The sequence below is a fragment of the Sus scrofa genome, chromosome 9, assembly GCF_000003025.6.
Source record: "Sus scrofa isolate TJ Tabasco breed Duroc chromosome 9, Sscrofa11.1, whole genome shotgun sequence".
Classification (NCBI taxonomy): domain Eukaryota; kingdom Metazoa; phylum Chordata; class Mammalia; order Artiodactyla; family Suidae; genus Sus; species Sus scrofa.
In genome coordinates this window covers 27179630-27323808 of record NC_010451.4, presented here as the reverse complement: position 1 = coordinate 27323808, position 144179 = coordinate 27179630, and the positions used below count along the sequence as shown (strand labels likewise).

The window sequence follows — 144179 nt, the reverse complement described above, 5'->3', positions numbered from 1 at the left end:
CAGATTCCTAACCCACTGTGTCACAGCAGGAACTCCCCAAATCCCCAAACTCAAGACATGTCTATACTCTTACTAATGACAGAGAGAGTCAGGAAATAAACGAAGCATTAGAAGACATCCATCTCAATACATATTTTATGAAAACAGGAAATCAGAAAGAAAGAACTGCCTTCTTGAGTGATAGATATTGGTAGATTCAGCTGTTCAAAAAACTTACCCTAAAATACTGTACCCTAAAACTATAATTGACTGGATTATATTTAAAAGGGAATTTCATACAGCAAAGTAGTGAATACAACAAAAAAAGAGACAGACTCACAGACATTGAGAACTAGTGGCTACCAGTTCTGGAAAGTGGGAGGAAGAGGAACTATAGGGGTGGGGGAGTGGGAGGTACAAACTTATGGGGGTAAAACAGGCTCAAGGATATACTGTACAACACAGATAGTTTAGCCAGTATTTTGTAATAGCCATAAATGGAAAATAACGCTCAAAATTGTATAAAAATAAAAAATTAAAATTAAAAAATCAAAGGGAATATTGAAAGCCCTTTGTTGAAAAATCTTGCCTTCATTTAGGACTCTGATTCTAATTGTATGACTCTGGACAAGTCACTCTAACCTCTCTGAGTTTTAATTTAGTCGATTATAAATAGGGAGTCATCGTGAAGGTTGTTTTTAGAATTAAATTAAATAATGTTTATAAAGCTCATTAGCAATCTACAGTACTAGTCCAGTAGGTAGAATTATTACTATTTCTAAAGGATGGACTACAAAGCTTCTCTTTCCCTTTTTTTTTTTTTTTTTTTTTTTTTTTTTTTTGAGCCCATGTATAATCCTGATGAAGCTGTGAAAGAGATGTGAGAAGTTTAATCACTACAAATTCGAATCATGACACAATGGCATTTTCAGTGTATCACCTGCCCTCTGCTCCTGCACATCAACTCATGCGGGAGAAATTAAATCGCTATTCACTGTTAGCATTATTAAAACTAATGAAATTAGTAGAGCATGCTCTCACTAATTCAAGTAGTTTATATAAGCAGTTTCTGGCAATAACCACATAGAATAATCTTAGCTGCATTCTCCCTACCCCCCAAAACTCCTATTTCTAGGAGGCTGATGGAGACATTTATCTGAACCTAGCTCCCAAGTCACTCCAACACCAATTTCTCAATGCCCTAGATTTTAACAATGGAATTAAAGCATGACAGCTGAACACCAAAGACACAAAGGTAGGTATTGAAGGAAGAAGAAGAACCCACCAAAAAGAATCTCTAAGGGACCTTTTCATTTAACACATGTACATAAAAATAGCAATTTGGTCAAAAGGTTAGAAGACTCTGTAACTCTGTTACAGGGCTGCCATGAAAAAAAGAACAAACGAGTCTTGGCAACAATTTAGCAATGTGCTTAAATGCAATAATGGGCATGCATAATTTTAAAGAGTTTCTCTAATTAGATTCTGAATAAATTCAACCACATCTTGACTTCTTTCCCTCTAGGATATTCAATAACTGTGATAAGATGTGTCACGTCTATCCCCTAAGTCATTAGTTTTACTTAACAGCTAATTGAGTCCTAGTTTTTTCCTATCAGACTTCCTCTTTGCATCTATCTCCAGGTCTACACAGCACAAGGCAATTAAAACTGGAACAATTATACAGTAAATTTAGGAAAGTTAACTAATAAGATACATCTGACTCTGGATCTACCTAGAGTGTTTCATTCAAAATTACCTGAGGCCTGTTTGTAGTATGAATTCACATAATGGTTTCTGGCTCTCCACTCAGGCAATAATTTTAAGAAATATGTATTGAACACTGACAATGGGCCAGATACTTGCGTTAGGCACTAAAAGTGCAAAAATGATCTCAACTTTCCTGCCCTCAAGGTGCCTGGTGTCTAAAGAGAAAGACAGATGCACCAACCACATTGACACAAGGTGATACATGCTCAGGGAGATCTACAGGGGATGTGGAACGTTCAGCCCTCCTTGGCTTACTCGGAGAGATGATACCTAAGCTGAATTTTAAGGAGACATGAGGAGTTCACTTCGTAGCACAGTGGTTAATGAATCCGACTAGGAGCCATGAGGTTGCGGGTTCGATCCCTGGCCTCACTCAGTGCGTTAAGGATCCGGCGTTGCCGTGAGCTGTGGTGTAGGTTGCAGATGCAGCTCGGATCCCACATTGCTGTGGCTGTGGTGTAGGCCGGCAGCTACAGCTCCCATTCAACCCCTAGCCTGGGAATATCCATATGCCACAGATGTGGCCCTAAAAAGACTAAAAAAAAAAAAAGGGAAAAAAGAAGTGTGTGGAATCTTAAAAAAAAAAAGAAAGAAAATATAAATATACAAATGAACTTATTTGCAAGACAGAAACAAACTCCCAGATTTTGAAAAACTTATGGTTACCAAAGGGGACAGGTAGAGGGGGAAGATGGACTGGGGGGCTGGGATTGGCATATGCACACTGAGGTCTATGGAGTAACCGGCCAGCAGGGACCTGCTGTACAGCACAGGGAACTCTACACAATACACGATATTCTTTGATAAACTACACAGGAAAAGAATCTCAAAGGAAATGGATGTGTTGTATGTATAACTGAATCACTTCGTTGTACATAGAAATTATCACAACCTAGTAAACCAACCATGCTTCAATAATACTATTAAAAAATGAAAAAAAAAAAACTCTCAAAGTAGTGTCAAAGTCACAGATTGGGAGACAATGATGAGCTCAGCTTGGGACATGTCCTGGGAGAATGAAGTAAACCTAACAGGCATCTTGATACAAAAATACTAAAGCTGAGCAGGGAGTTAAGGCTGGGGATGCAGATTTGGGAGCCATCAGACAAGGAACCATATCTCAATTTCCTTTGAGATTCTTTTCCTGTATAGTTTATCAAAGAATATTGTGTATTGTGTAGAGTTCCCTGTGCCGTACAGCAGGACCCTGCTGGCCGGTTACTCCATATTCCTCAGTGTGCGTATGCCAATCCCAGCCCCCCAGACATCAGGTGAAATTAGGATCTTGAGGAGCACTCAGGCTTAAGGGGTAGGAAAAACAGGAAGAATTCATCAAGGGGCAGCAAAGAAACGAGCAGAATGTTAGAAGAAGAACCAGGAAAGGAAGCCAGAATGTTGAAAGTTTCAAGGAGATGGCCAACAATGACAAATAAACACAAAAATGCAACTAATGCCAGCCTGAAATAATATGCAATCCATTTAGCAATAGGAAAAACATTTGCGATCTTTTAAAAAGCAGTTGCAATGGTGTGGGGGTTGGTTGGAGAAGTAAGGAAGGGGAGCTGGGTTTAGTCTGTGCTTCTTGACTCAAAAAAAATGAGTGAGTCAAAGGCAAGTTAAAGGAATAAGAGGACACTATAAACTAAAGGCAAAGAATCACTATAAAGCAGGAGATTGACTATATAAAGAACATAGGAGATCGTGAAAGAGGTGAGAATGCTGTGAAGCATAGCTTTGAATAGGACGATGCTCTGAATATTTTTTACCATGGCCCACTATAGGAAATACATTGCAGAGTTCCCTGGTGGCCTCATGGTTAAGGATCCAGTATTGTCATTTCTGTGGCTCCAGTCACTGCTGTGGCATGGGCTCCATCCTGGCCTGGGAACTTTTATATGCCACAGGCAAGCCGTTAAAAAATACATGTCCCTCAGAACCCAGTACACATGCAAAGATATACACATGATCATAGATGTAAAATAAAGTTTATGAGACCGTATTTACCCTCACTACATCTTACGTACCCTGACGTTTTTTTTCCCTCTATTTTATTCTGTCAAAAATTGCTGGTCATAGCCCAACAGTTGATATCGTACCCTATGACTAATCAGGGCCCACAGTTTTAAAGAACAATGGAATAAAAGACTCTTCAGTCTCAAACATCAATCTCTAAATCTCTAAATCATTCAAAATTAGAAGAAAATAAAGTAGGATAAGGTTGAGGATAAATATATAGTTATACAAAGGAGGGTGAGACATTTCAGTGTTCACAGCCTTGCTTTTCTTGAGGTAAGAGTTGAGATGATCTGTTGAGTCCAAGGAGAATGGAGCAGGGTACGGGGTATAATGAGATTGGCGAAGGTGTAGAAAAGTCACTGGGAGAAAGAAAGAGGATGCTGAACAGAGAGAAGGAGAAGGCTGCCCAGAGGTGCTGAGGTTTCATTAAGACAGAAACCAAGCATTGTTGTAGCACCAGCCTCCATGGTTCTGCGGACCAGGTTCTTAGTTCCATCAGGCTTGTCCATCATATTTGCTACTCTTTCAACCAGGGAATCTAGTAAATTCTCAATAGGTGGTTACCAAGTGAATGTTGAATCAAAGATGCTCGACCTAATCGCCTCACACCCGTCAGAATGGCCATCATCAAAACCTCTGCAAATACTACATGCTGGAGAGGGTGTGGTGAAAAAAGAACCCTCCTACTCTGCTGCTGTGAACATAAATTGATGCAATCACTAGGAGAACAGTATGAAGGTTCCTTAAAAAACTAAAAACAGAGTTACCACATGATTCAGCAATCCTACTCCTGGGCATACATTGGAAGAATCTCTAGTTTGAAAAGATACATGCACCCTGTTCATGGCAGCACTAGTTACAATAGCCAAGACATGGAAGCAGCCTAAGTGTCAATCAACAGAGGAATGGACATGGTACATTTATACAGACAGTGGAATATTACTTAGCCACAAAAAAGGATGAAATAATGCCATTGGCATCAAAGGGATGGACCTATAGATTATCATACTAAGTGGAGTAAGTGAGACATATCATGTGGTATCATTTATATGTGGAATCCAAAAAAAAATATGATACAAATGAACTTATTTACAAGACAGAAGCAGACTCACAGACATAGAAAATAAACTTATGGTTACCCAAGGGGAAAGGGGAGGAGGGATAAACGAGGAGCTTGCGATTAACAGTCATACCTACTATATATAAAATAAACAACAAGGACCTACTGTATAGAATAGAGAACTATATTCAATATCTTGTAATAACCTATAATGAAAAAGAATCTGAAGAAGAATATATATATGTATAACTAAATCATTTTGCTGTAGACCAGAAACTAACATGATACATTAACCACACTTCAGTTTTTTAATAATAAATAAATAAAGATACGTAGGCGGACAAAAGATCCTCAACCTAGATGAGCTAGTTTACTGCCTGAGTTGAAAGGGTCACACTGGTCATTTCAAGTCCTGTCTCTTGTGCAGAAGAGACATAAGGCACGTTCCTTAGATCCTCTTCCCTCCTACCAGCCCCCTCAAGGATTCCCTGGGGAGCTTCTGCACTCAGAGAATTGTCGCAATGCCCAGTTGACAGCACTGAACATGGTGCTTGGCTCCCTGTAGGTGCAACTTGTTTGTTGATTGGCATCTAGCTTGCGTTATGCTTTGGAAGTATGCTATATAACCAGCTTTGTGTTTACTCAGTTTGTCCAACAGGACAATTCTCTGCAATGAAACTGTGAAACAGTTCTATGGGTTTGAAGCAATCTGGCTCCACTCTTTCATTCAACAAATATTTATTGAGCATTGATTACGTGCCAGGCACTAGTCTGGCGTGGCGATTGAGTGTGAACAAGAACAGCAGTGTCCTTGCTCTCGAGAAAGAAAGATGTAGACGATTTTGTTTTATGCATTCGGATTTTGAGTGATATGGGGTGGGGAGGGGTGGACCCTAAGCATGCAGGAAGAGAGCGCAGCATGGGCCAGCTTAAGGCTGGGGATGACATGGAGCGTGGTGCTGGCATGTTCCAGGAACGGAGATGAAGCCAGTATGACTACAGCGATGGAGCGGACAAGCCCGGACTGTGGGCCTTGGAGGCACATTAAAGACATTCATCTCTCTCCTGAGAACAAAGGGAAGCCGTTTTGGACAGGGGAATGATGAACAGACTGCCATTCCTGGATGTACCTCGGCGTCTGAACACTTATCCAATTGTTTATCCTAGTGAAGCATCTCTCAGCTGGCAGATTAGTCAAAGATCTGGTTTCTGTTTTGCTTTGTTTTACTCTTCTAAGTATTGTCGAGCAGGTCTTCATTTTGAGCCACTTCCCTTCCACCCTCACAACTCACTTTAATTGTCAGGGGCCCCTTCTGCTTCTCCCTCTTCCAATTTTTGGGCCAAATGGTGACAGGCGTTGTAAGAGGAAATTTACATTACAAAGAGCCTGAGGTTTGCAGAGCAGATAGGCCTGAGCACTCAGGAAATTTTAGAGGCCAGCTTACATTTCAGTATCACAACAAGAACAGCACAGAAACATTGCCCTTTGTCAGAGCGAGGGTTTTGTCTCCACTCCAGCCTGCATCATTGACTTCATTCCAAAGGGGAAATCTTGGAACTGTTAACTCCGGTTTGCCTTCTCGGTTTCTTTCTGGGTTGCCTGGGGCCCCGGGAGCCTTGGAATCCACAGGAGCAGCTTCCTTCCCTTCCCTCGGCTCCAGTGGTGATTGCAGATCTAGGCCAGTAGGCAGAGCTGACAGGGGAAGTACAGCAGGCTGGGTGTGGCAAGAGAAACTAAGCTCTCCTACCATGCACAGGCTTTATACCTGGGAACTGCAAATCCCCAGGCAGAATCATTTATTTGGATGACAACAGAGTCCTGCTCAAGGTGGGTGTCCAGGATTCCAGCACGGCTATGCCTCAGGGAGGCCTGGCAGCCTTGCCCCTGTGGCCATGGACATCGGGCTGTCCCCAGAGTGCATTGCATTAATGCATGTGTATTTTAGTAAAAATACCTGCCCCTTGCCAGGGAGACCATGAAGCTAGTTTGAAGCCACCACCATCACTTCACTTTGAGGAAGCAATTGTCACCTTAGGAGAAAAGGCCGGAGCTGTTCATTTTGTAATTATCTCCACTCCATTTGCTGACCTTTGACTTCCGCCTCTGGTACATTCTGAACCTCGCTGTCCCACCCCACTAAATCAACCCCAGTACTGGGAAGTTTTGCATTTTTCTCCTCGGCTCTTTGTACACATCAAAGGAAATTTTCTTTAATTTAAAAATTACTCTATGATTGCAATGACATGCAATTAACAAACAGACCTGGCTTTGAGTCCAGGCTCCATGTTTTACTGCTTGAGCCATCTAACCACATTGAATCTTATTTTCTCACCTATATCATAGTGGCAATAATAGAAATCACCTCTTGGGGTTGCGGGGGAGATTAAGTCCAATGAGATGATGCAGTGCCTGGCACCACAGCGTAGCATACATTTCATATAGTATATACTATGTCCTCCACTAATCCAGGCAGCGGTGAGTCAGCTGGGGATTGAGCTTACATAGAAAGTTTGGACACTTGGAGAAAATGCCAAGAATGCCCATAGCCATTCATTGCTGGGTCTTCACCGTGGTGGATTTCCAACAGCTCTCGCTGCCCAGGTGAGGGGGTGTATGGATGGGGCTGAGCCCCCTGTTAGACACGGCTCTCCATTAGGAGGATGTGCTTCAGGACTGTGTGGTCTTCCAAACGAATGGCTTCATGCAGTGAAAGCATAAGCATCTTTATTTAGAGTTAAAAGGCAGAGACAGGCTAGTTCCAAGCCAATAAACCCAGGGTTCCAAAGTCTTAATTTCCTAGAATTTGGTGAAATCCTCCCAGAACCTCCTGGGAGGGTGAGTTTGGAAACAACACGCTAATCAATCCCATGCTTCATCTCTTGTCTGCAGCTAATTCCACAAAGCGTCCTCTCCCTCCCATGGCAAAGCAACCTTCTCACGCAGCCTTCACGATGCTCCCTTTCATTGAGCCCTCCTTTGCGGTGACTCATAGCTTGTTTACTAAACCTTGGATGGGTTGCTGGGCTCTGGGCAAAGTGTTCCGGAAGCATAGCCCCTGTCCTTAAGTTCCATTCCAGTCTTTTGTTTGTGAGTAAAATCGCACTTCTCCTTGTCCCCAAATATACCTGGTTCTTTCCTGCCTCCAGGCCTTGGTTCATGCTATTTCACTTCTGGGAATACCATCTCCGTTCCCCTCTCTGCCTCCCTAGCCCCACTTGTCAATATTCTCCCTGTAGTGTTAAGCTCATTTCATATCCCACGCCCCCTTCCTCCTTTGAATTCTCGGCTTAACATCTTTGTCTTATTCAAGAATTACTTGGGATATAATTTTCCCAGGTATACATTTCCTCCCCTAATTCATTGTAATATACTAGGAAGAGAAATCTTCATTACTCATCTCTGTGTCTCTCGGGACCTTTATGGAACTTAGCAGTGGACACTGAAGGTTGGGTGATTGATAGAGTGAATTCATGCATTCAACAAATACTTACTGACTGCCCACTATGGGCCAGGCACTTCTCTAGACGTAGAGGATACAGAGATTATTACATAGTCCAAGTCCCTGTCCTTGGGGAGCTCATATTCTGTATGAATAAATTCTAGACTGTTTAAAAAGTAAAGACATGGAATTAAAAAAAAAACTTTGATATTTTCACAAGAAACTACTGCAAACATATACTCTTTGTTATTCCTACCCTGATTTTTCCCATCAACTCATATTTGATTAAAACTAAAGGGAGTTCCCATTGTGGCTCAGCACGTTAAGAACCTGACTAGAAAAGACAAAAAAAAAAAAAAAAAAAAAAAAGAGTTCCCGTCGTGGCGCAGTGGTTAACGAATCCGACTAGGAACCATGAGGTTGCGGGTTCGGTCCCTGCCCTTGCTCAGTGGGTTAACGATCTGGCGTTGCCGTGAGCTGTGGTGTAGGTTGCAGATGCGGCTCGGATCCCACGTTGCTGTGGCTCTGGCGTAGGCCGGTGGCTATAGCTCCGATTCAACCCCTAGCCTGGGAACCTCCATGTGCCACGGGAGCGGCCCAAGAAATAGCAACAACAACAACAAAAGACAAAAAGACAAAAAAAAAAAAAAAAAAAAAAAAAAAAAAAAGAACCTGACTAGTATCCATGAGGATGTGGTTGATCAAAGAAAGAGAAACAAGGGGAGGTCCCGTCATGGTGCAGTGGAAATGAATCCGACTAGGAACCACGAGGTTGCGGGTTCAACCCCTGGCCTTGTTCAGTGGGTTAAGGATTCAGTGGGTAAGGATCTGGCGTTGCTGTGGCTCTGGTGTAGGCTGGTGGCTACAGCTCTGATTGGACCACTAGCCTGGGAACCTCCATCTGACACTGCTGCGGCCCTAAAAGGATGAAAGACAAAAAAAGAGAGAGAGAGAGATAAACAAGGAAGTACAGGGCAGTGGCTTTAGCAGCTACCTATGTGGCCTTTAGCATGTTTTTTACCTGTGCAATTGAGTGACAACCACTTGCAAGTTAATTGTCTCTTTCCACCCTCTTATCAGTACTTTGAGGTAGGTATTGTTGGCCTCCTCCTTACTGATAAGGACAATGGCTGTTAGAAAGTTCCCCAAGATCACACAGCTTGCGAGCGTTAAAGCCAGATTAAAACCTGAGGTCTCTTTGACGGCCGACCACGGCTTTTATCTCCATCCGTCCACATCTTCCTCTCTAAAATAGCCTCTTCAAATCTTTTCCCAGCTCTAAATAGCTAGAGATTTCTTCATTCATTTATTCATTCAAAACACTTCAGGTTCTGCTCTGCGGGGTAGAGGTGGGGGACAGCAGGGGAAATAAAACGTGGAATTCAAGATCTATGTGGACACATACAGTAATCATAACGCAAGACAGAAGTCAGAACAGTCACCAAGGGGCTCTAGTAAAAAGGCTCAGGGCCTTTAGAAGAGAAGGAATTGGTCCAACAAGTCTTCTTGGTGCAGGAAGAATGCGACCCACACCTCCTAGACTGCAAGTGTCCACGCCATCCGGAGCAAGAAACTCTTCTGCTTCCCCGTGGGTGAAACTCCCAAGCTTATTCTGCTTCTCCATTAAGGTATGACTTGAGAGCTTGATGTTATTTTGGACAATTTCAAAGCCGGTGAACGCCAAGTGCCTGGAATAAAGTACCTTCAAAATGCTTGCTTTAAAAAGTTTAAAAGCCTTTAAGGTTCCATTCATCTAAGTCCTTCCATTCATCGTCTCTGTTGTGTCTTCCATTAATCATGTACACATGAACATCTAAATAATGCAGACGCCTTCCTGTCAAGCGTCTCCTCTTGGTTTGTGGAAGGGTATGGATTTCAAACCTTTGACACTAAACAGAGCTCTGCTTGGGGAGGAATTATACTATGGCGACAGCAAATGCAAGGACCAGTTAGTATTTGCCAGGCGTGGTTCTAAGTGCTTTACATATATCATTCTCATTTAATAGACATAGTCACCCTATGAGGCAGGTACTATTAATATTCCCATTTCACAGATGAAACTCCAAGAGGTAAAATAATTTGTCAAAGTTCATGCCGATAGGAAGTGTCAGAGCCCAAGTCAAAACGAACAAGGCCCGGTTCTGGAGAGTAACTTCACCAGCAATATTCCACATGGCCTCCTCTGTGCTTACCCAGATTAATTCAGCTGGTTTAAAGCAAATAAAAGGGGAAAAAACTAGCATAATTCTCATATTTAAGGAAACCTCAAGGTGTTTTTGTTTGTTTGTTGTTTTACTGTAAACATTTGGTTCAATGCATAGTCATAGCTTAGGGGCCTCAATCTTATAGGCTTTGATTTGAAAAAGTATTTTAAAATATTTGCATTGCTATTTTCTGAACTATACATGTAAATCAAGGTCATTGTGGAAATTTTTTAAAATACAGGAGAGACAAAAAAAGGAAACAGGTTGATTATGAAACAACCCCTACCCCTACACTTTGGAGTATTTCTTTGTCAATTATTTTTTCCTGGGTATAACTATAGCTTTGCCTGCTGGATATGCATATGGAGAGTCATTGTAAACCAGGTTTAATATCTTGATCTTTGTCCGTGTTGTACTTTGTTACTAGAAATTCCTCTGACACTTCGTTTTGAGGGCAGAAAGATATTCCACCAAACGGATATTCTATCATTTATTTAATTAAACCTCCATTTTAGGCATTCAGACTGTTTCCATTTTCCTCATTAAAATAAATGCTTCAATAAGCATTTTACATAAGCATCATACATTTTTTATAACTGATATTACTTTCTTAGGCTTTGTTAAGATCATATCACGTTTGAGTAACTAATTAATTAATTCCACAAACACTGACTAAATATCCATGATGTGCCAGCTGCAGTTGAGGGGCTGAGAATACTATAGGGTTACTGGGTCAAAGGCGAGCAATGTGGTTAAGAATTTTTGACACATGTGGTCCCGCTGTGTCACTTGAAAGGGTGTTCTAGTCATTTGTCCCACGTGAGCTGTTTGAAAGTCTGCATCTCACTGAATCCTATACTGATTAAGAGTCATATTTTTCCAATTTGAAAGGTGACAATTATCTTTCATTGTTGCCTTTGTAGCTCTTTGATTTCTAGTGAGGTTATGTCTTTTTGGTATACTTATTATTCATAAATGTTTAATCTTTAAACTCTCGTTCAGGCCTAGTCTAATTGAAGAAATTTCTCATCTCATATTTCTTTATAGCTTGAGAAAATGCAAAAACAGTCCCTGAAAGCCTTAATGTTACCTTTTAGTATCCATAAAATTCAAGGTCAGGCTTTTAATGCATCCAGCTCTCAGAAATCTGGCTTACTGGATAACATCAAAAATGAGCCCACTGTATGAACTGAGGGCTTGGAATTACTGGGCAGGGACATTAAACCAAATTGGGCAGCTGTATAAAATCTCCTGGGTCTCCTGGCTGAAGGAAGTTAATTGTGTCAGCAGCTGGAGTTCTCCTTGGTACAAAACATTTTTTTAAATCCTAGCTTTATTTCTAAGGCTAATCGTGAGTTAATATAACAGCAAAATTAGCATAGTAATGTTACTTCATGTAACGTGTGCATTTCACTGACCCTTGTATGTATAAAGTATCTCAAAGTACTTTTAAAAAGTATTTTCATAATCTAGTCCCAGAAATGACATCCCTTTACCTTTGCTCTATTCTATTCATTAGAAGTAGCTCCGTCCACCTCGCACTCAACTGATCACCCAGGGGCATGAATATCAGAAGGTGAAAGTTGTTGGGGACTGTTTCGGAGGCTGCCAATCATGCTCTCTATCCTTTACAGTTTATCATTAGCGAAAATGTTTTGCTTGTGTTTTTATTGTCTATCTCCCTTCTCTAAACCTTAAGCTCCACAGGAGCAAGCAAGGACTTGGCCTTTTTTGTCATATTATCACTAGAAACTGCCTCACCTGTACTTGGCACATGGTAGGTTTTAAATACATAATGTTTTCATTGATTTATTTCTTAATCTGATAGTACAAAGGGAAAGCAGTGTGTTTAATAGTCAAGAGCAAAGTTGGCTAAGTCAAACAGACCTGACTTAAATTCCTTTCCTTGTCACTCACTAGCTGTGTAAGCTTGGGCACTTTGCCTCAATGGCCCTATCTGGAAAATGGGGATAGTAATATCTACCTTGCAGAGTCATTGGAATTCATTTTCATCATATATAGAGATATGCAACATCATACATATTCACTTATATCATGTCTACCTATGTACACTTATATTTATATATATGTAAAGATTGAAAGAGATGGGGAGTTCCTGTCATGGCTCAGTGGTTAATGAACCCAACTAGCATCCATGAAGACGTGGGTTTGATCCCTGGCCTTGCTCAGTGTTTAGGATCTGGCATTGCCATGAGCTGTGGTGTAGGTCGAAGACGTGGCTCGGATCATGCGTTGCTGTGGCTCTGGTGTAGGCCGGCAACTATAGCTCCAATTCTACCCCTAGCCTGGGAAACTCCATGTGCCGTGCCCCTAAAGAGGAAAAAAACGAAAAACAAAAAAACACAAAAGATGAAAGATAGAGAACTTGCTGTATATGCTACATGGTCATTATCACTACAATTATTACTGTCCAAAAGATGGTTCTCCTGACCTGTGGGTAAACTAAGCCCAGCAGCTGATGCCTTTCACTGTGCTCCTTTGCTATCAAGACCTGCCTGGATTGGAGGAGGTGTATGTGTCACTTCCTAAGAAGCCTCACTTCCTCCACACCCATCCAGAGTCTTGTTTGGTCAAACTTGGCCACGGAGAAGGAGAAGGGGCAGGGGGCAGGGGGCAGAGGGGGAGATATCCCAAGAAGAGACCCACATTGCTTGGAGCTCGTTTCTAGTTACTCCTCAGCTCCTGGCCCCTACCCTCAGGCTGAGCTGCTGACCCTCGCTGTGAGCTTCTGCAGCCCCCCTGCACCCTTTCGCTCTAAGACCCTAGCAATCCGAGGGCGAGGCCCTGTGCTCAAGTTCCCCAGGGCCCCCCAGGGCTTTAGGAGCTAGCTATGCCTGGCTCCAAGTAAGGGCAGAAGCCAACCCTAGGCATATGTTTTGACCAACTGAACTAAACTGCTGTGGGCACAATCTGATGAGACCAGAAAGGTCAATCGAATGGAGGTTAAACCTTTCTACTTACTGCAAATGATTCAGAGAGTGTCGCACAAAATAAACAACAAAAATGCATCAACATTTATAGAGATAATATGTCCGTTATGTGCTACTCCATGAGCACATGTTTAGCACTACATGCAAAGCCGTTTCATAGACGGGAGAATGGATATTGTAAAATCTTGACAGAGAGCCCCCGGAGCTTGGGGACAACACCGAATTCAGACAGTCATGTAGGGAAAAACAATAGCTTTGAAATGGGTCTTGAGGAATAAAAGATTCCTTTCTTCAATTCATACGTATCAAGCTCCTACTCTATAGGAAGGAAATTGCATGGTAATGGGGAAAAACAGTGAATAAGACACAGTTCCTGCCTTCGGATTGCCCGTGGTCTTGTGGGGAATCAAGGGTAGGTGGAAGTCTCTGGGAAGAGACGGGCGCAGGATTTTAAGAAAGGGAAGTACACAGCTTGTTTAGGAGACAGTATTTTAGGGTGGCTGAGATATATGGCACGTCGAGTGAGGGGAACTTGGAGAGGAGTTAGTTGGTGGGACACAGCCTGAAGGGAGAGGTTTGGTCTGGTCCTAAAGAGCCTCACACCAAGCTCAGGACTGCTGGTGGTGTCCCGTGGGCAACGTCAGGTGTAGGAGGTTTGCGTAGAGGAATGACGTCATGGGCTCCATGTCTACAAAGATCTCTCAGGCACTTGTGTTATGTACAGGTTAGAGGGGAGAACGGTTTTCCAATTTTCCAAACAAGAAGTGACTGCGCCCTGACCTAAGCCAGGGCAGGTACAGAGAGAGAGAGATGGGGAAGGATTCAAAAACTAGATCAGAAAAGGAAAAGCTGTCATATATTGGGAGACAACTCCCTCTTCTCAAAGGGTGTTAGAGTCCTTTTGAATCACCTCCTCCATTTCTATTTCATGGATTAGAAAAGGTTCTTCCAGGAAGAACCTGTTGTGGTTCATCCATTACAAATCTGACTCGTATCCAGGAGGACACAGGTTCGACCCCTGGCGCCACACAGGGGGTTAAGGATCTGGCATTGCCGTGTGCTGTGGTGTAGTTAGCAGACACGGCTCAGATCTGGCATTGCTGTGGCTGTGGCATAGGCCAGCAGCTGCAGCTCAATTGGACCCCTAGCCTGGGAACTTCCATATGCTGCAGGTGCGGCTCTAAAAAGCAAAAAAAAAAAGGAAGAAAATGTTCTCCCACAAAGATCAATAACTTGCCTATGCACACAGCTGCCAGTCTTATCTAGTCTGGGGAGTGGCATCAATAATTTTGGTTAATGCCACAGGTATTAGTTTCCTAGGGCTGCTATAACAAATTACCTCAAACTAGGTACCTTAAAACAGAAAATGCATCGCCTCCTGGTCCGGAGGTGACTGAAATCAAAATGTCAGCAGGGCCGTACTCCCTCTGAGTCTTGTGGGAGAATATGATTTCCCGGCAATCTCCAGTGTTTCTTGGCTTGTGGATGAAGCATTCCAATCCTCTGTCTACACACTGCATCGCCCTGCATGTGTCTATCTTCACACCACTCTTGTCTTGTAAGGAGAGTGATATTTGACTCTCCTCCAATACGACTTCGCATAATGTAATTGATTACATCTGGAATAAACCTATTCCCAAATAAGGCTGCATTCTGAGGTTCTGGGGTTAGGACGTCAACAGATTTTGGTGGGAGAGGACAACACCATTCAACCTATAACCTAACCCCATATCAAGTTGTTCTGACACAAAATGGCACTGTCTTGGAATAACTTGGCTTCCCCTGGCCTACCTTCTTTTCTGGCCTACCAGAAAAGAGCTGCTGGGGCCTATATCTGGAGGTCCAATCCAAAGCAGGCAGGTCTTGCCTCTCGGTTAAAGTGCAGTTGGCCATTTTCCCATTTCTAACTTCTCCTCTTGGATTTGAAAGGATTGTAATGAGGAAGGCAGCTCAGGAGGCCTCGAATTTCTGTTTCATTGTTTCCCCTATTCAGTATCTCCATTCTGCTGTCCCCATAGGAGCTGATGTTTCACAAATCTCTGCGTTTGCCCATGAGGCATCAGTTTATCTCTCCAGAAAGTGGGAAGAAGGTGACTTCTCCTTACCTTCTCTCGGGTGCAATCGGCGCAGAGGGAACAGAGAAGCTGGGACAGCATGGCATTTCTCAAGAGAAAGGCCCTGTGGAAATAATAAAATGTTACCATTTCTGTAGTCCTCTTGACAGCTGACTAAAGAGGAACCAAAGAGTCAAAAATAGCTGATTCGGTCTCGCCCAGGAAGTTCATCCCCCACCAGGACTTCCTCCTGTCGTCTCCAGGCATCACAGCAGCTCTGACCTCTAACCTGGCCTGGGCCTTTCATATCCCCTCAGGCTGCAGAAAGCTTCTCTCAACCACTCTGGGCACCAGGAGCACGTCCCCTTCAGGGATGTTCGGATGAAGAAGGTGAAGGTTCCATCTTTCTTGTCAAGAGGGCCAGGGCCTCAGAGAAGTATTAGAAAGCCTGCAGCATTCATCTCAAGGCTCCCAGAAAAGTGAAACTTCCATCACACTAAAGCCACCTACATTTGGAGTTTGGGGGTCATTCAAACAGAGCCTGCACTGAAATTTCATTTTGCCCGAGCAGTAAGGGTTTGCTGAGCAAATGAATGCTAAAGTGTAAACAAGGCTTCTCAAGTCTGCCTAAGAGCCTGCAAAGGACGACCTGCTCACAGGGCTTGGAAGCAATCCTTTTTCATGCTAATTACAAACCCATTCGGTATTTGTGAAATCGGGCCCTCTGGGATTTCTATTTGCCAACAAGTTGTTTATTTCCAGTGTAAAGGGGGTGGAGGGTCTATGAATTATTGAGCAGCTACAATGCCTTTGCCTGCACTCAGTGAGAGATGGTCTATCTTTATCTTCACAGGCATCCTTGGAGCCAAGCTTTGCCCCATCCACACCTGTGGAATGGAGATGTAGCCCCAAGGTGCAGAGCTGGTAAGTAACGAAGCTGGGATTCGAACCTAGGTGAGCCTAATCTCCAGAACCAGAACCGGTGTGCCTCACCCACCCCACCCCAGCATCACCACCTTTTGAACCCGTGTTAGGTCTGCTTTTTTCCAAAATATAGTCCCAAAGTCAGTCTTCCCAATATTTCAGAATGGCCCCTAATTAGCCCAAATTAGCCAGCTTTTGTAAACTCTGCCTTCATCCCAGTAATGAGGCAAAAGAGGCATTCGTCCAAGAAACAAGCTGTCAAAGGAGAGAGAGGTTGCCAGAGGTTGTGGCAGGTCTGGGCTTACAAATCCGAGTCTGTGGTGCTTCCTGAGACCTAGGGCTCTGAGAGGAGACAAGGTGGAAAATCACTCCCTCTTAGTTACATCTATTTTCTTGTGGAAAGATGTTTCCACCACCCGCGGAGAGACGCCTCTGGCCTTAGAGCAGCGCTGGTGCAGGTCATCCTCTGGCGGCGCAGACTGGTTGGGTGAGGAGCTTGCCTGAGAAGTGCAAGAAAGAGACTGGCATGCTGGGTGGGGAGATTTAACCTTTTGCATCCTTTTCCTGCACTGCTGTCCCTGTCAGCTAAGGTCAGAAAAACTAACAAAAGGCCAGGAGATAACTCCACAGTTCTCAGCCGTTATCACAAAGCTCTACCCTCCCCAGCCTGAGCCCATTTCTACGAGTCACATCCTAACGTTCCAACTTAGACTGATTTTTAAAGCTTACACAAAACACGGTTTAGTGCAGTTAGAGAACTGGGGCTCTTGACCCCGAAATGAAACAGGTGTTGACTTTCAGAACGCTGGTCATGACACCGGAGACTTGAAATAGCAGAAGCAAGTTCAAACTCTTCGAAGGTACAGTACTCAACTGTATATATAGCTTCTGGGCCAAGAGCTGCCCAACAGCACATAACGCAGGATACAAAACAAGTTTCAAACAATTATAAGGCACTATATATAAATCAAGCCTTTAAAATATTTATTAATGTTGAATTTTTAATTGCCAAAAAATACTTGCAGGAAAGCATCGCTATGACTCTTATTACCCTTAGGATTGGCTGTTTGGATGCCCATAATCTTAACTGCTTGCACACCCATTGGTACCCTTTCAGCTGAGGAGCCTTTCAGTCTCAGCTTCAAGTGCAGAGGAAGTGCAAACAGCCTCTGCACTTCAGAGCTGAGCTTGCTTTGCTAGGAGACGGTTGAGCGCAATCCCAGCACGCGCTGATTCATTCTGCCTGGTGATTGGTGGGGCTCCTGGCCGCTGACGTCATCCTGTTGCTGGGTGGAAAACTTCTGCGGCACAGCCCTGACTTCAGAGGCTGTGAAGGGGACCGTGTACCCAGCAGAGAAATCAGATAACAGCTCAAATGGAATTAGATCTCCTTTTTGTGTGACCGTTTCAGTCACCTTCCGCCTCTTAAATTATAGCGTGTTTCCCCCTCCCCCGTAATCTAGCAACCCCTTTCGTGTGGCACAGGCTCCACCAGGTCACCCTACCCCCAGCATCCTCTAGAGCACCGTTTTCCTTTGAGGGTGGATGGAAGGTGTGTTGAGAGTGGCTTTCTGACTGGTTTACGTTTCCCTTCCTCAACAGAATTGAAATAGGTCCTTACTTGCTATGATTGATTGTGCAGTAGGGCTTTGGACCTTCTGGAATAAACCCTTTCTAACGCTCATTTATTCTCCCAGTATTCTGGGAGGCACAGATGATCAGCGGAAGTGAAGGCAAACTTGTCTATTGCTCTTTACAGTCTGCAAAGCACTTTTTATGTACCCGGTCTCCTTTGTCCCTCGTAGCCATCCTATGAACGAGGTACTATTACTTCCCTCATGTTATAGGTTAGGAATCACGCCTCCAAATATCAAATTCTCTGCCATCCACACAGGTCATAAATGACAAGTTAGGGACTCAAACCGAGGTTTTTTGACCCTCATTTCTGACTTTTTCCCCACTTGGACAATCCTCTTTCAGTCTGAGAAGGTAAGTGGTTTGCGAGAGCAGAGTAAGGAGCTAAACGAGGGCCAGGAGCCAGCAGTCCCCACTCTTCATCCAGGGCCTTTGCTTCTCAACCTCTTGTTAGCTCCCAAAAGGTTTTCTTTAGAGATGTTCTTAGATACACATGTATTTTAAAAATCTCTAGGCTTTCTCGAGCTTTTATGTATCAAGTGCAGCTTTGGGGGAGGGGCATAGAAGCCTAATAATTTAGATGCACATTTGCATACATTACATAAGGCTTCTATAAGGGGTAAGATTGCCTAGTTGCTGGCTTATTTTAACTTTTAATAGAATGACATTGACGGAGCAGAAATAGCAGGCTTAGTACCCAGCTCCGGGGCTTGGATGTCAGAGACATTTCTGCGGCGGCAAGTGGGGCTCCTCCTCATCTCGGGGGAGACGCTGGATCGCTCTTGTCCATCTCCAGCTGGGATGATGAACTGCCCTTGGCTTGGCTTTCATCCCGCCTGACACAGCTTTCGCTTTCATCCCATTCCTTGCTCCAAACCCTTCCTCTTCCACTTTTAATACCCAGTTGAACTTGCTCAGCTTCCCTCAGTTACTTTTCCATGAGCAGAGCAAAAACAACACGGAGCCCCTCCACGAAGCCGCCGCACATCTGGTTTGCTCGGGTGAAGACAATTCTCCCTCACCCGTCCTTCTTTTCCGATGAGACAGAGAATCCTTCCACAAAGGCTGACAAGACAGAAATGTTGGAGGAGGGAGTGTGTGGGAGTGAGGGGCACCGTTGATTCAGATGTGGAAGTGTAGGATTTTATTTCCTCTCTCAATTTTTGCTACTGCAGCCTCCAAACACCTAGCACTAGGACTTAGGACTTACTTGGCAGATATCACATATTTTGTGGGTTTCTATCATTTTCTCAATTGTTGCCTTTGTTCCCTTTGGGGACATTGTTGGGCTGTGTGTCCCCGTCCAGCCTCCTGTCTCTTGCTCCCTGTGTGTGACTCATGCTTACAGGTTACTCTTAATTTCAGCAAAATGCCCTCTCTGAAACCAGCTTTGTTTCACACTGGTCAGATGCTCCCGCTTCCACGGCCTGTGGAGGTACAAAGTTAGTGATTTTTGCCTGTGTTGTTTCAAGGTAAAAAATAATTTTTCATATTGAAAATTAGAATCTCTGTCTCATGGGTGAACCTAGACAGATGCTACATCCAGTTCTCTCCTCTCTGTTCAGTGGACACACCACACCTTTGCTCCTGCTGTCCTTGTGCCTGAAACATATATCTTTAAAGATGCACAGCTGAGACTCAATAAATATTTGGGGAAAAGAAAATCTATGGCCACAGAGCTATGCTCTCATTTAAAGCAAAAATGAGATCCCAACCTCGCTTCATTATTAAATAAATATTTTATTGATGAAAATATGTTAATGTAAGTTAAGAATTTTGTATACTATCCATCCAATTCCAGAACTTTGGACGTGAAGGTCCTCTCCTGGGATCCCAGGAGTTTGAATCACCCTCCCCCGACTCGACCCATCACTCTCCATTGGGAGAATCATTCTGCCCAGAAAGTGACAGAGCAAATTGGGTCCACAGGTGTACCTAATATTCTAAGCCAGATGATCTCAAAGGGCACAGCATGCTAAGTTTTTGGCCCTTTCCAGATTTTGTGTGCTGGGTTAAGAGTCTGGGCTCTGGAATCAGACCTCACTCAACTCTCAGCTTTGCAACACACCAGGAGACTGATGGGGCAGAGGGATGGAAATCAACATAAATGTGTAGGCAAATGAGGTACCGCTTCACACAGGTCAGAATGGCCATCGCTAAAAGTCTACAAATAACCAATGCTGGAGAGGGCGTGGAGAAAAGGGAACCCTCGTACACTGTTGGCGGGAAACCTCCTACATGGCTCTTATGAAAGACAGTGTGAAGTTTCCTCAGAAAACTAAGAGAGAACTACCACATGATCCAGCAATCCCATCCCTGGGCATCTATCCAGACAAAACTATATTTCGAAAAGATACATACAGCCTTATGTTCATAGTGGCACTCTTCACAATAGCCAAGACAAGAAAACAACCTAAATGTCTATTAACAGTTGGATGAGGAGTTCCCGTCATGGCTCAGTAGTTAATGAACCCAACCAGTATCCATGAGGATGCAGGTTTGATCCCTGGCCTCGCTCAGTGGGTTAAGGATCCGGCATTGCCATGAGCTGTGGTGTAGATTGCAGTCATGGCTGGAATCCCGAGTTGCTGTAGCTGTGGTGTAGGCCGGCAGCTACAGCTCTGATTAGACCCCAGCCTGGGAACCTCCATATGCCTTGGGTATGGCCCTAAAAACCAAAAGACAAAATAAAAAAAAAAAGTCTATTGACAGATGAATGAATAAAGAAGATATATAGTAGTATATATAGGCATATGTATATATACATATATATAATAGAATACTACTCAGCCATGAAAATGAATGAGGTAAGGCCATTTGTAGCACAGTGGATGCAACTAGAGATTATCATGCCAAGTGAAGTAAGGCAAACACCATATGATATCATTTATATGTGGAATCTAAAATATGACCCAAATGAACCTACCTGTGAAACATTAACAGACTCATAGACAGGGAGAACAGACTTGTGGCTGCGAAGGCGGGGATGGGGATTGGGGATGGGATGGAGTGGGTGGTTTGGGTTAGCAGATGTAAGCTATTATAAATGGAGGAAATAAACTACAGAGTACTACTGTATAGCACAGAGAACTCTATCCAATGTGCTATGATAAAACATATTTGAAAGAAATATTTTTTAAAAAAGAGTGCATATATATATGTACAACTAAAACACTTTGCTGTGCAGCAGAAATTAATGCACCATTGTAAATCAACTATACCTCAGTTTTACAAAGTTATAAAATAATAAATGTGTAGGCAATTTAATTTCTCCCATCTATGTCATTTTTAAAATAAATCAAAGGTAATCATATTCATACCTCTTATGAATGAGAATTAAACAAGATAATAAAGGCCTGTGAAAACCATATGACAGAACTGGGATGTGGGATGTACAAAAGTCCCAATAAATGTTACCAAGTATTTTCATCAAACTGACAAATTCAGATGCAATAAGAAAAAAAAAATCAAGGTAGAGAGGTATTAATCAAAGCAAATTTTACAAATGAGTTATCTGTAGTATGCTATGGTTAGAAAAAAAAAGTGAAACATGCAGGGATAATAGGAAAAACTATAATTATGCCTAGGTGATAACATCAAAAAGAAGGATATTTTGATTGTTGCTATAAATGACCTTTGCCAGACTAAACCATGGCTGTGATTATAGTTGTTATACCTGTTAGCCAGAATTCTAGTGGCAAAATCCAGTGAATATCTTGGGCACCATACAATATTTTTTTCCTAGAAAGTGTCTTCCTATCTTGTAGCTAAAGAGAAGTGCCTTCTTTATAAGAATCCATAGCATTTGTGAATCCCACATCACGGTATGTGTGACTTTGCATTTTAATTAAAAATCTATCAGATTTTCAGATAGGGCTGGCATACCTGGTCCATGAAATTGGAGGGTCAGTTATGTGAAGGAAGGGTTATACCTCTCTGTTCTCCAGATTTCCCAGCATCAGGTACAAAATCTCTAGGATAAACTGAAGACACTAAAAATGTGTATGAACTATCAGGAAATGTTCTAGAAAGCAAAGCGTGTGATACTGTGCGCCACTTCTGGGCAACGAAACGTGAGCCTTTGTGACTGACTCATGCAGAGTTAACTGGCCACAGACCTGTGTAAGGTCTAGGGGGCTAAACTTTGTATTTCAATCCTTGAAATGTATCAAATAGCCTGGCTGTGTTATGCAATTTCCGCAAATTCATTTAACAACAAAAAAAACCCCTGCAGGCTACATCACCGAATGAAGGGTGTAAGGCGTGCCCACCAGATGCCACGCACTGTGCTTGGTGGTGGGGTTGTGATGATGAGGAAAACAGTATCCCCATGGCGATGGTCAGAGAGGTAACAAAATTAAAATGCAATGTTAAAATGCTGTGACACGGGGAGCTCCCACTCTGGCACAGTGCATTAGGAATCTGACTGCTGTGGCTCAGGTTGCTGCAGAGGCATGGGTTTGATCCCCAGCTCAGCACAGTGTGGTACAGGATCCAGTGTTGCCACAACTGTGGCATAGGTTGTAGCTGAAGCATGGATTCAATTCCTGGCCCGGGACATTCCCTATGCCTCGAGTGTGACCATAAATTGAAAAATAAACAATATTGTGACACCAGTATTCACAGGTACTATGGGTTCCCACAAATATTGCACTTATCTCTAACTATAAGATAAATTCTTCCCAAGAAAAACACACTATATAGTGCCCAAGGCATACTGGTTAATCAATCTATAATCACTCAAAAGGGAAACGCTATTGCTGCCATGCTAAGGGGCTTAAGGACCCTCAAATCTGTTGCCAATTTTTAAAGTAGGGTCTTAAATTTTTTTAAAAAATAGGACATATCCATCAGCTCTGCATGTAGCATAAAGTTGGAGAAGAGAGCTGGTAAATCGATGACCAAAGCTAGTTTTGAAAAGATATGGCAGGTTGGGAGATTGGCCTGAAACTAAGAAAAGTGTAAAATTTTGCATTAAAAGCTACATAAAAGCAGGAAGAGGGAACATTGGCTCAGAAGCAGCCTATGTGGGAAGACACAGGGAATGATTAACCAGAAGTTCTTCTTGGTTTGACTATAAACTTCTTGATTTTATTTATTTATTTATTTTATTTTGTATTGTTTATTTACTTTTTTTTTTTTAGGGCTGCAGCTGTGGCTTATAGAAGTTCCCAGGCTAGGGGTCGAATTGGAGCTGTAGCTGCCAGCCTACACCACAGCCGCAGCAAAGCTGGATCTGAGCCACAGCTGCAAACTACACCACAGCCCACAGCAACAGTGGATCCTTAACCCACTGAGCGAGGCCAAGGATCAAACCCACTCCTCATGGATCCTAGTTGGGTTTGTTACCATTGAGCCACGATGGGAACTCCTAAGCTTCTTTAATAAAGCAACATGTCATTCCCAACCTGTGGTGGCCTTGAGGGCAGGAATCACATTTTATTTTATTTTTTTTGCATTTTTTTTTTTTTTAGGAATCACATTTTAAATATTGACTAGCCCTCCCTGGCCTTGCAGAGGGCCTAGTACAGAGTGTGAGCTCCAAAAACACTCTTAAATGGAGTCCAAACTAAATGGCTCCAGGAACGAACAGGCTTTGTTCGGAACCGCCAGGGGAAGCTATGGGTTCTCCTCTTACGAACCGCTTTCCTGGTACCGCTCAGGACTTTCTCCTCCCACTGTCCTCTTGCAATAAACCTCAGAATCCTCTGAGTGACTGAGTGGCTGACTGGGTCGCCCACCTGACCTCCAGCCCCACCTCACAGGGCTCTCTTTTGTCACACGTGACTCTAGCTCTTTCTGTTCCTCCAAGGCCCTGGTGTCCCTTCCAGCCTGAACACCTGCTGGTGTCTGATGGCAGACTCTTCCCCACCGCCTCACACATACACACACATGCCCCACCTGCTTCTCATGGGTCACCCTGGCTTGTCACTGTAACCTACGCAGGGAAACCTCCCCTGACCCCAGCCCAGGGCATGTCTCAGTTCCTGATATGTCCCCTTTCTAGCACTTGTCATCGTCCAGTGTTAACCACAGAATTATTGTTTCAAATCTACCTCCCATGCTAAAGTGTGACTTCCATGAGGGCCGAGTCCTCGGCGGTCCTGTGTCTTCACATACTGATGTTTCTCCAGCTTTGATGAGCCCGTGATTGAATGACCTGGGGGATCTCGTTAAGCTGCCGATTTGGATCCGGTAGGCCTGGGGTGAGGCCTGAGAGCCTGCTTTTCTTCCAGATGATACTGATGCTATGGGTCCTCTAAGCCACTGTGAGCGGCTAAGTCCTTCAGCACACCCAGTCTCCTCCCTGACTTTAATCCACACCCTTCTTCCCATCCTCTCAGCTGTTATCTTAGGAGACTCCTTCTGCATCTCTCACCCAGATGATCTGATCTCCCAGCAGTTCCTCCTGCCGAGATTTCCTAGAGGTCCAGCTCCGGGTCTTATACCTTCAAAGTGTCTTTCCAGTGTATAAACCTGATCCTGTTGTCCCTCTTTTTTCGCATTCTCCCCCTTCCTCCTCCTCCTCCTCCCCCTCCTCTTCCCCTTCTTCTTCTGCTCCTTCTTCTCCTTCCTCTTCTTCTTCTTCTCCTCCTCCTTCTTCTCCTTCTTCTTCTTCGTTCTTCCCTCTTCTTCACAAACTTTAGAGACTCCCTGTCACCTTGTAGGGAAAAAAAAAAAATCCATGCTCCACAGCATGGCTTTCAAGGCTCTACCCTGCCTACTCTTCTGGTCCTACCTCTTGTATACCCCAGTCTCACATCCTACATTCCTGCTGTATCGAAGCCTCTGCAGTCCCTGGAACTCACTAGGCAGCTTAATTCCTCCCATTGCTTAGGCTGCTGACTCTCCCTGGAATTCCCTCCCCAGCTCCATCTACCTGCACACTCTGACTTACCTACCTTGGGTGGGAGGCATGTCCAAGGACTTCCCTCTCCAAGGAGAATGGGCAGCTCATTTCCTTAGGAGACCGAGCTCATTCCACTTGCTGCATTGGCCAGTAGAGACCAATAAATCAAGACAAATATGGGGGGCAAGGAATAGCAACTTTATTTGGAAAGCCAGCAGATAAAGAAGATGGAGGGCTAGTGTCCCAAAAAACCATCTTTTCTGAGTTAGAATTCATGCTTCTTTTATATTAAGAAGTGGCGGCAGCGGCGGCGGCAGCGGCGGTGGCGGTGGTGGTGGTGGCGGCAGGGGACGGGGGTGCTGGGCGGGGGCTGGGGGGGTGGTCCTGGTTCCAGGATGTGCTGATTTCTGCCTGCCTATAGCCATTCACAGTCGGGCCTGTTCAGGAGGTTTCCTGTGAGCTAAACAAGGGTATTTTAGCTATAGGCAACATGATTGACTTGTAGCAAAAGCAACAGAATACAAAGGTTAAAGTAACTTGTCCTTCCCTCTTACAGTTTTTACGGTTTTGCTGCAGCTCCCTGGGCTGGACTATCCTATTTACAGGGCAGCCCTCTCCCTCCAGGCAGTGGGTCCTCTGAGCACAAAACGAGGTCTCATTCATCCCTGTTACCTTGACACCTGGCACAGGGTTGACACTTAATGTATGAGTAACCCATGAATGGATGCCATCGTGCTTGGCTCCAGATGCTGTATTTTAAAGCGGATGCTTTGACACAGTGGAGCGCTTCTAAGGAACATCAGCATCGGTCCAGAACCCTGTGACATGAGAAACAGTTCAAAGAACAGTTGGACCATAAATCTTAGAGAAAAGAGGTGCCTGCACATAGTAGGTGCTCCAAAGCTATTTATCAAATAAATGATAAATGAGCTTGCTTCTCGCAGAGCTGTCAGGGCAAAGAGAGAGTACACGCGTTCTGCGTTCTCTGTGGCTCCAGAAGCTCCAACGTTACATCTAAGGCAGAGATTGCAGCCCAATTAAATGAATTTCCTGAGACTGAGATGTTCTAAACGACACTTCCTCTAGGAGCCATCTAAGCGATTTCTTGCTTTGGCAAAGATTAAAAACTGCGTAACGCAGCGTAGTCTCTGGACAAGTTAGGGTTCTTTTTGTGGCACATGACAGGAAACACCCCCCCCCCCCCCCCCGTTGTGGGTGATTTATGGCCTCTCATGATGTCATCAGGCATCCGCCCCCTTCCCCTCCCCACCCCCACCTCCTCCAGTGCTGGCTCCAGTGTAGAGACCCCCAGGGCTCCAGCTTCTGTCTCCCACAGCAAAAAAAGGCTAAGCCCCTCTGACAGGACCGGCTGGAACCGTGGCTGAACACAGCCCTGTGGCCCTGGCAGGCGGTTCTCTGGGGCGCAGAGCATCACCTACTGATGTTGGACCCGGTGTACCTGGGGGAGGAGGACAAGATGGGACCCAGGGGGAAGGCGTGGGCACTTGCCTGCACTAACCCTGGCTCAGAGTTACCTGAAGGGAAAATAAGAGCAGGAGGACAAAAATGGCAGTTGGCTACCGCAGCCTGAACCCTCGTCCCTATTCTAGAACTTCTAACAGCCTTCAGTATTACATCTGCACATAATATGCATTCAGCTGAACACCACTGGTTATTAAAAACTCCTGAGCAATTCAACCCACATTTTACCAACCTCGTAGGGTTTCACTCTTCCTATAAGACTAGAAGACTTTTTTCTGCAATGACTTTCTTTATGCATTTCTTCAAAATAAACTTTTGTTATTGTCTTGAGGATAGAATGATGAAAAAACTGTCCTCACGAAGCCTATAATCTCTCTGAAAAGCAGTCAAGTAAAAAAGAAAGAAAAAAAAGAAAAAGCAATCACAAAGCAGGTGGCAAGTGCTTTAGGAAAATCACCCGTCTCCACATTGTTGTAGTGATAGGAAAAAAAAAACAGTGAAAGTTTAATCACACTCCATGATCAAACATCAGTTTTCTTTGTGAGCTTAACCAGCCGCCTCTCTGAGTTAGGATATAGACTGGCAGGAAGGTTCTCTTGGCTGAAATACTCTTAGTGTTTCCCAGGCCCAGCAGCAGAAGAAAAGGTATCCGCTTGTTTGGAGAGCTCAGTTTCAAAGCTAGAAAGACTTGGAATCTAATTTTTTAAAATGATACAAAGAACTTATTTACAGAACAGAAACAGACTCAGATTTCAAAATCAAGCTTATGGCTACCAAAGGGGAAATGTGGGGATAAATTAGGAGTTTGGGTTTACCATAGACACACTGCTATATATAAAAGAGGTAACTAACAAGGACCTACTGTATAGCACAAGAAAATCTACTCTGTATTTTGTCATAACCTATATGACTCTGAAAAAGAATGGATATATGTATGTGTACATAACTGAATCACTTTGCTGTACACCAGAAACTAGCACAACATTATAAACCAACTATACGCCAATAAAATTAAAAATTAAAAAAAGAAAAAAGCTAGAAAGACTCCCAGTTGTACCATCACAGACACTGAAAATCAGCACCTTCAGAGCAGAGAAAATAACAGATCATTGAATGTGAAATGAGTAGCTTCTATCAGTGGTTGGGTCTTTAAAGAATAAAAAAGGAGGGAGTTCCATTGTGGTTCAGTGGGTTAAGAATCCACCTAGCATCCAAGAGGATGCAGGTTCAATCCCCGGCCTGGCTCAGTGGGTTAAGGATCCAGCATTGCCGCGATGCAGCTCAGCTCCTGCGTTGCTGTGGCTGTGGTGTAAACCAGCAGCTGTAGCTCCGATTCAATCCCTAGACTGGGAACTGCCGTATGCTGCAGGTGAGGCTCTAAAAAAGGAAAGTGAGAAGATAGTAGTGTCTTGATTCCACACCATTTAATCCCTAGTGCCACCCATACTTGGTTGTCAGTTTCACTTGTTTTCTCAAGTTGATGTTTTGAACTTCTGTCGTGATCCCACAAAGTGTCTGACTTCTCAGGTGTCACAGTGGCTGTGAATATTCTTTCCTCCATCTGCGGTGACCTGGCAAACTACTTGGCCTGCAGAATCTGCAGTAAGTGAGAAGCTTTGGCTGATCCATTTTCCTCAAGCAGAGAATCACAGAGCCTTATTTTACTTGCCACTCCAGCCTCAATCATATATTTCAGGTTATTTCGGTCCTGAGTAATGGCAGTGGCCGCTGAATTACAAAGCTCATCAGAACTCTGATCTCATTCTGAAAGCTCATCTCTGCTTCTCACTTCACTTTTTAAAATTTTCCTGTCGCTTATCAAAATCTTGGTCGCTGTTATTAAGTGGCACCCTGTATTGACCCTGAGTTACGGGACATCTGAAAAAACAGCTCTGGATTATTTTGTTATCCCTTCTGCAGGAGGCACAGATGTGCTGCACTCAGGTGATCTAAGAGGCAACGGGTTCCATTGTAATTGCTGGCCCGCACTGCAGGCCCAGCTGGGCTGACATTTTCATTTCTGTCTCTTTTGTGGCTTCCATTATCCTGGGGGCCAAGGTACAAACGTGTCTGGAATCGCAATTTGTGGAAGGTTAGTAAAATTCTGGAACAGGGCCAGGACTATTCAGTGCCTGGGATGGATTTCTTGGAGTCTCTCCAAATATATGGGTTGTCCATTAGTGCCACGTGGCCAGACTTGACTCTAGAATAGACAGTTAAGGCAAAATTAAGCTTACTGAAGCCTAGTTGTACAGCGGAAAAAAACTGAGGTGAGTGGTCTGGACAGGACTGCCTTGGTGCTTGAGAAGGCTGGATCCACGGAGGAATGTTCTCTGGGTGTATAAAGGCTGTGGGATACTTAGAAAGCTGTTATTAAATAAATATGAGAGATGAATTAAAGGAAAAATAATGGCCAAGACTGAAAAGGCTCTGGTTTTTGGAAAATGTTCCGTCTACCAAAAAGAAGGCAGTTTTATGTAATGAATAGAGGCGTGGCGTTCTGGTTCAGCCTGTGTTGGGGTCCCAGCTTCACCTGTAATCTGCTGTAAGCCTTTGAGAAAGTTAACTTTGCAGGAAAAGCAGCAGTCTGGTGAGGTTAGGGTTAAATGAAGTAATACATATAAAATGTTTAGCACAGTGCCTGACACATAGTGTTATTTCAAGCCTTATAAGGAGACAAGCTAAAATGTTCTGTTCCAGTGGCTTATAAGGTCTAGGGGGTCTCAAACTGCCTTGGGGCTTTGATGAAAATGATGGGTACTTGCTCCTCGGCGGGGGGAGACACATAGATAAAATTTTTGTACCCAGTTTTAGAGACTTCCAATGTATGAGCAAGTATAACCATAGACTTCAGGTTAAGATTTTTTGTTTTAGGGCTAGATTCACTCCCCAAAGGGAGAATAACTGCCTCCATTTTATTTATTTATTTTTATCATTTTTGCTCATTTCTAATTATAGTTCCTTAACTTTTTGGATTTGGAAGGAATTTTATCGAACACCCCCTTTTTTAAGGAATAACAGTAAGTTACCTGTTTATCTGAAACACCAAGTGTTTATCAATTTCACATTTCTATAACTTAAAAACTTAATTTTCTTGTTTTCAACTACCTTTCCTATTCAAAACGTTCCTTACAATTTTCTATAATGGTTACTGTTTCTAATTCTGTTCTCTGAATTACAATGACAGCCCTCAGAAGCTCATCTTCATTCAAAGCCCAAGATATATACAGAGATCTTTTCTCCCCTCTGTGTATATCAATTAGCATACTAAAATATATTCTGGAAAGTTCTCTGGTGGTCTAGCAGTTAGGACTTGGTGCTTTCACCACTGCAGCCCGAGGACAATCCCTGGTCTGGAAACTAAGATTCCATATCAAGCCACTGCACAGCATGGCCAAAATAAAATCTAAAATATGCTCTGAAGTAAACGTCTGATATTGTGCTTATTTTTTTTTAATTTTATGGCTGAACCCACAGCATATGGACACTCCTGGGCCAAGGACTGAATCCCAGCCACAGGTGCAACCTATGCCAGACACTGGATCCTTTAACCCATTGCACAGAGCTGGGGTTTGAACTCACACCTCTGCAGGGACCCAAGCTGCTGCAGCAGGAGTCTTTTTTTTTTTTTTTTTTTTTTGTCTTTTTGTCTTTTTGCCTTATTCTAGGGTCGCACCCGTGGCATATGGAGGTTCCCAGGCTAGGGGTCTAATCGGAGATACAGCTGCTGGCCTACGCCAGAGCCACAACAATGCGGGATCTGAGCCGCGTCTGTGACCTACACCACAGCTCACGGCAATGCCGGATCTTTAACCCTGCAGTGGGATTCTTAATTCACTGCCATGGCAGGGACTCCTGATGTTGTGCTTTTTTAATGCACAAGAGCCTTGCAGTACTAGAGTAATGCTTCCATCAGGCAGGAGTGAAATCAGCAAAGACCTATTGGCCACCTACAGTGGGACAGGCTCCAGTCTGTGCACCTGGGATACATGAATGATTAGAACCCAGATGGAAATGTGTGCCCTTAGGGAGCTTACGGTCTAATGAGGAAAATGATCTTTGCTTTTGGAAGGATTTGGCTGGAGTTGAGATTCTGTCCTAGGACAGATTCAGAGATAAATGGAAAGGTTCCTGCTACAGGAGTGTTACCCATGAGCCCATCACTGCTCTGCAAGGACACTTGCCTTCCTTTGCTTAAACAATAGCTGATCAGCATGGGCAACACCAAACACAGAACAGCCAAAGTGTGCCTAGGCAAAATTCCACCCCTACCATACTCCCGGCCAAAGCATGAACCTCATCAAGCAATGAATAGGCTGTGTTTAGGTATGTCACCTCTAGACTTTCCACTGCAAAAATATTTTAAGCTCTTCTGCTTTGCTTCCAGGATACTTTGAGTGACTTTTGAGGAGAATGTGAACAAGAAAGCAAAAGTATGGGGTGCTCTAGTGAGAAGGGAGCAGGCAGTGGAGTTGATGATGTGGAAAAGGGTCAGATTATATAAAAGAGAGTGGAACATGAAACGTTGGAAGTAGGTCAGGTAAGTGACAGGACCAAAAGCAAGAGACATTAAAAGTCTGTGAACAAGCATGTAATCTTATTGCATCTGCTTCTGGAGACACAGAGGTGACCCAAAGTCAATGTCGCTAATGTGGCATTGGGATCCATGACCTCTCAGGAATTCACCTGATCTCATTCTAGAATACAGTAGGTTGATGTTGCTGAAGCCCTGAAGATAAAGAACAAAGCTGAGATGGGGCTGAGCAGGCTCAAGAGCTGGCAGGTGGGGCCAGAGTCCCTCTTCCCTCAGGTTGTGGTCCTGGCTCAGAGAGCAGAGGGCCAGTCTTCACTCTGAAGACACGTGGGCAGCCACCAAGGCTATAGAATCTAGGGCACCAACACACCCAAGCACCTGCCTTCCCTTCTTGCTTTTTATGGCTCCTTGTTACCCCCCACATCTAGAACCTTATCCTTGTCTGGCTAAATATACTCCTTCGTTCTTTGAAACTAGAGACACTCTTGTCGATGTTCTAGGAGGTGTCAACTCAGATTTTGCTTCAATGATTTGCAAAATCATTGCATCTCACTTTTACCTGACATGTCACTGCCCAACCGACTAAGAACTATAGTAAAAAGGCAAAAATTATGTTCATGCCATCTGAGGAAGGTGAAATGAGTTACATCATTTGCCCAAGAGAACAAACTCATTTTCTTATGACATGGTAACGTGGTGACCTCATTCCAGGGCACTCATAATTTGCAAGCCACAATATTTTTGGCCAATGAATCCCTTATCTCTTCTCCCAGTGAATGCTTTGATAGACAACAGTATAAATATCCTGCAGTCTGGGTCCTTGGTTTTGTAAACAACCAGGAAATAAATAAGGCATTTTGCCTGATGACCAACGCAGACTCATAAATAGGCTACTATAAACAGAGGTCATTTGTAAAAGGCAAAGATGACAGAACCTAAGGCTTGGTCCAGGCTTTATATATCCTGCCCATTACACCACCCAGGGGATTCTTTCAGCCCAGACCTGTATTTTAAAAACCGGGCCTGTTTATATACAGTGTGGTTAGGTTCTTGCTTGAGCCAGAATACATCAGGTATATTATCTTTTGTGATTTTGTTCATATCATGAAAGGTAGTTGCCTCTTGGAGAGTAAAACTGGGGCTCAGCATCCCAGAGAAGATGGGCTTTCTTCATCTAGAGAGGTTAGAATGGGAGAGTCACTGTTGTGTCAGAGAGAGAGGGAGGGAGAGAGAGAGAGAGAGAGGAGAGAGAGAGGAAGAAGAGGAGGGGGGAGGAGGAAGAGAAGGAGGAGAAGAAGGAAAAGAACAAAGAGAAGAAAAAGAAGAGAAGGAGGAAGAGGAAGAAGAGAAAGGGAGGGGAGGGATGGGAAGGGAGTGTTGGGGGAAAGAAGGAGAGGGGGAGAGAGAGAAGAGGGAGGAAGAGAAGGAGAAGGAGACGAGGAGGAAGAGAGAGGCAGATGGAGGGAAGGGGAGGGAGGGTTGGGGAGGAGAGGAAGAGAGGGAGAGATGGGGGAGAGAGAGACTCAGAAAGGGAAGAAAAAGCAGTGGCTCCTACAGCAAAAAGATCTGTGACCACAGGAATGGAGACGGCGAAGATTCCAGATCTATTCTGTTTTGCTGAGTTGAGCTCCTCCCAGCGGAAATGAATCCAACTAGGAACCATGAGGTTGCAGGTTCGATCCCTGGCCTCGCACAGTGGGTTAAGGATCTGGCATTGCTGTGAACTGTGGTGTAGGTCGCAGATGTGGCTCGGATCTGGCGCTGCTGTGGCTCTGGCGTAGGCCAGTGGCTACAGCTCTGATTTGACCCCTAGCCTGGGAACTTCCATATGCCACAGGTGTGGCCCTAAAAACACAAAAAAAGACAAAAAATAAAAGTAAAAGTAAATAAAACAAAATGACCTCCTAGTACATGTCTGGTCCCCTTTGTATTTCAGAGAGACACAATGGTGATCTTTGAACCTACGAATTGACACAAAGTTGCCCTCATTTCCCTTTATCTTTTTCTTCATTACTTAGTGCTTGGAAACTTTCAAGGATATTTAACTTTGATTTCTGTTTGATTTTACTTTTTTTTAGCTTTTTGTGGCCACATACCTGGCATATAGAGCTTCCCAGGCTAGGGGCTGAATCAAATCTGTAGCCACCAGCCTAGGCCACAGCCACAACAATGTGGGATCCTAAACCCACTGAGCTAGGCCAGGGATTGAACCTGTGTCCTCATGGATCCTAGTTGCATTCATTAACCGCTAAGCCATGAAGGCAAGTCCTGATTTTACTTTTTGAAAAAAATCTCTTTGGTCCAAAAATTCTAGAAAATCATTAAATTGGGCCGGCAGGCATGAGGTCTGAAGGAAGGATAAAGACAGGAAAGGGAGAAAGCCTGTTGTCTCCCAAAGTTTTCTTTGGGGCTAGTGGCTCAGGTAGACACATTAGAATCACTTTGAGAAATTTAAAATCCAAGGGAAGCTTTCTGGGTAAGAACACAAAAGGTTCTAAAAAGTTTGAGGTTTTTGCAGAGCAGACTTTCCTAACAAAATGTAGGCTGTAAGAATTTTCTGTGTGAGAAAGCCAAAAAGGGTTTTTTTCTGGCTCAGTGAATTTCTAGCTCTTTCTTTTGGAATTTCAAGTTCTTTCATATCCATTTACTAATGAGAACTAAGAGTAATACTTCACATTTGTAAGTGCTTGACATGCAAGGGAAGGAAGATGGTTTCCATCAGTCTCTTTTGGTTGAAAGAAACAGGCATGCTCAAGTTGCTTCACAAAATTAGTGGTGGAAGGAGATTTAGTTGGGGGTGGGGTGAGGTTACAAGGATACACAGCGGGGACCAGAACTAGAAACACCCAGGATGGAAGGTACCTTTAAACACCAGTGTCTTCGTGTCTTCGCTTTCTTTCTGGTGATTGCCTTCTTTTCCAACCAGCTTCCTCAACTTTTGCCCTCTGATCTGCTCCTTTAGAGTTCTGCTTGTGTGTGATTCATGCATCCTCTCACAATCTGACCTTGCTGCCAGCTGACTTAGTGTCTTAGATTCCCATTGCCAAATTCCCAGAAAGGCAACGGGTTGGCCCAGATTATCATTTTAATCTGTCTTCCAGCCAGTGCTGACCTCTTGGTTCACTCTTCTGAGACAAGGGGCAAAGACATAGTATGGAGCATCACCATTTAGAATGAGGCCACCAGAAGAAAGACTCCCTTAGAGGAGGATATGCATGGGACAGGTTGAGATAAAGAGCTCTAGTTTGCTGGCAGATCATGTGGAAACCAGTTTATTCATCTGGTTTCTTAGAGGAGCTAATCTCAACCAATCACAATGGACCTGGTGCAGCATCCTTGATGCAGCATCCTTGATGCAGCTTGTGAGAGGACCAAAGGCAGCTTCTATCCTCTCCCCTCCCCCTCGACCTTATTTCCATTACATCCATCACTTTACCTCCATGGCTAACAAAGTCCCTAGGAATCTTTAGACTTATATATCAAAACATTTTGACTTTCAACTTAGAGGATCAACAAAAGTATTTTTCACATCCCAGGATCATTCAATGATTTTAGAGTAACATGCCAGTGAGCAATAAAATATTAGAATAGTGAATACTGCTGATTTTTTCTTACTCCTATAGCATTGATTTTGGTAGGAATCAAATTATTAGAGCCCACACTTTATTGTGTTAGGGAGATCTAAATCAGTGACTTCACAGCTTGGTAACCTACTACAGAGACTCAGTTCGAAGAATATTTACAATATTCTGATTGTACAGCCAGGCAGGATTGCATAATACTATAAACACTGGCATCAAGCAAATTTGGGTTCAAATCACAATTCTCTCTTGTAATAAGTGTGACTTTGCCCAAACTTTTGATCCCTATAAAGCATTTGCAACATGGAGATAATAGTAACCAGTTCAGAAGTATTTTGTAAATATTAGGTAATGTAATGTATATAGGTTATTTTGAAATGACTGGTACATAGCAAGCACTCAGGAAATGGTAGTAGTTGCTTCCATTACTATATCTGTTATGATTATAGTATCATATTATGGATGTGATGGAATTAGCGAATATAGATTAGAGATATGAGGATTATCAAATTCTTTAGATTCTTAAGAGAGATAAAATAGATGTACATATTAGAAATGGTGCCTACATTTAACTTGCAGATACACAAACAGAGCTCAGCGCAGTGATACTCTTGAGTGAGAAATGTTAAGTGTGAAATAATGATGTTAAATGATATTCTTTAATCAAGGGAAAAAAAAAAAAAAGAAGTTAAATAGGAATAGTGCCGGAGTTCCCTAGTGGCTGTGTGGTGAAGGATTCAGTGTTGTCGCTGCCATGCCTCAGGTTCAGTCCCTTGCCCAGGAACTTCTGTATGCCATGGACTCAGCCGGGGGGTGGGGGGGGGGGAAGAATTGTGTCTCTTAGGAGAAGAAATAGACAGCATAATAATAGTTGTCTATTGTAATGTAAAAAGTCAGGAGTCAGGATTCAGAGGCATCTTGTAAGTGGAGCAGGAACTATATTAAAAGGGGAATTGAAACACGAAGATGAGAGTTGCAGACCAAAAGGACCTACCGGCTGGAATATGGAGGAGTCACTGTTGGAAAGGAGGGGACAGCCCACTATCTGGGTTAACATTTTACTTTCTCAGGGAGGCCTGAACCAGGTTCGAGTCCCCTGTTGTACCTTCCCTTCCTGTGTTTTCTCTACCATACCACACATTCTGTATTGGCGTCTCTTATTTAAGGTGCATCTTCTCTGCTAGGTTATTGCTTCTCTGAGACTCTGACTCTCATGTTCGTCACTGAATTTCCAGGACCAGCCAAGTGCCTGGCACGTGGTAAGCATTCCACAGACATATGTTGAAGGAATGAACATGTGACTCCAGGAATGAATGAAGAAATGCGGAATCAAAAGGTGATTTCATCAGATACTGCTCTGTGCTGTTCTGTAATATTTGCAAGGGTGACTCTGACCCTCCCGTTGAAGTTATAAACTGCCATCGAGACACAGTAAGAATTCTGCGTCTTATGTCTCCATCACTACCACTAAAAGGCATCCAGTTATAGGCATAAATGCTCAAAGGAGCATCTGAGTTCTTTGCTAATACTTCTCTCACCCTCTATTCTCCATTTTTTACTTATCTTCCACACCAGTGGAAGGATTATACCCCAGTCTGACTATTAGATGATGAACCTGTCTTTTGTTTTTTCTGTTATCAGGACTTACTCTTTGCTGAGGGCCCAATAAATAAATGAATAAATAAAAAAGTATATCTGGACAGCATACATTTCGAAGTATACTCTTTCAAACCTGCAGTTTTCCAGAATCTCACAAGGTGCTGTTGTGATTCCAAGCTTGAGATTCATGTAGAAATGCCAATGTTTTATCTTCGAAATCACTGTGTTTGTTGTTATCATTCACATAATTGTTGAAAGTTTCTTCTTGCTAACAAAGCAAATCTAAGCTTTGCAAGAAAATTGCTTTACAATTTTAAGAAATGGAAACTTTTGTGGCTAAAAATATGTCTACTTGCTTCCTAGTTAACCAACTCTAATACATCCAATCGCTTTATCCAACAAGCTTTTTCAAGCACCTCCTCTTAGATTCCAAGTACCTGAAATACTCAGATGAATAAGACTCATCCCCAAAGATGCTCAGAGTCTGAAAGTTGACAGGTAGAGCCTTCCCGTCTAAGGGCCCTTTCATTCCCACCTCACTTCCTGCAAATCCTTCACAATAGAAAACTATGGCATCTAAGATATCTGAGTCTACAAGTAATAACTCCTCTCTACTCTGGATTAGTTGGATCCTACCCCCAAACTCCCTTACTCTCATGTGGATTTTTGTTTTATTCAGCCATTTTCTTTCTTATTTATTTATTTATTTATTTCCTTTTTGGAGGGGTGCAGTCAAGGCATGCAGAAGTTCCCGGGGCCAGGGACTGAACACTTGCCACAGCAGTGACCAGAGCCATTGCAGTGACAATGCCAGAGCCTTAACACTCAGCCACCAGGGAACTCCCCACTTTTCTTTTCAACACCCAGGTAGCCAGCGTATTTCACAATGATCTTTTCTTAAAATAAACAATTTTTTTTTTTTTTAGCTTTTCATGGCTGTATCTGTGGCATTTGTAAGTTCCCAGGTTAGGGGTCAAATCAGAGCTACAGCTGCTGGCCTACACCATAGCCACAGCAACACTGAATCTAAGCTGCATCTGTGACCTACACTACAGCTCGCAGTGATGCCAGATCCATGACCCACTGAGCAAGGCCAGGGATCGAACCCATATCCTCATGGATACGAGTCGGTTTCATTACCACTGAGCCACAATGGGAACTTCCAGTTTTGTCATTTCTGAAAGAAGGATATTGAGAATTGGGGAGAGTGAATTTAGATTATCAAGGAGATGAACAGACTAACTGAAGAAATAAGGGAGCAAAGGAAAACCAAAGCAACTTTGGGGATTTTTGAGACTAGAGCCACTTATACCTTCTTCCTGCCTACTTGTAGAAATTCTCCTACTTCTTCTATCCTACTAGTCCTGCTTACACTAGATTCGCATGGAAACACTAAAACAAAACAGAGTTCACAAAATTCATATGTGTATGTGTGTGTATGTATTATCATTACTTAATCACAATGTATGTATATATGTGTGAATATATATAGTTGTTGTTTTGAGTTGTCCCAATGTAAGAGTATATTCCAGGACTATTTCTACTTCCAACCAGGCCAATTCACGTGCAAATCACGTCATAAAGATATAAGTTGGAGGATATTTCATGATGCATACTTGTCCTAGGGCGCTCGGCACTGAAAATGCAGGCCAGAGGAAAAACTGAATTATCTTTCTATTCTTTTCACAGAAGGATATATTGAAAAATCATTGTCATGTGAAGAGCAAATCAGAATATACAGCCCCCAACATGTAATATATGGGAAAAAAGTAATATAGGGTTTTGTCAGGTAGTTAATTAATAAAAATTTGTTATTTATTTGGATTTCGTGGTGTTTATACTATTTGCAGCTTTTTAACGTTTATTGAGTCTATTGATGATTTTTAAAAAGTATTTATTTTTATAAATAAGTTTGTATTCATAGTTTTATATTCTTTTCTTAAAGAAGGTTCCCATATTACATAAGCTTCAAGTTTCCTACGACCTGGATCTGGCCCTGACTCTTCTTAACTGCCCTTCTGCACTTAACAGATAAGGAAACTGAGGCCCTTAATCACATAGTTTACAGCCCTCCTGAACTAAACCCTAGGTCTTTCTGACTTTCTGTGCATTGCTACTACCCTACATTCCCTTACTTTTGAGAAGTACTTTGAAAATCAAAGATCTCAACAACAACAACAAAAAGAAGCTAATAAAAAAAGATCTCCTGGCCACAGCTGGGAGTTCCCATCACGGCCCAGTGGATAACGAACCCGACTAGAATCCATGAGGACGCGGGTTCAATCCCTAGTCTTGCTCAGTGGGTTAAGGACCTGGCTTCACAGTGAGCTGTGGTGTAGGTGGAAGACACAGCTCGGATCCTGTGTTGCTGTGGCTGTGGCATAGGCCAGCGGCTATAGTTCTGATTTGACCCCTAGCCTGGGGACCTCCATATGCCACAGGTGCGGTCCTGAAAAGACAGAAGACAAAAAAAAAAAAAAAGTCTCCTGGCCCACAGTATACAATAATAGTAAATATTTACATAGCATTTCTTATGCACCAGGGATTGTTTTACAAAGCTTTACATACAACTCGTTTACTCCTCAAAACCACTCTGTGACTAAGGCAATATTCATTTCCTTTTTTTCAGATGATGAAAACGAAGACATAGAAAAGTAACCCAACCAAGGTCACCCCGTAAGCAGAGAGCATAATAACACCTTTTGTATTGCGGTGGCTAGCAGCAAACATTCTTTGAGGGCTTGCAATGTTCTAGTCACTTTGCTGAAAACTAAAGTGCATTAGCTCGTTCAGTCTTCATAACCACCCTTTGAAGAGGTAGTATCATTACTTCATCTTACACACGGAGAAGCTGAGAGACAGTAAGTTACTTGCTGAAGGTCATGTACATAGCGAAGGTCAAAGATGGTCCCCACATCCATGATTGACCCCAGAGCCCAGGCTCTTGGTCTCTGCCTGATGATGCCCATCAAAGAAAACTTTCTCATGGTCCTCCCACTATGGCCACATTCCCCTTGGCCCCTGTCTCCTAAAGCTCCCAATGGGGGTGTGGGCAGACTTAGCATAAGGAATAGGGTTAGCAGTGTAACTGTCCCTTCCCATTGTTTGTACACATACGAACACATACACATACGAACACATACACACAAACACATATTAGGGTACCGGGCTATACATCACATTTTTTACATCTGACTCCTTTCCTCAATTTTTTGCAATAGCCAAGAATTGCAAGTTTATTTTTTTTTCATGGAGTTTGCTGGCTTTTCTTCTTCTTCTTCTTCTTTTTTTTTTTCTTCTTTTTTTTTGTTTTGTTTTGTTTTGGCCATGCTTGTACCATGGGGAAGTTCCCAGGCCAGGGATCAAACTTGCGCCACAGCAGTGACAACGTCAGGTCCTCAACTTGCTGAGCCACCAGGGAACTCTGATAAATTTATTTTTAATTCATATTCTGTGATAAAGTTAAGAGCGACAATCAGCAGATCAGTATAACAGACCCACATCCCTAAGCCTCTCCTTTGCAATCTGCTTTATACAGGATTAAACGCAGGAAACGCTGAAATGGGAAATTAGAAGAGAAGGCTGACAGACATTTGGAGCTTGGTGGAATATTTGTTCTTTGAAAAATGAGCATTGGTAAGAATAATTTCCTTAGTGGAGGTGGGCGATGGAGGGGGTGGAATGGGAATGGGCACCAAAGCATTGGCCTTTTTGGATCAGATCCTTTTAATTTCTCCTTTGGAGTAGTACTGGTCTTGAGCCCTAGGAAAAAAAAATAGCAGGAATCTAATTAACAGCTCAAAGGGAGCAATCAATTTACAATTGTGTGAAGTGCAAATTCCTTTGTGCACAAAACAAATTACAGTATTTGCAAATTTGTAAATAATGCAATATCTTTCCTGCAGTCCAAAGGCTTTGGGTTCTCCCAGGGGAAAGAAAAAGAAGTCCAAGAAGGCAAAATGCAAGAACATGTCCTATCCTCTCAAGAAGTGGAATTTTAAAAATATTTTTAGTAATTGATTTGTTTTTCAATTGAATCCTTATTTAAGAACTTGAAAGGGGCCCAGTTCTTAGGTCAATAGAATAAGACTATCTAGAGAAGTAAACAATTTCAAGTCCAAAAGTCACAGCCTGTTATTAAAAGGGTATCTTCTTTTTTTTTTCCTTCTTTTTAGGGCTGCACCCACGGCATATGGAGGTTCCCAGGCTAGGGGTCGAATCAGAGCTACAGCTGCCAGCCTACACCACAGCCAAAGCAACACCAGATCCCAGCCAGTCTGCGACCTACACCACAGCTCATGGCAACGCCCGATCCTTAACCCATTGACTAAGGCCAGGGATTGAGCCCTCAACCTCATGGTTCCTGGTTGGATTCGTTTCCGCTGCACCAAGATGGGAACTCCAAGTTGTCTTCTTCCAAAAGCACTGAGCATACAAATTTGCTCCCAACCCTCCGTATACCTTTGGTTTGTGGAAAGAACTTTCCCTTTATAAAACAACTAGCAAGCTCTAGCTATAATCATTATTATGTTCAATGTCAGAGAAGGAATTGGTGACAGATAAGGATATGAATCCAGTCTCTCTGCTTTGCAGCCATAATTGTTTTGAACCGTTCAATTCACAAATATTTATTAGGATCCTTTTAAAAGAGCCTGTAGCTTTTATTAGAGAATCAAAAGAGATGCCCTAGAAGAATTTATAGTGTATTGAGGAAAGTCAGAGTGCAAACTCCTTATTTCCTCCAAGATTTTTTAAGCACTTCTCTTAAAGTGGGCGGAGCTAGGACTTGAGAAGGAATAAGTGAATGTAGTCCCTTTCTGCCCTTAAGGGGTTCACAGTCTAGTGAGAAAATAGAATTTGAATCAATCATTTCAGTGTTGAGCTTGATGCTATAGAAGAGGTACTAGAAAGGTATTTTGGATGCTTTGACAAGTGCTTGATTCCACCTCGAGATCTTTCAACAGGAGAAGGACACCCACAGAGGGGTCATGTGAAGTAGAGGTAAGGGGACTGCTGGCTGACCTTCCGAGAATGACAGATCAGATTTGCACTTTCAAATGATCCTCTCCCCAGAGCTCTCATTGATGGTGAGATGACTGCAAGCTGGTTAAACCTTTCCACAAAATCTTTTAGCAAATTTGCATCAGAAGCCTTAAAACACATTCTTAGCCTTTCAGTCAGGAACTCCATATCTAGGAATCAACGATGCTGCTGGAAACTTAGTGTATGAGGAAGCTTCTCAGAGCATTATTTATAATCATGAGAAACTGGAAAAAACCTACATGTTCAATAATGGAGGAATTATGGTTAAATAAAGTGACATTACATCTAAGCCATGTACTACGAGGAAAACAAAGTCACATTCAAAACAGTCACATGGTAAATCAACTATAATTGTAAAAATGAAAAAAAAAATTAAAAACAAGAAAATTGTTTTTTAAATGGTGCAAAGTGTTGAATGGACTTTTTTGGAATTAATTAAAAAGTAGTTCTCAACATTGGTGGTAATTTTCACCCATATCCTACTTTTCTAAAGTTCTTGTTTTAGATGGACCAGACCAAAAAAGGGGGTGGAGTCTCTCCTTACTCTACACGAAGTTCAAAGAAAGGGCTTTTGTTTCCTTCCCTCTTAACTAACAATGGGATCCAGGATTTGCAAGTCACTCATTCTCTAAGTCGCAGTCTCCTTCAGGAATCCAGGCTGCCTAGGGAAGAAAGGGAGCCCAGGTGAGAAATGGAAGAGAAAGGAAGGATCCAGAAGTTGAACGTTACTTGAGAGGAGAGAAGAGGATGATGGGACCAAGGGTGTGAGAACCAGAAGAAAGGGTGGTTGTCGTGTATCAAGAATGAGTTACTTGGGAGTTCCAGTCATGGTGCAGCAGAAACATCCAACTAGTATCTATGAGGATTCGGGTTCGAACCCTGGCCTCGCTCAGTGGGTTAAGTATCCAGCATTGCCATGAGCTGTGGTGCAGGTCACAGAAGCAGCTCAGATCTGGTGTGGCTGTGGCGTAGGCAGGCTCCTGCAGCTCTGATTCAACCCCTAGCCTGGGAACTTCCATATGCGGCAGCTGCAGCCCTTAAAAAAAAAAAAAAAAAAAAAAAAAGAGTTGCTGGATTGATGATTTCAGGGGTGGGACATGGACACATATGTCAGGGTTCAGTGGTAGAAATGTTACAGCTCAGTACATGGCTAACTGCCAAATAAATGACAGTATAGACAATGTTATAAAAGTTTGGAGGATGTGGGGGAGAGGACCATCATTTGGTGAAAAACTTAAAGGACTTCATGGTGAAAAGATTTTAGCTGTTAAATAAAAGGAAAGGTGAAAAAAACTATAGGATAGAAAACAACTTGAAGTTCAACTACTGTTGGAGAATATTCCATCTCTGCACAAAAATTTACCGCATCCTTCGACTTCTCCTTTCCTTCAAAATGTATTCTCATCAAATCTGCTTTCCAAGCCAGGAATATAACCCAAGAAATGTACCAGTAAATGGGGACACATATGTGTTTCAGTTCTTAGGACAACTGTGCCTCTCTAACTTTCTCCCTGGATTTCTTGGTTCTCTGCCTTGAAGGGTAGGTAGTCATTTCTCCCTCTGCTGAATGTTCTTGCGTTTAGTTTCTTCGAACTGAATATTATGCACCTTCCCCACACCATTGCTATTCTGGGCTCTATAAAGCCACCCAGCACCAAGAGAACTTTAGCTATCACTAGTTAAATGCATCAACACATTTACCCAACCACATAACTTAGACCCTTTGGGGGTTTTCCAGGCTATTTTAATCTGTTTAAACCTGACACTGGCAGATTTCCATTTCCTTTGTTCCTTGTGTAGACTAGGTTTATGCCTGTTGGTCTCTAAAAGGAACAGAGAGGAGGCAGCTGTCGAAAAAATGAGGAGATTGGCAGTTTTAACCACACAATTTGCTCTAATAGCTTTGATATGCTAAACTTGCTAGCTCCTCCAAGTGTACCTTTCTGATTTTGCATCACAACACCACACTGAATCCCTAAGAAAACCGGGGTCGTTTTTTTAAATTGAAAAGGAGAGGAAGAAAAGAAGCCATTCTTTTAAATCATCTTCACAGATTCCTTCTGCCAACTGCAGGCCTTCACAAATCCTCGCACACTGGAGACCTTTAAAAAAGGAGAAGCCGAGAATACTGATCGAGTTCTAAAGAACGAAAACAGGTGATGTCAGAACGCACAGTCCTCTGTGGTCCCAGCCAAGGCCGGGTGGGGAGCTGGGGCTCCAGTGAGCACGGAGCTCCGCGCCAGTGCGCAAAGCAAGTTATCTCCGGGGACGGGAGGACACCGGTGAGGACCGGGCACCAATCAGGTTCTCTCTCGGCGCCTGCCTTTGTTCTCACTGGGGAGCAGGTTTCGGGGTGTCTGGCTTAGGGAACCCGCTTTCGATCGGCATGCGAGTCGCTACCCCCTCGGGAGACCTAGCTCCCTACTCGCCTGTCCCCCACACCCTGCCAGCCTGAGCTTTCCCCAATTGCATCTGCCTTCTCTCCCTTGAGCGTGAACGCCAAAATCCTGAATCCATTTTTAGCTTTGGGAGAGGCCGGTCCAGCCCAACAGTTTTAAATGGCAATTTGTTCTCTGAACCTTCGTTCCCAGGCAGGGTTCTGTGCTCTGCGTTTGTCTAACCAGCTGCCCCTGAAGGACTATCTATCAGGTGAAGACAAACCTGTCTCTTTGGCCTTTTCGTGCTGGACAAATACAGGAATTCTGTTGCTGCGAGACTGCGGGAAAGGTCTTTAGATGTAGAAGGAAACCGTTAATTCACTGGTTTTGTGTCTTTCCCCTCCTCTAACTCGATTAATGGCGTAAATATACTTAAACATTTATCCCCCACCCGCTGCCGAAGCCTCAGGTAACTGGTCTTTTGCAAAACAAGGATCACGATAAATGATGCATAAAGTTCTTTGAGATCCTTGGATGCAAAGTGCTACGTGACTGCAGTCTTCCTTACAGCTAAGCTAAGATTTTGGCCGAGAGAAAGCCTAACCACAGCCCTGACGGTATGAACGTTTTAGCTCCCCCCACCCCCAGCCTCTTTCTCAAGAAATCAGGAAATATTTAGCTCTATCTTAGAACCACTAGCGAGCTTTAGCTCCCAGCTCTTCATCTCATTCCCTCACCATTTCTGCAGGGGCTGTGGTTTGCCTTAGGAAAGGGGCTGGTCTTCCAGTGATTATTTGCATATGGCACACCCTCTTCCTCCTATTGGAGAAGCCTCACAAACTGTATTCCCTCCCACCCCACTACCTAACTAACCCGCCATCTCCCTTCAGTTCAGAGCCTCGGAGACAAACTTAACTTGCCCGGAGATTCGAGGCGTCCTCGCCCTACGTGATTGGCCGGAGCAGCTCCCAGCCGTGCTCTAGTTTCTTATTGGCTGGGGGCTGGCGCCCGGGGGGCGTGGCCGGAGCTGTCCGATTGGCGGGAGGGGGCGGTACCGGAGCGTGGAGGTGGTGAAGGTGGTGGTGAGGCGGGGGCGGGGCCGCACTGAAGCGCTGCGGCGGCGGTGGCGGCGGCGGCGGCAGCGGCAACGGTGGCGGCTGCTCGTCCTAGCCTGGCGGGGGCGGGGGTCTGGAGGATGAGGGCGGGTGGAACAACGGGCCGGTGAGGAGCAGCCGCCGCCGTCTCCGCCGTCGCTTAGGCATCCGCCACTGTGATCGCTTCGGACAGCCACTCGCTCTCGGGCCGTCGCCTCCCATCCCGACATCCCGCCCGGAGGAGGCTGAGGTTGAAACGCGGCCGGTGGCAAGGGAACTGTCCGGCCCTGGAACGGCGCGGGCGGCCGCAGTGACAGCCCAGCCCCGGCCCGCCGTCCGCCCTCGGTGCTTGCAGCCAAGATGAACCGGGGCAGCAGCAGCCCGTCGGCCGCCGCCAACTACCTGCTCTGTACCAACTGCCGGAAAGTGCTGCGGAAGGTACGGGCTCGGCCTGGGGTCCGGCCGGAGAGGGGCGCTTCCTGCCGGCCGCGGCTTGGGCTGCACGGCCCCGGGGCGCACTCTTGGAGCGAGGCTCAAAGGGATCCCGGGGCACCTTCCCTACTCCGCGACCCCAAAAGGGAGCATGGGTTGGGAGTGGAGGGTTTAGCCTGCTGCTGCTTTTGATCTTCGTCGGGATAGACACTAGTCCCCTGGGGTTGGGATTGGGGGGTGGGGGTGCCTGTGCTTTTTTCCTCCGTTCACCTCCCTACCCTGCAACCCCCGGCCTGTTCTTCGGGCGGAGGGAGGGACGGACCTGTTCGATCCTCCTCTGGGTACTTTTGATGGAGATCGGTGTGAAATAAGAACTGCCTGGTCTGGTCCCGAGGAACCTGACTCCCTCCTAGCTATGCCTAACTCTTGCGGGTTTGTTTTTTTTTTGTTTGTTTGCTTGTTTATTCGGTTGCTTCTGCCTTCCTTGCGCGCTCTCCCCTAACACCCTCTTTTTACGTTCTTTTGACGGTCGTCTAGTGGCTACAGTTCGATCCTGAAAGGAGCTGGTAAAGCAGCTTGAACTTTTATACCCACGGGAAATGCTATTCGCCCTTACAGTTCCTCAAGCTGGGGTTGGGGGAGGAGGACTGGTTGGACATGAGTTAACCCTTTTTAGCATTTACACCCCCCACCTCCAGCCCCCTGGTGTTGCTCCAGAAAAATCAGACGCACAATCAGCTTATTTCTTCCCAGAGCGGCTGATAGAAAGTTTACTTCAGTATTGTTTAGCTTCCTTGGCTTAATCGCTCCGTTAAGGGGGGGGTGTGTGTGAAAAGATGTCGCTTTAGACGAGAAAAGCTTTTAATCAGAATTTAACAGCCGTCACTGGGTAATATTACAATCAGTTTATTCTTCTCCAGACTCAGATTTTACATTTCATTAAGTGGAAACACTAGTTGAGGTGCTTCTGTTTGTCCAGTACAAATGAATTAAAATTGCTGAGCTGTGCAAATGCATCGAGACTGAAAGACCGAGAATGAATACCGCACCGTTTTTAGTCAGTTTCTCTAAATACAGTTCAATTGGGATTGTTCTTTATATATTAAAAAAAGAAAGAAAGAAAGCATGTAAGTAAGCAAGCTCAAATATTTGCTCTCTTTGTCCAAAAACTGTTTTTCTTCCTCTGTGGGTCAGGCCAAGTGCCAATCAAAGTTGTTTTTCAAGCCTCTTTTCCCTGCAGTAGGGCTGCTGCTTCCCCCCCGCCTCCCCAATTTTATTTGAGAGCATGAAGAAAGCAAAGAGATTGCAGATTTGAAGTTAATCAAACAGTTAAATATGCCTTAAATTGTGTTTATCGGATATGTTTTTCTTGAAACCGATTTTTATTAAATGTGCATGTTGAGTATGTGCAGTTATTTTTTTCCATAAACTCTGGGATCAAATTACAGTTGATACTTGCTCAGCTCATTGTAGGGCAGCTTGTGAGAAATGTAATGGATCAGAAGTGCAGAGCAGCCCAGTCCAATGTTAACTCTTTCAGTTCAGGGCCAGATGCCATCTGAAGTGAGCTTTTAAAAAAATGATGGTGATGATGATTTTCTAACTTCCAGAGGGATAAATTATGTCTTTAACATGAAAAAAAAGTGTTGAGACAAGTTTGATTAAACTCAAGCCCAGTTTTAAAAAACAGCTACTTTTTTTTTTTTTTTTTTTTTTTACCTGAAAAGGGAAAAGAAGAGTCGTATTGACTTGGACTTTTTTTTTTTTTTTTTTTTTTTTTTTTTTAGTGGCTCTGGCAATTTGTTAGATTAATAGAATGTTGGGAGGTTGTATTAAGGCTTCAAAATCTATTTTTCTTTTGAGAGAGCCTTGGTTATAGACCCAAGACACTTTGCTAGCATTGAAGACATCTTTATCTTTCTTTAGCTTTTTAAAAACGATTTCTTTACCTAGAAACTATTTCTATTTACCTCATTTCTAGCCATTATTAAAAGAAGTGTTAGATGAAAAATGGATATTTACCAATTTCATATTTTATAATTGCTGTGTACCCCTCTAGCAGTATTCCAGTTTTTAGTAACTCCAAGGTATATATTATTGATTCTTGCAGTAGCATGAAATAACTTTAGGTAGAAATGGCATGGTTTGAGCCAGTTATGACATGACTTGGCAACATTTGCAGCTTTTTAAGAGTGCCTTAAATGCTCTTAAAAGATATCAAGTGTTTAGCATTTTAAATTCTTCATCATTCTAAAAATAGCATGTATGAGTGTTTCTAATAAAGCGAAGGTTTTCTCTTTGATAGAAAGTATATAACTAAGCAAAATTCGTCTATACCTCTCAAACTGAGATTCTCTGGATTTTTCTTGTGTTTTTCACTTAATAAAGTGTTCAGTAATAAGCAAGTGAGTCATAGTATTTTGAATTTTAGTTCACTGTAGTTCATGATGAAAGAATGAAACAGCACACCCAGTGTGAAATACTCTTTGCTGTTCTAATCCTTGTTAATGATGGGGGAAGAGTCACCTTTATTTATGTGGCATGAAGCCTTTTTTCTCTGAGTGCCTTGATTTGTTGCAGTGTGTTGAATTTGGGGTGAGCTTCAAAAAGAACTGGCTTCACCTTCAGAGGAAATAATGGTTTAAACCAGTGTCTGAAAATTGAATTGTATGTTGTATGAACATCACATTTATTCTTAGAAGTACCTTTATAATTTTGGTTCAGTGTTTTCCAAAATAAAGAGACTTCTTAAAGCATTGCATATGCCTAATTTGGTAACCTTAGGTCAGTCAAAAAGAATGGCTAGGTAAACCATATAGGGAGTAGAAACAGATAGAACTATTCTTAAATCTATAACTCCTGCTTATTCTAACTTGCTCTGTTATCCATGAAATAATTCAATAAAGTTTTTAAGAAAAGAGGAAATGCTCCTGTTTACTTTGGAAAAGTTAATGAGTTGTGAAATGTAATATAATATAATTGTGAAATGTATGTTCCACTGACAACTAGATAAATTTCAAAGTGGGGTGCCACACTGCATTCGGAAAGGTAGGTGACTGTCAGTCCACTTATTTTCCAATAAATAAAAGGGGGCTTATTGCAATTTATTTTGAGCATTGAGCAGCTAGTGCTACTGAAGTGAACAAAACTCTATATTTGACATTAGAGGATTTAACACTTAAAAATTCTTAAGATGTTTAGGTAGTTGCAGTGATCGATCTCTGTTGGATGGTGTACTTTTCCCATTTTGCTAATATAATCACTTATTTTGACAACTTTTTGATGGTTTTATGAGTGAAGAAAATAAAATAAAATGGGAAATAATAGATGAAACCATGTAAACCTCATTTTTATAGTCAAGAGTGTTAGTTCATGGCAGTTTTATATGGTTCAGCCAATTGAATGGAATTGCTTTTGACTATGGATTAGTAGCTGTATTCTGCTTTAGTTAATCTGGTTCTTATGTACATGTTTTTGATCGTCAAAAATAGTTTTTTACTTGGTTTTATCTTTCTTAAAGTTTTATTGAATTATGGTTGATTTACAATGTTGTAATTTCTGCTATACAACCAAATGATTTAGTTATCCACATACCATTTTTTTTTCAGATTTTTTTTCCTTGTAGATGATTACAGAATATTAGAGTTCCCTGCGCTATACAGCAGTTACCTGTTGACCATCCATTCCATATACAATTGGCATATGCCAATCCCAAACACCCAGTCCATGCCCCACCACACACCCTGTCCGCTTTGGTAGCCATAGTTTGTTTTCTATGTCTGTGAGTCTGTTTCTGTTTTGTAAATAAGTTCATTTGTATCTTTTTTTTTTTTTTTTTAGATTCCATGTACAATTGATATCATATGATGTTTGTCTTTGTCTGACTTACTTCACTTAATATGATAATCTCTAGGTCCATCCATCGTTGCTGCAAATGCCATTATTTCATTCTTTTTATGGCTAACATTCCATTGTATATGCATACCACATCTTCTTTAAGCATTTCTCTGTCGATGGACAATTTAGTTGCTTCCATGTCTTGGCAATTGTAAGTAGTGCTGCTGTGAACATTGGGGTGCATGTATCTTTTTAAATTATGGTTTTCTCCAGATATAGTTTTATCTTAAAATGAACTAAGCAGAGATCAAGCAATGGATTTATGACAGCCAGCCATTTTACAGTGGTTTTCAAACTTCTTTTCATGGAGCCCTAAGGTGCTTCAGTGTTCAGTAATGCTTGAGTTGGATTAAATTTTAAGTACATTTTAAATTCTTTTAAAATTATAATTAAAAAATACAACTACCCCCAAATCATCTGTTACAAGATTATTCTTGTGCAGGCCTTGAATTAAGACTTGTTCTGCTCCCTTTATATGTATATTTGAACTTTTTTTTTTTTTTTTTTTTGCTTTATAAGGCTACACCTGAGACATGGAAGTTCCCAGGCTAGGGGTAGAATTTGAGCTGCAGCTGCCAGCCACAGCCACAACAACTCTGAAACCGAGCTGAGTCTGCAACCTACACCATAGCTCCTGGCAATGCCAGATCCTTAACCCACTGAGCAAGGCCAGAGATCAAACCCACATCCTCAGGGATACTAGTTGGTTTCATAACATGCTGAGCCACAGTGGAAACTTCTGAGCTTTTTTGTTAATAGGCATTGATGAGAAAGATTGTCATTGATTATGAAGACATGGGCCTTTTAAGAAACTCCTTTCTGTACAGATCTACTGATGTTAATTTTCACTTGTAAGAACCCACATTTATTATCAGTAATTGCCAGTTTTTAACTAAAACACTTAGAAAAATCATTTCATGTATGTGTTTCATAGTTCAGTTTCAGTGTAAGTGTTCATTTATAAAAGGGATTCTACTGTTCTACAAACCTCCCCACCACCAAATAAATAAACTGCTAAAATATAAATACAAATGTAGTGATACTGAAAGCCACAAAATGTGCTCATTGTTAGGTCTTTGATAGGTCTTTGAATTCGGGGCAAGTTAGTTAACTTCTAAGCCTCATTTTCGCTCTAAAATGTAGATCATTTCTGTTTGCCTTGCAGGTTGCTGCATAGCTGGAGAGAGGAAATGTGTGTTAAAGTGCTTTGTAAACCGTAAAGAGCAAATATAAGAAAGACAAGCCTATTTATTTTCCCTATTCCTGGAATAGGTTCTTTGTGTGTGGTGGTCATATATTTTAATGCATACTGAGTAATTTGGTTAGTCCTCACTTTTCTGTCCTAACTCTTGCCTGTAAATGAGAGGTAAAGATATCATGCTTTTAATTAGAGTGATCTACATACTGATTTTTATTGGCATATTTATATTTGTGTCCTACCCCTCCCCCCCAAATACTAATCCAGTGTGTTGCTTTTGGTGTTTCAAATAAATACGTAGAGTTGCCTTTTGAACATGTCAGCAGATGAGGGAAATTGGTATTTGGTGTGAAAAGACTAAGAGCTAAGAATGATTTTGCTTAATAGAAGTTGTGGCAAATCTAGAGTGAAACAAAGAATGTTTAATTACTTTAAGGGAAAAGTTATGGAAGTAAAACTCTCTTACTTTTTCTCCTCATCTCTTCATCCTCTTTTTCCCCTTTGAAGGGACTGGGTTATAACTTATGTTTGTTTAGACAACCACAACTTTTACATTGCTTTCACATTATCTGTTGATTCCCACAAATTGAGAAGATTTAAGAGGCATGGCCACTGTCATACAGCTAGTAAGAAGTCCATTTAAATTCTTCACACTGCCTCTATAATAAAATAAAAACGACCTTCAAATTATCCCTTGCACTATTGAGGCTATTAGAAACTATCTCCCTGCCCCACCCCACCCCCAGCTTCGGCATGTGCAGAATGCCTGTAGGTACCTAAAACTCTCCAGGTAATATTAGTTGGAAGTTTGACTTTTAGCCACTCTTTGACCCATTGTTGCTGACAACTGGAGAGGAAGGTGAGGAGTCAGCTGGCTATTATAATCTTTTCAGCAGTTGTTAGTTAATCCTTTAATAAGGTAAAGCAGCCTTTCTCAGATATGATCTTCAGACCCTGGGAATATCCAAGACCATTTCACGGGGTCTGGGAGGTCAAAACTCTTTTCATCATTATAAAGGCTTTATTGCCTTCTTCACTGGGCAAAAGCAGTAGATATTCAACTGTGCCGGCCCCTTGGTATAAGTCAAGGTGGTGGCACCAAACTGTAATCACTGTTAAATTTTGTTAAATTCTGACCCTTAAGTGATGAGAAGTCTAGTATGTGCTTCTGCTGTACAGCAATCTGGTTATCTTTAGGGAAAGAATTGGTGCAGTTGTTTTAGTTGCTGGCTAAACTAGCTACTTTTAAAATGAACCCAATTTTTTACTTAAAAGAACATCTGTCTGGTTTTTGAGTTTTCAGACTTGAGTGTTTGATACAAATTTTAAGGAAATGAGTATTTAAGGAAAAAGAAAAACCCTGACAATATTTATTGCCAGTGATAAAATTCAAACTTTCAGGGACAAATTCTTAAAGATTCTCCTTTCGAGATCAAGGGTGATTTAATGAGTGTGATTTTTTTTTTTTGATATTTTATTACAAAATGTGTCAACATTTGGAAGATCCATGTGACTCAGTGAACCAATATCTTCTAAGTGACCAAAGCATAAAGACATTGCTACTTGAGACCTTTCCTGCCTTTTTAGCTCAGAACCAAACAATAAGAGCACAATGGACATGGCCTTGGCTGTTTGACCATTCTTTTTACCACTGCCAATGAATATTGTTAGTTGTTTCCCTTGAATTTTTAGAGAATTTTTCTCATTTTTGAGAAACTATCAAAATCATATCTGGGTAAAGATCATTTCAAAGCATAAGATAAGAGATGAATTTTAATATAACATGGAAAGTTAGGTTTCCTGATTGGGCTTCAGGTTCACATTGCAACTAACCTTTAAGAAACTCTACTTGTCGAGTTTTGGTGTGGTATCAAAGCAGAATATTCACAATTATATCCTTCACTGTCCAACTACATATCTGTGTGAGGCCAGATATTCCTTATATACCTTCTATCAAAATATAACATAATAGATTGAATGCAGAAGCAGATATGAAGTCTAGCTGTCTTATATTAAACAGACACTCTCTTACTATTTTTTGTTTTGAAAAGTAAAGTCATTTTCATAAAAATATGTGACATCTTAACATGTAGTAGACTTATTATTATGTCTAATGAGTTAACAAACATTTAAATTTTTCTGTTTTAACTTACATAGTAAATTCAACAAGAAATACTGACAGTTACAGCCCACACATAAACAGAAGTTTTTTGGGGTGCTCAATAATTTTTAAGAGCTTGGAGGAGTTCCAAGACCAAAACATTTAAGAAAACTACTGAGGAGTTCCCGTCGTGGCGCAGTGGTTAACGAATCCGACTAGGAACCATGAGGTTGCGGGTTCGGTCCTGCCTTGCTCAGTGGGTTAACGATCCGGCGTTGCGTGAGCTGTGGTGTAGGTTGCAGACGCAGCTCGGATCCCGCGTTGCTGTGCCTCTGGCGTAGGCCGGTGGCTCCAGCTCCGATTCAACCCTAGCCTGGAACCTCCATATGCCGTGGGAGCGGCCCAAGAAATAGCAACAACAACAACAACAAAAGACAAAAAGACAAAAAAAAAAAGAAAACTACTGAGCCAGAGTTCCTGGTGGGAGTGTATGATACATGTACATGTAATTCTCTGCAGTGTTTATGGGGAAATCAAAAGCTAGTACCACTGGCAGAAAACATAGATAAAACCAGCCCAGTCATCTCTGTTCTATGTGGAGGTCACTTGTCGATGTTGCCTATCTCCTTTCAGTGACATCCTAGAAGCTTCTCTACTATCACAGTACAGATGGCCCTAGACTTAGGACTATTTGTCCTGCAATTTTTTGACTTTATGATGGTTCAAAGGCAGTAGGCCTCCAAATAGAAACTGTATCTTTGCATTTTGATATTTCCCCAGACGAGCGATATGCCACATGATGCTCTCTAGTCATGGCAGCACAGAGCTCCCAGGCTGCCATGGGATCATGCAGGTAAACAGCCAATTCACTTATCACCATTCTGGACCCAGACAACCATTCTGTTTTGACTTTCTGTACAGTGGCCAATAAGTTACATGAGCTATTCAACACTTTGTTGTAAAATAGGCTTTGTGATAGCTGATTTTGCCCTACTATAGGCTATTGTGTTCTGAGCACATTTAAGGTAGGTTAGATGTATTAAATGCATTTTTGACTTAGAATGGACCTAGAAGGGACTTATCAAGGTATAACATTTATCGTAAGTGGAGTAAGATCTCCAGTAAGACTTTCCATTTAGCATTTGGGGGAGAGGCGTGGACCATGGGAGAGGTTACACTGTGCACAAAAGCTAGGCAGCCAGCAACTACCTGTTGTCTTGAAAGTTTGAGCATAAGGATCTACTTGCTCTGTCTGATTAGATCTGGTGAGACCTACAAATGACTTAAGAGTAGTTGAACTGTCCTTTAGACACCACTGTGATGGGAGTGAGCATGGAGGAGGAGGGGGGAATTCACAATACACAGTATATACACTGCCAAACCAAGACATTAAGTCATATATCCTATAGCAGTTACCCAAGTTAACAGTTATTTAAATCTGTAAGTGGATACAGTATAAACTATTGGAAAATATATATCCTATACCATCTAAACCTATAGTTAAGATGCAGAATTTCTGTTTGTCATTCAAAATTTGTCTTCAAAACTCTTGTGACAGCTCTCAAATTCTTTCCTAATCATCAATTTTTTTTTTTTTCTCTGTCTGCTGGACTACCATGCTATTCAGTTGTACTGGATCTGGATTTATTACACTTTGCATGCTGAATTATAATTGAAGTTTATATGTATTTTTTCCTCTACTAGGTTGCCTCTTATGTGAAATCTGGTTAATGGAAAATTTATTTTTAGCAAGTATTGGCTGTACCTTTATTTTGGATACTGTATAATCTAAGAAAATGACAACTTTTTCATTTTCCAAGATATGTCTGCTATGTCTGTTCTTTATAGCCATATTTTGTTCTCTTTATCAATAAGACTGATCTGAAGACTTTGAGAAGTTTAATAATAAAGATTGTTTTTTCATCTTTGTGACCATAGGAATGTTTTGATTGAATATCATACCAGTTTTAGAGGGAATTCTGATAGGAAACAAGAATGTTCATTTGCTAAGAGCCTCAAGACACTGGCCTTAGCAATTGGTCTTTCTCAGAAGTGTAAAATGGCCATTGCTCTTGTGGGGACACATGCTTCACCTCCTGGAATCTGCTAGTGTTCTCTAGGGGAAGGCTGTTTAAGAGGATTAATCTTTAAACCTCAAGCGTCTCTGCAAGTCTCCTCCTAAGGTTTGATTCACCAGACAATTCTGGCTAAGCCTTTCCCTGTTCTACCACGCCAAGTCTTTTACTTTGGAATATTCCCAAACCAGCTGTGATCTCCTTGGCCACCAGGCACTCCCTTGGTAATTGTGAACCAGAGAGTTCATTGGCCTAGATTATCCCTTAGTTAGTCTGTACTTTTTAGATCTTCCCAGCAGTCATTAATCGGTGTAAGGGCAGAGTATTGACTGCCCCCTAAGGGACACAGGAATATTATGGGTTAGTCAATGGTGGGTTGAAACACCTTGCATTTTGCTGCTGAAAGCTAGTAAAGAATATCAGTCATTTTACCTATGTTTTGTAAAAAAATGCATTGAACATATCAGAAGTATGACCAAGTATAAAACTGGCTGACTAGGGCCATATCATTTCTTGTACCAGAGACTTTTTAAAGTATATAATATAGATTTGAATACGATTTATTTTTCTTTATTAATTAATAGCTACTTGTACAGGAGGTATATGTTTACATTTCTAGATACATTATTTTTACGTCTTCCTCTATTGCAAAGATGGAACTAGGCTGTTGAAGAAATGAAATCTCTCCTTCCAGTTTTAGATGTCTGCTGAATTAGAAAGGTCAGATTTACCTCACAGGTAACTAAAACTGGTTGTGGAAGATTATGATAATTATCTGAGACTGTAACTCTTAGTTCTGAAGTGCATTTTGTTATTCCAATAACCATAGCATCGTCTATTGAATACCAACTATGTGCCATAGACTGTGCTAAGCATTTAAACCCTACATATGTATTATATTTAATCATCACAATAAACCTATAGAGAATTATTACTCACATTTTATGGTTGAAGAAACTAGGGCTCAGAGAGCTTTAGTTGCTTGCTTAAATTAAGGTCATAGTACCCGTAAGTGGCAGACTGGGGATTTGAAACCAGTCTGACTCCAAAGTCTGCCTCTTTATACAGGTATAAACACAGCATTCCCTTATACCCCACATGTTTTCTTTATGCACAAGATTCAGAAAATGTAAACATAATGGAACTTACTATGACTTGATTACTTAAGAGATTAATAGAAGTGATTTCAAGTTCAGATATTTTCTACTACTTTATTTTTACATGAAAAATGTAAAATTTTCTCTCTGTGAACTTAACTCAGTGAGAATCAAAATGAAGCTCTCCCTGAATAGTTACGACCTATCCCATTGACTCTTCTATCTATGTAAACCTGTTGTTAACTATGTGACCATTTGTTCCTAATCCCAGGATATATTTTTCCTAATTTCTCGGCAAACTCTGACCTACTTCTTTTGCCAGTCAGTGATTCATTTAGTTCAGTAACATTGATTCATTCAAATTAGTTATAGTATCTGTGACAAAAGACTCTGCCTGGAAACATTTAAGTATTATGTCTCTTGAATAGGACATCTAAGAAACAGTCTCACTTTTCGGTAAATTTTCTGCAGTGAAGAAGTTAATTTAGATGAGAAATAACATGAATTCTCATTTCCACTCTTCACTTTGGCTTCTTATGTTGAGGCAGAAATGATAATAAAAGAAAACAAAGAAACCCTGGGACTTTATCCTGCCACTGGCCTTCCCCTACCAGTACCCCCCAATACTGTGTCTACAGAAGAGTTTTTGATCTTACAAAGGGTTTATGTTAAGGAGAAGGATTAGTGGGAAGATGTGGTTTTGCTCTTTGTAAACTGGGACTCTTGAGAATTTTCCATAGAGACACAGTAAGTTGTCTAGTTAAGTTCTAGAGTACTATTTATATGACTAGTATATTCAATAGGCATTTACTGAGTAGACTGGAAACCTAACCACTAGGTACGGTGTTGTTTCCAGGGGAAAATACGTTGTGAAAACTAAGCAACTGCTTCACTGGAGCTATCTGTTCTAACTTGATTGCTTAACACTATGGAGGGTAATGATTGTGACGGAAGATATTTTTAATATGTTTGCTCTGAGGATATGTTTGGGTATTGGTTATTGTGTCTAATAGGAAAACTGTATTAATGCAGTTTCACCCAGTATTCAAGTAGGAGTTGAGGAAAGGGATAAAAATGGGTTGATAATCAGGATGTTGAGCTAACCAAGGGCCAGCATGAACTGGCCTCTCCCCTCTCCTTGTTCACTTTGCATTGAGTAAGAGTCTGGCCTCGAATGGTGCATTTTAAGGTGGGGGACGTATGTTTTTACTACCCATTGTTGTCTTTAAGGTAATTTAAAAGAAAAAAAAAATCAATTTTAACTCCCCAGAAAGTTTCCTTTTTTATATAAAATTAGAAATTTAACATGTATATCTTAATTCTTTTGCTATAAATTAATAAAGAAAACAAATACACCCAGCAAATTTACTCAAAAAGAATGAAAACAAGACAAAAATCACCTTAGCTAAAGGTACCTTAGCACTAAACCCCCAAGTACTGTTCAAATTCTTTTATCAAAGACTTGTCATACATTACCTCAGATGGATTGTGAAATCCTATGTGTGTTTTATTTTTTTAATAGGATATGACCCATATAGTTAATAATCTTGTGAGATGTCAGCTGATTTATATTGAGTAACTATTAAAATAACTACAAGGTCTAGGTTCTAATATTCGTTAGACAAAGTACATCGATTGTTGAACACCCAAGATAAGCAAGAACTTATTAGTGTTCTTTTGATTATGCAGGAGACCTATGTAGTATTTAGTGCCTTTAAAAACGGGGGAAAATACATTTGGTTTTGGTTAATAGGAATGAGAAATAATTCTCTTTTTTTGGTGAGACTATGTAGATTGCTCTATGGATTTCCAGTCTATATGCTCATTCTGTGTCTCAAAGCTCTTACCCATGAATGGCTTTCGTATTCTTAAGCAGGAGACAAATGTAGAGACTGTAAACATTTCTAAACCCCTCACCTACTGTATGAATATCTTTCATTTATTCATTCAACAGACGTCAAGTGCTCCTGCCTGTTAGGCATGGAAAGAACACAGAGTGAGGACATCAGGGTGCTTATCTAAACAGTGCGATGGCTTGCAACACACAAAAGGAGCTTCAAGAGTACGCCCCTCACTTGAAAATTAGCACAGAACAGGGTTTGGCACATGTTTGCTATCAAGGGGTAGACAGTAAGTGTTTTAGGCTTGCAGGCCAAAAGTAAGGCCTCAGTAGTTGTCTCTCTGTCAGCTCAGTTGAGCCTCTGTATTATGACACCAGCCATAGACAGTTCATTAAAGAATGGATGTGGCTTTATTCCAATAAAATTTTATTTAGAGATCCTAAAATTTTACTTTTATATAATTTTCACATGTTGTAAACATCCTTTTGATTTTTTTTTCCCAATCATTTATAAATATAAAACCCAGTCTTAGCTCCCAGGCAGTACAAAAAGAGAAAGTGGGCCAGATTTATTAGCCAGTGGTCAAGAGTTTGCTAACCTCTTCATATAGACACAGTTCAAGGGATTCTGCATAGAGGCCTTGGTCAGATGACCTTTCTGATTTGTGCTTTTTGCTCATTGTTAAAATATCAATATTAATAGGACCTATTAAAATTTATTTCTATGTTATTCCATCTACTTTCATTGGTGTGCAAAATTAATCAAAAGTAATCAAAAGTAATAAACACCACCATTTGTCAAAAGCCTCTAATTGGAATGACCTGCCTGTTTAGGACCTGGATAGAAAACATTGGGTGGCTCCAAAGTAAAACTTTCAAAGTCTGTCAATACTGAATATACTTGAAAGCACCTTTGTCAAGTCACTTAGCACCTATAAACAGAGCTTTTTTTTTACCTCTTTTGAAGTTGTCACAACCTGTTGGAGTTCAGTGAAAGTGTCATTATGTTGAGTTAAAGTGACATTTTTAATTAAATTGAATTAAATTAATTTTAATTTAATTCAATTTTTAATTGAATTGAAGTGACATTACATTTGAATTAAAGTGACCTTTTGCGAGTTTTCCACAATCTATTGAGTTGTTTGGATTGATAATGTCATGGTGTGAAACGCATCACTCAAGAATCTGATTTTGTGCTGGTCAGAGTCCCCATGTTAAGATTTCAGAGCTCTCGCCTGTCAGAGAAGATACGGAGGTTCCATAGACATTCCTTATGACTGTAGACTGGCAGTGCAACAGGCACTGTCATTTTTATAGTAAATAATTTTAAAAGTGTTGAATTCATTGTCTTGTTCCATTAAAGTACTGATTCCAACTATCTTCCTTAACCAACATTAACCTAGTGACCCTTAAGAAATGTGTCATAAAGTGATAGGAACACAGGCTCCAGAGCTGGCAAGGGTAGTACCTGAAGGTAGAGAGATGTAAATGTTGGTGCTGGAGAGTGTGTGTGAGGAGAGGATAATTCAGTGGAAACAAACCCCTCCTCTGATGAGTAGAAGTGGTGGCTGTCAATAGTTTAAACTTGGAAAACCATTAGCTATTCAAAATACTTTTTATGGAGAGAGCTTAAAAAATTTCATGTTGAGCATTTAATCAGTGACTATAATATGGTGCCATACCAGGTTGCTCCTTTGTAAAAGCGTCATTAGATGATGTTTTCTATGGCTGAGGCTAATGATACCCAGAACAGTCACAGAGCCAGTGCAATGTGCAAAATCCAAATGCTAGCCAATCAGAATTTTCATTGAAATGAAGATTGGTAATGATGCATTTAAATAATGTGTCCTTCAGACTAGATCTGGTAGGAAGTTCTATGGACCAACTCTTGTTATAATGCATATCATTATGATTGCATGTGGGAGAATTAAATTCAATTAATACCCATATATTAATATGAACGATCATTCCTATTCTTGTATCTTGTGAAGTAATCATGAAACTGATGCATGTTGCTTAAAACAACAACAAATTTCCATGATGTATAAGCAGCCATTAAGGGAAAATATTTTACTTTTAATTGATGTTAAATTTTAAAGGTTAGGTACATGACATCTGTGTATTTTTCTCTTGCTTCCTTTGCTAATAACCTTTATTAAAGCTATTGTAATTTGGGGCTTCTAGGGCTGGTGTGGGGATTAAATGAGATTTTACATGTAAATACTTTGTCTAGCTACTGGTCCATAGTGAGCAGTCAATAAATGTTTGCTTGATGATAATGAAAAAAAAAAAAAAAAAAAAAAACCTGTTGCATATTTGTCACAATGGCAAATGGAAAGAATTGATCATTAATCAGTACCTGGATGATAATTTCATTTAACTAGAATATTTATAGAAACAGTTGGTTTTTAAAAATACTGAGTTTTTAAAAAATACTGAGTAAGGAGTTCCCTGATGGCCTAGTGGTTAAGGATCCAGAGTTGTCATTTCTGTGGCACAGATTTGATCCCTGGTCCAGGGACTTCTGCATGCTGTAGGCACTGCCAAAAAAAAAAAAAAGAGGCACCGAGAAAGAAACTAACTCAGCATCCTGCCATCAATGTGTTACAGGGTGTTGCATCTTTCAGAAGACCAGTAAAATTTCAATTCTGCAGTGGTGGTGTGCATTTAGTGATTTTAGCTTTTAACAAACCGCTGTGTTACCTTACATGAAAGGTACTCTCATCTTAAAAATTAAGTAATTTGTCCTCCAGAACTCCTAACTTGTCCATCACTTTTTCAGTGACAGGTGTGCATTTAATGACCATAAAAAAGGAGAGCAGTGCGTTGTTACTATAAAAGGCCATTTCCTTTTATTCTGTCTTTATAGTCATTTTAAGGCATTTTAGTGTTTATGGATAATTAACTGTCCGACAGAGCTGTACAGCACTTGAAAACTAAAACATAATGTACTGTCAATTGTGGATCAATCAATCCAAGATCAAGGATTTCCAAACTGAAGATGTAAGTCAGTGGAAATGCTAGATTGGACTCCTAGAAACTCATTATATATATGTTTTCTGGAACCTTTGTAATAGGCATATTTAATTTACAGTTATTTCTTAGAAAAACTTGCATTCAAGTACTAAGTTCCTCTGTACAATTTAATACTAGTTATTTGTTTTTCAGGGATACACAGGGATCACAAGCCATATATTACTGGTCATGGGTTTATTTTCCTGAATGTAATTGTAACTCATGGCAGTTATCCAACCACTAGATAGCAATTTCTAGGAATTAACTTAGTCTTGATTGAATTAATAGTCTTTCCAAATTGCTGATTGACTTTTTTCCCCCAGGGACTGAGGCTATTGTTTTATTTAAAATGGTTCATTGGGGGAAAGATTGAAGTAATTTATTAACAAGGAATAACACCCTTCTAGTCTAAGAAGTTTGTTTAGAGTCTAGGACAATGGTTCTTGAAGTGTGGTCCTGGAGCCTGCTGCTTCAGCATCACCTGGTACTTTGTTAGAAATGCAAATTCTTGGACCTCATCCCAGACCTGCTGAATCACAAATACTGGAGGTGGGACCCATCCATTTTTATTTGAATAAGCCCTCCAGGTAATCCTGGTGCAGTCTCAGATTGAAAATGACTAGTCTAAGATTATTAACTACATACGTCTACAAATCATAACCTATACATCCATTTTATGTTCAGTGTGCATTATCAGTTGTTTGAGAAATATGGTAAAAAGAGGAAATTGCTTCATATTGAATTGATACTAACTACCTTTATAAATAGCAACGGCAAGTACCAGCTCTAGAATCAGGAAGATTTCTCTTGCCTGTTTTAGAAACACGGTTATTCACTTGAGACTTTCAGGTGCAATATGCTCTCACCTTAGGAAAAATGTATCATTTTATTATTGTTTGATTCTCAGTTTTAGCTTAAGGGAAAAAGGAGTTGGGTTTTAGAAACTTGTTTATGACTGAAATCAAGTGAAAATATCCCTTGGAATTGCTTGTTTACATAAAAGTAAGTTTTAGTGCTAACATTGGTTGACTCTGCTGGGTTTTATCATCTTAGACTATTTTATTTCAAGAAAGATTGAAATAATACGTTTTCATGGAAAATAAAATTTTCTCGGACATTTTTTCTTAAGCAGGAGAAATGAACATATTTGTCCTAAAGATAGATTTAGAAGGGCTCTTTTTTTTATTTGCTTTGAGTCTTTCAGACAGGATTAAATATGTTTGTAAATTATGGCTATTCCTTTTTACCTGTGTACTGGTAGCGTACTCTTTAGTTACAAATGGGGTGTTAGGAAGCCTGAAAACTCAAAAACAAAGTCAAAAAAAATTTTTTTTAAACTATAGGTATGTATATTACACATGGGTCCTAGATAAATCAAAGGATAAAGGATTGCTCTTTAAAAGGAAAGCTGCTTCTATTCTATCTAGTTGCAGTTCTATCTAAGATAATGAATGTAAGTTATTTTGTCATTTGGTTGCATCTAATTTTGAGGTAATGGGAGTTTTCCCTCATATTGTCTCTAGCTTAGTAGTAAAATTTAAGTACTAAGTTAAAATTTAACTTGTGTTGATCTTACTCGGGCAAACTAACGGAGTGTATTAAATTGCCCCCTTTCCTTCCTCACGCCCAGATTTCCCTGATGTGTTGGCTGCCCAAGAAGCATCTGTAGTTATTTAATTCTCAACCATGGAGAGTGATGCTTTTCTCTTGACCATTTTTTATCCTCCTTCTGTGAGGAAAGGACTAATACAGTACCTTAAATAGAACTGTCTCCATGGCAATGGGCAGGCAGCTTTTGACTTTGAGACTCATAAAAAAGGAAATTTAAAAAGGCATTTTCATGGTCTAAAATAGCAGTACAGCAAAAATAAGGTATGAGAATACTTCCTGTCAGTTACTGCATGACTGATGAAGCCAGCATAATGTGTCTTTTTTTTTTTTTTTTTTTTTTTTTACGTGATGCTTTTTGTCTGAGTATTTCAAAATGCTATACAAGGCCTTCCCTTAATTAATGAGTGGTAATTATTATCTTCAGATTAATAGAAAATTTGAGAAGCTCAGATAAAAGATAAGAATTGTGGCCCCGGGGAGAAAGATTGGCCTAGGTCTGGCTGTAAATTTATTCTCATAAAGAATAAAAATACTGACTAAATTATGGGTCCTTCTTGATTCTATTTAAACAGAATTGTCTCTGGAACACTGGAAGCAATGACAAGGTTAGAAATAAAAACTTAGCAATTTATGCCACTTTTTCCTAGTGGTTCCTGCAACTTGGGGTCTGGGATTACTTCCCTCCTTCCAAGACCCCGCTGGCAGTCTGCATCCCTTGTTGCCTCTTGCATCTGCACCCACTTGGGGGGCACTGCTCTTTGGTTCTCACTGCTGGGCCCCTAGCCGGCAGTAAATGTCAGTGAGCCGCTGTATATCAGAGGCTAAAGAATACGACACATTATCCTTTGTAACCTCCCTTCATCCTTCTCTTTTCTATTTTCATCTCCTCCTTGACTGAGCCTTATCTTAGTGTGGGATGAATGTCCAGTTGAATCATCTCGCAACTTAAAAGTATCATTGGTAAATAGTTAATACTCTGATGTTACTGAAAATGTGGGAATTGGTTAAACGAATCATATGACATAAATACCAAGAAGTCCTGACAACTCTCAGGATGTAGATCTATGGATTCAAGTGAACTGGTGTCCATAATAGGTTTTTGTAGTCTGCACATATTTTTTTTTATTAAGTCTAGTTGATTTACAATACTAGGCCAATTTCTACTATACAGCCAAGCGACCCGGTTATATGTATAATATACATATATATATATATGTTCTTTTTCTCATAATATCCTAATAACTTATTAAGTGGAAAAGACCTTTTTTTTAGGCTATGAAGTTTTTCATTTTCATTTCTTAAAAAAGAGAAAAGATAATATAGAAGGAAGGACTCCAAAATTAATAACAGTATTCATTTCTGGGTGGTGAGGTTACTGGAAATTAGTTTTATCATCTGTTTCTCCTCATCGCCTTTTGCTTGTTTTAACAATATATATGTATTTTATAAAAACTTAAAGAGCTCTCGTTACGTTTTGAAATAATAGAACACATCAAGGGAAGGAGAGTGCAGCGAGCAAGTCCAAGTGAGATGGCAAGTGGAAGATGCATTGAGGTAAAAACAAAAGCTCATGGATTTAACAAACAGCCATAGAAGCTATGGGTAAATTGCCAAGGGAATAATACTGTGTATGTAGGTGGCTAATGAGAACTCAGATGTGTAAACACAGATACACACAATCTGGAAATGAATGAAGGTATTGTAGCTGTTTCTACAGCAGATTCCTTTATGTTATCATATCAGTCATTCCAGCATTTCCCTTCAGGTATCTTACATACTTACTAATATTTGATCATAAAATTAGTCTTTTTTTCCCTCTGAAAAAACTCTGAATTCAAAAGATAGCTACAATTGTATTCTGCTTTTCTCCTGCCTGGTAGATGAGACATTGTACGATTTTGAGGAATTTACCAAATATGTAGTTTGAGCATTATATATTACTCTAGAGGTGTTTGCAGTTAGGACCTGAAGATAAAAAAGATGGTTATTTTATGGAATAATTTCATTCTACACTGCATTAATATTTATGTTCTAGGGGTTTTGAAGAATACAGAGGAATACAGAATGTGACCTAGACTGTCGAGAGCTTACTGTGTGTTGGAAATGAAGATATTGTCTAAATTATTATGAAAGGAGGTAAAATGGAAAACAAGCCTTTTGGCTTTTTCTATATACACATAGGTTATTGTTCATCCTTAACAATTGTGAAGGCATGAATAAAACTTCAGTCATCCAAAGATAGTATTGTATTGAAAAGGTTAGTCGACTATTACATATTAAATATTTGTTCTTATTTTTAGGTCACAGTGATGTGACCTTGATGACTTTCTACGTTTTTAGTGATTTTTAAATCTAAATTTTAATTCTCGAAAATGATCATCTACCGATTATAGAATATCTGTAACCAATCATATTGTAAATGAGTGCTTCTCACTTAAGCAGCTTTATTTTCTAATTTTATTTTCCATCTTTGTCTGGGTCATTTATTAAGCAAAATATTGAATTAAGAGACTACCGTGAGCCAATTAATAGTTTTCTAACTCCAGTCTGTTCTAAATCTTTTCTTTAACTTGTTAGATGATGTTTCAACACTTTTGACTAGTTACGTTGAACTTTAGGAACTTGGTGTTGCATGGATTCGAATAAGAGCAAACACTTATATAGTAGATAACATGGCTCTGTTTTAAGAGCTTGATGGGTGTTGACTCATCTAATATTTTTGCTGCCTGTTTCAGTAGCCTCCTATTCATCCCATTAGTGATGAAGGGAGTCCTAGCTTTGGGTCATGGGGAGCACCAAAGAAACAACACTTGGCACTGGACAGGTGAGATCAACAGTGTGTTAGTTACATATACTCACAGCCCAGGGAAAGAAAACACGGCATGACGAGCAGGGCCACAGGGAGGTTGTACTCAGGAGAGAACAATCAGGGGCCATGGGAGGGAGGTTTTCTGTAGGATCAGGACAGTGAGGTACGCCCTGGTTCCCGTGGGAATCTGTGATTGTCTTGAGTAGTTCCATGGGCTGGTAGGGAAGGAAAAGTGCTACTCAGGGCTACACAGAAATCGCACCTGGTCCATTCGATAAGAAGGGTTATTTGGTCCCAGGACCTTATCTGCATGAGCAGAGTAGGGAAAGGATCTTGCAGTTGGGCCATTTGAAGTCTCCCTGAGTTTACCAGATGTTATGAGGGCAACACCTAATACTGAACCTTAATTTTAGGTTTTATAGCATACTACCCTTTGAGGCAGGTGCAATATCAACCCCTTTTCATAGATGAGGATATCAAGTACACAAGCTGACGCTTAAAACTACAAGGACCACGCCTCCAACTATGGTCTTACCTGTTTACTTTCCCTCAACCTAGATAGAAATTCTCAATATCCAGAAACAAAAGGAAAGTATATCGAAATTCGGTATTTTATCCTCATTTCTATCTCGTAAATAGAAATGAACTGCTTTCATGTTTGGTTGGTTGGTTTTTTACTAGTTACCAAGGAATTTTCATGCAAGTGCTCTGATGATTTTATTTCCTCATATAAATCTATAACCTCTAATGTGGGTAAATATGTTTGCATTTCTTCGTTGAGAGTTGCTGGGCATAGTTGTTGTCAAGAGAGGTGATAGATTTTGTTTTCCTCTCCTAAAAGTCTTTAAATGCAGAAAAAATAATTTGTAAGATCATTTGGATTTTATTCTGTCTGGCGTGGGGGAGGATCTAGTGTTTCTATGAGTAACTTAGTTATATTTCTTATAAATATGAAAAAAACCTTTTAGTTGGAGTACCCATTGTGTCTCAGGGGGTTAAGAAACTGACATAGTGTTCATGAGGATGCAGGTTTGATCCTTGGCCTCGCTCAGTGGGTTAAGGATCTGGTGTTACCGTGAACTGTAGTGTAGGTCACAGACATGGCTCCAATTCCACCCCTACCCTGGGAACTACCATATGGTTCAGGTGCAGCCCTAAAAAGAAAAACAAAACAAAACAACAAAAAAAGAATACCTTTTGGTTGACAGAAATTTTGCTGATTTACCTGATTGAACTTTGGTATTTGTGATCATAGTTTGTCATTATTACTTTTTTTATTTTTTATTTTTTTGGTCTTTTGAGGGCCACACCCGCAGCATATGGAGGTTCCCAGGCTAGGGGTCCAATCGGAGCTATAGTCACTGGCCTATGCCAGAGCCACAGCAACTCGGAATCCAAGCCCCATCTGTGACCTACACCACAGTTCACAGCAATGCTGGATCCCTAACCCACTGAACGAGGCCAGGGATCAAACCTGCAACCTAACGGTTCCTAGTCGGATTCGTTTCTGCTGTGCCATGACAGGAACTCCTGTTTGTCATTGTTTTTTTAAAAGCATTTTAACTGTACACCAGGAAGTAATTGATGGTTATCTGAGATATAGTTCCTATTTTATCGCTGTAATAATATCAGAATATCTCATTTTTCTTGATAAAATTGGATAGCTTTTTCTGTGAATTTGGTTTTCAAGCAATGCAAATCAAATTATAAACTGCCTGAATTAACTCAGTTTTTATTTTTGCTCTTTTTTTTAAGTATGGCCAAATATTTGATATAAGGAAGAGAAGTATTTATAGTTTTACTTACCATGAACTATATGATATTTCAAAGAGTTTCCACATTTGAGTTTTTCTCATTCTCTTCATTTGGCCCCTGAACTTTGTCAAATTAACTTTTTAAAAACTAGAAACCATTTCCTGCCTATTTATTAAATAGTCTCAAGTCATCTGTAAATGACATGGGATAATACATCTCTTTAGTCCTCCTTTCTGTCTTAATGAGAGCTGTGCTTCGCTGCTATAGTGTCAGAATGGAACATGCTGTTAGTTCTGCTATAAGTTAGGCAGATTTGTTCCAATTGATGTGTTAGGCAATGATCTGCGCATGATGGTGAATTGGCATTTGCTCACGTGCACATTTCATCCAAGAGAAATACTAGGTGAATTCAGAAGACTGCACCCAGCTGTCCTGAGCTGCCTAGAAATACCCTAGACACACGTGTGGCTCCAACATTCACCCTCCACCTCAGGTCACCAGGGTGTTTTGAGCTCTATCCAGCCACATCTGCCGTCACAACTTTCATCCTCCTCCACTGCTTCTTGACTCACAAGGTGCAGGCCCTCCAGCACCCACTTCCACAAGCGACCTTCAGGTCTTTGTCAAGGTAGCATGTCATATTTGCTGAAATCTTTATGTAGTTTTATAATTTAAAGTGTGAAATCCTAGTACCATTTTTATGAGGTTCCTTTGTAAATAAACCTGGGCCAGTTTTTTACAGTAATGTGCCCTGAACTTCATTTTCCCCGTAAGACGGTGGCTTTACTGCATGATGTTGCACAGCGCAGTCAACTTTTAGGGGCACCTATGTTGTGTTGTGGCAGAATGACTGTAACGGGAAAGGTTATCCACTTTTTTTGTTCTTCTTTTGAACTAACCAGGGTTTTAAGTTAATTCATTGTAATCTGATTAATTTAGTACATTTTCTAATTATGAATGCGATCAATCAGTTATGGAAATTCAGCAGATTTTGAAAATTAATTAGATCCCTGGCAATCATTGATGTCATTGAAGCAGGTCACCTGTGAGGGCCCCAGAGGGAATGGTCATGTCCTTGTCACCTAAACTCATAGTTTAAAGCAGAATTTATTATTGTTGCATTATGAAAATTTATACTTGGGGAAATTATGGGGGAAAAGGAAATTACAAAATTGTAAAAAATATTGCGATCTGATAGTAAATTTGTGTTTATGCATCTACATACATATACCTAGGAAAACATCTTGGCAGGATAGAAACCACCATGTTAACAGGGGTAGTTTTTGTGTGATGAAGTTACAAACAATTTTTGTCTGGTTTTCTGTGCTTTTCTTTATTTTTCATCTTGAGGAAAAAAATAACTTTTTTTTTTTTTTGTCTTTTCTAGGGCCACACCCATGGCATATGGAGGTTCCCAGGCTAGGGGTCAAATCAGAGCTGCAGCCACCCGCCTACACCACAGCCACAGCAACGAAGGATCCAAACCACATCTGCAACCTACACCACAGCTCAGGGCAACACCGGATCCTCAACCCCCTGACCGAGGCCAGAGATTGAACCCACAACCTTATGGCTCCTAGTCGGATTCGTTAACCACTGAGCCACGACGGGAACTCCAAAGCTAACTTTTATGATCAGAAAAAAAGAAAAACTGCACAGAGGAGGGAAAGTGCCCACAATTGGGAGGGTATGGTGTACTAACAGTAACATAATTTATTTCTTTGTTTTGTTTTTGTGTGTGTGTCTTTTTAGGGCCACACCCTTGGCATATGGAGGTTTGCAGGCTAGGGGTCTAATCGGAGCTATAGCTACCGGCCTACGCCAGAGCCACAGCAATGCCAGATCCTTAACCCACTGAGCGAGGCCAGGGATCGAACCTGCAACTTCATGGTTCCTAGTAGATTCGTTTCCGCTGTGCCACAGTGGGAACTCCCCAACATAATTTATTTCTCAGTGAAGCACTTAGGAAAACGTAATCCACAATGGAGGGAAATTAGCAAATCTTGCCACAAATTCTATCTAAAATTTGAATTCAGGGCTACTTTGCATTTTGTGCCCACTATATTCTGGACACAGTACTAGATTTTTTTTCTTCATCCCGTATTCCACTTAATCTTCATACTTATGCAGCTGAGATGCCATCTCTACTTGATGAAAGAGTAAAGTGAGGCTTGAGGAGAATAAATATTTACCTGCTGCTTGGGTGCTGCACAGTTACCATTAAAAATGCCTTAATTTTTCTCTAGGGAAATGTGTATTTTTGAAACACCTTTATTTTTTATTTTTAAGAAGAAAAGCACTGTCCTGTTGTTCTCTAAATTAGAAAAAGAACTTATTTTCTGGGGAAGAATGTTGTTAACTTTTGTAGAGAAAGACCCCATTGCCTTTCAACTTTGTACAATATTGCCACTCAAGACCTATAAATCTGTATTTCATGTTTTGCCACAATTGGAAAAAAAAAGTTACTTCCATGTTTATCTGTGAAATTAATCTGGAGCCTCTGTTCCATAGAGCATTCTTATTTGATACTTTTATGCTTTTCCCTGAGAATCAAATGATAGCATTACAAAATACAAAAGAAATTACTGGCTCTCAGAAATGCAGATATGTCTTGGCACCTTGAAATTATTTAGAAATATTTGCCAACTAAATTCTGCTGATGATTATATATTCAAACTGCTATTTAAAATAATTGTTTTCACATTATGGGTAAGAGTGTTTTAAGTTCACTTCTGCTCTTGAACATAATATAAAATCACCACTTGATTAGTCTTTAAAACTACCATTGGACTCGTTTTTATTGATTTGGAAATGTACTTTGCCATGCAAACTTAATCCTTGGGTCTTATAACCACCCATATGAATGTGCTGGAAAAACTCAGAGTTGTACCCACTGTAATACACGCCTCTTAGAGAAAAGATACTTTGGGGCACAAATCAGGAAACTAAAATTCTTTACTTCATAAGGTAAAATTAGGCTTTGAAGGTCTAACAATAAAAACTCATGGGGGGGTGGTTCCCTTCGTGGCTCAGCAGTTAACGAACCCAACTAGGATCCATGAAGATGCCGTTCAATCCCCGGCCCCACTCAGTGGGTTAAGGATCTGGTGTTGCATTGAGCTCTGGTGTAGGTCGTAGACATAGCTCAGATCTGGTGTTGCTGTGGCTGTAGCTCTGATTCAACCCCTAGCCTGGGAACTGCCATATACGCAAGTGTGGCACCAAAAACCAAAAAAACCAAATTCTTCATGGGATGGATGAGCAGCTTTAGCCTTTCCATGTTCATGCTTCTCTTGGAGCCCAGCTGCCATACTTGGAGGCAGCTAAAGCAGCCCATGTGGAGAAGACGCCAGAGGACAGCCAGCCCCAGCTGCCAGCCCTGAGTGAGGTCTGCCAGCCTGTACATCCTGAGGGTTGTGTACATGTTTGCATACCAGTGTTCATATGGCCCTCTTAGAGGAGAGAAAAATCTTGTATCTTTTGGAGATTGCATTCTAGGGAAGAAATAGCTGTATCTGAAGACCTCTTAAGATTGTATAAATTCCCTAAAAATATATTACAGGAAATTAAAACTCACTCTCCTAGAAATGATGGTAAACTTCTAACAGGGCTTATTTCCCCAGCTTCCCCCACTGGGGTCCATTTTCTCACTGATGGCCGAAATACTTCTGCAAAAGACAAACGTCATCCTTTTAATCCTGTCTGTTGGTTACGTGAAGTCTAAACTCTTACCATGGCATAAGACACATGGCTCTTGCCCAGGTCTCAAGTCTTATTCCCTGAGAAGGTTTCAGAGATTGTATAGAAACAGCATCTAGTTCCCCAAACGTGTCATGTCTTTGTATTTTCTACCCCTTTCGCATGGGATATTGTATTCTCGTAGACCTTGCCATCCTTTTCTAGGTAACCTGAAAATTTCTATTCTTTCTAAAAACTTATGCCATCTGGAGGGCTATTTTGATCCATCCCCTTGCACAGTTAGCCATTCCTATTTTGGTCTAATCTCCGTTAGAGCTCCTGAGTGGTACTGTAATTATGCACCCATGTTTATTTACCTGGTGATTCCTTGAGGTCAGTGCCTATGCTTTATCTCTATGCTCTCAGTTCTTAGCCCAACACCTTCCTGATAATGACCTTTTAAAATGGGGAATAAAAAGTATTCAATAAATTAATAGTTCATCTTTATAAAAGTTACAGTGCTTAATCTTAGAAGGTTAAAATATATGTAACACGTTTTTTTCTTCTTTAGCTTGCATTCTAAAGTACCAAAACTCTATTGTAGTAATTGCCATTTATTGAATGCCTGTTTCATGTCAGGGACTTTGCTAGGCACTTTTTAAAAAAATTATCTTGAAAAATGTCAAGCTATAAGAAAGTACAAAGAACAGTGTAATGAACCTCCAAAACCCATCACCAAACTCAGTATTGGCAAGATTTTGCCCCTCTTGCTTTATCTATATCCTGTGTTGTTATTGTTGCTGGAGTAATTTGAATCTCAGAACTCATTTCCTTTTGCCCCTGCATATGTTAGTGTGCATTTCCAAAATATACAGACACAGTCTCATATAGCTACAATGCTGGTATCACACCTAGCAAGTTTAGCAAGAATTGCTTGATATCATCTAATACCCTGTCTTATTTCATTTCCTCACAATTGTTTGATGTCTTTTTAGAGGTAACTTTTTTGAATTAGATTCACCATTACATTTGATAAGTCTCTCTCGGGAATGGTTTCTCCCTTTTTGTTTTTGTTTTTCATGCCTTTAACTAGTTATTGTCCTCTAGAATATTTCATAACCTAGATATTTTTCTGTGCTTCCTAATGTTGTCATTTAACTTGCTCCTCTAAGTTGCTTTTTCCTCTGAATTTGAAGTTGGGGCTAAAGTCTTGATTAAATCCAGATTCAGGTTCTTTTATATGTATGTATACATATATATACATATACACACACATATATACATTTTCCTCATCCAATTTTATGACTCTATTAATGGGTTAGATACCTAGAAGTAGGATTGCTGGCTTAAAGGGTAGATGAATATGTAATTTTTCTAGACATTGCCAAATTCCTAGCCAGGAGGATTGTTTGTTTTTGCATTGCCACAGTTTTTGAGCATGCCTGTTCTCCCATAGTCCTGTCAGTAAATATGTTGTCTAACTTGGATTTCTATCAGTCTGGCGTATGAATTATAATATTTACCCTTTTCTTTTTGCTTTTTAGGGTCCCACCTGTGGCATATGAAGTTCCTGGGCTAGGGGTTGAATCAGAGCTGCAGCTGCTACCCTCACCACAGCCACAGAAACTCCAGATTTGAGCCGTGTCTGCAACCTACACCACAGCTCACAGCAATGCCAGATCCTTAACCCCTGAGAAAGGCTAGGGATCGAACCCATGTCCTCATGGATACTAGTTGGTGTCGTTAGCACTGAGCGACAACGGGAACTCCCTGCCTTTTTCTTTTTATGAGTATTTTTTCTGTTAATTGCTCATTCTTTGTTCTTTTTTTTTTTTTTTTTTTTTTTTTTTTTTTTTTTTTTTGCTTTGGTTTTTGGGTTTTCCCCTTGATTTTCAGGAGCTCATTATATATTGATGTATTAGTCATTGATGTAATAGTTGTGTTAAATTGCAACTATTTGTCTTCTGATTTTCTTTATGGTGGTTTTGTACCATACAAGAGGGTTTTTTTAAATGTATGTGTATGTGTAGTTGAATTATCAATTTTTATTATTTCTGAATTTTGATCATCATCAGGGAAGTTTTTTTGGTTTGTCTATTCATGTGCTGACACAATTCCTTTAATCATAGAAGGACTGTGTTTTACTCTGTGGTAGGGCTAGCACCCTCCTGCATTGCTCTACTTTTCCATGGTTTTCTTGATCATTCATGCTTAACTGTTTTACAATGAAGTTTATTTTACAAATAAGGAAAAGAACACTTCCACAGAAGTTCTATGACCATGTAGTAATGAGGAAAAAAAATTGTTCTTAATGGTTTCTTAATACTTTGTCTTCACACAAAAGTTAATTGGAGAGTTCCCACTGTGGCTCACTGGGTTATGAACATGATGAGTAGCCAGGAGGGTGAAAGTTTGATCCCTATCCTAGCTTAGTGGGTTAAGGATGTGGTGTTGTGCTGAACTGTGGTGTAGGTCACAGACGTGGCTCAGATCCTGCATTGCTGTGGCTGTGGCATAGGCCAGCAGCTGCAGCTCCAATTCCACCACCAGCCTGGGAACTTCCATATGCCACAAGTGTGGCTCTAAAAAGCAAAAAACAAAACAAAACAAATAACTGTAGCAATTTTTTTGCAACTAAGCTCATTTATAAGGATGCATAATTGGAAGGAAGAAAGAGGAGCATATTGGAAACACGTATTTCAATCGGGTCATTTCCAAGTATGGCTGTGGACCAGTGTTTAGCTCAAATCAAAGCAATGGCATTACACTGTTTTTTTTTTTTTTTTTCCTTTCCCATCTTTTTTTTTATTTTATTCTTATTATTTTTAATTGTTATTTCCCCGATACAATTTTTTTTCTACTGTACAGCATGGTGACCCAGTTACCATGTGCACATTCTATTTTCACACATTATCATGCTCCATCATAAGTGACTAGACATAGTTCCCAGTGCTACACAGCAGGATCTCATTGCTTATCCATTCCAAAGGCAATGGTTTGTAACCCCATGCTCCGCAACCACCCCGCTCCCTCCCCCTCCCCCTTGGCGACCACAAGTCTATTCTGTAAGTCCATGATTTTCTTTTCTATGGAAAGGTTCATTGTGCTTTATATTAGATTCCAGATATCAGTGATATCACATGGTATTTGTCTTTCTCTTTCTGATGTACTTCACTGAGAATGAGAGTCTCTAGTTCCATCCATGTTGCTGCAAATGGCAATATTTCATTCTTTTTTGTGGCTGAGTAGTATTCCATTGTGTATATATACCACATCTTCCTAATCCAATCGTCTGTCAATGGACATTTGGCTTGTTTCCATGTCTTGGCTATTGTGAATAGAGGTGCAATGAACATGCGGGTGCATGTGTCTTTTTCAAGGAAAGTTTTGTCCAGATATATGCCCAAGAGAGGGATTGCTGGGTCATATGGTAGTTCTATGTATAGATTTCTAAGTATCTCCATACTGCTCTCCATAATGGTTGTACCAGCTTACATTCCCACCACACTGTTAATAGTTATGGTTATTTTCCTCACCATCTGTATTCACAGTAAAAATATATATATATATATATATATATATATATATACACACACACACACAAACACACATACATATATATATAGTCAGTCTCACCCAAAAAGATCCTTGATGAAACAGTGATAAATAAGCTTTTTACTAAATCTTGTCCTTTGAATACTTATCATTTTAATAGTCCCTGTTTCAAAAGGGAGAATATGCACAAAGCTTGTCTTCATGCCAATGTATGGTGATTGTCTGGAGGAAAAGCAGCTGTTTGATTGAGTTGAGAGCCAAACTAGTCACTTTTTTATTGAATACCATTTTTATATGAAAACAAAAAGACTGGCTGATAATTATGGTTATTCAGACTTGGGTGTCCGATAAACATTTTTACAAAAATGAACACAATGAACCCATTACCTCCAGGAAAACAACAGATAGGATTTATTGCCAATGATAAAATCTGAACTTTGAGAAGAAGAGAATTTTAGAAAACTGATACCTATCTCTACCATGAGCTTGACCACTTCTCAAAATCTAAAGATTTTTTCTAATATAAACATGGTACCATTAACACATTGTATCTTTAATGATACATTCAGTGTGTCATCATGTGCAAAATCTGCCAAACTCAGTGATCCAATATTTTCTAAATGACCCATGGTTAATGATACAAAATTATGTGTGGATGAACAATCCCTTCAAAGTACAAGATGAGCCAATAGATGTTAATGTAACAGAGTGAGAAGTTAATTGATGTGGTTCCGGATTCCACCTTCCAACCAACTTAAAAGCTGCTACTAGTCAAGTTTTAGTGTAGTACCATAGAATATCCAAAATTATCTGAAAAAATTATTAAAATATTCCTCCCTTTTCTAACCACATATCTTTGTGAGGCCAGATTTTCTTCCTGTTGTACAATCACCAGCATATAGGACCAGATTGAATACAGAAGCAGATAAAAGAATCCAATTTTCTTAAGTCAGATATTTGCCCAAATACGTAACAATGCTACTCTTCTTAGTTGTTTTGTTTTGGAAATTATACTTTGACAAAATTTCTTCTGTGTTAACATGTAATGGGTTTATTACTTCTACTTTTAAATGAATTAATAAATATTAATTTTTTTCTTTGATTTAATTTATAATAATTATTTGATAGATTTCCCTCACATTAATGAAAGCTTTTGGGATCAGTAATTTCTAGCAACATAAAGAGATTCTGATATCAAAAAGATTGTGAATCATCTACCTGCATGAGCAGAACAGGTCATGTTTTTAATTCTGATTACAGTAAGTTATCAGTTTACACGTGTACATTAAAGAACAGTTTTGTAGTCCTCCATTTAGAGATTTAGGGGTTGACAAAATAAGGCAGAAATGATGATCCTGAGACAAATCAGGCCTATTTTCTATTCCTGGCAAAAATTAAAACACACCTGTTCTTTTTAAAACCAGGAACAACCCTTTGTTCTTTTAAATTGCATTGAGGAATTCCCATCATGGCTGTGTTTAATGAACCCGACTAGTATCCATGAGGATTCGGGTTTGATCCCTGGCCTTGCTTAGTGGGTTAAGGATCCAGCGTTGGTGTTGTGGTTGCCATGAGCTGTGGTGTAGGTCGAAAACAGGCTCGGATCCCCCATTGCTGTGGCTGTGGCATAGGCTGGTGGCTACAGCTCTGATTGGACTCCTAGCCTGGGAACCTCCATATGTGGGGCGCAGCCCTAAAGAGACAAAAGGCCAAAAAAAAAAAAAAAAAAAGGCATTGAAATGGAAGTTTTAATATAATTCAACATAAAAACCAAACATTTTCATTTGCTCAGTTGTGTTCCTGGCAGGTTGTGTGTGAAAGGGGCTTTCTCAATTGAAACGAGGATATGAGTTCTTAATATTTCTGACTAGTCAGTGTGTAAAAAGAAGTATTGGTTTTCTGATGGCTAAATGCTTATGTTTTACAAATTTCTAGAAATCAATTGTATTTAATGTTTTCACTGAATCCTCTAAGCTGAGTAAGTGACCTGTATTTTGTTAATCATTGTGTTTTGAAAGACCTGGAAACTATCCTGTTATTCTTTTCATTAGAATAACCTAGAGGCCTTTCGATTTTGCTATAACCTGGGCGTGGATGCTTGTGTGTAGAGGTTTGACTTAAAACTCTGCTTTTCCTTCATATACCAGGTAACTATCTTCACTGCACATTTTTTTGTTTCTCCAAAAGACTAGTAGCTATCAGCTCTATATGGAATAATCTTAGAATGTTATATAACTGTAATTGTCTCTAAGAGGAGTCTTAATTTTAAAAACTCCCAAGTTTAATTTCTTTTCCTCTATTTGGGACATAATTTTAATAGGTAATACTTTCTAAAATTAAAGGCAAGTTTTTACTGTTACACAATACAGAGCATTAACATTAAAAATTATTTAAACAGAAGGAAAGCACTTCAACACTTCTGTGGGACCTGCCGAGTCATCTTATAATTGTGGTGGAAAGTATATTGCCTGTATGTTAATAGAGAAGCATTGAGTCAGGTAGTTATTATGGACTTGCATTATCTCAGCTACAAAGACTTACAGTTCTCTTCTCATCTTCTGGGGCCTTAGCCCCAAATTTTAACAGCATATTCAACAAGTGTATTTTGTCATTCTGCATCTCTAAAGAAAGTGCCTAACACTTAAAAGCTTACACAGGAACCTTTGTTGCTCAAGAACAGTGTCACAGCATGCAATATTATTACTGTTTTTTTTTAAAGAGTAGTACAAACTATAGGTAACTGCAAATACTGCCTGTTTTAACAACATAAGATAAACAAATAGAGAAAAGTGAATATGGCATGTCGAAGTTTTTTGTTTTTTTAGTGAGGGTTGCTTAATCATAAGATCTCAGTTTTTGGAACTTTTTTTTTTTTTTTTTTTTTTTGCTCTTTAGGGCTGCACCCACAGCATATGGAGTTTCCCAGGCTAGGGGTCAAATCAGAGCTACAGCTGCCGGCCTACGCCACAGCCATAGCAATGCCAGATCCAAGCCACATCTTTGACCTACACCACTGCTCATGGCAATGCCAGATCCTTAATCCACTGAGTAAGGCCAGGGATCGAACCCAAAACCTCATGGTTCCTAGTCGGATTCGTTTCTGCTGTGCCACTATGGGAACTCTTGGAACTTATTTTTTTAAAAAAAGATATTGTTATTCAAGTGGCCATAACGTAGCACTTTCAAAAATGAACCTGAAGTTTAGCTCACACCATACCCCATTTTCAAGTTGAATACTCTAAAATAAACAAGGCACCATCTCAGCCTGCTAGCACCTGACAGCTTAGTAGGGGAAAAAGGAGGTAGGGAAATTGATAAATGCAATACTTAGAGTGGCAGTGTTTTGAGATTTCAGGTTAAAAGTTTGTAATCAGCATTAGCTGTTGAAGAAGGCTGAAATTCATTTATTAGTGACAATATCTTCCCAGCAGACCTCAAGTGACTATACCTAGTGTTGAAACTGTTGCAGGAAGGACTTTCCGTAGCATTGGAGTTTTTTAAATTTTTTTCTTTTTATTGGAGCTGCAGCTGCCAGCCTATGCCACAGCCACAGCCACAGCCATGCCAGATCCTAGCCACATCTGCAGCCTACACTGCAGCTTTTGACAACACCAGATCCTTAACCCATTGAGCCAGAGATCAAACTTGCATCCTTGCGGACACCATGTCGGGTTCTTAACCTGCTGAGTCACAATGGGAACTCCTGGTAGCACTGGTTTTTCATAGCTCAGTTGAAAGGGGTCCACAACTGAAGTGTCAGGCCCTTAGAAAGACAAAGAGACAGGGGGATTTTGAGTGCTCTTTGGAGTGTCAGTGACTTTCTGCCATACCCTTCTTGGGAGGCTGGGCTCCTGGTGCTCCTGGGGGGTCCCTACACCCTCAGCTCCAAAGAATAGATGAGATGTTGGTGTGATACACAAGATTCTCACCCTAGATACTCATTGCCATTTTCTGCTTCTCCTCTCTTTTCTCACCAAATGACCTTAGATCTCAGCTATTTTTATTGTATTGAAGGTCAATATATATTTTAATCTAGAGTAGGAGAGGTCACGGTCTTACAAAATCATCTTTTAGGCCATTTTGGAATGGCGGGAAACAATGTATATTCTAGGTAATGACAGACATTTAAACTGGAGTTTACTATAAAATTACAAATCTATTACTATTAATTTAAAACCCATTCTTTTCTCATTTAGGGCTAGAGAGCTTTTTTTTAAGTGTTCCTTTCCATTTGCCCTTTCCCTCTGAAATATGTAATGTCATCAATTTCCACAAACCCAGTCGTTATTCCTGAGATTTTTTGCCAAGGAATAAAAAGATGACATCAGCATTATTTCGTAGCATGGAGCCACCTGCCCATCTCTGCCCTTTTTGCAGTGGTTTCTGCCAAAACGGAACATCTAAAAAGACTGGAAGGAGAATCAACAACTGTAATTTACTATTTGTATTGGTAATTGCAGTTGGCTTTTTATGATCACACTTCAAAGTTTTGTTTGGGGCGTGTGTTTTATATTTAAGCTATTTTGTCATTGTAGTGTATTAAAAAAGAATGTTGAAGCTATTAAACTATCTCCTGAGGGTATCTTTAAAAATCTTTAAAAATTGAGTGATTAATATATTCAATGGAGTCAAATTTCTGCTTTGCCAGAATTTTTTATATGGTGAACAAGTTTTTTAAGTCTCTTAAGTGTTTGTATGTAAAGTTAATTACATTACTCTCAATATTATTCTCTCCCATAGATATAAATTCATAAGCAGCTGTTACATTTTAATATGTAGGATATCTACATATATTTTTTTTTACTTTTTAGTGAAATAAACTGATGAAGAGAAAAGTAAAAATTAAATTGAATAATTCATTTAAAAAGTATTTAGTAGCTTAAAATGCAGCAATTCTCTCTGGTAGTTGGCCTTTTAGGGGCAAGTAATTTGCTGATTACCTCTAAAGACTCATAATTTTAAGAATTCCTAATATCCATGTATCTTCATTTTCTGGTGTGACTAATTTATATAAAGTGATCTAGTAAATTGCCTAGCAGTTAATTCATCTTTATCCTTTCAGTGTTTTGTTTTCTATCACATAATTACTTAGTAGGCATAATTTCAGCCGATGAATTTCCATCATAACTTCCTTCAGCTATAATAACATCTGAAAAAAGAAACTTTCCTTATGGTAGCATTCCTCAGATCACAACCCTTATAAAATAATCTCTTAGGGCACTTGGAAATAACAGAATAAAAAATATGACTTCTTGTTTTATGATTGGTTTTTCTCTTGATTAAAATTATTGAATTTTATGGAAAAATATCTTAAGCAAATTCTGTGACTGTTGTCTAAGATATTTGAAGACAGATCACAATTAAATTTGCTATTGTTTAAAATTTCTTGGCTGCTGTGAACAGTGCTGCAATGAATATAGAGGTGCATGTATCTTTTTGAATTGTAGCTTTGTCAGGATAGGTCCCCAGGAGTGGGATTCCTAGATCATATGGTAGTTCTATATTTAGTTTTCTGAGAAACCCGCCATACTGTTTTCCTTAGTGGTTGAACCAACGTACATTCCCACCAACTGTAGATCAACTGTACTCTAAATTTTTTTTTAAATTCCTTAAATGTTTTTTACCCCTTTTATTTTTAACATGACTTAGCATTTTAGAGAATTTCCTTTCTTCTTTTTAGTTGGTGATTTAAGGTTGCCATCAAATTAAGACTCTGAAAAATGGTATCTGCCAACTTTTCTGCCATGGTGGTTAGTTTGTTCTTTTTTTTTTTTTGGTTGTCTAGTTTTAACAGTGAAATCAAGTTTTTATTTCTATGGGTTCACCTTAATGCATGTTTATTCTGCTTATGTTCATTCCTGAATTTTTAACGATTTTGTATCTTTTCATTATCTGAGTAGCTGAAATCATGACTAATCAATCTGTAGAGCAGTGGTGTACCCTAGAAACTTTAGCAGTGATGGAAGAAATCCAACTTATTATCCACTAGCCACAGTGGCTGTTATACACTTTAAAATGTGGCTAGTGCAATTGAGGCGCTTAATTTTTAACTTCTATTTAATGTTAATCAACTTAAATTTTAAAAGCCACATGTGACTAGTAGATATGGTAATGGACAGTGCAGTTAAAAAAAAAAATCCACAGCTTGTTTTCTAATTTTGGTTTTTTTCACAGAAATGAAACAAGATTTATGATTTAAAGGTCATTGTGTAAGATTTACTAGTATGATCAAAGTCATATATTTCCCAGGATAAGATATTGGCTTTATGCTTGAGGAGCACATGGCAACATTATTCCTCAAAATCAGTGCAGCTGCAGGTTATTTTTACTTCTAATGTAGCACAACCCTGGAATTCTTCTATCAGAGTAGCATCTGTTGAGAAAGTATATCACAGCTATTTCTAGTTTGGGGTGTTTTAGTGGAAATTGAGGGAAGGAAAATAAAAATGAAATCTTACTTTGTATTGTGCTTTATATTTTTTACACTTTTATGTGTGGTCTCCTTCAAAAGCTAAAGCCTAGAATTGACATTTTTCTCGGTGGTGAGGGGAAAATATTTCTCAGCAGGACAGAAGCCCTTAGGATTGAGAAAGAGCTGGGGAAAGGATGATGCGAAGATTTCATTGGGAAAAGGCAGTTCTAGGATGTAGACACTATACTGTTTGAATGCAGATTCCTAGGACGAGGGGTAAGAGAGAACTAAATCAGAGCCTGCATTACTGGTGTGTGTGATGATTGTATAACTTAAAGAAGAAAGTGAGGAGCAGCTGGTTTGGGATAGGGGATTCGTTTTAAACATGTTAATTTTAAGGTGCCGTATGTCACAGGCAGTTCAGAATGTCCCCCAAACGGACGAAAGGGCAGAGCAGAACTAGCTCTGAGCTAGAGAGCAAAGACCCAGGAGTTGGTCGCAGGGCTTGCTCATTATCACAGGCCCTTTTCTCACCTTTACCCTTTCCACCCTCCTCCCCCCAAATAGCAAAAAGTCACGCAGTTCAGTAGAGTTTTGTTTGTATCAAGAAGATGGAAGCCATAGATGAGAACACATCACTCAAGAGAATGGTTATGGATGAAAGAAATGTAGAGACTGTCTAGGCAAAGAATAGAAGTGGTTGGTAAGTGGATTGGATGGTGCAGTGCTAGGAAAGCTGAGCTGCGAGAGAGTTGCCTAGAAAGAGGCAGATCTGAATTGTGCTCCGAGGTGAGAAGGCAGCTTATTGCACAGGGGGCATCTCAGTGGGGGTCTGAAGAGTGGGGGGTGTTGGTGTTCAGTGGATGTAAAGTTTCAGTTATGCTGGATGGAGACATTCTAGACAAATGTGGTACAACTTTGTGCTTATATTTGACAGTACTGTACGGTGCACTCATTTTGTTAGGAGGGTAGTTATGTTTTTTTAACTGTAATTTTTAAAAGGGAGGGGGAAATTCCTTGATATTTTTCTGGAGACTTTAATATATGTGCAGACATTGAGACAAAGATTGGCTGATTTTTTTTTTTTTCTTTTCCTGAATTGCTTCTGTCTGGATCCAGTCTCAATTTGGTTAAGAGCATTTCTGCAATTATATTAAGATGCTTGGTTATGGGATTGAGTAGGTGTGCCCATCAAACCAGTAAGTCTGCAGAGCAGTCATTTCACATTCGGAAAAGCATTAAAATGCCTAAAGATGTAATTAAAAAAAAACCATGAGTTCCCACTGTGGCACAGCAGGTTAAGGATCTGGTGTTGTCTCTGAGGTGGTACGGGCTCAGTTCCTGGCCTGGTAGTGGGTTAAGGATCCAGCATTGCTGTAGCTGTGGCATGGGTCACAGCTGCACCTTGGATTCAGTCCCTGACCTGGGAACTTCCATATGCCATGGATGCGGCTGAGAAAGAAAAAAAAAAAAATCGCATATTGTCTTAAACAGCATTTCTGTGATGGAGCTGTCTGCACAGGCCTGTACATTGGCTATTGGATACTTGAAATGTGGCCAGTTTGAATGAGCAACTAGATTTTTAACTTTATTTAGGTTTAATTAATTTAAATTTAGCCACATACGGCTGATGGCTACCATATAAGGTGACCCAAGTTTAGAGACTTCAGAAAAATTAATTGGGCATAAATAAAGTAGGAGCCCAGTCCTTGGGCATTTTGGATTTGAAATAAAGGCTGAGGGAAAGTATTACAAGGTATTACAGGAAACCACAACTCCAACTAATCGTTGTAAAGGGTGTCTTTTGGATATGGTGCTCTCCGGTTTTTTCTATGTCTTATTTTATGAATTTTAAAAACATTTCAGAGGCGGGGAATAAACTTTGAGTTTTAAGTATAATTTATAAGTTGCCTTGATCATGAAAAAAATTTTTCACCTTCATGTAAATATACAAAGCAGTCAACTGAGACAATAGTAGAGTCCTTACCAGAAAAGATGCTCCTTTTACAGAAGCAAGAAGTAGGCTGATCATATCAGTAGTGATGCCATTAAAAAAATATAAACAAGAAATAAAGGTAGTGGTAAAACTTAAAAATGATGTTAGTTTTCGCTTCTCTTCAGTGGATGAACAGCTCTCGTAGGTGAGGCCACATCACCTTTCCCTGGGCTCTTGCAGTATCTTTCCATTTTGTTTTGCTTTGTGTGGGGAGTTGTTTTTTGTTTGTTTGTTCCGGCTCAGGTCCAAGGACCACGTCACTCCCAGAATTGCATTATTAAAAACTCAGTTCTGATCCACAACTCTGTTTAAGAAATATTACCTCTATAAGTATGCAATTAAGTTTTCAAACACTTTTGAATGATGTTTTTCACTTTTGAGTTAGTGGGTTATGTGAACATTTTCTCAGCTGTTGAAAATAAAATTGGTAAAAATATATCAGTACTGTGCAACAAGAACTTTAAATATATCTATAACCTAAACCCAAGGAAATCTACACCTGGGAATCTTCCTAAAGAAACTGTCCTAGGAGTTCCTGCTGTGGTACAGTGGGTTAATGACCCAGCATTGTCTCTGTGCTGCTGTGGGCTTTATCCCTGGCCCAGTGCAGTGAGTTAAGGATCCAGCATTGCTGCAGCTGTGATGTAGGTCGCAGCTGCAGCTTGGAGTCAGTCCCTGGCCTGGGAACTTACATATGCCACAAGTGAGGCCAAAAAAAGAACGGAAAAAAAAAAAAAGAAACTATCCTAAGTACCACAGAATATTCCCCCGGGATAAGGAGCATAAGATATTCATCAAAGCATTATTTATAATAGTGGAAACTGTATATAACTCATAGAAAATGACTAAGTAAATGCTAACTGCTAAAGTGATATATTTCCATATCACTTTTAGATGCACCTGCTTTGGACTATATCATATGATGTCGTTAGTTAATACATTTCTGCCAGTCTACTCCTTATTTGTGTCCCTCCTGTCCCCAGCACATTGTAAATGCTCCATGACTATTTCCTGAATAAATGAACAATTGAATATAGACACAGATTAAATCCAGTGTCCGTTGCTTCTCATCAATTGGTTAAAATTAATAGATATTATATCCCTTTAAGAGCATTAGTGTGCAGTTCCATTTGTGATGAAAACCTATTTTTGATTTAAACCTCTTTGGTTCTAGAAAATACTTCGGTAGGCAGAATAACTATTTCAGGCCTATAAAGGTAAATTTATTTGATAAATGTATCAGTGGTTTTTATAAATAAATCATATTTGTAATAAATCATTCTCTATCTCCAAAGTCCCTTGTATACTTCTAGTTTATTTTCCTCCCTATATATTTTCTCTGAAGTTTGTGGTTTTTTTAAATAAGTATAAATTTATCTCTATTTGTCTCCCTATTGACATTTTTCTCCTCAAATCTGTGATGTGTTCTCACAGTCAGTTCCTCTAACTGCTTTGTTTATTTGAAAAGATCAATTGTCAAGGAAATTGCTTTTCACATATTGGCACATGAGGTGGTATTATATAGAGTATTTGAAATTCTATTTTCTGTAACTTACAGAGGCTAGCAAAGGGAAGAACTCTATTTCCTTTTAAATCTTTTTTCTGGGTAAATCTAGGTGACGGTTAATGTAGGCAAGAAATACCGATATTAGAAATTCTGAATTACTCCTTTTTACGTGGAATCCTCTGATATGCTAACTGGGAGATTGAGATCTTTTTATCATCACTTCACAAATACAACCTCGATGCCTCAGTCTCTCTAAAACATTAGCAGTTTAACATGATGATTAGGTAAAATTTTTATTTTAGTAGAACCCTGAGAATTGATAAAGACTATGTGGCAAGCTCAGGAGGGCAGGGACCATATCTGTTTGGCTCACCCTGTATCCTCAGAGTCTGTCGCAGTATCGTCGGATGCCTGGCTGCTTCCTACTGAAATAAGGGATTTAAATAATTGTTTTGTGTTTGGCAGGTTCTTGGATTATAAGGAACAACAACAACAAAAAAAAAGATTCAGGTTACCTTGTGCAGAAAAAGAGAAGGAAGAAGAGAGGGGGGAGGGACAGAAAGAGGAAAAAGAAGAGTTGCTTTCTCTTGTGAATCCTTAGACACTCGAGTGGTTTTCCTGTAGAAGCAGGTATCTGCTGATGTCTACTCTGCTGCTGTTTCATTGTTTCCTCTCTGCCTCTGCCGTGTTGTGTCTCTTCTCTATCAGATCACCTTCCTTTCCAAAACTCTAGGACTCTACAATCTTTACCCTCAACTTGCTTTGGGTAGAACTTTTTCATCGAGGCACTCACACAGCTTTGGTGTTGATTGGTCCAGTCGACCGTGGCCAGGACGTAATGTGAAATTGACATTGCCCTTCTTGGATAAGAAACCACCTAGAGCTACTTCCTCATTTTAGCAGTTTCCTGAGGAGGGCTTGGTGGCGAACTTAATATTAACGCTTTTTCAGCAGACATCTGTTCCATGTTTCAGTTTCCACTCAGTTTTTATAATATTTATAAACCATGATATAGTCCCTATTTTCATCTATGGCTTTGGAGGGCTCCTATTTAGAACTTTAGACTATTACTCTTATTGTAACAAAATTAAGTCATTTCTCCTATGTCTTCTCCTGGCTAAGAAGGATTTCAAAGCATCAGAGCCTCCCTCTGACTATTCCTCCTCTTCACCCTACCTCCAGAGAACGAAGTTAGTCCCTGATGAGAGTTTTCTTGGCTTATACGATAGTCCGGCTTAAATGAGGACACCAAAATATTTTTCAACTAAAATAGTTTAACAAAAAAATGAAAAACATCAATTAAGCAATTGTTAAGACTACGTAGGATAGCAAGCGGAACAATAAACCTGGTTAAAGTCTCCATTTCTCAAATTAACCTCTGCTTCTCCAAGTTTTACATTTTTCTTAACTCAAAGCCTGAAAACTTTACATTAGATATGCTTATTCCTCTTTTATTCAGAAAGAAAAACACAAGTCAGAGCATTGCTTTGGGGAGTTGCATGTAATCCTCTTAGAATCTAACCTTTCCTTTAGTTTTCAAATTGAGGTCTAAGTCTACTCATATTAGATATGATTTTATTATGGAGGTGGATGGTTTCCAGTCATGTCAAATATGGACTAAAAGCCTCTGGTGCTGTAGAGTACGAGGGAAATGATGTTTGAGGAGTTTACTGTGTACCCTGTACTGTGGTAGGAGCATGTCTGTCCCATTATTTTGCTCATACAGTGTCCCTCTGGGTTTTTGTTGTTGTTGTTTTTGGATCTGAGACCCAAAACTTGCTATGATTTTACGTAATTCTATTTATTTATTCTATTTACTTTAGTATCTTCACAGTAAATTTGCACCAATTTAACTTTCCTTGGAAAGTTATCATTAAGTTATCATTAATGCTTAAAACTTTCCTTTTAAAAACAGGATAAAAGAATCAGAGTATCTCAGCCCTTGACAAGAGGACCAAGTGCCTTTATTCCAGAGAAGGAAGTAAGTGTATCTGTCTTAATACACACAAAGTGTGATTAAAAAAAAAAATTAATCGTGTCAAAGAATATCTTTTTTAATGTGGAAGTAAACATGTGATGTACTCTTATTTCTTATTTATATGTCGGAAAACCACAGAGGTATTTTCAACTTTCACTTACAAGATTGTGTGTGTGATAATCTGCCTTCTTATTTTAGAGTTAGGCTGTACTAGAAGGTTAGAAAAATGTAAAATTTAAAATACCGTATTTGATTGCTTTGCTAACAGTAATAAAACTTAATATTAACCTAAGGTTTAAGGTTTTAAAATGGCCAGTGTTTCGTGGTGATTATTAGTCACATAAATGTTAAGAAAAGACATTTTGAAATGAAAGAGTGAGTTTCCCCACTAAACCTATTAAATTTCTTTATACTGATATTTTATCACTAGTGGTTACTCTCTTTGGTTCTAAGACTCTGATGGACCCGAATGTCACAGAATCTCTGCTACAAGCTGTCCCCGTTGATGAGGGTGGGGAGTCCAGATGGTAAATGCAAGAAAGAAAGGTTATAAATTGACACAAAGGAGATTGTAATAAATTCAAGTTTGTGTTGCCTGTTTTGTGGGTATACAGCTCTATGAAAGACCACAGCAGTGTTTAGAACCTGTAGATTCTTCGATGCTTCTAAGGTATACTTGGGCTAAGAAAAGTTTAATAAAGACCAGTAATTCAGTTTTTCTCTGCTTACAAAATTATTAATTCATGGAGTTCCCATCATGGCTCAGTGGTTAACGAACCTGACTAGTGACCATGAGGTTGGAGGTTCGATCCCTGGCCTCGATCAGTGGGTTAAGGATCCGGTGTTGCCGTGAGCTGTGCTGTAGGTTGCAGACGAGGCTCGGATCTGGTGTTGCTGTGGCTGTGGCGTAGGCCGGCAGCTACAGCTGGGATTGGACCCCTAGCCTGGGAACCTCCATATGCCACAGGTGCAGCCCTAAAAAGACAAAAGACAAAAAAAAAAAAAAAGTTATTAACTCATACTGACTATGGTTATATATACAAATTTTCTGTTGGCTGCAAAGATATCATTTATTTTAAAGTAGCAGCATTATTCCTATACTGTTCAGAAATATTTATAGAGCACCTATTATGTGTCAGGCATTGTCTTAAACGAAAGGATGAGTAGAATTTGAATAATATATGCCAGGTCATTGCCAGAGTCAGCAGTTCCATCATGTTCCTTTTGCCTTTTTAGTGACCTTACCATTTACATGAAAGCCCAAAGTTAACAGTAATGTTTTGGGAGTTCAGTGACTATAGCTGATCTAGGTGGTGACCATGCATTCGAGAAACTGCTGTGCTTGTTCTATTTCCCTCAGAGAGCACAGGGCTGCCCTTAGTGGAGTGATTGCCTGATATATATATATATATATATATAAAGACTTCCTGAAACCCAGTCATTTACATAGTATGTGTCTGAAGATAATCTGGTTTGCAGAAGCAACCACTGTTTTCAGGCTCTATTTCATCATGTGAGTCTATTAATGTATTTTAGGCATCAATTAAACAGAAACAGCTTTTGCTGAAAAACAAAACAAAAGCAACAAATATTCTATCCCTAATTATATGTGGTTTATCTTGATCCTGTTATGTTTTTAACTATTATCTTGGTCCCTGTAGTTAGCAAAATGGGGGGAAATGAGCAAATGGAAATATATTTGGCTCTGTAATGAGCTGAAGTGGAATGCCTCTTTTCTACACCATTATAATGAACATTTCCTCACAATTTACACTTTTCAAACATTGTATTTCCTTCAGGATTAAATTTTCCTTAGTCAATAGTGCCTTTGTATAATTCGTACTTATTTTCAAAAAGACAATAAAGCCAACCCTGAAGTGTAAACAGTTTCTTAATGGCAGTGTGGATTTTTGGAAAGGCCATTGGTCTCAGGAGATCTAGATTCTAGACCAGGCTCTGCTATTATGTAGGTATATGAGCTTGAATTTATCTTGACTGTTTCCTTATCTAAAATAAAGAACATATTCTTCTTAAGTTCTAGAACTCGATTCTAAAATACCAATAAATGATGAAATAGTCCCAGAAATACACATCTGATGTCCATTAATTCCCACAGAGCTGGGTCCTTCCAAAAGGTGCTAATGAGCTCCTAACACCTTCCGAGCCAGCTCTTGGTTTGATGCCCAAGCTGTCATTGTTTATAAAGATATATATAAATAATCTATTTTTGAGAAAGCTCCTTTGATTCCCTTGGTTGCAGCAAGTCCATTTTAATAACTTGTCTTTAATAATTAATAGATATGCTTAAAGTAGGAATTCTATTGTCCCTATTAATTTTTCAATTAACACTTTCCTACAAATCATATTTTTTCTTTGTCCCTAAAAAGACTGCCTAAAGCTTTTTTTACGTTTAATAACAAGAAGCAAAGGCTCAGACTAAGAATATTTCTCTTAAGATAATGTGATTAAGTATCTTCATAGGCTATTGAGATAAAACTGTAAATATATTAAATCAGATGCCACTACTTTTGTCTCACCATAAATTGGTGTAACAATAATCAGGCAAGCAGGCCCTGAAAATTTTGCCTTATGCGTCTGGCAAAGCAGATGGGAGCTTCTTTTCTCCAGTTTCATGGCTGTGTGTACAATGTTTGATAATTTGACATTTGTTGTTTAATAAATTGTGGTCCCAGAGCCAAAAATGAATCGTTTTTTGTTTTGTTTCTGTTTTTTAAATTTCTGATCCTAGTATGGGCAACGGCATAATTTCAGTGTCTGGTAATAATCAAAAGAACATTCATTTGCTTCAGTCGTGGCATAATGTATGTAAACCAACGGCGTGTTTACTTCTCAGTCATGATTGTGTTGTTTCTTGGTGGTAAGGTTGTCCAAGCCAACACAGTGGATGAACGTACTAACTTTCTCGTGGAAGAATACTCCACATCCGGTCGCCTGGACAACATCACCCAGGTCATGAGTCTGCACACGCAGTACCTGGAGTCCTTCCTGAGGAGCCAGTTCTACATGCTGCGCATGGACGGCCCGCTTCCACTCCCGCACCGGCACTACATCGCCATCATGGTGCGCTTGTTTCCGGTTCCGGGTTCCCGTGACGTCATCCTCGCTTAGGCCTTCTCCCTCCTAATAGTAACTCTGTGTTCGTTGCCAGCCAAGTATGATTATGTGGAGATAAGAACCGAAGAAGTCTATGGCCTTTTGGATCCCAAGTTCCTTGGCTACATTTTGAATGCTTTAAGCCAGTTCATGTACTAAATGTTTCTCATTTAATTATCAGTAAAATCATTTTCCATACTTAATCTCTTAACGGTTAAAGATGCTTGTTGGGTCTGAAGTCATGTACCTACTCACCTACAGGCTAAGTTTTTGTTCCTGATACTTTGCTTTTATTATTAATATGGAACAGTTGTCTGAACACTTTTTTTTTTTTTTTTTTTTTTTTTGTCTTTTTTAGGGCTGCTCCCGCGGCATATGGAGGTTCCCAGGCTAGGGGTCTAATCGGAGCTGTAGCCACAGCCTAAGCCAGAGCCACAGCAACGAAGGATCTGAGCTGCGTCTGCAACCTACCCCACAGCTAACGGCAATGCCGAATCCTTAACCCACTGAGCAAGGCCAGGGATCGAACCATGAGGTTCCGACTAGGAACCGGATTCGTTAACCACTGAGCCATGACAGAAACTCCGGAACAGTTGTTTGTAACATGTTTCATCATCCTGCACAGAAAGGATGTCACTGATTTGGCGCAATCTTGGAAATCGACTATATTTCCATCAAAATCTGAAAAATAAAAAATAAATTTTGAAAACAGAACATCACCAATTTGGCCAAATAATAGGAAAGTATCAGGAGCTGCCATTGTGGTGCAGTGGAAACGAATCCAACTAGCATCCATGAGGATGCCGGTTCGATCCCTGGCCTGGCTCAGTGGGTTGGGACTCTGGTGTTGCTGTGAGCTGTGGTATAGGTCACAGACATGGCTCAGATTCCATGTTGCTGGGGCTGTGATGTAGGCTGGCAGCTGCAGCTCTGATTCTACCCCTAGCCTGGGAACTTAACATATGCTTCAGGTGCAGCCCTAAAAAGCGGAGAAAAAAAAAAAAAAAAAAAAAAGGAAAGTGTCAGTCAGCACCAAAGGAGACTAGATAGGAGAATTCTTAAATAAATTATAATACTTCTAACTTTAGTACTTGGTACAAACTAACTAATGTTTGGTAGGGGAGAGAATTATAAATTGGGGTGATAGGCAGCAGGGGTAAGAAGGGTAGAAACAGTGCTACAGTTGGAGTGTTGCTGGAGAAAAGAGGAATAAGCACAAGATGCAAGTGCTGTGTATTTGGAGAGGTTAGCAGAGCAGCTGGGCCGGCACAGTGAACAGAGCCAGCCGGAGTTAGTTTTCCTCAAGTTTAATTTGTTTATGCTCTCACTGAAGTTTTCAACAACAAAAAAAAAGGGCTACCTTCTGTGTGTTATTAAATGATTAACTTGGCTAGGATTATTCAGTTTAAGGTTTGGAGAAGAAAGAAATAAAGTGTAGAAAATAGAATAAAACAACACTATTTAACTGAGGAGCAGACCTAAGGAGAGGAGAGGTGAAAGGTTGGCTTTGCCCGGATTTACCCATTGTCACTATCAAGGCCGATTCTGGTGAGCACATATCAGAAAAGGTCATTGAGCTTCAGTTTCATCTCAATAGGATGATGTGCACAGATAAGGCTGATTCAGAGTTATCTGAAAGGGAATGAGAGAAATATTCAAATTAGCATGCACTCTGAATTGGTGTAATACAAGTTAATGAGATTTGATTATGTTTTAAATAGAATACAGTTGATGTCATTTACTCTAATGAACTGGACATTTATTTCCTTAACAGAGCTAGAAAGTGGCTCTAAGATGACCCTTAGCAACTTCTGGATGAGGAAGTAATTGGCTTCATGTGACATTTGCTTGTGTAAAGTATCAGCTTTATGCATTGATTCAGGAATCTATGACAGTATTGTGATATAAGTTGTAGGAAGAGGATTCTATAAGAAGAATTATTAGCTATGAGAAGAATTATTAACTATAAAAATGCTTACTTCTGTCTAAATTATTATTTTAGTAATATAGAATAAGACTATATACCATGACTGTTTTATCCAGTAACTCTTGTCTTTGTTTTAGGCTGCAGCTAGACATCAGTGTTCTTACTTAATAAACATGCACGTGGATGAATTTTTAAAGACAGGAGGTAATGCCGAGTGGTTGAATGGTTTGGAATATGTACCACAAAGACTGAAAAATCTTAATGAAATAAACAAGCTATTAGCACACCGACCCTGGCTGATCACAAAAGAGCACATTCAGGTACTGAGTGTTTCTTTAAGAAAAGAAAAAGTTTACTGATGATTCTCACTAAGAGTTAATATTTTAGTTAAATATTTTGCATAAGGCTTTATTTTGAATACTTGGATATTAGGAACTTGAAAATAAAGATAGTGTATTCATATATGTAGAAAAGATAAATTTAGAAAGTCAGTGGGTTCCATTTAAATATAAATGAATACTTCTCTCTAAGTCATCAGTAATTAGCTTGTTTAAGTGTTTTAGGGAGTAGTTATGAGAAGAGTTGATTTCTGCTTTCTAGCGGTAGGTGGAACAAGAAAATGCACTAGCAGGATAAGGTACCTGGGTTCTCGTGTCTATCTCTGTTACCCACTAGTTTGTGACCTTTAGTAAGGTAACGTCTGTGGGGTTCAGTAGTTCCATCCCCTTCTATAAACCAGGGGCCTAGATTAAATGAGTTCTAAACTCCTTTCTAGTTCTAACATTCATAGTTTAACTATTTTGAAAAAAATGATTTTGCAAACAAGTTATTTCCCAACTGGTGTGTGAATGCTGACAGGCTTCTAGAAACTAGAGATTAGATAAGAAATAGAATTGCGATTGGCTGGAGCCCTTGGCCTTGAAAAGGAGAGTGTGAAAGGCCTCCAGGGTGAGGTTGTTGGAGAATATGCTTAGCACTGTGCTTGGTACTTGGTCACTATTCAATAAATAGGAGTCATTATCTAAATTATGATCAGCAAAGCCTTAGGTATTTAAAACCCCTGATTGCAATGCATAGAAATGTCCCTGGATTTTTATTTGTTTGTTTTTTGAAGGTTTTAAAAAATTGTTTTTGGATCCTCTTTTTAAACTATTGTTTTGTGAGTTATTTGCCCAGTTAAACCAAACTTAGCTTTTGTCAGTCTGCATATTCTGTTTTTATCTATGTGAAAATCTGTGAAGCACAGTGAGGTTTGTATTCTGGTTTGATGATATGTTAGTTAGCTAAAGGAAAGAACCCTTATTTTTATGCCACATGTTAATAACTTCGTGCCAGATACTTTGGTGAATCTAAAAAGATAGACCCTGCCCTTGGACTTGCTTGGCATCTCAGCGGGGAGATACAGGGAGTAATGACAATGATTCCAGCACAGTAGCAAATGAAGGTATAGGAATAAAGACAATGGGACCAGGCGGTTTCACAAAAGAGGTAACATTTGAGATAGGACTTAAAGAATAAGTGGGAATTTTCAAGTAAAGGAGGGCATTCCAGACAGACAATGAACATGAAATATTATGAAACAATAGAGAAGTAGCTAACAGTTTCAGGTTACTGAAGTGTGATCAGGGTGAGGGAGAGGGGATGGGAAAATTAGGATCATATTGTGTGACGCAATGAACACTGCATTAAAGTATTTGTATTTTATCTTCAGAAAGTTATGGTCTCCAGAGTTAGGAGGCACATAAGACAATCCTTCCAAATGTTAGAAAATGTGTGGGTGTTGTCTCATTCTTTTACGTTTCTATATTTGTGTATTGTATAATGTTAGTGTGATAGGACCTGTCTATAACTCAACTATATAAAATGTTGTCTTTCATAAGTGTGTAGTCATTTATTTAAAAGCATACATAGGGGTTGTTACTGTCAGAAGTATAGATGATCAAAGGAGCTTAGACTGCTATGATGAAGCATTGAGAATCATTAAAAGTTTCTGAGCTGAGTTGTAATAGGAGCATATTTGGGGATGAAGAGGGTAAATTATAAATGATACAGACTAGAAGCAGGGAAGCCGGTCAGAAAACATTTGCAGTAATCCACCTGAGAGTTTGGGGTTTTTTTTTAAAAGCCATAGGGAGATAAAGAGGAGGGATCAGATTGTATATGATTATTCTGCATGAGACTACGCAGGACTTGGTAACTAGCAGAATGTGAAGATGGAAAAGGGGGCTGGAACCTGAGACTCGCTCTACATGGGCAAAAAGCAATGCCATGAGCAGGATAGCACACACAGGCATGAGAAGAGGAGCCTGGCATCTGTGTGATGATGTCCTGTTACTGAAGGAAATGCAGGTCTGTGGCTCAAGATAAAGGATAGATCAGCAATAAAATTGGATAGTTGTTTACAGATAAGCAGAGGTCAAGTTGAAGGGGTGAATGATCCATCCGGGGATATATTGTACAAGGAAGAAGATTATAGATAGACTAGATCAAGCTGACATTGCAGAGGCAAGCAGGAAAAGAAGCGGGTGGGAGGGGGATGGAGAAGGAGCCATCTCAGGGTGGGAAGGGCACTACTAAAAAAATAATAGAATTGCTGAAGTCAAGGGAGAGTAAGTTCAATCAGGGAGGAAATGAAGGAAATGTGAATGCAGAGATCAAATAAGCTAAGGACTAAAAAGAAATAGTTTTGGCCATTTGAAGGTCATATGTGACCTTAGTGAAAGTAGCTTCAGGAGTTTGCTTGAAAAAGAAGCCTGGTTATAATGAATTAAAAATGCAGAAATGAATATAAAGTGAGAAATCCCAGGTGATCAGTGCTGTTATCCTTTCAGGTTTCACGATAATCCTACAAAAATTGGCAAAGGCATTGGACAGTCTACCAATCTTTTTGGAAGCTCTTCGTCAGTATTATCAAAAGTCATAGGAGTCCCCATCGTGGCGCAGTGGTTAGCGAATCCGACTAGGAACCATGAGGTTGCGGGTTCGGTCCCTGCCCTTGCTCAGTGGGTTGACGATCCGGCGTTGCCGTGAGCTGTGGTGTAGGTTGCAGACACGGCTCGGATCCCGCGTTGCTGTGGCTCTGGCGTAGGCTGGCAGCTGCAGCTCCAATTCGACCCCTAGCTTGGGAACCTCCATATGCCGCAGGAGCAGCCCTAGAAAAGGCAAAAAGACCCCCCCCAAAAAAAAGTCATAAAAATAGTAATACCTTTTGCCCTAAAAGCCCTATTAGGATTGTTTGTAAAATCTGAACAAAGCTATATCATGAAGATGTGATTTATAGTAGCAAATAAAAAGAAAGTTAGAAGCAACTTGAATAGCTAACAGTAAGGGAATGGGGACACAGTTCTGGCCTGCAGTATAGCCCAGGCTTAAAAGTTAACAGAAGACAGTGTAGCCTCATGAAAATCAGAACACGTCAAAATGTCAGGTTTGAAAAGCAGAGAAAAATGAATGTATATTCCCATTATAGAATTATACTTATAAAAATAAAAGAAGATAATAAGGACTTCCCTAGTGGCACAGTGTGTTAAGGATCCAGTTTTGTCACTGCTTTGGTATGGGTTTGCTCCCTGGCCTGGGAATTCTTACATGCTGTGGGTGCAGCCAAATAATTTAATTAATGAAAAAAAGATATGTAAAAGTTGCATTTGAGTGATAGAATATGACTGATTTTTCCTTTTTTCCCCCCTGAGCTTTTGGTAGTATTAAATTTAGTAATATATTAAATTTGTATGTAGATAAATGGAGAGTAAAGCAAAAGCAGTGTTTTGGTTTGGGGTTTTAGCTGTGAAATAAGCCAAATGAAAGTTTTAGATTTGTGGTTGGGAAGGCAGGCAGCAGGATACACCCACATGCATACTGAGAAAGAGACAGACAAACAGACGGAGACTGATGGGAGAGAATCCCTGATGGATTAAGAGATGGAATTGGTAGCAGGAGGATGAGTGTTTTTAACAGCTTCACTTATGCACTTCCATCATTCATCTGGAGGATCAAGTAAAATCGTATGCAAAAAAGTGCTTTGGTATTTTTATGTTCTTTCAAATGTGAGGTTGCATTCTATAGTTTCTGTCATCTGCTGTAGGTTCTTTCTCCATGAGAAGATATATAAAAAGATAACTAGAAGTGGACTAGCTGGATTAAATTTTTATGTGATTTTTAGGCTAGAGTCTCTACCTTAAAACCTTAAAACAAATGGTTTTGCTAGATAATTTTTAAAATCTCTTCTAGCTTCAATGTTCTCGGATTCTTGAGAAGACCTTTTGAAAATAGCATAATATGTAAAAGTGCTTTAGAAGCAGAAATTCCATTGTGTATGTATAAGGAATTTAAAAGAAGCTGCAACATAATTGTGTTGTTAGGCTTGGTAGGTTTAAAGTAACATGGTTTGACAAAGCTCGATCTTTAACCTATCGAACACCTTAAAAGGGAAGTTTAAGAATCATTGCTATAAATAGACGTCTGAACTTGTATAGATGTTTCCATGTTTTCTAAAATTGCTTTGTAGCATTCTGTGACTTTCACTTTCACTCTGCTTTGCTTTTTCATTTCAGAAACTTGTCAAAACTGGAGAAAATAATTGGTCTCTGCCTGAACTGGTACATGCTGTGGTCCTGCTGGCACATTATCATGCTTTGGCAAGCTTTGTTTTTGGTAGTGGCATCAATCCAGAAAGAGATCCAGAAATCTCCAATGGATTCAGGCTAATATCAGTCAACAATTTCTGCGTTTGTGATCTCGCTAATGACAACAACATAGAGAATGCGTCCCTTACAGGCAGCAACTTTGGGGTTAGATTTCTTAACTGTTTTTCTTTACTATCTTGCCTTTAAACTTGCTAACGTTAAAATTATCTGGAGAATTTATTACCTGATTAAACAGGATATTGTATACTTGAAATACTTTTGCATTATTTTTAATTACTACACAGATTTAGCCTGTACCTAAAGTTCTGAATGGTTAAGGAGGCTTTTAGAGCAAATAGAGATTATTGCAAATCATACAGCTGCCTCGATTTTAAAATAAGTGATAATGTAATTAAGATATACCACATTTTAAAATTCTAGAGTAAATAGATCCATTCATGTAAACTTTCTGTATTTATAGCTGAAGCAAAAACACCATGCTTCTGAAAATGTCTGATTTTTGTCATATCCTTTTCTTTGGCGTTACTGGAAAACGCACTTAGAAACTTAGTAACTGTCCTCTGTACATAAGGTGACATTGGGAGATGGGGACATTTACCGGAACACCTTTTAAATTAATAACGCCCAGTGTTATCTTCTCTGGCTCCAGATTGTCGATTCTCTAAGTGAGCTAGAGGCCTTAATGGAAAGGATGAAAAGGCTTCAAGAAGAAAGGGAAGATGAAGAGGCGTCTCAGGAAGAAATGACCACTCGCTTCGAGAAGGAAAAGAAAGAAAGTCTTTTTGTGGTCTCTGGAGATACTTTTCATTCATTTCCTCATTCAGGTACTTTTTAATTTCACTGCCTTTGCCTTTTAGTTGTTCTTAGCACACTGACAGACCACTTCAGTATTTTCAGTATGGATCGCTCAAAACGATTCTACCGCCATGTTCCTTTGTTTTCTTGGTTTTGGTTTTGTTTTTTTTTGTTTTTTGTTTGTTTTTTTTTTTTTTTGGTATTTTTGCCTTTTCTACGGCTGCACCTGCAGCATATGGAGGTTCCCAGGCTTGGGGTCTAATCAGAGCTGTAGCCGCCGGCCTACGCCAGAGCCACAGCAACACCAGATCCGAGCTGCATCTGGGACCTACACCATCGCTCATGGCAACACCAGATCCTTAACCCACTGAGCGAGGCCAGAGATCGAACCCGCAACTTCATGGTTTCCAGCCAGATTCGTTGACCACTGAGCCACGCTGGGAACTCCCGCCAGGCCAGGTTCCTTTGATTTTGTTCTCTACTGACCCTGATGCCATCGCCTCCCCTCTCGTGCTAGTGCATCTTCGAATATATTTCAGATCCAGTAGAGAGGGGCTTCAGCTTTGTTACTGGGTATAACATACTCTATCCTGGATACAGTTTTACTCAGAACAGACCAACTGCTAATAAAGTTAGAGAGGAATATTTAATCCATCCTACTTGGCGGCCCTTTTTAATGAGATGTGAAACGCTGTTTCGAGAGATGGGGCTTGTAAGAAACTTCTCTGCCTTTTTTGTGGGTAAGGAGCATGGGGGAGGACTGTTCTCGCCCTGCTTTTTTCCAGATTAGCTCTATAATTACCCTGCACTTGAATTTGCATTTCTTTGGAGAAACCTTTGGAATTTTATAAAAATGTATTATTTAGGTCATTTTCTTAGATTGAACTTGGAGGAGTTCATTCTGTATTAAAAGCTGGGTAGGCTTCTTCGCTCTGGTCTTAAAAACAGATTAAAACCACATTCTTTTCCCTAATACTCTTGAGAGACTTTGAAATAGGAGGGAAACTTTTCAATTATGACGAAAAAAGATATTGAACATCCCATAGTAAATGTTATTAAAATAGCACAGCCTCAAGAGACTTTGAAAGCTTAAACCCTTCCAAGTCATCAATCCACATAACATTTATTTGTAAAGCAGACATCTCTTGGTTTGCAGGAGGGCTTCAAAATGACTAGTTGCCGGGTTAGTCAGTCTCATAAATCCTGTAGGTAATCGATTTGGCCATGACTTGTTTGTTGCTGTTAAATGTGACCTGAACAATATCTCTCAGAAGTTTCACCGGGAGGAACAAGAACCCCTGTTATCACTTCTTTGATGATTTTTTATGAAAGATTTTATCTACCCAATTGAGTATATTTAATAATAATTTCTCAGAGCGTCTAACCTGCAGGAAATCCCACATAAAGAAGCTTTGTGTTTTAGTTACTGGTTTATTATTGATACGACAAACATTTATTGCACCCCTTGTAGTCTCAGCCATGTGGTAGGTATGAAGGTTTTTCAGGCTAAATGAGACATGATTCCTGCCCTCTGGGGGCTCTCCTTGCTAGTGGGAGAGAAAGATAATTACAAGAGCTGGTAGAATGTGGAGGGGCTGTGGACTCAGCCATGAGTGGGGAGGAGTGTGGGCAGATGGGGTCCTTAAAGCAAGACTTCCTCCAGCTGCTTGGCTCCAAGCTAAGTCTTAGAGGCTTGAGTGCAAGGGAGTCAGGCGGTGCCTGGGGTGAACAGCATACAGGCCTGAGCCAAGGCGGGTGGTAAGGAAACAGGATGCTGGGTACAGGAGCCAGTGGTTCTGTGTTGTGAGGACAGAACTCATGAGGTGCTCGGAAATGTGACGAGGCAGCTGATCAGGTAGATAGAGGCCTTATCATGATGACTTTTCTAACCTTAAAGGGCACCCAACCTGCCGTATTTTGGACACTTTTGCGTTACATTGTCTGTAAAACCTCCAGTCTAGAGATGGACAGTGCTTCTCAAACTTCCATGAGTCACTGGGGAATTGTGTTGAAATGCAGATTTCTATTTGGTCCCTTTGGACCAGGACCTGAGAAACCACTTTTCTATCCCACTGCCAAGTGATCCCCTTGTTTTCGGTCTGCAAACCACGCTTGGAACAACAGAGGTTGCACAGGAGAGGGTGTTAAGCTCAAGATAAAGTTTTGAAAGTTATCAGCCTATACACGGGAGGGAACATCAAGAGTTGTTTATAAAAATCACCCGGGGAAAACAGATGGAACAAAGAAAAGTAATGAGCCTAGGATGAACCTTCTAGGTAAACCAATATTTTAAAATGTAAGTATTATATTAAGGTTAGTAGCATCTATTTGCTTTTAGATATTAATCTTTGTGTGTGTGAAAATTTTTAATATACATCTCCTTATAACTGAAAGAGTAAGTAGACAAAAATCCAGAAAAAGAGAGGATTTAAATTTACTTTCCCATGATAAACCATAATGGAAAGGAATATTTTAGGAATTCCCATTGTGGCGCAGCGGAAACGAATCCAACTAGTAACCATGAGGTTGTGGGTTCGATCCCTGGCCTTGCTCAGTGGGTTAAAGATCCAGTGTTGCTGTGAGCTGTCGTGTAGGTCACAGCCGCAGCTTGGATCCTGCATTGCTGTGGATGTGGCATAGGGCATCAAATGTAGCTCCTATTCGACTCCTAACCTGGGAACCGCCATATGCTGTGGGTGTGACCCTAAAAAGCAGAAAAATAAGAATATTTTTAAAAAGAGCATGTGTATATATGCATACATATACATATGAATCACTTTGATATACAGCAGAAATTAACACGTAAATATATTATACTTCAATTAAATTTTTTTAATTAAAGACATATAACACACTTTAACTAATTGACATATCCATCCCAAACTTCAATATATACCATTATTTTTAGTTGCACATAGAAAATTTACCAACATCAACCATACACTATTAATAAAACAACATCAACAAATTTAAGGGATTACAATTTCATGGAGTATAACTTTTGACCATAATGGACGTAAGCTAGAAATCAGTAACAGAAATAACTAGAAATGTCTCAAATGTTTAGAAATTAAGCAGTATACGTCTAAATAGTAAGAGTGAAAGAAAAGTCACAATAGAAATTAGAAAATATTTGGAGCTGAATGGTAGTGAAACATGGCAGAGACATAATTTTTTACAGCTGCTCTAAGACCACTAGAGCTTGAAGGGCATAAATATTTTATTTCTTTTAGTTTTTTTTTTTTAATGTTGAAAATATATTTTAGAATCCCAGTCTGTACTTCTTAGACCCTTGAGCAAGGACTTCTGCCTTCAAAAGTGAATTTTGACTAGCAAGTTGTAGACCCAGGCCAAAAATTATATTTGGATTTTAATAGAAGAGGCTGTATCATTTATAAATTATCAGAGATAAATAATTTCATTATTAACCCAACCATTCCCAGTACTAAAATTGCTGACCACACAAAAATAACAGAAAAATGACTCATGTGGCTAATGGAGTTATTTTTATCATATTTTAAAATGGAAATAGAAGTTTATTTTTCTGTACAAGTTTCTTGATTTGAGCAGCATGATAAAAGTGTTTCAGATTCCATATAGAGATTCTAATAGTTTTTCAATCCTTTTGAAGAAAATAAATGTTTAAAGTGTTCTATGAGGGTAATATTCTGTACCTTGGAAACAGAGTTAACTAGCTTTTATTGTTTTTTCATTTTTCAAGTTAGCATGAAGTTCCATTACTATAACATAGTATTTTCTGTATCATATTAGTAGCCACCCCTTAGGAGCAGAAGAATGCAGGTGATATGCAAAATACCATTTCTTTTGAGTCCAGAGTTTGAAATATTTGTTTAGATAAAATTAAAATTAAGAGTTTTTAAGTTCATCGATTAGAGTACTAATTTAAACTCCCTCTGGTGCAGTGGTTAACGAATCCGACTAGGAACCATGAGGTTGCAGGTTCGATCCCTGGCCTTGCTCAGTGGGTTAAGGATCTGGCGTTGCTGTGACTGTGGTGTAGGCCGGCAGCTACAGCTCCCATTAGACCCCTAGCCTGGGAACCTCCATATGCAGCAGGAGTGGCTCAAGAAAAGGCAAAAAGACAAAAAAAAAAAAAAAAAATAAAAAAAAAATAACTTCTTAAAGCAAATTTAGGAAAAAATATTTGTGGCTTGAGAGAACTTTGTCCTTCTGTGGACAGAATTGTCCAAAAACAGGTCTTGATTGACTCCTACTTGGGAAATGAATGTGGATCTTATTTGTATGATAAATTCTATTTTATTTGGTTTTACTCTTTATTATTTTTGAGTGTTTAAAAATCCTATGTGTCAACTTGCATATATATATGAGCAAAACGAAAACTAAGTCAAAGGCACCAGTGGTGTAATAATAGCGCTAGGACCTGGTTGTACCGTGTCGGGGGAAAGATCGTGTCAAGAGGAAAACTGTTTTATAGAACTTACTTATCACTCACTGGTCTCAGTTTAATTTTACTTTTTTTTTTTTTTTTTTTTAAATGACCTCACCCACGGCAAATGAAAGTTCCTGGGCCAGGGATTGAATCCAAGCTGCAACTGCGACCTATGCCACAGCTGCAGCCACGCCAAACCCTTTAACCCACCTCGCCGAGTAGGGGATCAAATCCATGCCTCCACAGCAACCCAAGATGCTGTAAGATTCTTAAGCCCCTGCACCATAGCAGGAACTCCAGTTTAATTTTACTTTGCAACCCACAAGACTCCTAATTTTCACAGCAGCCTCAGTGATTACTACTACATTTTAGATTTTTTGCTTCATTTATATTGCTTATTACATGATGAACTGAACTAAGGCAAGTATAACCTTATCCACAAATGTTAAGAGATAATGCATTGAAAACACCATCCTTTAAGTGTTTTTATTTACCCAGACAGAGGCTAGAGCACAAGGAGATAGCACAGTGGTTGTGAGGATGGACTGGGGAGAAGCCTGGGCTTTTTCTTTGGAGAGCCCAAAGTCACCTGAAAGCTTCAGATCAATGTAATTTAATGTTTACAGATATTCCACATCATCTTAAACTAACCCACAGTGTATTTATTTTTGGCACTCAGTAGTGACAATGGTGACTTACAGTTAGGTTTTTTTTTTTTTTAATTTCTTAAGGGTCTATTTCTTTTCCTATTAACGAAACAAAGGAAGAATAGATATTGAGCACATGGCATAGCACTTGGTTTATTGCAAGTACTCGACAAAGGCTAGTTTCTTCCCTTTATGTGTAATAAAGAAGTTATGTAAGAATTTTAATGACCTATTTCCTAAGTTGGGCGGCTTAGGCACTTTAACTTTCCTGCCGATGTTATGCACCCTGATCCCTCCGTGCCAGGGACTGAAGGGAAGGTTAAAAGTCATGAGAAAGGAATATTCGTTGCTAGGATTTTCATGAAATGCCAAGATTAAAGAGAATAAAGGTAGTACTCTTTCTCAGTTCTTTCAGATGAATTATTGCAATTACACCTGTTTTTTAAGCTTTCTCAAGATGGTTCACTTAAGAATTACAGTGTTTTGTTATGCCACAAAATTGTTCTATTGACTCTTTAATATGCATTAATTATTATGAAATAATGAATTTATTTCATATTAAGTAAAATACTTGTTGAGAAAATACTCTCCTTTGCATGGAAGGACCTAGTCTCTTCATTTGAAAAATACATGTTCATTTTTGATGGAGTTCCCATTGTGTCTCTGTGGTAATGAACCCTACTAGGGTTTGATCCCTGATCATGATCAGTGGGTTAAGGATCCGGCATTGCCGTGAGCTGTGGTGTAGGTTAGAGATGAAACTTGAATCTGGCACCTCTGTGGCTGTGGTATAGACCAGCAGTTGTAGCTCCAATTGAACCCTTAGCCTGGCAACCTCCACATGCCACAGGTGCAGCCCTAAAAAAGGCAAAAAAAAAAAAAATTGTTCATTTTTGAGAGCAGAAGATAGTAAATAAAGGTTGTTTATTCCCTTTTAGTGTTCGAAATCAGAAAAAAAGTAATTATAAAGACAGATTGACATAGGGGGAAAAGTATGTTAAAAAAGAATTGTCTTAAAACCAAATTAACATGCGTTGGAGATTTACAATTTTTCAGTGGTGAATTTTTAATATTCAAGTATATAGAAGTCAGCTGTCTTAAAATATTTTTACAGCCTTCCTATCTTTCTGAATGCCGTTTTGATACTGTTCTAATGTTTACTTCCTATGTTGTCTACCCTTTTGCTGTCATGGACATAGAAAAATACACGTATCTTAGGTGTAAAACAATGAATTTTGCACAAACTGTACGTTTCTATTGAACTAGCAAGCAAGTCAGTAAGAGCACCCAAAAGTCCACTTTCGTCCCTATTACGAGCTCTTACCCAGTCCTTCTCCCTGGATGCTTCTCCGTAAGCTAAAAATGAACCCAAACGATTTTCCACTGTGAATACGTCCAGATGAAACACCGTCTACTTTTAACAAAATCCATCTTAGGAATTAACCTCAGTTAAGGTGGTATTTCACCTTCATCACGACTCCTTCCTAACATCCTACTTCTTCCATTGGAGAAATCAAAAAAATATTTAAGCTTTATATTCAAAGACCTGGAGTCTCTTTCTTTTCTGCATAAATAAAACTCGTGTATTGATCCTTGGCTACTGCTGCTTGGATATTTCGATTCAGTCACAATTTTTTGGTCTGGATAACTACAGCTAAAGGCTATGATTGCCAGTATTTAGAAATGAAATAGTGTCCAAAACTTCAGCGAAAGGTGTTTTACGTGAATTGAAGCCATGTAGTCAGCATTGTCACTGGAAATCCGTGGAAAAGCACGAAGCTAAAAAGTGGAGGAAAATGAAGTGGCTGCACTGTTCTAACTCTGTACGGTTTCCTTAACACCAGATTGTTCATTATTGTCCTTAGATTTTGAGGACGACATGGTAATAACATCTGATGTCTCCCGATATATCGAAGACCCTGGTTTCGGGTATGAAGACTTTGCCAGACGAGGGGAGGAGCATTTGCCAACATTCCGAGCTCAGGTATGAGATGCCCTTGATTCAGAGGAAGTAGAAAATAAATACTATCATTTCACTGTGAAATGTTAAAATGTAAATAAGTTGACCCCTAGAGAAATCAATAGGTCATTTTGTAGAATCCGTAAATATTTTTATTTAACCTAGTTTTTGGCCTTGTCCAACTTGATATCCCAATTGGTGGATGATTCTTTCAACATCTACCCCCCACCCCCAGGAGACAAAGGGAAACTGCTTTATTCAGTTGCTTGCAGTATTGCATGGTAGTTATATAATGTTCACTTTTAGGAGTGGAGCGTGGAGGAAATCAAGTGACATGACCACATTTACAATAAAAAACCATTTGGTAAAAAGATCATACATCAGTAGTTATGGGCTCAAGGGCCCCCCACCCCCACCCCCAAGACGTAGTTGTGATGTGGTTCCTAAGAGCATACAGGTATGCATCAGACTCCGTGATCTGCCCGCCAGCCATGTGACTGCATAGGTTTGGTCACACAGGAATATTCCAAGGTCTTCCGGGGTCCTTCCAGATGAGGACAAAGGTTGCATAGGACTTGCCCACAGGAGGCAGCCAGAGTTTATCACCGTCGTGCTAAACCCTGGACCCACTGAGGAAACATCAGGGCACTCCCATCGACAAGCTGATGTGAAGCCTTCTGGGTAAAGCCACAAACTCAGGCTTAGGTGTGAAACATTTCCACTTGCTTGTTTCCCTGGTCGTCTTTATCAGCAACACAGAATTAAAGTGGTGAGTGGCCGTTTCGTAATTGGCAACATTTTACTCTTTTAGGACTATACCTGGGAAAATCACGGGTTCTCCCTGGTGAACCGACTTTATTCCGACATCGGCCACCTTCTTGACGAGAAGTTCCGCATGGTCTATAACCTCACCTATAACACTATGGCCACCCACGAGGACGTCGACACGACCACGCTGCGCAGAGCTTTATTTAATTACGTCCACTGTATGTTTGGAATCAGGTAGGGTCATCGTGGAGATGGCTTTAAATGTTTCTAAAGGAAACTGTAAAATTCTATCCTGTTGAGAAGTATACACTTCTGGGGAGAAAATATCATGTGCAGACTTAAGATTTTAAAAAAATTACTTCTAGGGAATTCCAGTTGTGGCTCCGACTACTATCCACGATGATGCGGGTTTGATCCCTGGCCCCCTCAGGGGGTTAAGGATCTGGTGTTACCCTGAGCTGTGGTGTAAGTCACAGACGCAGCTCAGATGTAGGCTGGCAGCTGCCGCTCCAGTTCAACCCCTAGCCTGGGAACTTCCATATGCTGCTGGTGCGGTCCTAAAAATAAAAAAAAAAATTTTAAAAAGACATATTTTATAGACAAGTATTTTTCTGTATTTAACTGTTATGAATTCTCTGTGGATATAGACATACAGTAGTTAGAATTTACTAAGGAGGGAAAAAACATCAGTAATCATTGGGGATAGGAGAGAATCACTCAATCTGAGACTCCTTCCTGGAAGACCTGAACATTAAAACACGCATATTATATCCCTTTAAATAGCTGTGATAAGTGGTTGGTTGGTTGGTTAGTTGGTTGGTTGGTTTTTGAAGGAATAATAATTAGAGTATGAATAAAACTAGGCTAGAACCTGCCCTCATAAAGTGTACATAATCTCACTAAGAATACTGAAGCAAAACTATAAAGTCAGTATGAACTAGTGGCCTCTAAATATAGAAAATTAGAATTGAGAGGTCAGGGAGTAAATGAATGAATGAGACTGAATGGTCTCAACAGGAAAGAAAGCTCTTTGGAGAACATCCTTTTTGAGCTAAGTTTTAAAGACTTGTATGGGAATAGATTTGCAGGAAATCTCTAGTTATGAATACATTCCCTTTGACTCTATACTATGTCCTTTCTGATTGTAGTATCAGAAAACCATTATGAAATGGAATTAGAATTTAATTTGTTAAGCAGTTTCTATAATTTGAACTCTTAAAGAGTCCCAAGTTTCCTGAAAAATCAACCAATAATGAAACACTCTACCTAGAAGATACTAGTATAATGGCAAATAACAACTCTGTTATTTGCCCATTTACTATCCTAGAGAGCGAGTTATCACAGAGACCTCACATTTCAAAACAGATACTGGACCAACCTAGTTAAGAAAAAAAAAAGTTCATAGGTTTTAATTCAATTTCTATAAATATTTATAGTATTCAAGACAGTAGATAACAAATACGATGATTCTGTTTCTCTGTTGCATGCTACTAAATAAAGCTTATACAAAATCCTGGAGATCCTTTTTTTTTTTTTTTTTTTAAACTGAGCATTATGTTTGGGTTAAAAAACAGCAGAAAATATAGAAGAGAACCCCCAAAGCTCCCTCTGCTACATTTACCCCCCTGTCCGGATGCCTCTGTGCCCGTTGACTCTGGTCTTTGTTCTCTCAGGTTCTGGATGAACTGTCTATGCTCCTGTGCACCTGGGCCCGCAATCCCATCTCCTGTTCTTTTCTCAAGATCCCTGTTCTAGCAATTCTCCCTTCTCTCTGCCGCATACTAAACTTTATTCTCTTGACCAGGTCTTTCACATTAATACATAAACATGCCTTTATTTCTCTCATCACCTTTAAAAAAAAAATCCTTTCTTCATCCCCCTTTTCCCTCTGGCTATTGCCCCATATTTCTGCTCCCATGCACAGCACATCTTTCTGAAAAAACTTGTGTATGTCTACGGTCACCATTTTCTCATCTCTCATTCTCTCTTGCACCTGACAAGCTTTCACTCCTACCACGCCAACAAAATTGTTCTAATTGAGGTCGGCAGGGACCTCTGCATGGCTCCTGGCAGTGGCCAGTTCTCAGTAGCATCTTCTTTGACGAGTCAGTGTCATTGGACACAATTGATAATTCCCTCTTCCATGAAATGCTAGCCTCCTGCCTTAGGGCTTAACACTTGTTCCTTCTCCTGGTATTTGCTCAAATGTCAACCTCTCAGAGAAGCCTTCCTGCCCACTCCATCTAAAATCACAACTCTCAGAAATTGACAGAACACTGTAAATCAGCTGTAATGAAAAAAATAAAAATCGTACAACAAAAAAAAAGAAAATCTCAACTCTCCTCCTAGCCCCCAGTTCCATTTTAATCTCCGTAGCTGTTATTGCCATCTGACATATTGTATGGTTATCTTTTTCATTTTTTTCTCTTTTTTTCTCCAATAGAATTTAAATTCCATGAAACCAGGGATGTTTGGCTATTTTATTCATTAGTGTATCACCAGTGCCTAGAAGAGTACATGGAAAGTACCTGGCACATAATAGGTACCCAATAAATATTTGTTAAAGAAATTAATGAACAAGCTTTTGGTGTTTAATCACTAGATAATAGATGTGTTCTTGATATAACTTTAGAAATCAGAAATTTTGATTTTGTCACTATAAAGCTCGTGATCATTTTGCTTATAGGTATGATGACTATGATTATGGAGAAGTTAATCAATTACTTGAACGAAGCCTGAAGGTTTACATTAAGACAGTGACCTGCTATCCTGAGAGGACTACGAAGCGCATGTATGACAGTTACTGGCGTCAATTCAAACACTCAGAGAAGGTGTGTTTCATGACTAAACATTTACCATAGACATATATTCAATATAAGAAGTAATGGTTATAGGAAGATGATTATAGAAAAATGATATAGGAAGATATTTTTAAAAATCAGTGCCATCCTTTTTTTTTTTTTAAATGTTGTTTTTAAGTGCAGGACTAATGAATTGTAACTAAATTTATGTTTTGTGTTTTGTCCAATGTGGTGTATAAAGTAAAAATTTAGCACTGACCTTTGAAAGATTGGATCTGAAGATGGATATTTTAAAAGCACATTTGGGAAACTGTCTACCATTCTAACGATTAATAAAAATCAAACCTACAGAGATGTTACATTAAGTATAATTGTATCTTGGCCCAGAAGACATATCCATTTAGAGAGTCTTTAGACATTACACTTAATCTATGAGAACAATAGTTTCTCATTCCAATTTGATGATTTGGTATTTTGACAAAATAATGCAGGACCTTTGAGCCAAATATATTATTCCATGAGGATATTTCTTTGGATTGAAATATATAGGACTCATGACTTAATACCTAATCAGTGTAAAGGATGTTTACCAACATAGTAGTATAGTATACGAATGGGCTTAAATCTTAGGTCTTTTGATCCTTTAAGTCCAAGAATCTTCCATTAATACCACAGTGTCTGAGCTTGAGAGTAAGAAAACCTTTCGTGGGCATAATACCCATTAATTAACACTATGACTTTGATAGAGAATATGATGACCTTGATACCTAGCAGACTTTCTTGAAGTCTTAGAGCCAATCACACATCAGATAAATACCCGTTTATCTCCAGCATCTGTCCTTCGTACATCTTTACACTCTGCTTATGTGTTTGCATTGGATTTTCTTCATTTACTTGGTGGTATGTAGAACTTCTCCTAGAATAAATCCAGCAATAGATCTCACCTATAGGAAGATAACAAAATCATTTAAATGTATCACATTTCTTTATAAAAAGTTTTGAAAATATATGGGTATCTATTTCAACCTTTCAGATGAGCTGTATCCTCCCCCTAAAAAGTTAGGTGCTTGTACCTAAAAGACTCAAGGCAAGCTATGCATATCTCAGTACTAGACACTAATTCCAAGCTGCTTTAAGCTTCAGATTTTCTTTTCAGTGTCTCCCAAAGTACAGGCATACTTCAAAGATACTGTGGGTTCGGTTCCAGACCACTGAAATAACTATGTTTACACTATATCGTAGTCTATTTAGTGTACAGTAGCATCGTGTCTTTAAAAACAGTGTACATACCTTAATTAAGAAATATGTCATTGCAAAAAAATACAAACCACCATTTGAACCTTGAGTGAGTCATAGTCTTTTTGCTGGTGGAGGGTTTGGAATATTGTGAGGATTACCAGCTGTAACACAGAGGCATGAAGTGAGCAAATGCGGCTGGAAAAATGATACCAATAGACTTGCTCAACACAGGTTGCCACACACCTTCATTTGCAAAACAACGCAGTATCTGCGAAGTGCAATAAAGCAAAGGGCAATAAAACGAGGTCTGTCTGCAGAGAATAAGAAATGTTTTTAAAAGCTTTCCAAAGAGTAAATGTTTACTGATAGGGCTGATTTTTAGCCATATAAAATTTTACAACTGGGAAAAAATATTAATGTGTAGGAAAATTGTTGTTTGTAAAAATTAGCTTTATTTTATAACCCCAAAGACTGATTGGCTTTACACAAGATCTATCCTAATGAAAGTATTGGACTTTTTAAGACTTGGAGGGGTCGTTTTTACTCTTAAAGCCATTTTGTATAAAGGCAGCCTTTGTATGAGTGTTCTGTTACATACACGCATCAATGTACCCAGGCACGTGTGTTTGTGCATGTACCGATGATACCCATGAAAAACCTTTGTGCCTGCCTGATATGTGGAAAAAAATTAATTTGTTCAGTGGTGTGTCATGGTCGTTAAGTTGGTAACACTCTCTTTTCCAGGTTCATGTAAATTTGCTTCTAATGGAAGCACGGATGCAGGCTGAGCTTCTCTACGCACTTCGCGCCATAACGCGGCATTTGACCTGAAACATCACCCGGGGAAGATGTCATGTGTGTGTAAAGACCTTTTCTCATAGGATATCCATCAGAAGCTGTTTGTGATGTAGCATCAAACATTATTCAATTCTCTAGTGTCAAAGTTTAGCCGTTTTTGGGGGGCGGCTGTAATGTGCAATGATGTGTTTTCGTTTTCTTGATGCTTAACATGACTAACAATTTGCAAAATAATCCTGAGGAGCACTACTTGGCATTGGTGGTAGTTGGGTTTTTGGATACTGATCCTAAATCATGAACCTGGTTTATTAATGCTTAACTTCAGTGCTTTGGGGTTTATGTGTATGTGTATTTTTGTTCTTTCCTTTTTTTTTTTTTTTTTTTTAAAAAAACAAGGACAAAGCGCTTACGATCTGCTCAAGCAGTTGTTTATCAGATATCAGAATTCACCAATGAATGACCTCCTCTTGGCCATTCTAAAATGTTCACGTTGTGTCCTAAATCTGGTGGAGGAGAAGCATGCGCTGTTGAACGAAGCTGCTCACAGGGCACACGTCTGTGTCTCTAGGAGATTATTTGTCAGGCACTGTTTAGTATTTTTGTTTATTTGTCTGTTTGGGTTTTTTTTTTTTTTTTTTTTTTACTGCTATTGGCGATAACATGAAATGTGATACAGCCATTGTCCATAATTTAATGTGAAAGTAATCATGATGAATTCTATAGCATGCTACTGAAATGCCAAATTCAGCTATTTTCTTTCACTCCTGAAACAAAAGTTTCCGTTTTCCATATCAAATGTATATACGAAAAGTGGAATTAATGCACAATCCTTTCTCTCGAGGACAGTAATCCTCAGTCATCGGAAATAATCAGAGCTCACAGTGCTGCTTACAGATCATTTAGTTGGCACATATAAACATGTACCCACACGAGACTGACCAAAAATTTTCTTTGCACATGTTTCTTTTCTCATAGTGTTTTCTGTATTGCAGTAAGCAGAGGAAGGTTAAGATACCTATATTTTTTTTTCCTCTTAGGCTATTAGAACTTATTTTCCATGGTTTTTCTTATGCTAGGTTAAGCAGTTTATTATTCAAAGGTAACAATTGTGTTTCTATGCATTAATGTGATTGAACAACGACAGCAAAAGAGTGCAATATGTTTAAAAAAAATACTCAACCAACTTTCCCCCCATTATGTCACTGCAGAAGTGTCCTTTTTAAAACAGAGCCATAAAGAAATTGTGTTGGAATTTCTTTATTGCACAAGGCTTTCGCCTTCCTGGGGTTGAACCATGTTCCTTTTGCAATGCCAAAGCATCCCCTTCCCCAGAAAAAATCTCTTCGGACAACTGGTTAAAAAAAAAAGATATCAGGTCTTTAAGGGAGGAAAAAGCATTCAAAAAGTCACATTTTTGCATTGGTTTCTGTTGCTGGATTAGACTATCTTCACAGAGCACAACATTATGTGTTTATAGCTTTAATTTGTATTATGTTAATGAACCAGTGAAGTGCCTAAAGAGATGCTCACAGCTATCCAGTAGGACACGACTGCACTGCTTAAACACTTTTTGGTTAATTAAGGGTGACTTGAATTTTACACAGACATACTCATTTTTTTTTTAAAAAAAAAGGTCCCTTTCTCCATAGTGAATAATATAGTTAAACTTTTCTGCTGGAGTTCCCACAAAGATTTCATTTTAGACTGACTGACTTGTTACATAGGACTTACTTTTTTTCTCTTATGCAAGAAGTGTGGACTGGTGTTCGGTTCAGTCATTTTTCCCCTTCCATGCATCATCTTTTTCTGGTACAATCCATTCCTTTGCTTTCTTTTAGGTTTTGTTTCAGATAAGAAAATAGAAAGATGACTGTAAACCTATGACTGTGTGGTAGTTCTGCATTTTTAGATTCCAGGATCTTATTTAAAATCTTCCATGGGAGGAAAAAAAAAATGACTAATATTTTTAAAGACAGGGTGGTTTATTTAAAAAGATTATTCAATGAACCCATGCCGGATCTATTCTGTCTTGTTTATTGCATATGCCATATGTTGATTTTATTCCATATCACATTATATAGATATGTATTAGCTACAAAGAAAGTGTTTAGAAGAATGGCAAAACATGAATGACAACATGTATAGCCATTTGACTTTTCTAGTTTTAGATCTTTCAAGTGGAGGGTATCCTTTATCCTTGACATGTGTTTTTTGTTTGTTTTACTAGCATTCTTTCAGTTAATAGCCCTAGTTTTTGTGCAGGTGACCTGTATTACAGGATGAAAAGTGATTTTTGTATATTGAAAAGGAGGAGAAATTCTCACAGAACACCATATGAGCTTTAGACCAAAAGGGGAAATAAGATTTAAGTAACTAAAATGGCCACTCAGTTTTTGTTTTTGTGTCCCCCCTCCCCGCCCCCCTGCCCCAGAAATGTTAAGTAGTTGGAGTTTGAGTTGTGGAAATATTAGTGCCTTTACTAGATCTCTTTCCTAGCAAAGTTTCTTTTTAGCTCAGCATTGATCTATCTCATCACTAATCAGGAAAATCGTTGACTTGGAATGACAAACAAAAACAAAACAATGTATTTATGAACCTCACTGAATCAGCCTAGAAAAGATTGACTTCTGAAGGCGCTAATGCACCTGCCAGGATGCAGCACGCGCAGCCTTCCAGGTTGGGAATGCCATTGTACAGCGAGTCTGCTGTGAGCTTCACTTAATGCAAACTTGAAATTCTGATGCGGTTTTCCAGGGTGGTATTTTTTCAGAGTATTGAATTTACTATGTAGTAATTTATAGGATAGCTTTTTATATTCAAATGTGATATTTTTCAAAGAGATACCTGGTTCAATTGGTGTAACGATGTGATGATACGATACACTCACCCACCCCTTGGGCTCACATTGTGCCAAATTTAGATGTGCACGTGGATGTGAAAAAAAGCACATGTGAATGTGAAGTCTCTGACTCCGTTGCTTATTATTTTCACGTGAGTCTAATAACCCAGTGATACGGATGCTTGATTGATGTCTCTTTTGAGTTGCAAGTTTTCCAACTTTAGTTGTAATTCTTAATTTCGCAGATCAACTAAAGACTCTCCCCGCTGAAAGTAAATCTTTAACCCAGTCCCCTGCGGGAGTGGCCAGGCGGGTCCCTCCTGGGAGCCTTCAGATTAGGCTTCCTTAGATGGACTCGTGACAGTTAGAGGAAGACAGGCTTTTGAGACGAAACAACGTATTTACTTTCCTCACCTTTTTGAGCTAAGTATATTGTCTCAGTCTCAGGAAGAATCTTTGTCCCATTTGGGGTACTTTTTAAACTAAAAATGGCTAATATGGGATCTGGGGCATGGCCTTGGCCTGTTATCATGGCTTTAAACCCAAGTAATAATGACAGAGCAACACAAGACTGTCTTAGAACAGCAAACTCAGTGTAAAATTGGTATCAAAACTGTACTTGAACCAGAGTCCCTATTTTAATCGTGTTATAAAGTCCCTTAAAGATCTTAAATGCTTCTAAAAACTAATTAACATATTATTTCTGAAAAAAAAAAGTTTCCCATCTTTATAGAGTTTTTAAATCAAAAATCTTAGATTTTTATGCTGCAGAAAAAATGAAATTATCAACCAACAATTGAAGAGCTATACTTAAAAATAGTTCACCATTTCATGCAGAGTGCATGCATATATGATGGTAGATTTCTTTTAAACTCTAAGGATCATTTGTTCGGGGAAAAGAACGAATTTCAGTGCAAGTTGTAAAAATGATCTGCACTGTGCTGGCGACACAAGGTTTTTGTTTTGTTTTATGTTGTGTTTTAAAGACAATGAATCATTCCTCTGGAAAGCAAGACCTTAAACTCGTCTCTTTATCTAAGGGGACTTTTTCTTCTTTTATGCAAATAATCGGTCTTGCATGGAGTAAAAATTATGCAACAATACTGTTTATAAATAGTATATGAAATTTGCTAATAGTACAATTGAACCGCAACCTGAAAGACATGTGGCTCCTCTATTCAGATCAAGATTTAAGTTGCCTGATTTCGTACTCAGAACCTGTGGTGGCCATCGTCATAAACCACGTTTCCTGATTAGATCCCTCTGGAGACTGAGAGCCAATCGTCTTTCCTTAAACCAGTACTGTACCATGAATGTATTCATCTCAGTCACAGAACGTCAATGCCCCCTCTAGGTGGAGCTTACTACTTCCATGCTGATTTGGCTTCGTTAGCAGTGTCTGCTCAGGTGAGACCTAGAGCAAAAAGAGCTGGGGAGAAATGGATCGTGGAGGTAGAGGTACCTGTCAAAGCAGAGAGAGCCCTGTGAGGAAGGAAGAGTTTTTCAAGGAACGCATGGACCACAATTCTTAGGGCGTGGCAGCCCTCAGCATCACACACCTCATCTAAAGGAGCACTTCCTGTTGCGGGAGCTCCTGCCTGCATTAAGCCCACCCTTTCCTGCCTGCTTTCTCTTCCTCCAAGTGCCTCAACCTCTACCACACTCACTCTCCTCCCTTCCCCTCGGCCCATCTTGGTCTGAACGCCTTCTCACAATCCAAACCAAACGTCACCAGCCACCTGCTGATCGTCACCAGCATTTACTTTTCCTAGTTACTTTTTCTCCATTCATTAAGAATATGATTTGTCCCAGCTCCTCTCAATCCCCCCACCGTCTAGCTATATTTTGGCTGACCTTTGCCCTAGACCCCCTGCCAGATCTTACACAGCACCGCGTGTAATCCCGCCAGTCCCATACTGTTCTCCCCTTTCCCAGCTGCCAAAATATCTTGCTCTCCTCTACCTCATCCCCAAAGAGCCTATAAACTCAGAGTATCCAACCTTTTCATGGATTCACTCTCTGTTGTTCAGTAATACTACTTCCATATTTTAAATAAATCATAGAAGATTTTTGCCTTCTATCAAAGTAGGAATCTTTATATTTATACATGATACAGAAATTGAACTATTTCTTACCATGCAGAATTTAGTGTTTAGCAGGATTTTAAAAATGATTGCATTGCCATCCTAACCTGGATCTATAATAGGTAATAAGTACCTGCATTAGTCCAAGGTATTTGAATGTAACGTTAAACTTCTCCAGCAATCCAGATCAATCTGTAACCCATCAGTGGAACAGGAAATGTCTGGCATAGGAATGGGAGATGTTTCAGACATTTGTTTTATCGGTGTCATTTGGGCCCTGAAACAGATTTCCAACAGGAGGACATATGATAAAGGATGTGTGGGTGGTCCCATTAGATCACAGAAGCCCATTTCACGTATAATATAGATAAAATACCACAAAGCTGGCTCCGTAAGTGTTTGCTCAAGCTTCTGTTGGTTAGACTAAGCTGCTAGCCCCTATTCCTACCCTGTTCTCATTGGGGGAAATGAGCTGTGGGGTGAGAAGGGAATGCATTGCCCTTGTAGTCCTTAGTCCCCTGGCTGCACGTCCCGGTATAGCCAGACAGTATCATTAAGGAACAGGAAATGCACGGAAGGGGAAGAAGCGAGAGGTCTTCCTCTCTAGCCAGTGCCTGCTCAGTGGAGGGATGTAGTTTCTAGATGAACACAGTCAGGTTTCTGACATGGGGCGTGTTTGTCCATCAATGGTTGTCTGACCTGAAGACAAACTCCACCCTGTTTGAAAGGACAGAGAATCATAGGCTACGGTGGTCTGCCGATGGCCTTCACGCCCAGTCGTGAACTACTCCACCTGACAACCGAGTCTAGTACCTACCCTGAAGGGCCCAGGAATGAATAGAATAGATGCCTAATCAAAAAATGAGACTTGGATAATGGAGACTGAGAGGATGGTTTTTTGTTATGAAATCAAATGTCCTGAAATGTTTGTTCTCGCTTTCAATCAATTACGACTGTACCACCATGAATTCCAGAAATGAAAAAGAAGAAATATGGGGGTAGTTGGGGGATGACTATCTGATTCTTTTCACTGCTTGTGGAAATCTTTGAAACAATGAAATGCATACTGTAAAATAGCCTTTAGAACAAACACCCCATTTTACAGCTCATAGGACAACATCAAATGTTAGTCTAAAGATGATAAATATAATCTGGGGTATATACATTTGCTAAAACAGTCTATTTTCTTGCACCCCTCAATGTAACCTCTTTAAAATGAATGTATAATTTTTAACAGAAAGAATATCAAAGGGAGAGGGACTCCCTTGTCTTTAATGCTAAAATAGTGTTTATGAATCCTGATTAACTAAGTATATGCATTATGATACTTACTCAGTGAAACTGATCATACATTTCTCTTTAAAAGAATCAGTCTTTACAAACTGTCAGCGGACTCCCAGATGTGATCAGGAAGGATCAAAAGGTAGGCTAAAGGAAATGTGTCAGTTGGGTAGTCAAGAAGTTTCCTTTGTGACGTTTGAGTCTGTTTTCTCCTTTCTGAATTTCACTGGTTCTCTAAAATAAAAGATAAGAGTTCAATGGTACCCTTGCTCATCAAGGAAAGTGATCCCAACTCTCTATCTAATGCAGATATTTCCTCTGCCTCCATCCATCTTCCCTGGACAGAAAATATGGTATTTTTCCCCCTTCCTCTTTTCTCTTCACATTTACTCTTTTCAACCCAAAATAAGATAGACACAGAAAGCAAACCACAAGCCGGTTTGGCATCTTCTCCAAGCTCATAGAATAGTCATAGCCACATGCATGGTTGGAGCAAGGTTACAAAGAACCCTGTCAGGTCAACTTGGAACATGGCCTTGCCACTTGGATTAGCTCCTTCACACCTGAAAATAACTTTCCTGGTCATGGAAAAACTGGATGTATCCTTCAGCTTATGAAATAGGATTTGAACTTGAAATCTTTTTTTTTTTTTTTAAATCCTGATTTTGCAGGGCAGCTACATCATGAATGTATATATTAAGACTTCGTAGCTGAATTGCACATGAAATCAGATTGCCAACTTCTTATCTTTCGATTTTAGACATCATTTTATCCTTAAGTTGTGAGTGATATATGTAGCATGCTGTGAAACGTCTGTTAGAGTTCTTTAATTCATCAGTATTAATACAGAATTATCTTTTGCGTTCCTCGGTACTTTTTATTCAGTGTAATCAGAAGCTGTGATGTTTTGCCTTTGTAGTCCTGTGCTTTGTTACTGTAATTTTTTTTTTTATACGAAGCACGTGACTTTGGACTAACGTGAGGCGGATGACGTGATCTTTAAGACTGCTATATTTAGATCAGTCTCTTACTATATAAGGTTTTCCATTAGAATAAGCTTTTATCAAATAGAGCATTGATGCCATTTAGGATTCACACAGTTTTCAGTGTCAGATGGTGGTCTTACATTTATAGTTGCAATTCTGAAAATAGCAAACTTGGTAAACAGCCACTTTAAACTTGTTCTGGCAAATCTGACCCTGCTGTAGATGTAGTCTGAAAATAGTTAACCATATAAGCCTTTGCAACTATTATGCCCTCCACATGAGTCAGCAGTTAAGGAGATTATAGAACCCATGAAAGCTTTTTTGTATGTATAACTAGGTTTTATTTTTCTTACGTTGCTGATTTTACAACTCGGACTAAAGCTGACCGGAATGGATCGGTTTATGTGTAATATTCTAGTGCTTTAATGCCTCTCTCTCTCTTCTTTTTTTTTTTTTTTTTTTTTTTTTGGAGGGATGGGTAATATTATTTGAACAGATGCAGAAGGAACTGTTAGCGAGTCAAGGCAAACACATTTGAAATAAAGGAACTGTGTATTAACATGTTAACAATTCATAACTGCACTTTTTATGACATTTTGAAAATCTATTTATAGGTACAGAACAATGGGTTTTGTTAAACTGTATCACATTTATACTTGCAGAAATTTATTTCATTGTTATTAGTAGGAATTTTATTGGTTCAATAAAATTGGCAAAACTGAACCTTGATTATTTTCTTTTATATCTATGTTTATATGAATATTGGAGTAGCATTCTTGCCTAGGTTTGTTTCTGCTTCATTACTGGACATGAATTCTGAAAGACATCGGCGTTGTCAGCGTCATTTTTGCCCCTGACTTATTCCTGAGCCATGATTTTCCTGTGTCATTTCTTACACTCGCTTGATATTTCATTAATACAATACTCCAATAGTGTTAAGTTGGGCAAAAGACAACGTTATTGTTACCTTTGAAAATGTCAATTGTGATCCCAACAATAGGCACGTTAATTTCACTATCATTTCTTATTAACCAAAAATAGTCACGTAGAATGGGGAAAGGGCCATTGAACCTGGCGCCAGAGCTCGAGTGCAAAGCTGCTGCTTTTTCTACTAGCTTTGGGACCTGGGAAGTCATTGAATCTCAGTGAACCTCTATTTCCATACCACGGTCTGAGAGGGATAATGCCTTCTTGAGATGATGGTTTGAGAGGAGGTGAAGGGTGCTAATGGACTTACCATATGCAGCGCAATGATGAGTGTGAGTGCATTAATGAGAAAGCCCGAGAACAATGTTGTTGCTGATTGAAATAAAGAGGTAAGAAGGAGGCTTGTGGGGAAGGGGGAGATGATCCGAGTGTAATGAGAGGTGATGATCAGATTCCCAAGAAGAAATAGAAATCTGTCCTTTGGAAAGCTATAGAGGATGTGTAAAGTCTTTTGTGCAGGGGATTCCAAGGAGAGCCCTAAATTTTCATTTCTCTTAATTTGCTGATTACAGAAAAATTCATATCCAAGGCAAGAACTCTCCCTGTGTGACATTTGTCCAGCTGTAAGGGGAGACAGCAAAAATCAGCTTCTTGCTGATAAGAGTGTCTTTTTCAACGATATGCAACCACTGGGGGAAATAAACTACAGGGCACATCTGACTGAACTCAGCTTGCAGCCCAGCCTTTCCGCAAGTTCTCCCCCAATTCAAAATCCAGCGTTTTGACACTAGGAATTTAATACTAATTCCCTAGGAGTTTACTCATAATTCTGAGCCTTTTTTTTTTTTTCTCTCTCTCTCTCTTTTGGGCCACACCTATTGCATATGGAAGTCCCCATGCCAGGGCTTGAATCAGAGCTGCAGCTGCGGGCCAATGCCACAACCACAGCAACACCAGATCCGAGCTGCATCTGTGACCTATGCCAAAGCTTGTGGCAATGCTGGCCCTTGACCCACTGAGCAAGGCCAGGGATCGAATCTGAATCTTCACAGACAATGTTGGGTTCTTAACTCCCGAGCCACAACGGGAACTCCCTGAGCCATTTCTAAAAGTAAAATGAAACTCCATGTTGTTGTGTGTATTTGGTCTTTCCACATATATGACCTCTTTAATCCTCACAATAACTTCCTAAAGTTATTTTACAGAGGAGGAAATCGAGTCTTGAGAGTTTCCCCAAGAGTTGGCCCCTTGAATCGGCGGGGTAGGAATTTGAGCTCTGTCTTTCTGATGCCACCTTTTTTTTTTTTTTTTTCCTTTCTTTTTGGCCATACCCCTAGCATGAGGAAGTTTCTGGGCCAGGGATGGAACCCGAGCCACTGCAGTGACAATGCCAGATCCTTAACCTACTGCATCAAAAGGGAGCTCCCTGATGCCGCTTTTGTACTGAACTTCACTGCCTCAATTCAGCCTAAATTTCCTGGTTAATGATACAAATGACTATGCTTTCACCATGACGATTTACTAAAAAATGAAAGGGTAGCCCATGCTCCAAACATGAGGTTAGATAACTTAAAGGATTCGACATTGTCACGAGCTGCAGGGTAGGTCACAGATGCGGCTCAGATCCAGCACTGCTGTGCCTGTGGCTGTGGCATAGGCCCAGCTGCAGCTCCAGCTCCAATTTGACCCTTAGCCTGGGAACTCCCATATGCTGCAGGTGTGGCCATAAAAAGAAAAAGAAAAATAGATTTTTTTTCTTCCAGTCCTGAATGTGTCCTTTGATTTAAAAGATCATCCCTGAGAGGGAGGTTCACAGACCAATATATAAAAGCAGGACCTGTCAACTGAAAGGCCAAAAGTCTCTCCCAAGAGAACAGTAAACCCGAGCCTAAAAAAGACTCAGGAAAGCTTAAAACTGTGCTACTTTTTTATTTTTAGGACCATGCTATATGGTGGAAGTTACTTACAATTTAAAGTCCTAGTTTCTAAAGGCATGTAATTTTCTCACCGTGAATTGAGAAGAAAGTCTCAGAAAAAAATCCCTTCTTCCATAATCTCACATACTTAACATGTTTCAAAACATAGGTGAGCCCACACCTTTGCATAAAATCCCTTTTAAAAAAACTTCATCCATCGAACTCTTTAAAAGGAATTTGAGACAAGAATTCTTAATACTCCCTCTTGCGCTGACTGGCCTGCTTCGAAAATAAACATAACCGAATCCTTTCTCCTCACATGAAGATGAAATTTAGGAAAACTCCCCTGGTGACAGTACTTTCACCACCCACTGTCTCCTTTGTTTGCTATGGTGTCAGTGCCAACAACTCCACACACACCTGCCACGTCACCGTCACTGTGCCCCCTCCCTAACTCCTTCCTGCCCTGTGCTGCGGCCACCAGCTCCACACAGGCTGGGGCCAGGTTTGCCCAGGGACAGTGGGAAAGTGCCTGTTAGGTCTGGCTTCCTGCCCCCGGGCTGCTCCAAGTGCTTGTGGCAGGGTGCCAGAGGGACCTGCCTTGAGGCTAATCATGCACAACCAGCAGGGCAGGCGCTTAACAGTTAACCCCTGAGCCGTGACCCTGGAGACAAAGGGTGAGTGTTTCTTTTTTTCCTTCACCCAGGACACAGTTCAGAGACTCAGAGGGCCTGGTAGAATCCCAGACCCCTTCACTCTTTCCCCTCTTTCCTCTTTCACTTCTCTGCCCTCCACTCCTGTCCCTTGATCTTCAATAAACCTTGATGGGCTGTACTTCCTGAAAGCCCACACCAGGATAAGGCAGGAGCATACCGGGGGTTAGAAAGCAGGTCCTAGAATAAATCAAAGCTCAGCTCCACCAGGGCAAACTATCTGGCCTTGAACCAAGTTACCTGATCTTGTTGTGGTTTCTCCATTTTCTCATCCAGAAATGCGGATTACAGTAATAAGAAACAAGACTTAGCCTTTCTGGGTAAGAAGGGGGACGTGTGGGCAAGACGAGGGAAGAGAGGTAACATCAGACAACAGAGGAAAGCATAAGGGCATAGCTTGGAACGTGGGGTCAAAAAACAGTCATCTTTATCCAGTTACCATGCATCCTACCTAAACGCTAGGAACTTGAAAACCATTATTTTATTATATCATCCTGCAAGTGGGTTATTAGCCCCATTTTAGAGAGTTAAAAATAGAGGCCGAGCAAAATTAGGAGACTTGTCTAAGGTAGAATTGTTCTCAGATTGGTCTGGCTTTCAACACTCTTCTTTTTCTGGATGCCAGATAAAGAGAAGAGCCATGCATTTGTGTTTGCTGTTAACGGTGGTGGTTTTTAAAACAGCTCATCTTGAAACAGGCACTTGCAGAACTGCTGCGATTTGCATTTGCAGAGATGGAGGAATAGCAAGAAGCAGAAGCCCACGGCAACATCCAGTACCTATGCACGGGACCTACATGAGAGGGGGGATTTGGAACCTGTCATTTGGTCAGATTGGGCAGGGTCTGAAAGGTCAGGCTAAAGTGCTTGTATTCATTCATTTGGAAAAGGAGATGAGAGCCATTTTCAACGGGTCTTTAGCCCAGGGATGGCTGTGTCCCACTTTGAAACAATAGCATCTCCTTGGCAACCAGAACCCGACTAGGATTTCAGGGCAGCATAGAAACAGGATCTGCAAGATAACTGTGTTGCCTCCTTCTGGAAGTTTCCTGAATATTGTGGATAATTTCCTAAGTGCTTTTGCACATCCCCCTTGATGACACCAGGCCATGACTGGTAAAGCCTAAGATCCTCGGAGCAAACGGCTGACATATAAGGCCTCACCTTCTCACGCGCATGTACACAAACCCTCCTGATGCCCAGGACCCATGTGAGAACCTTCACATCTGGGGCCAGCTATGCGATGCTGAAACAGATAAAGTTTAAGTGATGGAGGGAGTTCCATCATGGCTCAGAAGTAAGGAACCCATCTTGTATCCGTGAGGATGCAGGTTTGATCCCTGGCCTCGCTCAGTGGGTTAAGGATCCAGCATTGTCAGGAGCTGTGGCGAAGGCTGGCAGCTGCCGCTCTGATTCAACCCCTAGCCTGGGAACTTCCACGTGCCGCAGGTGTGGTCCTAAGAAAAAAAGCAAAAAAAAAAAAAAAAAAAAAAATTGTTTAAGTGATGGATGTGGTGGATTGCTTGCATAAATAGCACCAGTTGATATTCCTTCCTGCATCCACCTCCTTTGGAATGTGACGCAATAACTTCTCTTGTCAAAAGGTGGGGTCTATGTCCCCACTTCCTTGAATAGGGGCTCTTCCTGTGACCGAATTGGCCAACAGTGTGGCAGCAGTGGCCCTGTACAAGCCACAGTCCTGAGCTTGAAGAGGCTTCGCCTGCTTCCACTCACTCGCAGAATCCGGCGTGCTGGATTCACTTGCAACAAGCTGAATGGTCCCTGAGCTGCTGGCCAAGGTATGGAAACACCCACCTAAGATCAGTAATGTCATTTAGCCTGCCTACAACTGCTGCTGACTCATAGGGGCGCCTCCCCCAGCCCAGGTCAGGTCAGCAGAAGCAACCCGCCAACCCACGGTCTCATGAGCAAAACTCCAGAGGTATTGGGCACCACTGAGGTTTTCCTGTTGTTCGTTACACAGCATGGCTGTGGCAACAGATGACTATTATGACGTAAGTGCTGGAGGTGGCTGGCGCTTCAGCCACAGAGAGTCTGGATTGGGAAATTTCTTCTTCTATCACAGTCTATCAAGGATGGCCTTGGGAACTGTCATAGGGATTTTCCTTTGTAATCTCTAGAGTCACTGTGGCTGGTAACTTGGTCCTTCGCTCATCTCTGCCTTCAATGATGTCCAAGTCACCCACCATGGGGTGACATGAGTCACATGCATGCTACGCTTGTCCTTCTGTCTTCATCCTCACTATTTTAGACCCCAAGCATGACCGTACCCATAACTGGGCTGGTGGGTTAAGGACCAAAATACCCAAAATTTAGAGTAGAAGAGTCACCAAGGGAGTTCCCGCGATGGCACAGTGGGTTAAGAACCGTTCTGCAGCTGTTCGATCCCCAGCCTAGTGCAGTGGGTTAAAGGATCCGGCCTTGCTGCAGCTGTGGCTTGGGTTCAGCTCCTGGTCCGGGAACTTCCATATGCTGTGGGTGCAGCCATCAGAGAAGAGAGAGAGAGAATCACTGAGGAATGTGTTAAAAATCCAGAAATTCTGGTTTAATGAATACAGCGCAGACACCAGGACCCTCCATTTCTAAAAACACACCCCAGGTACCCGAGAGCCACAGCGTCAGACTTTGAGGGGAAACTGGTTGGGTTATAAGATGAGCTTTCCAGTTCCGAATGTAATAAAATGACAATACAGGGTGACACCACAGGGTCATCATTGAAGTCCATGAAAAGAAAGAAAAGAAGGAAACCAAACCGCAGAAAGACAAGCAGCACAGAAGGTAATGGAACCATGAATAAGGTAAAAGGAAAAGAAATATTTTTCTCTTGGCTTTTCAATGATGTTTCCTGCTCTACTTGTTTTTCTACCTCAGGCGGAGTTTAGGCTCCATCAATTTTTCTCAACCACGCGGCACCTAGAATCACCTGAGGATTTAAAAATACTGACATATGAGAACCACCCCTCCCACCCCCCCACCCCCATCCCAACCACCCCCAAGTCCACTACCCCACCCCCACTTCCCCACCCCCATCCTCACCCTCCACCACCCCAATCCCCACCCCCTACCACCCCCATCCTCATCCCCACCCTGGCCCTCCACCACCCCCATCCCCACCACCCCCACCCCTACCCTGCCCTGAGATTCTGGTGGAATTAGTCTGAGGGGCAAGCAGGACATTTGGGTTTGAAAAGCTCTCCTAGCGGTTCCACTGTCCAGCACATTTTGAGAAGGAGTGGGCAAAATTAATAATACCTCCCACCAACCAGATCTCTTCCTACAATGAAAAGAAATGCAGACCTGAAAGCAGAGTGGAGAGAAGACAGATAGGAAATTGGGCTGATGGGAAAAGGAATTCCCAGCTGCTGCGAAAATCACACCTTGGAGTTCCCATCGTGGTTCAGTGGAAATGAATCTGACTAGTATCCATGAGGACACAGGTTTGATCCCTGGCCTCGCTAAGTGGGTTGAGGATCCCATGTTGCCGTGAGCTGTGCTGTGGGTCACGTTGCAATGGCTGTGGCATAGGCTGGCAGCTGCAGCTCGGATTTCACCCCTAGCCTGGGAAACTCCATATGCCACAGGTGCAGCCCTAAAAAGACAAAGAAATAAAAATAAAGTAAGTCTTATGGCAGAGTCTTGGAAGTGCTGGGAAGATGAACATACACCCATTTCATGTGACCCTCCAGGAAAAGAAGTCAAGTGCTCGCACTTGCTGATGAGCAGAGCAAATTTTGCATATCGCAGGCATTCTAGATGTCTCTGTCTCTACGTGAAGTTGTACACTTAAAAGTGCACAGGAGTTCCCATTGTGGCACCATGAGATCAGTGGCGTCTCTGGAGCATCAGGACACAGGTTCAATTCCCAGCCTGGCAAAATGGGTTAAAGCATCTAATGTTGCTGCAACTGTGGCGTAGGTCACAACTGCAGCTCAGTATAACTGATCCCTGACCCAGGAAATCCATATGCCTTGGGGCAGCCAAAAAAAAGTGTGGTAGACAGGTTTCATTGTATGTTTGGTAATCACTCTTCTCCCTCTCATGATTAGAAGACTATTTGTCTGGTATGTCAGATAGTTCTAGAATGCATGGATCCTGTGTGACATACAATGGTTTCATGAAAATAAGACTTAGGGGAATTCTTAAAAAACTAAATGGACCCTGGGAGATCACAAGTCTAAGCAATGGTTCTCAAATCTTCCCCCAGTGCCACTCTACAGGGGAGCTACTTAAACATAGACATTCCTGGGAGTTTCTCTTCAGCTCCACAGGTTAAGGAACGCTGTTGTCACTGCTGTGGCTCAGGTCACTGCTGTGGGGCCGGTTCAATCCCGGGAAATTCCAGGTGCCAAAAGTAGGGCACCCCCCGCCCCCAAAAAAAGAAAAAGAAAAAGACATTCCTGGAAACCACCAAACTTACTGAATCAGAATGAGAGGTAAGGGGCTATTACAATTTCCCTTTTTACAAACTCCCCACATAAATTTTTATGCACTCAGCACCACAACAGTCTCCTTTTGAGAAGCTTGTATCTTTGGGGACAGGCCCCCTTAGACATTATCCACAGAGGCACCCAGCCTTAAATCCAGTTTGACTATCTCTATGCTCTCTCCATGTTCAGCATATGCCTGGGAAACCAAAGAGGTTGCCATGTTATCAAAGCAGCACATTAAATAGCATCCAGAAGAAGCCTCATCAAAGATGGATTCCCCCAGTGCCAAGGCACTCCCCGTTATAAACCTGGTTATGAAGGGCTCCTGAAATGGAAACAACTAAAAATGGAATTTGTCCATCAAAAGGCAGAAACAGGAGTTCCCATTGTGGCTCCGCAGGTTAAGAACGCAATGTAGTATCCACGAGGCATCGGGTTTGATCCCTGGCTTGCTGAGTGAGTTAAGGATCCAGAGTTGCCACAGGCTGTGGCATAGGTCCCATGTGTGGCCCGGATGTGCCATTGCTATGGCTGCAGCTCCTGCTCAGCCATATGTAGCCTGGAAACTTCCATATGTAGCAGGTGTGGCCAGAAATAGGAAAAAAAAAAAAAAAACGAAAACACTCTAAATGCTCTTGATACACATTTCTGGATTGCTTGCCAAATAGGTTGTGCCAACATCCATCCGGCCAGTGTGCATGAGATGCCTGTTGCTGTGGCCACAAGCACTTCAGACCAACTGCGTCTCCTTCATGACCTTGCCCAGTGCTGACCTTGGTGGCAGGAGATAGAAACGCTCTGTGCCTGGACCAAGGACTCAGCAAGGAGCAAGGCTCAGGCGCCTCGCCTTGAGCAAGAGAGAAGGGATCTCACCACTTGATGGAAGCAAAACGATTCTGTGTGGTTTTCAACAGAAATGTGGCTCCCAGCCTGGAGGGGCTGTGGTGGCCCTGAGGTCTCCAGCTGCTTGGCACAAGGTTGGGGATGCTTCATATGGAGGCAAGTCCTCTGGGCTGAGGGTTGGGCTGATGCCACAGAGAGGGCCCCCATTACAGCAAGAGGGTAGGAGGCCAACAGGACAGCGAGGGTGAAGACCCCGCCCTCTCGGGGGCAGAGCCACACCAGCCCTGGGCCTCTCTCTCAGCTTCCCGATGCTGCTATGAGACTCCCAGCTGCTCCGGACTGTGCCCACCCAACTCCCCCAAAAGGAAGATGCCCTGTGTCTCTTGGTGCTAGATTCGAACCAACTCCTTCCATGGAGCACTTTCTAGATAAAACAGGATCCTGGGAGCTCCCACTGTGGCACAATGCAATTGGCCGTTTCTTGGAAGCGCTGGGACTCAGATTCGATCCCTGGCCTGGTACAGTGGGTTAAGGATCGGGCATTGCTTCAGCTGAGACTTAGGTCTCGACGGCAGCTCGGATCTGGTCCCTGGCCCAGGAGCTCCATATGCCTTGGGACAGCCAAAAATGAACAACAACCAAAAAACCCAAAAAACAAAAACCAGTATTCTGTACCTGGAACTCTTTACTCATCCGTGGTCCCCGAAAGGATTCAGGAAGGGGCGAAGTGCTCCCATATCCCAAAGTGAAATGATGGCCCACTCGCTCAGCATAGACAAGAGAAGTGACCCCAGCCCCACAGATGACCCTTAGCTCAACCTCACTCCTGGCCACAGAAGAGTTGAGGTGGAAAAAGCAGGAAGAAAAGAGTTCTTTACAAAGAACTCTGCTTTGAGTTCCCAGTTCTCCCTCCACGTAGCCCTTTCTGAGGGATTTATACATGTCTGGTGGAGTTTCAAGAACCCCAAGGACAGGTGGGCCTCTCGAGTCTAGATGAGAGCATTCGGGCTGAACTGCGCGAATCTAGCTGCCCTGGCGGGCATTCAGCAGGCAAGGGTGTGTGAGCTCTTTTAGACCAGAGAAAACCTTGGAAGGCCAGCAGGTTGGAGCCATCTGGAAGGGACCCTCAGAGGGGGCCTTCCAGAAGGAGGTGCACCCAGCACAAAGGCCAGACCCCGGGGGAGCACAAGAGGTCACCCAGAAAGTTCACATCCCCATTCAGTCCTCCCAGGTGGTCTGGGTTGAGGTGACATAACCAGATCAGCATCACGAGAACATTCTGGCTGGAGAATGGAGGGAACCAGAGGAGCGTAGAGAATGGAGAGGACCAAAGAGAAGGCTTGCTCATAAGCCAGTCAGGTGAACCAACGGAGCAGGTGGCAGGTGGCGGGGATGAGGGCAGGGACTGCAGAGCTGATGAGAAATCGACCATCTGGAAGGGGCCAAAGAGGGCAATGTGATTGGATTGGCGGGAGGGTAACGAGGAGGAGGTGTCCGTGACTCCTGGCTTCCTGGCTCCCCCACGTGGCTGCCCGATGGAGCCACTGACGCAGAGAACCCTGGCAAAGGGTTTCCCGATCCTGGGAACTTGGGGGTGACTGTGAGACACACCAGACAAAGACCCCGGGGGAAGCAAACTGAAGCTACGTAGATGGAGGAGATGGCTTGGGAAAAAGAGTGAGAGAGGAAGGCAACCTGAGAGCTGCCTTGAGGAACTCAACAGCGAAGAAGGCAGACAAGCAGCTGCCGGAGACCGGACCAAAATGCTGCCCTGTGCCACGCCTGTCCTCAAAGCTGGCTGCACACAGGGAATAAAACAGACGTGTTCCCTGACCCCATGGAGTTTACGGGCAGGGAGAGGGGACAGGGGACAGTTAGCCAGAAAATCTTAACGTTATAGAACCACGAACTGGGATAAACGTTGTAAAGGGAAAGACAGGGAACACGAGTGAACCGTGGGGCAGAACAGGATTCTCTGAGGAGGTGACATTTATGCCGATCGGCTCATCTGCCCTGGGATGCTCACTGGGGGCAGCTGTCCTAGGGCAAATGCCAGAGGACCTGTGGCTATTCTTTAAACAGCCGGCGCCAGGGCACAGTGAACAGGGTAGTGTCTGACGAAGGGGAACCTCCTGGCACCTGACATCTGCTTCCCCGCTGGAGAATGTTCCTCCCTCCCCAGCTACTTCCCTGCAGATGCCAGGGCCCCAGTGACTAAGGGTCTTCAACCAAGGAGCGTCTCCCCAGAGAACAGGAGAGGACCTGCAGAGCTGACCCAGGACACAAACACCCGGCTGCCCATGAATGGGTGGGAAAGAAGCTGTCCCAGGCCCTGGTCGGATCCAAAGATGCTTTGGGCTCTTGTCCAAGGCCTGGAGACCTGACAGCCTGGCTGGTGCTGGCCCCTAAGGGAGCCAAGTCCTTGCTCAAAGCCAAGTGCCCCAGAAGGTGTCAGGTACCACTCAGCCCCGCCAAGCAGTCTGCAAAGAAATGCTAGCTGGGGTTGCCATGGTGATTTTTCTGCTACAGGCACCAGAGGTCAGATGGCCAGGCCTCTGGGGCCTGAGCCTCAGGGATACAGCCCAAGAGTTCCTCGCTCAGGGTGCCTGAAATACATCCCAGCCTAAGGGTGTCCTTACTCACTCAAGGTCCCTTCAGACTGCTTTATTAGATTTCTTTAATACTTCTTTCAAAGTAAGCAGCATATTATTATTCATATACAATCCCATTAACTAAGCAAATGGGAAGCCCTTTTTTGTGGCAGCTGCCTTAAGCACTGTGAGAAAGCACAAAGTCACAGTTAAAAGCTTAGGCTCTGGAGTCAGACAGGCTCTAGTTCAACATCCAGCTCCACCCACCGTCTCCACCCCCTACTGGTTCAGTGACCCTGGGCAAATTCTGAAACTTCCTTCTGCCTTCTTCCTTGGTCTTACAGAATGGGGATGATAGAACCTGCTTTGCAAGGATGTTGTGAGACCTCAATGAGATGATACCTGCAAAGGACTTGATAATAATCGTATAATAACACTGCTCAGATTTATTGAGCACTTAAAGTGCATCAAGAGTGGTCAAAGGACTTACCTGAACGAATTAATGACCCGTCCTGTGGAACTTGAGGCTTCTCCCAATGCAGCCTGACCCCACCTTTCTGGGCTCCTTTTGTGATGCTACTCCCTCCCCAAGTCAGCTTCAAGCCCTTGGCTATGGCACTTGGGCCCCTCTGCCCTCCTCCTGGCTACTACCTTCTCTCACACCTCTGACCACGCTCCCCCCGCCCTGGGTTCTCTTGGCACCACCTTGTGCTGCCAAACTCCTACTCATCTCTCAGGGTGCAATTCAAATGTCACCTGCTCTTTGAAGCCTCCCCAGCCACATCCAGGCAGGCAGCTGTACCCTCCCACTGTGCTCCCACACATTTCCTGCACCTCCTGAATGATAGAAATAAACACAAGCACCAAGCACTGAGCTTAAGGAGTTTTTTTTTTATTTTATTTTATTTTATTTTATTTTATTGCTTTTTAGGGCTGCACCTGCGGCATAAGGAAATTCCCAGGCTAGGAATTGAATCAGAGCTACAGCTGCCGGCCTACACTACAGCCATAGCACTGCAGGATCCGAGCCGCGTCTGCAACCTACACCACAGCTCATGACAATGCCGGATCCCCTACCCACTGAGCAAAGCCAGGGATCGAACCTGCATCTTCATGGATACTAGTGGGATTCGTTTCCACTGCACCACAGCGGGAACTCCAAGGACTTTATTTTAGCTCATTCAGTCGCCACAGGAACCCTATAATGTAGCTTTTGTAATGAACCCTGTTTTAGGATGTAAAACTGAAGGCCCAGAGACGCCGAGTGACTTGCCCGATGCCACACAGCCCATAAGCAGCAGAGCCAGTACCCAGGCCAGGTAACCACGGCACCACACCACTTCTTCCTGCACTGGGTACCTCAGCCACCTCCTCCATCAGGCTGGCCGAGCCAGGGACTGTGTTTCATTCACTCCCTGCGTTCTAGCTCCCAGCACAGGAGCACGTGCAAATGCCCTCCCCCCACCCCAGCCCCAGACATCAAACTAGCCTATTTAAGGAAAAAGCACTTATCCAGCAAAATTTACCCATATATCCCAGTGTCTTTTTCTTTCTGCCCATGATTTCTCCTGATTAGGAAACTCTGCTCTGAGTCCTGGCCAAGGGGCCCAGGATCATTTCTTTGAAGCTGATGAATAATAGAGGTTTTTGTTTATGCAATTTAAAAAAAAAAAAAAAAAAAAAGCTATTTTCTCCCAAGGAGAAGTTTGGAGCCTAATGATAAAATTGAACCATCATATTTGTCATGACACCTTTTCCCATCGAAAGGAAGGGAATCCATTTCTAAAGAAAAGAGTAATAACAGAATTCAAAAGGCAGCCTAGCTTCCAGAAAGGTCCCTCCCCAGCCGGGCAGCTCTCGAGGCAGCTGTGGAGTCAGAGGAATTCTGCGAGAGGAGTGTGCGCGGCACAGCTGGCTGCGAAGTCATCCTAAAGCAGCAGCCCAGCCCCCCAGCCCTGCTCAGCACCTCCCGGCCAGCACTAGTCAGGGAAGCCAGGAATCAGGAGAAGGGGAGGATATTTGAAAAAGTTTGGGAGTTAGACTGGAAAGTCGCTAGGCTGGGGCTTGCCTCTCTGTCCTCTCTTTTTTTTCCAAGCTTAGTGTCTAATTTAGGTTTTTCCAAGACTCTTGCCGTCTCCCCATCCCAAGCAGCTCATGTCTGGGGCCAACCGATTCTTAGCCCCAAGCCACCCATGTTCCTTGGGACTTTTTCCACCTTAGAAGCCAAAGGTGGGGCTTTGTCAAGATTAAATGGCATTCCTTTCAAAGCCCCAAGTCTGGCTCAGTTCAACACGCACAAGAGGAGGCCTTTGAAGGTGCTCCGGCTAATTTTCTAATCATGCAAAGCTTTTTGGGACCAAGGCCAAAAAGGAACCAACATCTTTCAAATTCAAGTCCTAATCAGCTCTGTAAAAATTAGATTTTTAAGCCAAGGCTTAAACTTGGGCAAAAGCCTCAGATTTGAAAAATACTTGCAACGAGAATCCGGAGGGGACCGGGGCGTGGTGAGGAAACGTGGGGGCGGGGAAGCTCTGGTTCATGGTTTTGCCTCCAGTCCGCAGTCTGTGAGTTCATGAGTTGGTAAATAGACCCTGAGCACATACTTACACCAAAACGCAACACGGAAATTGGAGGTCTATGCTACAGGGTTGCTGTCCTTGAGTGACTGACTGCCCATCCTACCAAGGACAGAAGACCAAGAATAAGCAAAGACCTGCATACAAACGTCTTGGCACCTGGGAGGGGCCCCTCAAAGTCACTTCCTGTGCTCCCTTTGGATGGTTGGAAAGAGATGTGACCGCTGGTGGTGTTCCTGGGTGGAAAGGAGCATTTTGACCTTGGAAAGAGAAAGAGCACTCTGGATCTGAGTGGCCAGCAGGACTGACACAGGGGAAGTTGGCCAGGGATCTGTGATGAGTGAGAATGAGCTGCAGGAGCAGGTTTGCTGGGAGAGGACAGGAGGGGCTGGCAGACACTTGATCAAGGACCTCCAATGCCAAGCCCAGCAATTTGGCTTAGACTGCGTTTCACATAGGAAGCCAGACTCCAGAGCTAGTGCTGGTAACCATGACTCTGCTAGCTAGGTATGAGTGTGTGTTTGATTATTTGCTTTAGGCTTTAATTTTTTAGCCACACCCACCACGTGCGGAAGTTCCCAGGCCAGGGATCGAACCCAAGCCACAGCAGTGACCATGCTGGATCCTTAACCACTAGGCCACCAGGGAATTCCTGCTTTACTGCTTTTTTTTCCAATATTTTATAATATTATAAAAATCTGAATTTGAATGTCTGGAGTGAGGGAACATTGTTCTCTTTGATTTTCAATTTAGTTTCAGGACCTGTTCTTCCCACTCTTCACCCAATTCATATGTTGATATTCCCTGCCTGGGCCCCAGGAGCTTGTGACCCCAGCCCTAGAGGCAACAGGGAAAGCAGACATTTCCAGAATGATGGAAACGGTGTTCAGAACTATGACTTGCATGTAGGGTTTCTGGGTAAAATACAGGAGCCCAGTTAAATGTGACTTTCAGATAAACAGACACATTTTGATATGTCCCATACAATAAAATTTATTCATGTTTTTCTAAATTTCAAATTTAACCCCACATCCTGTTTTGGGTTCTTGCTAAATCTGGCAGCCCTACTCCTGTGCCATACACCAAATTAATGAGAAGAAAGAGAGGCTGATGAGATCAAATGCTGAGCTTGTGCAATGGCCTCGGTAGTTCCTCTAATAGGGCAGATGGCTGCATGGGGGATGAGTGACGCTCTGAGAAAAGAAGAAACAGAACACACAGCATAGTTAGAGATGTGAGGCCAAAGCAGAGCAGAACACAAGAGCCACAGACATGCAATTTGCTCTGCTGCTCTACCATTAGTGGATAATTAGAAAAGAAGCTCCCAGCCTCAGCTTCCCCACACCACCTCCTACTGTGTCCTGAGACATGAAGAAATCTCGGAAGCACCTGACAGGTGCTGCGCAAACGGGAGCTGTTATCACAGAGACCCCACATACAGCACCGCTCCAGCCACCTCTCCCTGGCCGTCCCTGCCCTATAATTTTGAGCACAGGGTAAATGTCCCCTTGTGCATCTCCCGGCTGCCCATGTATGGAGGCCCACTGTTCCTCATGGGTACTTGCAAAGACTCAGAGTTTCCTGTCCTTGGCAAACTCTATGAATTTCCTCTGCTTTTTTTTTTTATTATTACAATTTTATTTTATTTATTTATTTTTTAGCTGTGCTCAAGGCATGCGAAAGTTCCCAGGCCAGGGATCGAACGGTGCCACAGCAGTAACCAGAGCCACAGCAGTGACAACAGACAGGTCCTTAACCCACTGAGCCACCAGGGAACTCCTCCTCTGCTTTTTAATCAGCTGTTGATAATTGTTTTTTAGGGAAGAGCTGGGGACACAGCCCCACGAGCCAGAAGCTCTGACTCTCCAGATGGCCATCCACCCTTGACCGAAGAGCCTCTGGGTCACGTCAAATGTACCCGACCTACATCTGGTTCCTCTGTGCTCAGCCCCCAGGCAGAAGCCTGCTCTGCAGACCGCATGGGGCAGTGGCCTGAGACTGGCCCTCCCCTCCTAACTGTGACTTGGGACTGATGAAACGGCTTTCCTATCCAAACATAAGGTTTCATTTTGTTATTTGATATCCTTTTATTTTCATTTGTTTTTTTCCTTTTTTCATGTCATGTTATGACTAGTGCTAACACTGCAAATGTCTAGCGAATTTCTTACTTACACATGATGGAGACATCAGATGCTCTCTCTTGCCTGGATTTCTTCAAGTCACCTTGCCCCACCCCCAGGAAAAGAAAGCTCTGCCTTCCTTCCACACACCCTCAGACGGGGGCTGTCTGGGATGGTGCCCCTTTCCATGGCCTCTGTTGCCACCTGCAGGATCGTTTGAGGGAGAGTTCAAAGACCCTGGTTGGCACTGAAAAGACAAGGCAAGGGCAGCATGGAGGACTGGGCTTCACCAGTTAGTTGCCAAGAGATTTCTTAAGGCACAGCCTCACTGCCTCTCTGGAGCTCTGACTTCAATATTTCATTAGCTGGGTGACTTTGGCAGCCACCTCTGTGAATCTATTTTCTCATCTTTGAAATAGTTTTTGATATCCATAAATCACTTTGATAGGAATTCCCGTTGTGGCTCGGGGGTTAAGAGGCCAACATCGCGTCCCTGAGGATGTGGGTTTGATCCCTGGCCTCATTCAGTGGGTTAAGGATCAAGCATTGCCGCAAGCTGCAGTGTAGGTCACAGATGCAGCTCAGATCCAGTGTTGCTGGGGCTGTGGCACAGGCCAGCAGCTATAGATCTGATTTGAACCCTAGTCCAGGAACTATACCACAGGAGCAGCCATAAAAAGAAAAAAAAATCGCTGTGACAGTGATTATTGATGAGTCACTCACTCATATATGTGTTTATGAAGCAAACACCACATCAGATACAAAGACATGAAAAAAATAAAAAGCTTTCCTAAAGGCAATCGCAACCTCACAGTGGCCTAAGTCAAACACACAGGAAACTGTCCATTGTTGTGACAGAGGTATGAGAAGCATCACGGGGACTAAGTAGTGACTGTTTACCCTGCAGGCATAAGGAATTAATTGTGAAGATACTTTTAAGAAATATAAGCTGCAGGAGTTTCTACTGTGGCTCAGCAGGTTAAGGACCTGGCACCGTTTCTGTGAAGATTCAGGTTCGGTCCCCGACCTGGCTCACTGAGTTTAGGATCAGGTGGCAGATGCGGCTCGGATCTGGTGTTGCTGTGGTCATGGCCTAGGCCTGCAGCTTCAGCTGCAGCTGCAGCTGTGATTCAACCCCTGGCTTGGGAACTTCCATATGCCACAGGTGGGCCCGTAAAAGAAAGAAAGAAATATAAGCTGTAAATTCATATAAACCTGAGTTACACACAAGAGAAGAAAATCAGATGATCAAAACTGCATTTCTAAAGTACGCTGAGTGCCTACTGCTTGTAAGGCATTTTCACTTTCATTGCCTCGTTTAAATTTTCCTGACAACAACCTTATGAGGTGAGTCCCATGTTTATGGCCATTTTGTGTGATGCAAACAGGAGCCAGAGGTAAGCTTGTCCATTTAACAGATGCTCTCTGAGCAGGTCCTGTGGCTGAGCTGTGGGCCAGAGAGGATCATGGGAGCTGGAGCCAGGCAGGGAGAATAGGCTCCCTTTAGATGTGTGTGATGGTACCCCAGGCTCAGTGCTTAGACTCTTGAGTCCCACGCATCCCTCGGTGATCTTTCCAACCTCACAGCTTTCGGCACAGTCCTCCATTTCTTTTTTTTTTTTTTTTTTAGGGCCACACCTGCGGCCTATGGAGGTTCCCAGGCTAGGGGTCCAATCAGAGCTGTAGCTGCCGGCCTACGCCAGAGCCACAGCAATGCGGGATCCGAGCTGCATCTACAACCTACACCACAGCTCACGGCAACGCCGGATTCTTAACCCACTGAGCAAGGCCAGGGATCGGACCTGCAACCTCATGGTTCCTAGTCGGATTCGTTAACCACTGCGCCACGACGGGAACTCCCAGCCCTGCCTTTCTGTCTCCAGCTCAGCCCTCCCAACACACGAGTGTCTGCCTAGCCGACCTGTCCACTAGCTTTTCTAATAGACACTCCACACTGGATAGGTCCAAAATTCAGCTCTTCTCCACCATCTTCCAGTCTCATTCAGCAGCAACTCTATCTTTTTTCTCCTACTTTGAAAACCATATCCAGAATCGGAGCACTTCTCACCAGTTCCAGCACCACCCCTGGCCAGAGAGAACCTCCCTGGATCACCTCCGTGGCCCCGGTTTTGCTGTTATCTCCTATTCGCAGCCAAGTGTGATCCTTGTAAAGAGTCAGCACCCAGCTGTCTGGCAAAACCCAGGCCTGGCTCCCCATTTCTTTCACATTAAAGCCCATAAAATGTCTGCAAGGCTCTGTACAATCGGCCCCCTCCCAACAGACATGCTCTCGTTATTACATTTACTGCCTATTGTCTGACTACAAGCTCAGCAAGGGGTCATATATTGGCACGTAGAAATATGTCCTGAATGGATGAAACGACTACACTAGCATTTAATTGCATAGTGGGAAACGCTATGAACAAGATGTGCTGCTATAAGAAGAAATTCAGAGGCAGAGCCAGAAGCCCGCTGCATGCGGCTCCAAGCCCAGGGCTTGTGCCTCTAAGGAAAACGCTCAACCGAGTGCCTGACACAGAGCAGAGGCTGCCGCACGCTAACTGAAGTGCAAACTGAAGAGATCTCACAAAACAGGGAAAACCTCCCCTCAGCCTGTCTCAGAGGCTGCCCAGCCATCCTCCCCTCTCTCTGTCTCCCTGCAGGCGCCCATGCTTCCTTAAAAAGCAAACAGTTCTCAGGAGGAGGAATAAAAGGACAGCCACCCGGACAGAGCCAGCTCACACTGGCTGTGCTAGAGACACGATGCCCAGGGCCGCTCTTCCCTAGGACTTTCCGCAAGTGAGGGGGCGGCTTGGATCTTCCGGGGGACGCTAGATGAGCAAGGAACGACTGCAAACAGGGAAGACTTAGTCTCACCTCGCCAGTTGGGTGGAAAGAGGAGCGGATCCTAAAGGCGCCCGAGAACTTGGAATAAGGTTGCCCTCTGCCGGCGAACCTGTGAAATTGGCCGATAAGCCGATAGGCCAAGAACGGCTGGACTACACTGTAAGCGGCGTGCTTGCATCTGCGATGCGCCCCATCTCGCTAAAAAGGGGAGACGCAGGTCTAGGTAAGGGCGAGCCTTAGGAAGCTCATGTAAATATTTGATCACAGTGAGATGGGTTAACAGGCTGTCCGAGGCTGATGTCCCCATACCTTTGATTCCTTTAACTCCCCTGCTCTGAGCTCACAGAAGCTTTGCCTGCTCTGGCCTCCCCTTGGGGCCTGCCTGCAGGGAGGGGAGGCACCCACAGAGGCACTCACAGGCGCGGACCCCAGCTTCCCTTTCTTGGTGTCCATTAATAAATGACAATCCGCGTGGTTAGATTCGCCCAGCCTTTCCCAGGAGGGTCATCCGAGCGAGGCCGTCGGGGATGTGCGGGTTCCACACGCGGGGGCCCTGGGTAGGGTCGCGAGAGGGCGAGCGGGGCCCCGACCCCCTAAGCTGAGCGCTGCCCTCCCGCAGGCCACCTGACTTCCTGGACTGGGATCGGATCCCACCAGGGGGTTCAGAGAGTCCAAAGAGGCCCAGAGGGCAATGCAGAATTGGGGAGATGAGAGTGCAACTTTCTGGAAAGACACCAAGTCTTCCCTCTGACCCTCAAATTCTCCCAGCCCTTGGAAGGGGAGGAAGGACGCGATCCGGCCACCGGGAAGGAGCCTGGCAGTGCCCCTTGGCCTTTGCCTATTTCTTTGGGTTCATTCCGCCCCTCCCCACCCCTCACCCCCCGGCGCCGAGTGGCACAGAGATGCAGGGGCCGGGTGGGTGTCTAGGGTGGTGGGGGCAGCCGTGTTCGGACGCGCAGCTCCTCCCGCGCAGGCCGAACCCCAGACTGGAGCCTTCGCCGTCGGACTCGACCCGCTGCCCTCACGGGGAGCGCCATCTGGAGGCGGGCGCGGCAGACAGCGATAAAGGTGAAGAAAAGCTCCTTAAACCCTGGTCCTTTCCTCCTTAGAGCCTTGGAGGGGGTGCCCCCGAGCAGCGGACAACCCCCAAATAGAGAATTGAGGGCTACCGACCCAGCAGCCCTCTTCCTAGAAAAGTAGCTCCTTCCACCACCGCCCTCATGGGGCTTGGGGAGTGGCCAAAGGAGGCGCCGGGTTTCCTTGCCGATGGGAATCGTGTGCGTGCGTGTGTGTGTGTGTGTCTGTGTGTGTGTGTCCTCCGCAGCTGCACAATCGCCCGCTTTCGAGACCGAGCACCGCTCCATCTCCTTACACTAGCGTGGAGTGAGAGTGGGTTAAGTTTATCCCGGCTTCGGGCCCGGGAGTCATCGCATCTCTTCTCGGCGCGGGAAAAAGCAGGCTGCGTGGGACTGGGAAAGGCACGCAGTCGCCCAGAGCAAGGGGCGGTGCGGTCACCTGGCCGCCTCCCTGGGAACCTCGGGAACTGGGTCAGCCACCTCGCAAGGCGGGACAGACTGGATCCCTCCCAAGAAAGGGAGCGGCTTTCTCTCCGGCCCACCCCAAGGGAAAATAAACGGTCTCTGGCACTGTCCCGCATTCCTGATTTTTAACAAACTACTGCTGGAGGCTGGCCACTGTGTTTGCTCCTGGGGGTTGGAGGGGAGCAAACCCGCCCACACCCAGGCCTGCGGCGGAGCCAGCGCCCCCGCAGCGAGCTCTCCCGGAACAATGCCTCTTTGTAGCGCGCCCTCCCGGAGGATGCTGCCCTCATCCTGGCAGGGCCCGCCCCGCAGAGGACTCCGAGGACATCGCCAAGCCTCACTCTCCCTGAGAGCTCTTCCTCGGCCTGGGCAGAAAGCAAAGCAGCCTTCCTAAGCCTTCCCAGGGGTGGGCGGGAAGGGCGCTAACTTTTCCAGCGCTCTGGGTGTGTGTCAGCCTTGGGTTCCTCCCCGACAGCCTTATCCAGAGAATTATGACCTGCCCTTAGGTTATGTGCCTGGCCCTAAGACGGTAAAAGGCAGAGGGGAATCTCTAACTCAGCGCTGTTTAAGAGAAACTGTGTATACGTATATAATTTTTTTTTTCTTTCCATCGGCCAGGGTGGAGGGTCAATGCCATTTTGACATTGTCCCTGGCACTCGCTTGACTCAAGTTCTTCCATATGCCCCAATCAATAACATTTTCCCACCCCTCTCCTTCACTCATCTCCTTGGTTGCCTGGTAGCAGTGGTCACAGTGTCACGGGGGGGGGGGGGGGGGGGGGGGGGCCCTCTGCCTCCTCATGGGGTTCTGGGAGGACAGTGCCTTCTGTTGGCAGTTGCTTCCAGAATGGTCCTCTCCCCTCCTGCGGCTCAGCCTTCCCTCAACGCTCACACCCACCTCTCAGAGCACTGCCAGGACCCAGGAGCACCTGGGCTCTCCCAGCCACTCTGCACGAGGCCTGAGCCTCAGGGGTGCTGTGGATAAGGGCTACACCCACCTGCCTTTGAGGAACTATTTGGCAGCATCCACACAGGATAGAGCCGGTCCCAGACCAAGGATGACGGCCAAAGGCACAGGGCAGTGGGTGATGGCTCTGGGGTCGCTAAAGAACTACAGACCCACAGTAGAGACTGCATGGCTCCTTGGGTAAATACTAACATGGGGGTGCTGGTTATCTGGGGGGAGGCATAGGTGAGGTATCTGCACTGACAGCTCCATTCCTCACAAACTTCTTCTCCCAACACCGCCACCCCAACAAGGCTGCCTGCACTCTTCCTCTATTTGCACTGGCAATGGACCACTTCTTGCCGGATGCCTCAGTACACATGGAAAGCTTAATATATTTGAAGGAGGCTTGTATGCTATATGGATGCCAAGACACACGCACACACACAGACTGAACTCAATAAATACAAATAAAATGCCCTTCACTGGGCAACCGATCCATGCAAAATCTGCAACCTCTGATGGATCCCGACTGTGTGGATCGACCAAAAGGAAGGCCAGGGTAATAATATACCGACTTCATGGACCTCAGTAACATTTTTTTTTTCTTTTTGCCATTTCTTGGGCCAATTCCCTTGGCGTGTGGGGGTTCCCAGGCTAGGGGTCGAATAGGAGCTGTAACCACTGGCCTACGCCAGAGCCACAGCAACGCGGGATCCAAGCCGCGTCTGTGACCTGCACCACAGCTCAGGGCAATGCTGGATCGTCAACCCACTGAGCAAGGGCAGGGACCGAACCCGCAACCTCATGGTTCCTAGTCGGATTTGTTAACCACTGAGCCACGACAGGAACTCCTTGGACCTCAGTAACTTTGAGGCAGGATGGTCAAGTGAAACGTGTGTAGCCTCCCATCTGGCTCAGAATCCCAGTTCTGACACTCACTGTGTGACCTTGAACCACTTATTTAACCTGTCTGAGCTTCAGATTCATCTTCCACAAAAATAGACATAATAATTCTTTATCTTGGCAGGCTATTATGAAGAGTGAATGAAATAACATATTTTAAATTTCCTATAGTACACAAAGTATTCATTTCATTGTTGAAAATTCTATTAGAACTGAAGCCAAAAATGATTTCTGTGATCACAGGCTTAAATCCTCTGGAGACAGGCCATCAGAGGTCTTTGGGAGCCTCAAGCAGAATCTGCAGATATTTAGAAAGGACAAAGAGAAGGTAGAATGAAGCCTGGGGGTTCAGGGACTTATTCACTCTTGGTTCCCACTTTGGGTGCACAGGGCAGAAGCATGGTGTACTGGCAGCATGAGTATGTTTTGGCAGCTTTTTAAAAATTGCCCCCTTTAAAAAAATTGTCCCCTTTTTTCTTTTCTTTCCTCCTTTTTTCTGTCTTTTTGGGGCCACACCTGTGGCATAGGAAAGTTCCCCTGCTAGGGGTCAAATCAGAGTTGTAGCCGCCGGCCTACACCACAGCCACAGCAACACCAGGTCCAAGCCACATCTTCGACCTACACCACAGCTCATGGCAACGCCAGATCCTTAACCCACTGAGCAAGGCCAGGGATAGTATTTGCATCTTCATGGATACTAGTCGGGTTCTTAACCTACTGAGCCACAGCAGGAACTCCTGTCGCCTTTCTTGTAATAAATGTGTCCAACTCTAGTCTCCTCCCTTCCCTCTTTCCTTCACTCCTTTCTCCTTCTCTGTTTCTTTCCACATCCACGGGATTGCAGTTCGCCCTTCTGAATCTCACTTTCCTCCTCTGGAAAGCTTGCCAGAGTAATTCATGCAGTTGTAATAAGGATTAAATGAGATGACATGTATTCAACAAATCAATCCTATTTCCCTTAAGTGACTTCATCTTGTCCTCTTCCCTGTGGACTTCTAATGCTCCTTGGTCCCCAATCTTCCCATTTTCCACAGAGACTGAAGGTGAGACTGGACCAGGCCCAGACACGAGGGATGGGACTGGGATTCCTTTACTGCATCCCACCCTCTGGGCTGCGGCCCACTGAGGATGAATGTCTTTATGGTTGGCTGTTAATATCAGCTAACAGTCTCCTACCACCAGCCTCTAGACATGCAGAGTTCCCGAATCATTTACTTTTAGGAACTCCCCCTGGGTGTGTGGTCACAACTCGGAATCCTAGAGTAAATGAATTCAATACTGTAAGTTGATTCGATTTGGGGCCAGGCCTAAACTCAACAACATTAAAAATGTACCACCCTGCACCAAGGACTCTTTGGACAGGTTGTATACAGGGACTTGGAGTGTTCACCTTCGCACTGTGTTTGGGCTTAGAGATCTGGCTTCTCCTTTTTGAGGAGAGTCCTGAATATTCTAGAGCCCTGCAGGAAAGACTCTCCCGATAAGACTCTCCTGACCCCACCCAAGACTCTCCCCTCTGCTGTGTTGCCTCCCTTGACAGCTCAATCTGAGTTGACTGCTTGATGCATTTATCTATTCTGTAGCCATTTACTGTGATGCCTGCTATGGGGCCATGGGGAGGGGGGCAGTAATAAAGGTTCAAGGCCCTTTGCCCCTCATCGGGATATCTCTGAAGCGCTAGCTCCGCTTGAGAATGCTTCATGGACCCACTGAGTTCTTCCAGTGCATCACAGCCACCTTCTCCTTGGCGAGCTCCTGTAGTTTTATGTTCACCTGCAAGTGTGCTCCCTGAGCACTTCCCAATTAATCTCCATTCACACGCATCTCATCGCAGAGTCTGATCCCTGGGGAGACCAACCCATAACTCAGAGCTTCCTGGAAAAAACATGGAAAGTGGACCAGGACACACCAGTGTTTATGCCTTTTTTTTTTTTTTTTTTTTTTTTTAGGGCCACATCCTTGCCATATGGAGGGTCCCAGGCTAGGGGTCTAATCGGAGCTGTTGCTGCCAGCCTACACCACAGCCACAGCAATGCCAGATCCGAGCCGCGTCTGTGACCTACACCACAGCTCACGGCAACGCTGGATCCTTAACCCACTGATCGAGGCCAGGGATCGAACCCACAACCTCATGGTTCCTAGTTGGATTTGTTTCCACTGCGCCACAAAGGGAACTCCCACACCTGTGTTTTAATCCTCCTTCTGTCACTTAGTGGTGTGTGACTTGGGGCAAGTTATTTAGCCTCTAGAAATTTCATTTTTCACCTGGGGGAAAAAGATTATTGTGAGAATGAAATGAGTTTACATAAACTGTGTAAGAGCCTGGACCACGGGAGCTGCTCCCTAAGTGTTAGCTCTTCCTTCAGTGGATTTCTCAAAACAATATCCCAAATCCCACTAGAACTATGTTTCTAGATTATACATTATTATTATATTTCTAGTTTATACATTTTACTAGGATTTGTGTTTTTATATTCTTGAAAATAATACTCCATCTTTGAAAGTGGTGACTCTTTCATTATTCAGTTTTTAGAATACTGCTTTAGGTAAAGCTTAATGGTTAAGAAATCAGAGGAAAAGGAGTTCCCATCAGTGGTTAATGAATTCAACTAGGAACCATGAGGTGGTGGGTTCGATCCCTGGCCTTGCACAGTGGGTTAAGGATCCAGCGTTGCAGTGATCTGTGGTGTAGGTTGCAGATGCAGCTCGGATCTGGCATTGCTGTGGCTCTGGTGTAGGCTGGCGGCTACAGCTCCTATTCGACCCCTAGCCTGGGAACCTCCATATGCCGCGGGAGTAGCCCTAGAAAAGACAAAAAAAAAAAAAAAAAGAAAAAAGAAATCAGAGGAAAAGAAGGCAAGAATATATAGTGGAGAAAAGAGTCTTTTCAGCGAGTGTGTTGGGAAAGCTGGATAGCCTCATGTAAATCAATGAGGTGAGAATACACCCTCATGCAATACACAAAAATAAACTAAAAAATGGCCTAAAGACTTAAACATAAGACATGACTTTATAAAACTCCTAGAAGAGAACCTAGGCAAAACATTCTCTGACGGAAATCATACCAAGGTTTTTTTAGGTCAGTCTCCCAAGGCAATAGAAATAGAAGCAAAAATAAGCAAATGGGACCTAATCAAACATCTAAGCTTTTGAATAGCAAAGGAAATTGTAAGCAAAATGAAAAGACAACCTACAGACTGGGAGAAAATATTTGCAAACAATGCAGCCAACAAGAAGTTAATTTCCAAAATGTAAACAGCACATACAACTCAATAACAACAACAAAAATCCAAAAAATGAGCAAAAAACCTAAATAGACATTTCTTCAAAGAAGATGTACAGATGGCCAAGAGGCACACAAAAAGATGCTCGACATCACTAATTAGTAGAGAAATGCAAATCAAAGCCACCAACGAGGTACCACCTCACACTGGTCAGAATGGCCATCATTAAAAAGTCTACAGATAACAAATGCTGAAGAGGGTGTGTAGAAAAGCAATTTAAATTGGTGCAGCTGCTGTGGAGAACAGTATGGAACGTCCTTGAAAAGCTAAAAATAGAGTTGCCATCTGATCCAGCAACCCACTCCTGGGCATGTATCTGAACAAAACTGTAATCTGAAAAGATACATGCACCCCTATGTTCATAGTAGTATTTACAATAGCCAAGATGTGGAAGCAATCTAGATGTCCACTGAAAAATGAATGGATAAAGAAGATGTGGTAGGTATATATCCTTAGCCATGAAATAGAATGAAATGATGCTATTTGCAGCAACATGGATGGACCTAGAGATTAACCCATCAAGTTAGATAAGTCAGAAAGAGAAAGACAAATTCCATATGATATCACTTACGTGTGGAATCTAAAATATGACACAAATGAACTCATTGAGGTAAGAGAAACAGACTCACAGACATAGAGAACAGACTTGTGGTTGTCAGTGGGTGGGGTGGGGGGATGGGCTGAGAGTTTGGGATTAACAGATGCAAACTACTATATATAAAATAACAAACATTGAGGTCTTAGCTGTATAGCACAGGGAACTATATTCAATATCCTGTAATAAACCATAAGAGAAAAGAATATGAAAAAGAATATATATATATAACTGAATCACTTTGTTGTAACCAGAAACTAACACAACATTGTAAATCAACCATTCTTCAATAAAAAAATAAAGAAAAAGAAATCAGAGGGACTGTGGATTTGGCTGACCTTAAATAAACAAGCCACCCCTATCACCTAGAAAATTGTTGCAAAATGTCCTTTCCTGTAGAATGGGATATTAATAGTACCTACTTAGGGTGGATGGCATCATCCTCAAATGCCTACAACAGTATTTCCCATCCCTGCTGCTCTTGTGAAATGGCCTGGCCACTCCTCTATCAATAGATGAAGTCCAGTTCTCATCGCCTTGTCCCTGGGCTGGCCTCAGTGACTTGTTTGACTATTAGAATGTGACAGATGCAATTTCAGAGACTTCCAAGGCTAGATCATATGAAGCCAAGTCATTCAGTCTGGGTGTCTTACAACGTGCCCTGTTGGAACCCAGCCACCGTACCGTGAGAAGCCCAAGCCCTGGGAGAGGAGGTGGTGTGGGTGTCTGCTCAACAGTCCCAGCCCAGTGAATGAGTCATCTTACTCATGAGGCCTTCAAATGCCTGGTGCCCCAGCCAATATCTGACTGCAGTCCCATCAGACCCAAAAAAGAATGGCCCCACTGAGCTTAGTCAACCCCAAAATGATGATGGATAGTAATAAACTGTTGTTTAAACCATTAAATTATGGGCCTGTTTACTATGCAGCAATAAGAACACCACCATCAGCTCCTAGAGTGTTTATGAAAAGTAAATGAGGTAATGCATGCAAATTGACTAACAAAGTGCTTGGTTAAGGATCACTGCACTTATAGGAAAAGCTGTTTTTATGGGGAGATAAAACATGAGTATCAAAAACACTCAATAGTAAGCAGGCATCAGCTGATTCAATATTTAGTGAACACCTGTCACATGTCCTGCTTTCTCTATCATCATAGAAAGGAATCTTCTAGTTCAACTTCCCACCCAGGAAGGCCATTACTTCTTGAATGTTTGCTTAACTCAGCAGTTATTTATTAACCCCTATTCTGGGCCAGAATGTGTGGTGGCCGGTAATGCTGCAAAGTCAGAACAAAGATGCCTGAGAGCGTTTCATGGCCAGAGGAAAACACATGGCCAGATTCTGCACAAGGTAACACCTGCAGAGGAAAGGAACATGTTTCTACTGCATTGAATGCGGTGAGTCATTTCTGGTTCCTTCTACTGTATTTTCTGTGTGTCTGTGTATCAACTTGTTTTTATTTTTATTTTTGGCTGCAAGTGTGCAGCAGCTTGGTGTGGGATCTCAGTTCCCAGATCAGGGATTGAAACTGGGCCACAGCACTGAAAGGCCAAATCCTAACCACTAGACCACCAGGGAACTCCCTCAACTTGTATTTTGAACAGCAGTTCTCAGGTTCTTTGCCTTCTTGCTTCATGTCCCAAAGCCGGCTATTTACACGTGCACTTACCCACCTCTGCTCATGCTGACCTTTATTAAGGAAGGAAAGGTTTGCCTGGCACTTGACTCCCAATGTGGGCTCTTTGAGGACAGGACCTGGGTTTTGGTCATCCTTGGGGCCCCAGCTCCTAGAATGACCAGGAGAAATGTGGAGGAACAGGAGGAGAAAGGAGAGGAGGAGGAGAAGGAAGAGGAGGGAGAAAAAACAACAGAAAACAAACACAAACAAATGCATCCTGTTATGTGTGGGTTCAGAAAAATGCCAAAAATTCCTTTAATTCCAGTTCATTTCAGACAGGGACAGCAGGGAAAATTACCAGCATAAGCTGCTTTCTCACGTTTCACAAGTGATTCTAAGTTTTTAATAGGCTTGGGTTTTACTAAGCAGGCAAAACCAGTTCTTGAAAAAAACCTCAAAAA

The 144179-nt window shown here is 41.6% G+C and overlaps 1 protein-coding gene, 1 long non-coding RNA gene and 1 other non-coding gene across 3 annotated transcripts; 2 read left to right on the top strand and 1 right to left on the bottom strand.

Moving 5' to 3' along the window:
* On the top strand, window positions 15712–40287 carry LOC106504859. The gene is made up of 6 exons (XR_002335590.1): window positions 15712–15864; window positions 16328–16398; window positions 35665–35816; window positions 38709–38755; window positions 39618–39715; window positions 40255–40287. It is a non-coding gene; the product is annotated as an uncharacterized LOC106504859 (long non-coding RNA).
* Window positions 17528–17588, bottom strand: MIR7143 (microRNA 7143). The gene has a single exon (NR_128459.1). It is a non-coding gene; the product is annotated as a microRNA 7143 (primary transcript).
* On the top strand, window positions 44604–116570 carry SESN3 (sestrin 3). Its single transcript, XM_003129758.5, has 10 exons — window positions 44604–45032; window positions 85488–85553; window positions 88434–88631; window positions 90729–90911; window positions 95145–95381; window positions 95887–96061; window positions 102956–103074; window positions 103862–104052; window positions 106505–106649; window positions 108603–116570. Exons 1-10 carry the CDS (start codon window positions 44955–44957, stop codon window positions 108687–108689), a joined length of 1479 nt encoding a protein of 492 aa, XP_003129806.4. The 5' UTR covers window positions 44604–44954; the 3' UTR covers window positions 108690–116570.

What these genes read in the sequence shown, in the direction of transcription:
- SESN3 (XM_003129758.5), top strand. Translation starts at nt 44,955, where the DNA reads ATGAACCGGGGCAGCAGCAGCCCGTCGGCCGCCGCCAACTACCTGCTC. An exon ending in TCACAAAAGAGCACATTCAG is followed by an intron (nt 90,912 to 95,144) that starts GTACTGAGTGTT and finishes TTTTCATTTCAG; the next exon opens with AAACTTGTCAAAACTGGAGA. An exon ending in CACTGTATGTTTGGAATCAG is followed by an intron (nt 104,053 to 106,504) that starts GTAGGGTCATCG and finishes TTTTGCTTATAG; the next exon opens with GTATGATGACTATGATTATG.